Source organism: Brachycentrus maculatus, unplaced genomic scaffold (assembly GCF_059751285.1).
Source record: "Brachycentrus maculatus isolate JH-2025_06_01 unplaced genomic scaffold, ASM5975128v1 h1tg000375l, whole genome shotgun sequence".
NCBI lineage: Eukaryota > Metazoa > Arthropoda > Insecta > Trichoptera > Brachycentridae > Brachycentrus > Brachycentrus maculatus.
This window is the reverse complement of record NW_028281124.1, coordinates 138,709-282,887: the sequence shown is the minus strand read 5'-3', so window position 1 is coordinate 282,887 and position 144,179 is coordinate 138,709. Positions and strand designations below refer to the sequence as shown.

Below are 144,179 nucleotides of genomic sequence, written 5' to 3'. Positions count from 1 at the left end.
AGCCGCTCGATTTTTTTTTTGGAAATTTTTTTTTAATTTTTTTTGTTTTTTGGAATAAACATACATAGATTTTTTTTAACTCTTTCCCTTTCAATAACTCTTTTCTTTTCAAAATCACATATTTATTTAGAAGAAAACTTATTTTTTCAATACGAAAACGATGTATTAACCGTTTTACTGCGGACCGTCGATATATCGAAGCTCTATTACTGCGCGAAAACAGTGTACCGTCGAAATATCGACTGTTGCTTAGTTTGATTTTAAATATCGACATGTTAAGTCCTGTCACGGTGCGCAAGCATATCATTTTTAATTCGTCGATGATAATCATAAATAAACTTTTAAAAAGTAAATCGTGGTGAAAATAAGATTGATTTTTGTATTTTTTTTTAATCAGTAAAAAATATTTTTCATACGATGTCGAATTCATCAAGTAGCGATGATAAAAACACTTGCGTAACTTGTTCTGCTGTGGAACTTCTTTCAGTGACAGTGAGGATGAAACAGACTGATTACAAATCGAAGAATGCGTATTTGTAGTGAAGCTTCCGAAGATGATTCTATTTCTTTGGACGCTCTTAATACCGGTACCGATAAAAATTTAATATTTTATTTATTGTTTCGGCATTAACTTTGTGGTAAGACATGTTACAATGATTAAAGAAAACACTTGTTTTATACCACTTGAGTTTTATTAAAGACTGCATGTTTCGGAAGTTAAACTTCCATCATTCAGGTCTGTATAATAACTTAAATATAAAATATAAAATTATATTGTCTACCCACACACAGTCCATGCATTTGTGGGATCTTTTTCTGTATTAATTTTTATATTTTATTAATTATTTTAATTTTTTGTATTTGAATTTATGCTATGTAACGCAAAAGAATTTAAAATAAAAAAAAATACTTGAGTCAGAAGTCAAATACAGGAGTCGAAATAATCGGCAGGTGCGTATCAGGATAAATAAGCACGAACGTGAAAAAGGCGAGGATTGTTTAGAGAGACAGAGCGGTGTGGCGTCCTTTTGATGGTTAGTGAGTTATTCAAGTTCCTGAATCCCATCCTGCGTAGGTACCACCCAGCCCCCAGACTCTCGGGGGGCTCGCTATCTCCGCTCCCAGCCTAGCGCCCCGCAGGGTAGGTGCTGCGTCTTCCACCCAATGCAGGCAACTTTCACTTTACGGCCGTACCTACATACTATCGGATGGGTTCTCGGGATTTTCCGGAACTGCTCCCGCCTAGGTAAATTCCCCGAATCGAGAACTGATAAATTTATGCTAAATAATAACACCTCAGTTCATTGTACCTACTAAGCTTTGTCTGGAGTTCAACTTTGCGCTTGATACCTATCATACATATTAACACATACACACATACATATATATATATATATATATATATATATATATATATATATATATATATATATATATATATATATATATATATATATATATATATATATATATATATATTATATATATATATATATATATATATATATATATATATATATATACATATATATATATATATAGATATATGTATATATATATATATATATATATATATATATATATATATATATATATATATATATATATATATATATATATATATATCTTGTCCGCCTCCGTAGTGTAATGGTCAGCACGCTCTGCTACCGTTTTGTAGGTCCCGGGTTTGATTCCCACGGGGGGAAAATAAATATAAGTGATTTTTTCACAGCTATATTTATTCAATATTACCCTGGACTGGTACCTGAAGCGGAGGGCTGATCACCTTTCCTTCATGCGTAAACGATCGCTTCGAAAACTTACAAATGTTTTCATGTTCTGGTACAAATTAAAACTTAATAGAATGTTAAATATCAAAATTTAATAATGTTTTAATTTGTTTGTAATTGTTTTTAATGTTTTGGAAACTAGTCGTATATATAAATAAAACTCATTAAAGTGGTATATTCAAGTGATTAATTTTAATGAAATAATCATGTCATTCCACAAAGTTAATGCCGAATCAATTAATAAAATATATTCCTGTTGCTAACCCAAATAAAAAAATCATTTTTGAGATGTCACAAAATAAAAGTAATACTAATTGTATGGGCAAGGTCAACTCTGAGGCATGGGTATACAAAATACGCAGGTGTTCATTTACATGTATGTTAAAAATCAGAGCGGTGTGATTCAATTAACGTATCAAATATCATTACGACACAAAGGAATCGTAATGTTGGGGTGCCTAACACAATTTTCCACAGTAAATACCACTTGAGCACTCCCCCACGGTCCTGCAAGCCTGTTACTCCGGGGTATTTTTAACTGGCAAACAATGTAACGAGATCGTTTTAATCCATTTTATATGGTCTTTATAGCATCGGCATGAAAGGGAGAGTTACATAAAGATTTCAACTGTCAGAAAAACACACAGCACACATTTTTTGCGTTAGTTAGCTGGCAATTTAGTCTGTCGTAGGGTGCCACAAATTAAAATGTGCGAATACTATATTTTAACCCACTTATTTTAAAAGAAGGTTTGTATGAGACATAATTTATTATAAGTTATTATAAGTATTTTTTACAAATCGCTCCTAACTATGTAACAGCATTTTATATATTAAAAGCGTTGTTAACTTAGTGGTATAGTAATAACAATCTCATTATCTTTATTCATTTGTTAAATGTTAAAATCAAGCACTAGTTTTTATGTATGGAAGTGAAACATGGAGTTGGTAAAAGAAGGATGAAAGTAGAATGAATGCAGTCGAAATGCGATCTCTCAGAAGAATGTGCGTCAAAACGATGTATGATAGATGTTCGAATAGTGAAATAAGGAAGGAATGCAAAGCTGAGATAAGCATTATCGATAAAATTAAGAAAGGTTTGTTGAGATGGTTTGGACATGTAGAACAAATGGGTGAGGGAAGAACGGTAAAACAAATTTGTGAGGCGAATGTAATTGGAAAAAGGAGCAGAGAAAGACCGAGAAAAACTTGGCACGATAAGGTATACCAAATACTTGAAAGCGGTCAGGTTAGGAGTCGAAACAATCTATATAGGTATGTATGAGGAGATGCATGAGCGTGGAAGAGGCGAAGAATGTTTGCAAAGACAGAATGGTGTGGCGTTCTATCCCCTCTACCTACCCCTGCGACTATAAATTCTGTAAATGCCCAGATATCCATATTCTTCTACATCTTTCAAACTTTCTTTAAAAATAACTCCTAAGTGGATAAACCTAGATTTCACTACAGACATCACTACAGATCTATTGGTGAGATGAAAATAATGATATAATTGTAGATAATCCAGATTTGTGAACAATTGGTGCTGTGGTTAGTGTCGCGGACTCTTAAATCAGAGTTTCTCGGTTCGAACGCACTCTACCACAATTTGATACCTATTTCTATTTATGAGGCGCTTAGGCTCACAGAAATAGTATGAAATTGAAATATTTGTGTAAATAATAAAAACACAAATATTTCTCTTTAAAAAAAAATAATAAAAGTATCAGGACACACGCAAAATGTTGTTATTTTTTCAAACCATAACTGATAAATAATTATATTTTTCTAATTCCCTTGGAGTGAAAATTTCGTGTGATAATTTAGAATTTCGAGTGTCAATTTATTGCACGTATAATGTCCGCAGATGTGAGTAGAGTAGGGTAAACTGGGACTCATTGTGTCGCGAGGTATTTTGTACGGAAACATGGGGTAAGTTGTGCCGTATTAGGGGTGGGGTCGTATCCCACATACGAGATAACATGGGGATGGATTGCACAGCACTAATGTCTTCCCACCCTTGCGTTTATTGACTTTGCAACGCCAATAAATATAACATGATTGATTCAGATTTTTATGGCGATAATTTAGGGATCGGAAAATAATGGAAATATACTTTGCGTTATGAGTGCTGATTTGAGTACAGTATATACCTACTGAAATCATACTAACAGATACTTTAATGACATGATGTTATATTTTTTTTATTTTAAGTATGTGTGTCTCAATTTCAGATAAAACATCTATCGTTTTTTTAGAAGAATCGTATCTATATATGTGTCGCCCGCCTACTTTCAAAATCCGCCAGATCCAATTTATAAAATTTTGAAATAAATACCCTATCAGAATGCCAACTGTGGGTTTTATTGTTTAAAATATTTATATACCTGAAAACCCTGAAAAATACTTAAAAATAGTTTGTATTTGAAATTCCGTTATATTCATGAAAATCCTGACACATATCGGCCAATCAGAGAGCGGGGATACGTCAAAATTTAAGATGACGTCATTATCAGTTTGAGTCTCGTGTTTTTTTTTTTAAAACTGAAAAAAATCCAAAAATGGGAAAATTCTCTGTTTCATAATATTTTTCTAAAGATAGACAAATTTTTGGAACATAAATGTTACCCGGAGAATTGAGCATTTTTTGTAAAATCGACTAACATGGATCTGGCGCATTTTGAAAGCAGGCGACATATCGTTCACTCCTTTCAAGAACGTCATAAATCAAAATACTTGATTTTTCAGGAGAACGTTTTTAAAGTTAAAAAATATAATACAATGTATTAAAAATAAATATCAAGCCAGTTATTGAACTTTTTACTTTGTATATTGATTTTTTAGGTATAACCTGAAGGTTTTTTCTCCATTTGAAAAATATTTGGGATATTTAAAAAAATAATTAAACAATACCTTTTCTTCAAAATGCAAAACAACACTTTCTGCTCTGTAGCGGGTAAATATTAAGTTTAAAATATGCCGCTTTTGCTGGGATATAGTACATTTTCAGGGCATTCCGAAAACATGCACAACTGAAAATTGACGATTTTTGATTTATGACGTTCTTGAAAGGAGTGAGCGACATATCTAAAATTTGAAACGTTATTTCAGGCTCTCTTTCCTAAACATATGTGTGGACTGATTTGTAATGAATCTTATCTATGTTCAATTAGAGTAAGCTATATATACTTCACAAATCAGCCATATTTCCAAATCCATTGAAATGCTAACCACTTTGAAAGGGATCAAAGACCATTGCATATATAAATGTTCCAAAAATTGATAAAAAGTGTACAAAATAATCACTAAGACTATTTTATTTATTGTTTCAGCATTTAAATTGTGATAAAATGTGATTTAATAGTAAATGAAAACACTTGTTTTTACACTTGAGTAAAGTATTTATTTTTAACGACTAGTTTCGAAAGCTACAGTTGCTTTCATTGACTATCAGTAATACTTTTGATCTGTCGATATTACTGTCCCAGAGAGTAAGTTTCATTTATCTATTTTACATTTACCGCATCACAATGGTGCATAGGGTACTGCATAATATAAACGCAGTGTTATCTTGATCGTTAACACGTGAAGGAAAGGTGATCAGCACTCCGTTTCCAGTGTCCAGGGTAATATTGAATAAATATTTGAGTGAGGAAATCACTTATATTTATTTTACCCCCCCCCCTGGGAATCGAACCCGGGACCACCAGAACGGCAGCCGAGCATGCTGACCATTACACTATGGAGGCGAACAAGTATTTTAAGTAAAATTACGTAACTAAAATTGACCATTTTCCAACAAATCTTTCATTTATTTAAATAATACAAAATGTCCACCGTCAATTTGTACACTTACTCGTTACTGTATGCAGATTAAAATATATAAAAACGGTGTTTATCAGGACAAAGGTATTACAACGATAGTCAATATTGAAACTGAGAGGTGTGCTACAGTAAGTCACCCTGCTTAGCGTCAAACATAAACAGCCCCAACTACTTCATCCCCCCGTTTCAGGCTGTTAATCATTCTAACCGGGGGAGGAAACTGCTATTAAAACAGCGTTGATAGCCGTATATTGTGGTTACACTTACAAAAAATGCATTGTGTACATGTTATATTGAATTAAGTCCTTGCAACTGCATACTGAATTTACAACATTTTGAGTGTGTCCACAAAATCTGGATTATCTCCAATTACGGGAGTTATTTTCATATTATTTTTTGACATCTCATCAAAGTAAATAAATAAATTATCTGGTCAAATTATAAGCTTAAATAATAAAAATGAAAATGGTATTTTCTTGCGTTTCTCATGTGTATGATTTTAATCCAGGATTCGGTCCACAAATGATAATAAAAGAGTTTCTGCCATATATAAATCTTCTTTTCATCTCACCAATAGTGAAGTTCTAGTGATTCAAGAACAATGTTTCAAAATTGGTTCATATACTTATATAGAACTTCCGAGAATTTGAGTATTGTGGTTGTCAATAATGGGTAGAATCGGTGATTGTTACACGTGTGTAAAGTGATCACTAAAACCAGCCTATGACGGTCGTCCCGTAAATGCCCGGACTTCCACATTCTTCTTCATCTTTGATGAGATGTCAAAAAACAATATGAAGCATACTGAATATTCGTAGCTCTGTTTTAAGGTTATGATCCACGTGTTTACTATAGAAAGTGTATAATATATGGTATTTTTTTTACATCTCAACATAGATGAAGAAGAATATGAATGTCTTCTTACAACCGTAAAATGATCACCTTACACACGTATAACATTAATCAATTCTACCCATGATTAACAACCACAATTTATAATTTCCAAGAATTTGAGTAGAATGTGTTTCTACTCGATAAAAAGCTTTGCCTCATCCCACCATAGATGTCTCCCGTGAAGTGTATTGAATTCAAGAACTGTGTTTCGAGTTTAATCAATATATCTAGAAGTTCTAAGAATTTTAATAGTCAGAGCGAGTGATTTTGCCTGGAATTTTCACTCATGAATTACATGAAATCGAGTAGGCATAGGTTATAAAACTTGAAATGTTGAAGCTTAACTAGGGTCATAATTAGAGGTGTTGCATAAGCCGTAGCTTTTTTCAGAGTCATTTGGACGTTAATTTATTTTTATGTTTAATAGTGTGGTTATCAGTCTTGGGTAGAATTGGTGAATGTTACTATTACCAATGTTTCCTTTTACAAAAAATCTTGTTACTTAACCCCCCCCCCTTCCCTATATTTATTAACCTATACATACTCCTTAATATTTTTTTTTGTTCGTTATTTTTAATTTTTACCAGAAGATGAAAACATCTGTAAGTTTGAAACTAGTCGTATATACAACAAATAAAACTCATTAAAGTGGTATGTATATTCAAGTGTTTAATTTGAAAAAAATAATCAACATGTCATTCCACAAAGTTAATGCCGAATTAATAAATAATATAATGTTACACGTATGTAAAGTGATCACTTATTGGTCTAGGCTGGTGCCTGTGACGGTCGTAAGCCCTGTAAATGCCCAGAATTCCATATTCTTCTTTACCTATGTTGAGATGTAAATAAATAATGTACCAATTTAAAATATTCCTGCCATAGAATTGAATTTTAGAATAGTTTCAAGTACTAGGAGCGCATAATTTCAGTTCACAGTTTCAACAGGTGTACTAGAGATATATATAATAATAATTTCGAAGTAGGTACATAGCACCGTATATCATCCCCTTAGCGTGCAATTTCATCCCCTTTGATGGATTTAATAAGATTATGATAATCCTGTGAGAGACCCTTAAGAGCGTATGTGTTGCCAGTTCACTGGCTTCCTATCTCACTAATATTACCACCTGAGTGATTGAGTTTTTTGGTAATTAGTAATTGAGCGAGTTTAGAACATTCACATCGCTCACTCCTTTCAACAACGTCATATTTCAAAAAACTAGATTTTTTATGAGATTGTTTTAAAAGTTTTATTGGTTTTATACATATCTAATGTTTTAATATGTTTTTCTATTAAAATCTTCACGAATCGATGAATTAATATCCAATTACATGTTTAATTCAATTTTTCATTTTTATTATTTTGGAACTGTAAAAAAACATTTTTAAATGTATTGCTATAAAATTATACAGAATTATAATAAATTTTGGTAATTTTTCTTTCTTTACTAACTAACTAACCATCACGCCGCTTCCCCGCAGGGGTAGGCAGAGAGAATCGAACGCCACACCACTCTGTCTTTGCAAACATTCTTCGCCTCTTCTACATTCATGCATCTCCTCATACACACCCGACGATTATTACGACTAATAATTGTTCTTCTTTATTTGTTTATATGAATTATCTTACTGAACGAAGAAGAGATTTCTATTTTTTTACATGCTATAGACAAATTGATTATTTAACATATTTATTTTATTATAATTTTTTTTTCAGTTTTAACAATACTTTTCTTCACAAATAAAAGCAGCTAAACAAAAAAATATTCACAACATTTTGAGTGTGTCCAAATACTTGTTCACAAAATCTGGATTATCTCCAATTACAGGAGTTATTTTCATATTATTATTTTTTTTTGACATCTCATCAAAGATGAAGAAGAATATGGATGTCTGGGCATTTACGGGGCTTACGACCGTCATAGGCTGGTTTAAGTGATCACTTTACACACGTGTAACATTCACCAATTCTACCCATTATTGACAACCACACTACTCAAATTCTAGGAAGTTCTATATATATGAACCAATTTAGAAACCTTGTTCATGAATCTTCATGAATCTTCATGAATCTTCATGAACAAGGTTTCTAAATTGGTTCATATATATAGAACTTCCAAGAATTTGAGTAGTGTGGTTGTCAATAATGGGTAGAATTGGTGAATGTTACACGTGTGTAAAGTGATCACTTAAACCAGCCCATGACGGTCGTAAGCCCCGTAAATGCCCAGACATCCATATTCTTCTTCATCTTTGATGAGATGTCAAAAAAAAAAAATAATATAAAAAAATATTCAACTAATTTTAAAATATGAATATATTTTTCCTTTGTGTAAAAATATGCTATATTTAATAAATAAAAAGCTAATTCTGTCTTTCAATTTGAGTCTGATATGTTTTACCTGAGTTGTATTCCGCAATGCATAATTGTCCGTAATCAAACTATCAATAAGTTATCATATCTCTCACTCCTTTCAACAACGTCATTTATCAAAAAACTTGATTTTTCAGGAAATCGTTTTTAAAGTTTAAAAAAAAATTTTTTTTTAAATAAATATTAAGCCGCTTATTGAACTTTTTACTGTGCAACGGATCTTTTAGGTAAAACCTGAATGTTTTTTCTCGCTTTTCTTATTGTTTCTACTATTTTTTCTTCACTCATTCGATTCACGTGCCCAACCAATCTCAACATACCTTTCTTAATTTTATCGATAGTGCTTATCTCAGTCTTTCATTTTTATCTTATAGCACTATTTGAACAGCTATCATACAACGTTTTGCCGCACATTCGTCTGAGAGAACGCATTTCGACTGCATTAAGTCTACTTTCATCCTTCTTTTGCCGACTCCATACTTCACTACCAAACATTCAATATAAACTTATAATGGGAATGTGGTTGGTAATAGAAGCAGAGGTAGACCCCTCGGTCTTTCCTCAAAACTTGGCTTGATCAAGTACCTATTTGAAATACCTGAAAGTGGTTAGTCAGGAGTCGGAATAATCGGCGGGTATATATGCGACTGCGGAAAGAGCTAAGATTGTTTTCAAAGACAGATTGGTGTGACATTCTATCCCCTCTGCCTACCCCTGCGACTATAAATTCTGTAAATGCCCAGATATCCATATTCTTCTACATCTTTGTTGACGTGTCAAAAATTTCGAAATAACACCCAAGTGGATAAACCTAGATTTGTGAACAAGTATTTGGACACACTCAAAATGTTGTGAAAAAAAATATATCTCCACGGCGGGGAATCGAACCCCGGTCTCCCGCGTGACAGGCGGGGATACTTACCACTATACTACCGAGGATTGTAATGCGACCGCCAAAACCAACAAACTCAAATGCTATCCGCTGAAAATAGATTCGTCCGTTCTATTTGCGACTTTCAGGAAATTTCAGCTCACTGTTTTCTGAGAGACTAATTTTTAGAAGTACCTACCCAGTAAAAATTCTGCACACTTTACTATAGATAACTTGATTTTTAATGTGGTATTTTCTATGTAAATTAAGCTTTTGCTGTTTTAGTGAAAATAAAATTGGGTTTCGTAGTATTAAAGAAAAAAACCTAAAAATAAATGAAGGTATTGTGGCATAAATGAAAAAATGCTGTTTTAATATTAGATTCTTCTGTAATAAAAAAAAATTCAATATTAATGGAAACCATACAAAAAAAAAGAATTAATATATTAGAATAATTGGAAATATCCTAAAATATATATATATATAAAGATTTTGTAACCTTTTTTCTAAAGATTGTAGTATTAATGACAAAAAAGTGGTATTTTGCTGTTAATAAAATAACCTCAAAATATTTTTAAAAAGCTTTTGTAGCATAAATGGAATTGATAAAGGAAAAAATATGGTATAGTAGTACTAATAAAAAAGTGTATGTTTATGTTATATTTATGAAGAAAATTTAAAAATAAATATACGTAGGTATTGTAATAACGAAATGATTTATTATTTCTTTATTTTAAATTCATTTGCATTTCGAAATATAAGTGTAAAAAATATATAAATATAATATCACTGCAAAAAAAAGATCCCACAAAGGCATGACCTGTGTGTGGGTATACATTTTATTTTAGGTTATAATAAAAGGGCACTGGCAAGAATACAATAGACATCAGAAATAAAATTAGACAAAAATGGCTAATATAAACCAAAAATATTTGATTTTAACAGAAAACAAAAAATCAAAAAGATGAAAATGAAAAAAGTTAACAAATTTGTACTGTATGAGTTATTCGTTTAAAGAAGAACGTACTTAAATCTATTCTTTTAATAAATAATTTAAGCTACATTTAAATTGAAACAAACTAGGGTAATTAATGTCTGACATTTAGTATTTGTGGAATGAATTACACTTTTGGAGCTACAAAAACTGTGTTTATCGCTCACTCCTTTCAAGAACGTCATAAATAAAAAATCATCAATTTTCAGTTGTGCATGTTTTCGGAGTGCCCAGAAAATGTACTATATCCCACCAAAAGAGGCATATTTTTTACTTAATATTTACCCGCTACAGGGCAAAAATGTTGTTTTTGCAATTTGAATAAAAAGGTTTTGTTTAATTATTTTTTTAACTAAACTAAATATTTTTCAAATGGAGAAAAAACCTTCAGGTTTTACCTAAAAAGATGTGTTGCACAGTAAAAAGTTCAATTAGGTCTTGATATTTATTTTTAATACATTGTGTTATATTTTAAATCTTTAAAAACGTTATCCTGAAAAATCAAGTTTTTTTATTTATGATGTTTTTGAAAGAAGTGAGCGATATGTCCGAGTCTAGATTTGCAAAAAGGGATTTTTAGCAAATTATTCATTCTTTGGCTTGATCTATTAATATTTTAAATAAATAAATGTTGGCCCACGAAAACATATTTTGAGCAATGTAGCCAACAGATTAAAAAAAACTTATCGTGAAACAAGATTTAAAAAAAATGGACTTTTGGATAATACAAAAATCCTACTTTCTTTACTGGTTTAAACAAACCTTGTACCTACTTAATAAAACGTGTAACATTCTTGCAAGTGGTAATAATTGTCATACAACCATAAATCATGTTCTAAGAATTTTTTTTTTAATGATTTATTTAAGGGGACGGCTTGAGGTCACTCACGACCTACGAACTAGATGTTACATTCTACAGACTCTAAGAGTTACAAAGCCTGTTACATCGCCGACTCTAGAACTATGTAGTTCTACAGTCTGTGATGTAACAGGGTTTGTAGGTCTGTTTGCGTACAGTTGCAGAACTACGAGCAACCCTCTAACTACCGTTATGGGAGAGGGTATCTTGTGTTCCACATGACTTGACACTAAATTTAACGTGGCACACGACCCCTGTATTCTGTATTTCACATACATACCTACATACGTATTGTGCTGAGAGGAGATTAATATTTTACATGGACCAATTTCATTTCCAAATTAAACTTAAGAATATAATTATAAATAAAAAACAACCAAAAAAATTGTCACGTTTTTTTAAATTTTAAAAATTTATGTCAATTTATGATACCGTTTATGTCAGTCTATTCTACAGTATGGGATTATTGGTTGGGGTGTTACGAGTAAAACATTATTATATAGTGTCATTGTTTACAACATTTTGAGTGTGCCCAAATACAATACTTGTCCACAAATCTGGATTATCTCCAATTAGGAGTTATTTTAAATTTTCCTAAAAATGCCTAGACTTCCATATTCTCCTTCATCTATGTTGAGATGTCAAAAAATAGTGTTATTGTTGCCTAAAAATTAATAATGAAAACAATTTTCATTACTGATTTTTAGGCGATGCGGTTATGCGATTTACCATTTAGATAACTCTGTATCGATAAGGATTAGAATAACGATTCTTCAAACGACAGGCGCCGTGGCGCAGTTGGGTATACGCTCGATTGCGAAACTGACGTTGCGGGCTCGATTTCGGCCAATTGCAAAATTAATTCAAGATATGGGTATTTCATTTCAAGGTCTGGGTGTTTGTGATGTATTTTATATTTACTTTCCCTATCCGTATTCACCTACCTGCAGACAAGCCACTAAAATAGAGGCTTTGCGGGTTATTCATTTTGTAATAATACCTTTAGCTCAGAGATGAATTATAACTTATGACAGTCAAACAATTATATGCTAAACAATCCTTACATATCGTTCACTCCTTTCAACTACGTCATATATATCAAAAATCGTCATATATCAAAAATCGTCAATTTTCAGTTATGCGTGTTTTCAGAATGCCCAGTAAATGTACTACATCCCAGCAAAAGCGGCATATCTTAAACTTAATATTTACCGCTACAGGGCAGAAAGTGTTGTGTTTTGCATTTTGAAGAAAAGGTATTGTTTAATTATTTTTTGAAATATACTAAATAATTTTCAAATGAAGAAAAAACCTTCAGGTTTTGCCTAAAAAGATCTGTTGCACAGTAAAAAGTTCAAACGTGGCTTGATATTTATTTTTAATACATGGCGTTGTATTTTAAACTTTAAAAACGTTCTCCTGAAAATCAAGTTTTTTTGATTTATGACGTTCTTGAAAGGAGTGAGCGGTGTGTTAAAAAAACACTCCGAAATAATACAAGAAAGTACTTCCTAGAAAAGCACACAAATCACAGCTAAATGCCAGGTCGTAAGTCATGGAATGCTCAGACTTCATTCTTCCTTCGTATAAAAACGATAGATACTTTATCTCAGTGGAGATATTTATAATATATGGTACATCAAGAAAAATATATTTATTTTATTTTTTTAAATTTTATTTTATTGGAAGGAAGAACAACAGTTACAATATATGATACATACAGAATACAAAAAATAAAATCATAAGTACCAATTATAGTTCTTCACAACTATACAAAAGAGAGGTCTATATAAAGGAAGAGACATGAGACAAGGATGGGATAAAGAGAAAAAGAGATGGCAGTGATAGGAAAAGAAGAAAAGGAAAGGACAGGGAATAAAATTAATTTTTTAGGTTTATAAGATTTCGAACAATTTAGCTTTAAATTTTGAAAGATTGGAGTAGAACATATCAAGGTGGGTACAACATTCATTAAATTTCCCACAACTTCGATAAATAAAGGAATTTTTTGAATAGTTCTTTGTTGGTGCTGGATTATAAAAGGTATGACTATGTCCATTGATTCTAATTGGACAGTGAAAAGGTATCTGCTCAAGAAGATAGGGGCTCTCAGTCATACTATTTATAACTTTATACAAAAAACATAAATATGATATATTCCTACGTTTACTAAGTGAAGATAATTTATGGAAGGCTAAAGATTCTTCGTAAGAGTTGAAACTTAAATGAAGCTTACCATCCAACATTTTTAGAAATTTATTTTGAATACGATTTAGTTTGATATATTCAAAATATATAAGTACCTACTGAAATAGTTATTGAAAAAATATGAGTTATATTTTTAAACCCTCTCTTAAAATTTAATATGATGAGATATTTGATATCAACGTGCGGTTTAACCCTTTGTCAGCCAGACAACTTGTTATCTCGCAGTGAAATCTGAGACATAAGAGCTAAGATAAGCGAGTCTGTGATTCCGTATGAATCCTGTCACTCATGTTATCCGCATTCATACGTCTATAAACTAGACCATAATTATTAACATCTGATTAATCATAATAACAACATTTTGAGTGTGTCCAAATACTTGTTTTCTAATCTGGAATATCTCCAATTATATGAGTTATTTTTCATATTATTTATTGACATCTCAACATAGATGAAAAAGAATGCGGAAGGCTGGGCAGTAAGTGATCACTCAAACTAGCCTATGACGGTCGTAAGCCCCGTAAATGTCCCGACATCCATATTCTTCTTCATCTATGTTGAGAAGTCAAAAAATAACATGAAATGTGTTTTTTTTTACTTGTATAGGCTGGTTTAAGTGATCACTTAACACACGTGTAAAATTCAGCAATTCTACCCATGGTAGACAATCACACTACTCAAATTCTTGGAACCTATATATATATATATATATATATATATATATATTTATATATATATATATATATATATCTATATATATATATATATATATATATATATTATATATATATATATATATATATATATATATATATATATATATATATATATATATATATATATATATATATATATATGTATATATATATGTATATACATATATATATATATATATATATATATATATATATATATATATATACATATATATATATATATATATATATATATATATATATATATATATATATATATATATATATATATATATATATATATATATTTATATATATATATATAAATATAAATATATATATATATATTTATAATATATATATATATATACATATATATATATATATATATATATATATATATATATATATATATATATATATATATATATATATATATATAGATATATATATATATATATATATATATATATATATATATATATATATATATATATATATATATATATTTCAAAATCGAAACAAATAATTTCACTAGACATCTATGGTGAGATCTATATACTTCCATATTCTGTCAAAAAATTATTTATAATACCAGTTTTCGTTTTATTACTTAAAATACTTTCCTTGAAAATTCCAAGAAATGTCACAAATTAAAATTTAAGAAATACGTATGAAAATTCTCTCTTCCAATGTCCCTTCAAACAATCCTTAGATCACATTAGTCGAGTAATCCACAAGCAAAACAAATCACGTTTCAGTTAACCACAGCATTAGGTAGATTAATACATAAACATATTAAATTAATTCGCCACCCCAATTGAAATAGTTGTACATCCTCAAAGGTAATATAATCTGATACATTTTATGGCCTTTTCATCCCCGAGTAGCCGAGGGCGGTCCCGGCTCCCGACTAGGGGTGGATAGGCACTACACAGGGTGTATCACTTTGATCACACGCTCGCCCGAGGCACGATGTCCGGACCATCTACCCTAACAACAACCCCTAAATCAGCCCGAAGAAACCAAAACACACATTGGTGGATACCGACAATATTTACATTTCATATTATTTTTTGACATCTCATCAAAGATGAAGAAGAATATGGAAGTCTGGGCATTTACGGGGCTTACGACCGTCATAGGCTGGTTTAAGTGATCACTTTACACACGTGTAACATTCACCAATTCTACCCATTATTGACAACCACACTACTCAAATTCTTGGAAGTTCTATATATACATTTACATTTCAATTTGAAGTTGTACGTATGATTAGTAATTTGTACATACTTGTTATCTACATTAGTAAAATAACAACTATGTATTTATTTTTTTCTACATATCGATGAAACCAAAATACACATTGGTGAATACCGACAATATTTACATTTCATAATTAAAATGTATCTTTGTTTTTAAATCACTATAAATATTTTATTATAATTTAATTATAATGTCTACCGGTTTCAAAGCTAACCGCTTCTTTATCAAGACTGATTAATACGATACCGGTAGATATTATAATTGAGTTGTAATAAAATATTTATAGTGATTAAATTTAAAGTTACATTTTAATAAAAAAATGGAAAATCACAAAGTTAGTGCTTTAAATATAAATTATATTTACATTTCAATTTGAAGTTGTACGTATGATTAGAAATATGTACACACTTGTAATTTGTATTAATAAAATAACAACTATGTATTTAGTTTTTTCCACGTTAATTTTATTTGACCAGCGACCAGATTTCTTCTTAAGCGACATCATCAGACTAGTGATGTCAGTTGCTGGTCTAATAACATTTGTGTGGAAAAACTATACAGGTAGTTGAATTAAAAAAAAATACTTAAAAGTTAACTAACTGTCGATTCAACAAATATGTAAAAAATAATTTTAAGTCTGTGTTTAGGATGTTACTCGCAAACACAGAATTTAATCAAAGGCTGACCGCCAGGAGGTTACACGTCTCTTCTCGCCCGATTTTTTAAAGAATTTTTGTTTTTTAGAATATACAAAAAAAAAATATATATTTTTTTTAAACTCCTTACCTATCAATAACTCTTTTTTTTCAAAACCATATAATTATTTAAAGAAAAACTTATTTTTCCAATACAAAAACGGTATTTTAAGAAGAAAAAAAATCAATTGCTTAAAATGTTACCTGGACTTGGAGAAAATTATGTTAGTTATTTGTTATTGGTAAGTATTAATTGATTGCTTTATTCATTTCTAACTTTTCTGGATTATCTAAACAAAGACCAGTTTTATTTACACCTAAAATTTCTATAGGTGCCCGTTATTTTTTTTAATGATTGTCTTCAGATATAAGGTGATTAGCAAAGTCATAAAATGATTATTAAGGCACCTTAGGTGTTCTTTAATTCTGATATTTAATTTACGCGATTGTTTTTCCGATGCAAAGGGCAGGACAATTGGAACAATTTAATTTGTTTAATGTGTCGGGTTGTGGCTTGTGGTTAGTGTCGCGGACTCTTGAGTCAGAGTTTCTCGGTTCGAATCCACAAACACCACAATTTGATGCCTATTTCTAATAATGAGCCGCTTAGGCTCACAGAAATAGTATGAAATTGAAGTATTTTTGTTAATAATAAAACACCTCTGTTCCTTCCAAATTTGTGTATTTTTTATAAGAATTTGTGTATTAAAATTGTATTCATAAATAAACAAAGAGACGCAGTTCATCGACTTTATTTGTTTATAATATTGTCCCCACCACATGTAACTCCTTTAAAATCGTATGTAAAGGGTAGAGGGCAAATATTTGTGTGCTCAGATTAGATTAAAATTCAAACGTATATACGTCGCGCTCGCTCTTTGTCTATTGGCGTCGCTTTGTTCTTTTCGCCCTGATAATTTTGTTAAAATCGGAAAATAAATAATTGACTTTCATTTGGGCGTTTCCGTCTTTCTCATAATAAGTGTTCCAGTACCGTTAATCGTAACAACCTCTTTTATTAAAAAAAAATTAAACACCAGAATGATTCAATATATTTTCTTTATCTTACAATAATTTACCTTTATCGTTGTTTCTTTAAAGCTTTATTTTATGATGTATATTAGGTGGTACACTGTTCAAATGAAATGATTAAAACCTGCCGTTGTGATAATGAAATAACAAGAATCTCACATCTGACAGCTCCTAAATGGAAAATTATAGGTATAACAGCCAACAGGCGCTGGTTCAACCCCCGGTGAGTGTGTCGATAAGTGTAGGTAGGAGAGGGTGGTAGGTAATAGCGGCGCAAACCGCAGGCCGATACCGCAGTGATACATTACAAACCGAGGACGATTAGCGACGTCACAAAGGGTAATTGTTGAAAATAGCTAATGTGATATTTCTTTAAAGTTTTCAACTAATATCTAAGTAAAAAAATATTTTATTGTACACATAATTACAGATTACAATAATGTAAGAACACCGAGTTTTCCCGTGCCGAAGCCACACGTTTACAATGTTTATTTCAAAAAAATTATGAAGGAAAATTAACCAACATTTTTAGTGTTTCCAAATACTTAAATAGTTTGATAATGTCTTAATAAGACGAAACGCGTCACGTTTTAACATATACATAAATAAATGTAGAATTCAATCCAATAAACCTTGTTCAATTTTAAATATATTACCGAACAATTCAATATGGAATTCTACCAGCTGTCTGCAGATACAATAAATACATAAATAGTGTTTACAAATCTGGGTTTCTCCACTGAGTAGTCATTTTTAAAATTTTACATCTCAACAAAGATGAATAAGAATATTGATTCTGGGCATTTACAGGGCTTAATACCTGTCAAAGGCTGGTCAAGTGATCACTTTACACACAATCAAGTATTCAGGCGTCTCCCAGTATGTAAAATAATACATATTTTTTGATTTGATTAATTCTTTAATATTTTTTGACATCCCAGCATTGATGAATAAGAATATGGAATCTGTCATAGGCTATATTTTGTATGTATAATAACATTGATATCATTGTGGTATGGTAAGATAACACTCTCCTTATCATTCATCCCTCAGATTATTTAATACCACTAAAAAATATCACCTTTATGTAAAATACCGCTATTGTGTAATATCTCTGTGTGTTACGTAAAGTGAGCGATGAATGGTAAGAAGAGAATCATAGGTAGTTTAAGTGATTATTATATATATATATATATATATATATATATATATATATATATATATATATATATATATATATATATATATATATATATATATATATATATATATCTCGGTAGTGTGAAGGCAAAGGGTTATATCTGTCTCAGACCAAATTTTACACGAGAACAAAAACAAACTTGTGAAATTAAATAACTCATTTGTTTTATGTATTTTATACGTACCATACATATCTTAATCAAACTAACCAAGTATTGCAACTACAGCTATATCCTTTTGCCAGATGGAATACACTATTTTAGACATATTTTAGAAAAATTTGACAGTTATATGCGTGATGGTTAGTTAGTAAGTTTATTGTAATATCGTTTATTCTTTTGTCATGCCTTTATCGCTAGATTCTTTTTGTAACATTTCAGGCAGCTTGTAACAATTATCTCGTTATTTTTTATTTCGAAATATATTTTTATGCTGAGGGATATTTTTCGGTTCCATTTATTAAGTCCTCTCCTCTTGGTGGAAGGCTTAAAAGTGGAATGCTCCAACAAAAAAATAAACGTATAATGAAATAAAACAATAATTTGGAATGCTTTATGTTTTTCGAAGCAAGTGTAGCGTGAAAATCCTTTGGTTTCCATTATCTCTGCGGCTCTTTGTGTTCGAATTAATTTTTCGAAACCCATTTCACTTTTTGGCAATCCATTTTGATACAGGTGGCAACCTTTTATGTATAATTTCAACGTATTGTTCATGACAAAACTCCCAGCCTGCTTATTGACTAGGCACATCTGAGATGTTACCAATCACACTTTCGTATTTTTGTGTGATTGATTCGAAATATTATCGTATTCAAATAAAAGCCGGGTACAATATAATTGTGGGGCATTGTATTTTTGTACAATTCGGTGAACAACATTAAAATTATGACAATGTCTTATGAGTGACAATGAGGTAGTTTTTTCCATTTTGAAGAGTTTATCTGAGAAAGAAACTATTACCAAAAAACTTATATAAATATATATATATATATATATATATATATATATATATATATATATATATATATATATATATATATATATATATATACATATATATATATATATATATATATATATATATATATATATATATATATATATATATATGTATATATATATATATATATATATATATATATATATAAAAATATATATATATATATATAAATATATATATATATATATATATATATATATATATATATATATATATATATATATATATATATATATATATATATATATATATATATATATATATATATATTTATATATATATATATATATATATATGTATTTGACACACGTATGTAAAGTGATCACTTTACCAAACCTATGACGCTCGTCAGCCCCATAAATGTCCAGACTTGGAATATGAATATAGATATTCTTCTTCATCTATGTTAAGACACCATTTTTTATATATATATTTTTTTCTATGCTTATTGTTACTTCTTGTGTTTGTACTTACATTATATAAACACTGTCTTAAAATGAGTATTTTTTTTTGTATAAATCATTTGGTTTTCAATTTAATAAAAAATTACACGTATACTGATAACAAACGAATATTTTGGTTAAAAATTTCATAAATGTATTTTTCGAATATAAGAAAATGCTTTTAATTAAAGTAATTTAATAAAAATTAAACCGTTTTAAGAGAAACCGAATGGTTCTCAAACTTTTACATTGTTTCCTTAAAGGTGGAAGTCAATGGTAATATTAAATAAAAATTAACGTAAAAAAACTAATATAATAGAAATTATTTAAAAAATACCTCATCGTCACTCATAAGTCGTTCAACGAGTTATTAAAAAAAAATATTTCGCAATTATTTATGTACTCGAGTAAAAAATGACATATTAAATTTATGGGAATTAAACAAAATACGAGTATATACTATACAGTAAACCACCCTATAAGGTTGAAATATGTATTACGTCATAGGAGGCAACGTTAAAGGGTGATATTTAAAAATATATTGAATCCATACATTTTAATCAGTGGATTGAAATGAATTATTTAAAATAAAACAAAAGAATTGATATCTAAACATTAACCCTCTGTCAATGCGGTTTCTTTCTCAACGTTAAAGGGTGGTTTACTCGAAAACACTAAGAAATTCGGAAAATGATGCGGAATGCATCGAACCCGTGTCACAATAGATTTAAAGAAACAGTTGTATTTACCATGTAAAACTTAAATTTAAATTAGTAATCATTTGTCCGCCTCCGTGGTGTAATGGTCAGCGTGTTTAGCTACCGTGCTGAAGGTCCCGGGTTCGATTCCCAGGGGGGGGGGTGAAAATAAATATTAATGATTTAACACTGTTATATTTATTTAATATTACCCTGGACTGGTTTCTGAAGCGCAATAGTGATCACCTTGCCTTCATGTAAGTAACGATCAAGATAATACTGCGTCAATTTGATGCAGTGCCCTATGCACCATTAGGTGCGGATAAGGGTTATAATAAGTCATTTGATTACTTTAATACTCTTTCACCTTTAAGTGTATTTTTTACTACATCATGAGCGTTTGTGCACTACACTGAATTTTACCGTCCGGTACATCAGTTATGATTGGCTCGGATTGGCTTGTGGTTTTGTCCATCTTTCTTCGGATCGGTGCTCTTGATCGGTACGTGAACACGTTGCGCGTAAATTCGATCTCGCTAAACTGTCATCGCTTTTATTTTTCAAAACCGGAAAACCGGATAGTGAAATTCCGGGTAGTGCAGACTACTATTGCGTTATGTTATTCATGAACCAAATGTTATGCATTGAAAAGTTTGTGCATCATTATCAAACATCAATAATCAATTAAAAGTTTGATAATGATGAAATTCATTTCTGAATGCATTGAAATTCATTTCACAATGAATTTAAAGAAACAGTATTGATGAAATAAAAATATGGATATATAGTCGTATCACCTCAAAGTGTCGAATACATTGATGAAAAGATATTCACAATTTAAAAAATATTTTATAATTAAAATCCAACTTTGTTTTAAAATCACTATAAATATTTTATTTATTGTTTCGGCATTAACTTTGTGGTAAGACATGTTACAATGATTAAAGAAAACACTTCGTTTTTTACCACTTGAGTTTTATTATAGACTACATGTTTCAGAAGTTAAACTTCCATCATTCAGGTCTGTATAGTAACTAAAATATAAAATATAAAATTGTTTTATAAATAAGGAGAGGGGAAAGTAAGGGGAAGGGGTTAGTCAAGGGACGGAGTTTGAAAACAAAGGAAAAATGGAAAGCTAAGGTGAAGAATTTTGAAACAATGTATTATTTATATTCTGAAACATGTAGTCTATAATAAAACTCAAGTGGTAAAAAACAAGTGTTTGCTTTAATCATTGTCACTATAAATATTTTATTATAACTAAATTTGAATGTCTACCGGTTTCGAAGCTAACCGCTTCTTTATCAAGACTGATTAACACTAAAACACTATCCATCATGATAGTGTTTTAGTATTAATCAGCCTTGATAAAGAAGCGGTTAGCTTCGAAACCGGTAGACATTATAATTAAGTTATAATGAAATATTTACAGTGATTTTAAAACAAAGTTACATTTGAATTATTAAATGAAAAATAACAAGTTAGCGCTCCAAATAAAAATTAAAAAAAAAAATTAATTAATCATGTTTTTTTTAAAAATATGTTTAGTTTAATGACTTTTTTCGCTAGATTTTTTTTACGAGTGGATTTTTTACGAGATTAATTTTGAAAAACTCTGGTTTAAAGTAAAACGATGCCGCGTAGCTGGGGGGGTGGTTGCGAGGGTGGGGGGAGGAGGGAGGGGGAGTTCCGCCATCAAAGAATGTTTCAAAGAATAAAAATGAAAATTAAATCTTCCGCCTGAGTTGACCCGTTGCTAGCTGCGGCTGTACATAATGCCTAATACGGAGATCCTCTCAAACTTTTTTATTGCATTTTTCGAGGCATTTAATAAATATGGACCTGCCTTTCATATCTTCGGTATGCTGTTATTTTTATTATTTATTTTTAATAATATTTTGCTGACCGGCGAGTGTTTTGAATAAGGCATAAAATTCAGTCTTAAGGAAGGCAGTGCATATATCGCTCACTCCTTTCAAGAACGTCATTTTTTTTCTTTTTCTTTTTCTTTTTAATGGCTTTTCACCCATTTTGGGTGTTATAGTCAGTGTCGAGTTATATATCATATATATCATATTATTTATCATATATTTGGGTGTTATCGTCAGTATCGAGTCATAAATCATAATCTTGATTTTTCAGGAGAACGTTTTTAAAGTTTAAAAATATACTACAATGTTTTAAAATAAATATCACGTCACTTATTGAACTTTTTTACAGTGCAACAGATCTTTTTAGGTAAAACCTGAAAGTTTTTTCTCCATTTAAAAAATATTTAGTATATTTAAAAAAATAATTAAACAATACCTTTTATTCAAAATGCAAAAACAACACTTTCTGCCCTGCAGCGGATAAATATTAAGTTAAAAATATGCCTCTTTTTCTAGGATATAGTACATTTTCTAAGCATTCTGAAGACATGCACAAGTGGAAATTGACGATTTTTGATTTATGAAGTTCTTGAAAGGAGTGAGCGATATTGTACTTGTACTTTTTATGTTTTCACCGCGAGTTTACACTAGAATTTTAGATAAATTACAAATAAATGGTTATATATTGTATTAATCAATACTATTTAAAGGCACAGAGTGAGGTTATCCCTTATGTTTTAAAAATACAGGAATTTAGGTAAAATTTTTACATTAATTACGAAAAGAATTGTTAAAAATTATAACAATCAAAATCGCTAAAAGAGACTAAAGGTTATGTTAGGTTATACCTATGTTTTAAACTGGAATTTAGATAAGAATTTTAGGTTTGCTTATAATTTATGGTAATGACGGTCGCCAGCCCCGTAAATGTCCAGACTTCCATATTCTTCTTCATCTTTGATGAGACGTCAAAAATAATATTGTTAACTATTATTCTGTTATTCAAAATGTTATGTTATACTTCTATGTTTAAATGGGAATTTATAATAAAATTTAGGTAAATTCCAAAAGAAGAAGTTGGATATTCTATTTATCAAAATGACTTAAGGAGCCTGGGGTAATGTTAGATTATACCTTTTATGATTTAATGGAAATTTGGATTAGAATTTCAAATAAACTACAAAATAAATGGTTGAATATTCTAATAATTAAAATGAATTAAAGAGACTGAGATTATGTTAGGTAAACCTCTTAAGTTTTAAACGGGAATAAAGATGAGAATTCCAGGTGAATTACAAAAGTAATGCTTTATTACCATATTATTTAAAATGATTTAAAGAACAATTGCTAGTTTAGGTTAGGCTAGGTTTAGTTAATTATTAGTTTTGTTTATTTTTATGATTCGTGTAATTTGATTAATAATAATAAAACCCTTTTCTGCACCCCAATGGTGCATAGGGCACTGCGTCATATAAACGCAGTGTTATCTTGGTCGTTTACACACGAAGGAAAGGTAATCAGCCCTCCGCTTCAGGTACCAGTCCAGGGTAATATTGAATAAATATGATAGTGAATTTTTATTTTTTTTTTAAATATAATTTGATTAACGTTAAATAAATAAATTTTGTAATTTAAAGTATTGTATTTTTTAAATTTTGATTTATTATTTTTTGGGCAATATTTCGTGATAATACGTACTGTAAACTGTGACTAAGTCAGTCATGATTTAAAAAAAATAAACACTTGTAATAAACCACTTAATGAGTTATTTATTTATTTATTTATTCAATTTATTCAATTTATTCAACAAAAAAATAATATATACATAACCAACAATATTCAAGGCGTATATATTAAAAGTAAGCAAGAAGACTTAAAGGTGTAGAAGAATCCCGCTTCGGAAAACTCCTTCGGACGCATGGAACAGTTTTACTTTTATACACGACTAGTTTTGAAAACTTGCTGATGTTTTCATCTACGGGTAAAAAATTATGTTTTAATTTTCACCTGTAGATGAAAACATCTGGAAGTTTTCGAAACTAGTCGTGTATAAAAATAAAACTCACTAAGTGGTTTATTAAAAGTGTTTCATTTTTAAACAATAATCAACATGTCATTCAAGAAAGTTAATGCCGAATCAATCAATAATATTATGTCAGTCCATACAGTTTACTTATTTAAATGGTTAAAAATTGTAGTATTGTGAATTCGTATTTCAAAGTCAATTATAATTATTTGGATTAAATATTCAATAAAGTAAAATCGTTTCGAAATTTTTTAATCTCATAATAATTTCTTGCAGTGTATATATATTATCTCAAAAGTTTATACAATTTGTTTATTTATAGTTTGTTTTATATTTCAACACACTTTAAACTTTCCGGGGACTGTTTGAGAAACTGTGGAATTCTGTTTTTAATTTTTCCGCCATTTTCATGGCAGTGTTTCACGCGCTTTAGAATAAAAAGAAAGCAGCGTTTCTCAACTTTGCTACTTAACGACTGACGTATCCCTGTATATACTGCCAACGTTTCTGTTTTTTTAGTTTTAATGATAATTCGAAAACACATGTTATTTAACCGTTTTGTTGCTGAGATTTTTCTTATTTGTATGTTAAATTTAAAATTGCTGAATGGTCCAAACATGGTGCTGAATGGTTTCAAATTTAGTGAACATTTTAAGGGTGAAAACAAAAGGTATTTTTTCCAAAAAAGTTTTTGTATTTTTTCTTAAAATTAGTTAAATTTGTATATTTGCGAATGTTATTGACAAATCAGAACTTAAAAAATGGTCACGCTGCGAACAAAATTTCCCACTTCAAGCGACAAAACACACTGTTTCTATCGTCGGTATACCGACGGCCGCGTTTTGCAAAGCATACCAGAGTCGATAAATCGATTTTCATCACTCTTAATAATATTTGAATATGTTTTTTTTTTGTGTTAATTGTATGCACATATATTTTATATTGTTCAGACTTCCATCTTCGTTCATACAAAAATAAAACGATTGATGTTCTCTCATAATATTGATATGTCTCTCATCTCATAGTGATATGTCATCCGTAAGATACCTAAATTATACATAAAATTATTAATAATGATTGAATTATCGACTTACTTTTTTTCGTAGGCAGGTCAGACACTAGGTGAGCTGGCGGTCCAGGACTCAGGGCGGGGAGGAAAGGGGAGCGGGCGGCGGGGTACCAAGGAGCTCGAGGCCAACCAGCACTCTGGAAAAAAATTAACAATAAACCTTATTTTTTTAGTTTTTTTAATTTTTAATTTTTTATATTTTTTCGACGTCTCATCAAAGATGAAGAAGAATATGGAATCTGGGCATTTATGGGGCTGACGACCGTCATAGGCTGGTTTAAGTGATCACTTTACACACGTGTAACATTCACCAATTCTACCCATTATTGACAACCACACTACTCAACTTTTTGGAAGTTCTATTATATATTAACCAATTTAGAAACCTTGCTCTTGAATCACTAGAACATCACTAGAGACATCTATTGGTGAGATGTAAAGAAGCTTTTTATTAAGCAGAAACTCTTATATTAGTATGTGTGAAGAAGAATATGGGAGTACCTAATTTTTTTCCACCATAGATGGCTATTGCGAATTCGCGCGTACTGTGTTACGAGTTTGATCAATATGTTTATCTAGAAATTTCAAGAATTAGAGTAGTGTTGTCATGGGGAGAATTGGTGAATGTTACACGTGTGCAAAGTGATCTTACAAGAGCCTTAGCTTTGAGAATAGCTGTCTGCGAAGAATTTTAGGTGTGCGGGTGGTTTGACTTTGTAAGGAATGAAGAGATAAGGCGTAGGACGCATCAAATTTTGGTCACAATTGTCAAGAAAAGGCGATTCAGCTGCCTAGGCCATGTACTCCGCATGCCTCCTGAGAGCCGCTATCAAGCTTGCCTCTTTTACAAGGTATCAATCAGGTTCGCGCCATCCACGACGACCACTGCTGACAATTCGTCGGCAGTTCTCGTCTGATGCGGACTTCGGGATGCGGACCTGACTTGGGAGGATGTAAGGGAGCTGGCAGCCGACAGGAAACCCTGGAGACATAGGGAGCTGATATGGTTTAAGTAAGTTAAGTATAAGAGAATATGTATTATCAACCTGTCCGTTAAGTAGCCTTAGTTTGTCGTACACGACTCCTCCCGGTGATCCCGAAGGAGGAGACTGGGACTGCTTCTCTTTCTGCGCAGCCAGGTTGCGCAGGACACGGTTTATCGAGGATACCTGCAAAAATGACGTCATTTAAAAGGGATCAAAACAGACGATACTCAGAGGAAACCCCATTTACCTACTTAAACAATGTGTTTCACAATCCTGGAATTATGAGCAATTGATTAATATTTTTTCAACTATACGAGTAAATATACTTGGATCTCAAATTAGCAATGAAGGAGAAATCAGACGTTGTATCACTATTGCCAAAAGTGCCATGTCTAAGCTAGTAAAGTCTGAAAAGACAGGGGTGTGAGTAACAGCACCAAGATAAAGCTTGTCAGGAGTTTGGTCCACTCCATTTTTCTCCATGCTGCTAAAATATGGACCATAAAAGCAGCAGAAGGGAGGAAAATTGACGATTTTGAAATGTGGTGTTGGAGGCGCATGCTCCGAATTCCATGGACAGCTAAACGCACCAACGAGTCCATTCGTCAGGAGTTGCACTTGGATGGCTTGACTCCGGCCAGTTCTTTGGACAAGTTCACATAGCAATAAGGATAGTCTGGAACGGATGTTTATGATTTGTAACCTGGAAGAGAAGGGAGACAGAGGAAAATCCCCACACGATGAACCGATCAAGTTAAGACAGCAGCAGGCGCCTCGATGGTTGGAGCGCTACGTGCAGCGCAGTCAAGGGATAACTGGAGAAGAGTCATTGTTTCGACAAGGGTCATAGCCCTCAGTAGTGCGGAGAAATAAAAAATATGGCTAATTTTAAAAGCGCCATTTTTGTAAAAAAAAAAATACATCAAGGGCGCATAATAATTTCCAATTTACGTATTTTACGTTTATGGTGTTTTCATTCTTCTAATTAGATTCTACATATAGATAACTTAAGTCAGCCAAATGCCAGGTCGCAAGCCATGGGATACTCAGATATCCATTTTCTTTTTCTTATAAAAACGATAGATGCTCAATCTCTGTTGCGACACCTATAATGTACATCAAGAAAAATAAAGTTTGTTTTCTATTAAAATAATGTGTGCCCTAAAAATACTAGTTACGTCCACAATATTTTAGCTGTGTAAATCCTTGTTCACAAATATAGGTTTCTCTTACTAAGAGTTATTTTATATTTGACATCTCAACAAAGATAGTGAAGAATATGGATGTCTGGGTATTTATTTACAGGGTTTACGACCCATCATTGTCAGCGTTAAGTATAGGTTTCCAGTTGTAGTAGAGCGGGTTTGAATCCAGAAACTCTGACTTATGAGTTTGCGACACCAACCACGAGACCACAACCCGACTTAAAGAAAACCTATGATTAAAACAACATATTAAATGCTTTAGTTAAAAGAAAAAAAGCTTTAATTTATTAATTAAACGCTTTTTCTTTGACGCAGATCTTTATCAAAGAATCTAAAAATACTTATACAACTCTAACTATTTAAAACTGACAAAAGCAATGGAGAAGATCGTTTGATTTTAAATTAAGCCAAAGACTGTTTCATCCCTTTGAGCTGGGGTAGGAACTACCTTTCATTTTATTTTGCATGTCTTGTTTTTTGCCCCCAGTTAGGTGCAATTAATTGGAAAATTTTAATAAACAACAATAATTGCTGTTTAATCGACCGAAAGAGCACTGGATTTGTAAAAAAATAATAATTGGAAGCTACGTACAAAAATATGGAATTGGAAATGATATTCGATCTCTCTGAGAGATGCATTTCAAACAAAGAGAGAATTGATTAAAACCAGGAAATTTGGATGCTTTTAATTGGATTTTGTTTTTCGACAAAGATATAAATTGGTTCTCGTATTTTTAATTCTGGTTTTTATCAGTTAAATATTTATTAAATTCAATATAATTCTATTTTTCAATTTAATTCACTGGAAAACCAAAAAAGTATTCTCATTATGATAATTCATAATTTTTAATTCAAGTTTTACTTGGCAAATTCTGATTATTCTTAAAATCTATTGTGACACGTGTTTCGATGCATTCCGAATATTTTTTGCATCAAAAAAGTGTCACAATAGATTTTAAGAAGTATAGCTATTTGCCAATTAAAACTTAAATTTAAAATGGATTATTTAGTGCGAAGCAGTGTCCGCCTCCGTAGTGTAAAGGTCAGCACGCTCGGCTACCGTTTTGGAGGTCCCGGGTTCGATTCCCAGGGGGGGTCAAATAAATATAAGTGATTTTTTCACTTCAATATTTATTTAATAATACCCTGGACTGGTACCTGAAGCGGAGGGCTGATCACCTTTCCTTCATATGTAAACGATCAAGATAACACTGCGTTTATATGAAGCAGTGCCCTATGCACCATTGGGGTGCAGATAAGGGTTTTATTTTTTTTATATTTATTATTTAGCGAGTACAGAATCAATTAATAACACAATTCATCATCAAAAGACACACGGCAGTTTTTTTTTAAAATTGTTGGTGGATATTTTAAAAACATATAAGTACTTTGTTTTTAACCACTTTTACAAGAATTTAGTTCTATTTTCACCAACTTTTGAAAATACACAAAAAGTTTTCGTTTTCACTTTTTGATGAGACCATCTGTAGGTAGATCTTGAAACTAGTCGTGTTTACATTAATAACATCAAAAGTGGTCTTATGCAATTTTTTTTTTAAATTTAAGCTTCATTGCTTTTTCTAAATAAATTTTATTTTGGCTGAAATTGTTATCAATAAAAAAGCAAACAAATCAATGATAAATGATCTCAGTCTACTGTGGATCCACCAGGCTATCAAGAAATTGATCAAAACCGAGAAAATTAATATAGTTTATCGTTTTAACACTTTTCATTTATTGGATAAATTGTATATTTGTGTAATTTAAATATTAAATATTTTGATAATATATGTAGACAGGCGCCGTGGCGTACTTGCGTGGATGCTAGACTGCGAAACTGGCGTTGCTAGGTCGATTCCCTCCAATTTCAAAATGAATTTAAAAAATATGTATTTTTAATTGTTCAGGGTGTTCATGATGAATTTTTCACATTTACCTTCTCATCCGTACTATCATACCTGCAGACAAGCCTTTTAAAGATGGACGCTTTACGGTTTTTTTTTATAAACTCATATTATGAAGGGGATTATAGCTAAAATTATCGGTAAAAAGCATTATTGATAAAATTAAGTAACGTGTATTGAAATGGTTTGGGCACGTGGAACGTATGAGTGAGGATAGAACGGTTAAAAAAATATGAGGCGAATGTAGTTGAAAAAAGAAGCAGAAGAAGACCGAGGAAAACTTGGCACAATCAGGTATGTTAAATACTTGAAAGCGGCCAGGTCAGGAGTCGTAATAATCGTCGGGTATGTATGGGGAGATGCATGAATGTGGAAGAGGCTAAGAATGTTTGCAAAGACAGAGTGGTGTGGCGTTTGATTGTCTCTACCTACCTCTGCCAAGAAGCGGCGTGATGGTAAGTTTTTTTTAGTTATTTTTTCTATTTTAATAGTATTTTTTATCATATTATATGAATTTCGCACATACAAAAAAACAGCATACGATTAAGTACATATATGTAAGCAAATAGTTTTCAAAGAGAAAAGATGTGTGAAGCGTATATAGATGGAACAATGTAAAATATTCTCTAAATCTCTAAATATTTCCATACCGTTCCCTTTTCACAGACTTGACACAATGGGAGCATTACTAAAATCAACATTTTACGAAGATGGTGAGGGGTAAACAACAATATCATTAAATTTATTAAAAAATATATTTATATAGATTTACACACACAATATTTTGAACTAGCACAATTTTTTATTCGCAAATCTCACATGTGAAAGAAGGTCAATCAATGGATAAATACAACATCCGAAACATGAGTTTTATGATTGTCAATCATGGGTAGAATAATTAATGATTAAAGAAAACACTTGTTTTTTACCACTTGAGTTTTATTATAGACTACATGTTTCAGAAGTTAAACTTCCATCATTCAGGTCTGTATAATAACTTAAATATAAAATTGTTCTATAAATAAATAAATAAATAATAAATTGTTTCAAAATTCTTCACCTTTGCTTTCCATTTTTCCTTTGTTTTCAAACTCCGCCCCTTGACTAACCCCTTACCCTTACTTTCCCCTCTGCTTATTTATAGAACAATTTTATATTTTATATTTTAGTTATTATACAGACCTGAATGATGGAAGTTTAACTTCTGAAACATGTAGTCTTTAATAAAACTCAAGTGGTAAAAAACAAGTGTTTTCTTTAATCATTGTAACATGTCTTACCACAAAGTTAATGCCGAAACAATAAATAAAATAGAATAATGAAAGTCATAATTTTTTTAAATCAACCCATAAAAGGTCGTAAGTCTTAAGTATACCCAAACATCCATATTCTTCTTCATAGTTGTTGAGATATCTTTATAAATAACTCTTCAGTGGACAAGCCCAGATTTGTGAACAAGGATTTGGACTCACTCAAAATATTGCGAATAATATGCCTTGTCAAATTACAAATTAAAAAATGAAAACCATTGAAACTCTTATTTTTAAAGCGTCTCTTGGTTTGTCAAATATTTCAGGAAGATTTTTATATTCTTTTCATGAAATCGCATAGATGGTGACATGTCGCTCACTCCTTTCAACAACGTCTTACATCAAAAAACTTGATTTTTCAGGAGATCGTTTTTAGAGTTTAAGAATAAAATAAAATGCATTAAAAATAAATATGAAGCCACATATTGAACTTTTTATTGTACAACAGATCTTTTTAGGTGAAACCTGAAGGTTTTTTCTCCATTTGAAAAATATTTAGTTTATTTAAAAAATAAATAAACAATACCTTTTCTTCAAAATGCAAATACCAACACTTTCTGCCCTGTAGCGGGTAGATTTTAAGTTAAAAATATGCCGCTTTTGCTGGAATATAGTACATTTTCTGGGCATTCCGAAAACATGGACAACTGAAAATTTTCGATATTTGATTTATGACGTTGTTTAAAAGAGTGAGCGATGTGAAAGATGGTGTCAATTAAAAGATAAATATCACTTCCGAAATTTGAGTGGCGTGGTTTTCAATCATGGGTAGAATGGTGAATATTACACGTGTATAAAGTGATAAATTAACCAGTCTATGATAGGTCATAAGCCCTGTAAATACCCAGACTTTTATAACCTTATAATAAAGAAGCGGTTAGCTTCGAAACCGGTAGACATTATAATTAAGTTATAATATTATATTTATAGTGATTTTAAAATAAAGTTGCATTTTAATTATGAAATGGAAAAGCACAAAGTTAGTGCTTCAAATATAAATTATATTGTATAAGCTTCTTCATTTGTGATGAAATATCATGATTTACTGAGTAAAGTATAATAAAAATACAAAGCATTTTTACAGTTGGAATTTTTTTTTGAATTTGTAAAGAATTTTTGTGTAGAAAATTGCAAATGTCTGGTGACGTTAGCTTAGGATTTAAGCTGTAAAATCAGATATTTTTTCCTTGCCACATTTTATGCAACAAAATATATATATTTATATTTTATTTTATTGTAATCAAAATTCTTATCTCGTGTGGTAAAAAATATCATTGAAAAATCCGATTTATAGAAGCATTCATATTTTTTTTCAAATATAAGGCTATTGTCAAATATTTACGAAATATTCGAAAAGCGATAATTCCCTGAGATCTCTCTGAAATTACATAAGTACTTATATGAAAATTTTACTGACAATTTACGAGTATAATATTAAAATGCGTCGAATGCATGATTTTAAATTTTCAGATACTCAATTGAGATGATATTTTCATAAAAGTATATTTCTTTCCATCTTATGATTTTGATAAAATATGTCTGGCTAGAAATACGACTGTAAAGAAGCAAATCGGTGCATGCACTGATTGGCGTGATAAGCTTTAAATTATCGACAACATTTCGAATGTGTCCAAATACTTGTTCACAAATCTGGATTATCTCCAATTATAGGAGTTATTTTTATATTATTTTTTGACATCTCATCAAAGATGAAGACGAATATGGAAGTATAGGCATTTACGGGGCTGAAGACACTTTCTTTTCATCTCACCAATAGATGTCTCTAGTGAAGTTCTAGTGATTCAAGAACAATGTTTCAAAATTAGTTCATATATAGAACATCCAAGAATTTGAGTAGTGTGGTTGTCAATAATGGGTAGAATTGGTGAACGTTACACGTGTGTACAGTGATCACTTAAATATGTACAATTACAGAGTGGAATTGCGTTCTATTCTCTGCCTACCCCTGTGAAGAAGCGGCGCGATGGTTAATTAGTAAGACTCTTTTACCTATTAAGTATTTTTTTATGTTATTCGGAAACGTACGTTATGTTATTCAGGAACGTTCGTTATGTTATTCATGAACGTACGTTATGTTATTCATGAACGTAAGTTATGTTATTCACGAACGTACGTTATGTTATTCATGAACGTGCGTTATGTTATGCGTGAACCAAAAGTTGTCGATCCCCGAGTATCGACACGGCGTTATTTAAGAATTTCGGTGACAGGAAAAAATATGGGACGTAAACGGGGTCACGAATAAAAAGGGGGCTCCGCGGGGATCTCCGCGGGACAATGACTGACCCCCCGCGTCGGCCCTTTCACCCGCAGCCCTTTTAGGGGCCATTTCAATGGGAACATTTCACGGATGAAAGCGAAATTACTCCATTTCAACAGTCCTAGAGTATTAGCCGGGATTAGATAAGTCTTTTTATTCATCATTTAGAGAACAGATTTTTTGAAAGTGAATTCATCCTGGCATAAGTGAAAGAATCCATTAATTTATACCATATTTTCAAGTGAAAATTTCTAATTTTACCTGAAAATTGATAGTTTATTTTGCATGTGCGAAATTCATGTAATATATTTATAATAAAACATATGAAAATGAATATGAACGATTGAATGACTGAATGCAGTCAAAATGCGATCCCTCAGACGAATGTGTGGCACAACGATGTTTGACGATGAAATAATGAAAGAATGGAAGGCTGAGATAAGCATTATCGATAAAATTAAGAAAGGTGTGTTGAGATGGTTTAGACATGTAGAACGTATGAGTGAGGAAAGAACGGTTAAAAAAATTTATGAGGCGAATGTAGTTGGAAAAGGAAGCAGAGGAAGACCGAGGAAAACTTGGAACAATCAGGTATGTCAGATACTTGAAAGCGGCCGGGTCAGGAGTCGTAATAATTGTCGGGTATGTATGAGGAGATGCATGAATGTGGATGAGGCAAAGAATGTTTGCAAAGACAGAGTGGTGTGGCGTTCGATTCTCTCTGCCTACTCCTGCGGGGAAGCGGCGAGATGGTTAGTTAGTTAGTACATTATATTTTCTTTAATATTTTTGGTAGATTCTTTGTGGCACATTTCCTAAAGTTTAAACATTAACTTTGTGGATCACAGTGATATTTTATTTTGAGAAATAAAAAGACTTTGTTTTGTTGATCCACTGATATTTTTATTAAAAACCAACTAGTTTCGGCAACAGCCTGTTGCCGCCTTCTTCGGGGTTTATTTTGTGACTAAACATACATACATGGTATATAAAAAAAACCGTGTCATGTATGTATGTTTAGTCATAAAATAAACCATTTCAAATTAATGTTTTACATAGTGAATACCACCATTTCCTAAAATCTACTCAATTCAATTTTTTCAATTCAATTTATTCAATAATTAATATATACATTACAAACAAACATTTAAGGCGTATATATTAAAAAAACAAATTAAAAATTACACAAGAAGACTCTTGTTAAATGTGTAGAAGAATCTCGCTTCGGAAAACTCCTTCGGACACATGGAACAGATCAATATCCAATGTGATATTGTTCAACATAGCGGTAGCTCTTCCTACAGGCATAACCATCGGCAGGTTGGTCCTGTGTATAGGAATCTGAAACAATCTATGCCGACGCTGTCTTAGGTAACTATCGGGAACATACAGACCAATGCTCTGGATAATTTCAGGATTATCGATCATACCGCGCAACAATCGATAAAAATGCGTAATCAAATACGCATTCCTTCTAGTCTCTAAACTATTGTAGCCAAGCATACCCTGGAGAAACTGGGTCGGGTAGAGCCAAGGATAATAGCCGTACTCTCTCATGTAGAGATACCTCAAAAACTTCTTTTGGACTTTCTCTACCATAAGAGAGTACTTAAGCTCGTGTGGCCCCCAGATCATCGAGCCACTCTCGAGTCTACTTCGCACCAAGGAGTTATAAAGAGTTCTCAGCACGCGGGTATTTTGGAAAACCCTGGCAGTACGCAGAACAAATCCTAGCATTTTCAATGCATTACTACTGACTGCCTCTATATGATCGTGAAATGTCAGGGTGCTCACAAATATAACGCCCAGATCCCTAACATTCGATGCTCGCATCAGATTTTGGTCGTTCATTTTGTAGCGATAAAATAATGTTTTTTGGGCCCTAGTGAAAGACGTGATCGAACACTTGGAAACATTAAACATTAATTTGTTTCGTCTTCCCCATTCACATATATTTGATATATCTGCTTGGAGAAGACGAAAATCGTCAAAAGTTGTCACCTTTAAGAAAAGCTTTAGGTCATCCGCAAATAACAAAAACCGTGAGTTTAAAATTATATTCTTGATATTATTAATGAAAATAGAAAACAATAATGGACCCAGGTTAGAACCTTGCGGGACACCCGAGAAAGTATTGAAGGACTCTGACGCAAATAGACCGTAGGAGACGTATTGGTTTCTGTTTTGAAGGTAGCTCGCCATTAATTTTAGCATACCATCCGAGAAACCGATCTCATACAGCCTCTTCAATAAGACATCATGGTTGACTGTATCAAAGGCCTTGGCGAAGTCATTATATGAACAGTCGACCTGATGTCCCGCGTCTAGAGCTTCTGTGACGTAATTCGTAAAAACCATCAGATTTGTTTCAACCGATCGGCCTTTCCTGAATCCATGTTGTTCATCAATTATAAACGGCTCTACTCGGGAAGCGACGATTTTACTTATTATGATTTCAAATACCTTAGCTGGTGCAGAAAGAACAGCTACAGGTCTATAATTTTCTACGGATGACTTAGAGCCACTCTTATGTATAGGAGTAACCTTTGACATCTTCCATGTTTCCGGGAAGACCCCTGTATTCACTGAAAGATTATACAAAAAACAAAGTGGTCTTTTAATCAAATCCACGCAGCCTTTTAGGAAGAAAGTTGGAATGAAATCTGGACCAAGAGAATTAGTGTTACTTAATTTTTTTATAGTGTCGGCCACATCTTTCTCATTGATATTACAAACATCAATAAACTGCGCACCGGTCGGCGAACATTTCTTGGCAATGCTAATATCAAGAAGCGGAGGTTCATTACTATATACAGTCTTAAAATGACCTGCAAACGCCTCGGCAATGTCTGCACCCCGTACTATTTTTTCACCCCACGTCATGGAGTTAATATTCCCACCATCCGCCTTTTGAGACTTTATGTAGTCCCAAAAAGTATTTGGATCCTGAAGAATACCATTTTCCATGCTGGTAATGAACTCCCGGTATGCTAATCGAATGCTACGTCTCACGACAGATCTGTAACGTCCAAACATCTCATAATCACTGTGGCAGCCAGAAGCTTTCCATTTCTTATGATAGAAATGCTTAGTCTGTATGTCTCTAATAATATCCCTAGAAAACCACTTCGGATATCGCCTTCCACCAGCAGCCTGAGATCTTCTAGGGAAGCAGGAATCAAATACACATTCAACAGTATAATAAAAATATTGTACCGCCTCGTTTACATCCGATTTGTTATACAGATCTCCCCAATCGATACCGTCCATGAGGTAATATAGCTGGCCGAAGTCGCCTTTGTGGAAGTTCCAGCCCCTCCGACGAACCGTACCCTCCCCGGGAACTCTGGATCGATTGGGGCGATCTGCAATCGGATTGTAACAAAATTCAAGTGCGGGGTGGTAATTATCTTCTCTCGTAAGAGGTGATAGTGATCGAAGTACATCAATCGCCCTTCTACTAAACACTAAATCCAAAGTTCTACTTTTAAAGTTCAAAATATTATTATACTGTGTGAGACCCAACATCGAGCACAGAAAAGTGAGGTCATCTTCTACACTTGTAATATTTCTTGCCGACTGTAGGTTAAAATCACCCAATATAATAATATTTCTACCTTGAAGTAGCTCTAAACTGGACAGTACCTTGTCGAAGAACAATCGATATACTTCAGTCTCACTCGCCGGAGGAAAATATAATACGCAGATGAACGTAATATCGAGATCGCATGTAAGTTTTACCCAAAGATCTTCATTGGACGTTTCCAAAATAGAAAAACGCTCGACTTGCAAGTTTTCTCTATTTCTCACAGCCAATAAACACCCTCCACCCTGCCTGTGGCCACCGCGGTCTCGTCTTACTATTGTAAAGTTACTATCAAAAAGTTCGGAATCAAAAACGCCAGCGTTTAACCAGGTCTCGGTTAGTGCTATGACATCAAGGTCACTGGCCGAAACACTGTTATAGAATTCTACGCATTTTGTCTTCAATCCTCGAACATTCATATAGTAAAAATTCAATTTAACATCTTTCGCATTATCGCGAACTAGTCACTTTACTGAGGGAAGGCGCGGCGCATCTCGCGGTTTTGTCTCCCACTCTTTAATAAAAGATTTACGCGGCCAATTGTCGCTATGCAAAATTTTTGAAATATTTTTTTTATCTAACCCGACTTTAAATGACGAGTAGTCACCCCGCGATTTAATTTTGGTTACATTAAATGAGGCGGTACTCACCAGTGACGTTAAATAAGCAGACATGTCGTCGGCCGTCGTGTCCTTGTGAAACGGATAGAAGTGATAAAATTTCATTTTTTCATCTTCTCTCCGCTTCCCCAAGGTACCTCGAACGACGACACGCCTCTTATTTTCCACTATCTTCCATGTTTCATCAGGAGGAAGGACTTGAGTTGCTGGAAGGATCGCCTCCGACGTCAGGGTATCTTCGGCGCTGTCCGACTGTTGGACGCTGACATCTGGCATCGTGACTTTCTTAGCATTCGCCGCCTTTGACATGCCGCGAGTTGTCATTTTGGTATTTGTTGACATCGCGGGCATAGCGTCCCCAGCGCGCATGCGCGGAGCCGCACGTGGCTGCCGAACCTTAGCGGAGATTTCCGAGCGGCTCGGCTCGGACGCCACTGGGCCGCCAACGACGGCTGGGCAGGGCGGAGAGGGGCTTGCGGGGAGCTTAGGTACGAGCGTACGAGCCGAACTGGCGGAGATATCCGAGTAGGTCCGTACCCGTACGGACGTAGACGGCACTGGTTCGACGGCGGAGGGGCAGGGCGGAGAAGGGCTCGCGGGGAGCCGACCTACCGAACTACCGAACTCAGTAGCGGCCGGATTTTGAACCGATTTTACTGTGTTTGAATCAATCCATTTCAGAATTTTATCCAGTTTTGTCGTCACTAATTTCTCCAATTCGTTAATTCTCTCTGTGAGAGAACTGATGATTAGGTCCGACTGAGACATTTTGCGATTTAAGGTGCAAAAATAACAAAAGACGTGCACTTCGTGTGACAACTAGACACTCCTACTGTGACACTTGATCCGCACCATTTTCAAACACCGTGTATGTAAAAATGATGCGGAATGCATCATTTTTAGCACTGGATATTAAGAAATAGTGTTACACGTGTGTAAAGTGATCACTTAAACCAGCCTATGACGGTTGTCAGCCCCGTAAATGCCCAGGCTTCCATATTCTTATTCATCTTTGATGAGATGTCAAAAATAATATGAAGAAATAGTGTTATTTACTAAGTAAAATATTAATTAAAAATGTATGGATTTTACCACAAAATGACTGCCGAATCAAAATGAAAATAAAATAAACCTTTAAAAGGGCAACTTCAGGGTTTATAAATCAAAGACATAAATTAAACCCTGAAGAGGGCAACAGGTTGCCGAAACTAGTTGGTTTTGTAATAAAAATGTGAGTGGATCAAAAAACAAAGTCTTTTTATTTCTCATTCTATATTGTAATGTATTTCTGAAATACCTTTTTATGTTTTTTATTCATTGCAACATATGTATGTATACCCACTTCAGGGATCAATTGAGAACGAAAGTCGAAGGCTTCCTGTATTTATAAAACTATTATCAGTTGTTATGCAGAATATTAAAGACTTCAGACGAGTTCCAGACCCCCTCGAGACTCGAGGGAGAATTTCTTCAAAACCTTTTAAAACATTTCACCGTCTCCCATAGGTACAGGAGAGCGCGCCCCTGTTTAGGCACTCAGTCTTTGTTCCATACAATAAATAGTAAATAAAAGGGATGATACTGAACCGTAAGCAATTCCTATTTTATCGACGTTTCGACATTGTTTGCTGACAAAAAGCTGCACAAATTAAGAAAGTGCATTCACAATCATATATTCAAATGCATTTTGTACTGCTGGAAGCCGTTATCCATTGTCTCGATCGAAAATGTTATAGAAATAATACATATTTTACCATACACCTTATAATTTTGATTGAGGAGCTTTTGACACCAGCTCCTGCAAATGGCGGAAATATATCGCTCACTCCTTTCAACAACGTCATATTTAAAAAAAATCGTCAATTTTCAGTTGTGTATGTTTTCGGAATGCCTAGAAAATGTACTATAACCCAGCAAAAGCGGTATATTTTTAACTTAATATTTACCCGCTACAGGGCAGAAAGTGTTGTTTTTGCATTTTGAAAAAAAGGTATTGTTTTATTACTTTTTTAAATATACTTAACATTTTTCGAATGGAGAAAAAACCTTCAGGTTTTACCTAAAAAGATCTGTTGTACAGTAAAAAGTTTAATAAGTGGCTTGATGTTTATTTTAAATACATTTTACTATATTTTTAAAAATTAAAAACGATCTCCTGAAAAATCAAGTTTTTTGAAATATGACGTTGTTGAAAGGAGTGAGCGATATGAGGAAATGAGCGAATGTGGAAGGAGCGAAATTTGTTTGCAAAGAGAGATTATTGTGGCGTTCTATTCTTTCTGCCTACCCCTGTGGGGAGACTGCGTGATGGTAAGACGGTTAGTTACCTCGTTAATTAGTTTTCATACTCTTATTTTTCTAACACTCCTATTCATTCATCGTTCACTTTGTGTAATGCCACTAAAAACACTACTTCATGACTACTGGTTTTGGAACAATCATTTCATCATTGAGTCAAATGTAGACCAATGAATTTTGGTTCACCTGTTGTTTGACCTGATGATGGAATGATTATTCCGAAACCGGTAGTCATGAGGATGCCGGTAGTATTTAGATTTATATCTTCACAAAAAAATATGAAAAAAAAATACTTGAACGTGGTCAGGTTAGCAGTCCAAACAATCGGCGGGTATGTATGAGGAGATGCATGAACGTGGAAAAGGCGAAGAATGTTTGCAAGGACAGAGTGGTGTTGCGTTCTACTCTCTTTGCCTACTCCTGCGGGGAAGCGGCGTGATGATTAGTTCGTTAGTTTTTACAAAAAAAATATAAAACGTATTATAAGGATTTTTTTAAATATTGCAAAAATAATTAAGCATTGTTCAGCTAAAAAAAGTTAAAAGAGTCACTGGACCAAATGAAAGTCACCGCTAGCTTTTGGAATCAAAGAATACAGATATTGAATAATAGTTTTGATATAACGATCCAAATTGACCCATCCGTGAAATTCGCGATATACGACAAAAGATTATTGTGAAATAATTGCTAACGGGTCTTATTATGACAATTTAGCGGACCATAACTTTTATTTACGTCAATAAAAAAATCGAGTGCATTGTTGGTACAACTCGCCAACCGATGTGCTTAGTGACTTAGTTCTTAATCGATTATTTCACATCACTACATTGCACTAACGGCTTCTGAAACTTCAAATTTAGGGGTGATATATATTTGGTGTTACTACATCTAATGAGCGTTTTGAATGATTTTCAATCAAATTAAAATATTTTTTTAAATGTGTCGCCTACTTTCAAACTCCGCCAGATAGATGTAAGTCGATTTTACAAAAAATGCAAAATTCTCCGGGTAACATTTATGTTTCAAAGATTTGTCTGTCTTTAGATAAAATATTACGAAATAGAGAATTTTCCCATTTTTTTAGATTTTTTTTTCAGTATTAAAAAAAAAGAGACACAAACCGATAATGACGTCATCTTAATGTTTGACCCATCCCGCTTTGTGATTGGCCGATATGGGTCCATGAATATTTAGTAGAATTTGAAATACAACGCTGTTTTTAAGTATTTTTTAGCAGGGTTTTCAAGTATATAAATATTTTGAACAATTGGCAAAAACCACAATTGGCATTCCGATAGATTATGTATTTTAAAATCTTATAAAATAAGATCTGGCGGATTTTGAAAATAGGCGACACAAATGTAACATGGAATTGGCAAAAAACAGAAAACAAATTTAATAAATTAATATGAAAATCAAGACCTCAGCCGCCGTGGCGTAGTCGGATAAACGCTTGACTGCGAAACTGGCGTTGCGGGTTCGATTCCCGAAAAGTGCAAAACAATTTTAAGAAAGGTTTATTTTTAATCGTTCTGGGTGTTTGTGATGTATTTTTCACATTTACCTTCCCTATCCTTACTATTCTACCTCCAGAAAAGCCTGTAATTACAGGCTTTGCGGGTTTTTCCTTTAAAAATAATAATACTTAAAATATTTTAAAAAATTAAACATGGAACTGGCGAAAGAATGATGAAAATATAATAAATTAATATTAAAATCAAGAAAACCTGTTTCAAAACATTGAAGTTATACGAAATTAAAATCTTAAAACATAGATGGTTTACGACTGTCATAGGCTGGTTTTACACACGTGCAACGTAACATCATCAATTCTAACCATTATTGACAACCACACTACTCAAAATCTTGTAAGTTATATATATATGATCTAATTTCGGAAATATGAAAAATAACTCCTATAATTTGAGATAATCCTGATTTGTGAAAAAGTATTTAGACTCACTCCAAATGTAGTAAATTAAGTTAGTTGGTTGGTTTTTAATTTCAACAAAACTTGAAATATTTGGGAATTAAATATTTCAATAAACTCCCTAAAGAAATTTTAAAAAATGGAGGATATACAAAATTATTCAGAAAAAATAATGCCCATTACATGTAAATCTTGAAAAATAAATAAAAAAGACTATTATACTATTAATTATATAAAACATTAAACCATGATCGTAAGTCCCTCTCCAAGCACAAGAGCTCAGTCTCTTTTTTGGAGAGGCACAGCGAATCTAAAACTATAAGTTTGCCATATGTATAAAAATTTAGAAAATGTATTATGTTGTCCTTAAAAACGTAACTATATTAAATAAAAAAATAAAAAAAATGTAAATAAATTCTGGTAACTGCTGCCAATATATGTATTACACATTCAGTTGATAAAGCATTGGTGACATACGTACGTATAAATCAGTGGACATCCATTTAAATTTAGTATTGAAGCATTATAATAAATATGCTGAAAATTAAAGTGTTTATGCCACTTCATTCACAAGTCAAGCCTATTCAAATGACCTCATCGTCACCATTGGGGATGATAAATGGAGGGGTGGATTCGTGTAAAGATGCACACCGCATCTGTCAGATGAATAATTATTATTTAAATAACATTCAGATCTGTTCATTTGAATGCAAATCCTTTGTATAATGAAATCTACCCCTAGTAAAAGTTATGAGGGTCAAGATAGTCTCGCAGATGTAATACAATATTACGAGGAAACGATTATTACACACATAAATTTAAATTTATGTTTATTATACAAAACGTTTAAATCTAAAATGCAGCATCAAATTTTAGTATATTCCGTTAAATTATTGTTGTTTAATTTATTTAATTCCACTCCACAAATACTTATTTACATGTACCTACGGTAAAAATTAGGGCAAAGAAATCAGTTCGTTCCGCAAAATTTTTCGTAACTCGAATCAAATTTTACATTTTGACCCAACCTTAGATGAAGAAAAATATGAATTATTTATATGGTTAATGACCTTTCATAGACTGGTTTACTAATCACTTTACACACATGTAACATTTACCATTCTACCCATGATTGACAACCACACTTTTAAAATTTTGGATCTCCTACATATTTCATAAATCTCATGACGCTTTATGTGTCTTCATGTTCTGAAGCCATCTATGGTAGGTATTAGAAAGCTTTTTGTTTTGAATATTGAAAGCATTGACTTTGTGGATCATATTGATATATTATTTCGAGAAATAAAAATACTTTATGTTTTGATCCACTCACATTTTTATTAACCAACTGGTTTCGGCAACAACCTGTTGCCCTCTTCAGAGTTTAATTTTAAAATTAAAAAAAAAATTAACCCTGAAGAGGGCAACGGGCTGTTGCCGAAACTAGTTGGTTAATAAAAATGTGAGTGGATCAAAACACAAAGTATTTTTATTTTTCGAAATAGAAAGCTTTTATTTGGCAGAAACTTTAAAAAAAAGATGTATGCAAGATTTTAATCGGATTGCATTCAGGGAGATGCCTGAAAAAATTAAAATGTTTGTGCAGCTTTTAATTTGACCAGATTATTTTGTTCGTAACATTTTCGGGTGTAGTGGAATCATTGATCAGTGTGATTTATAAATATAAAAATTACCTAAATTATTTTTTTTTTTAAGTTTATTTTTGTAATGTTTGTATTTGTAAATACCAATATTTCTTAAAATCTATTGCGACACGTGTTTCGATGCATTTACATAATTTATTGCCACAAAGTAACTCCCGAATCAATTGATGGTATTTTGAAGAGTAGTATAATAAACCGGCTTATGCGGTGTTGAATAAAGTATTAAATAGATTAAAAATAAAATTTAATTTATCTCCCATGTTATTGTCCTAAATGCGAGTATCACCTTATATTTCGGCATAATGAAATGTATCATTTTTGATCCTAAATATAATAATATAACATTATTCCTATTAATTTATTCATCCCCTAACACGTCTTCTGTTGTAATCGCCGAAAATAAATGCTTGTCTGTTAAATATCCCCATTGACGGAACGAGGGGTGGAAAGTACCCGAGTTGTGTGACAGAATTTGGACTGGCATAAATAATACCACATTAGGGGTGAATTTTACATATAGGGAAAGCAGGGTAGTTTGTCGTTGACATGCATCGATAATTAATTATTGTTATTGACGAGTCTTTATTCCAGATCGAGGTTATAATAATTTCTCTGAAATGTAAAGCAATGAGTAGTCATATTAATATTTTTAATACATGTAAATAGTTTTTTAGACACAATCTGACAATACCCTGGTAAGACGAAATAGTTGTTATAGATAAAGAAATAATTAAATTATGTCAATTTATTTATTGCGAAAGTATGGTTTAAAAAATTGTTAGTATTTTTGAAGGAATCTAAAAATAAATAATAAATACAATTAGCAGCAAAAATACAACAACAGCAGTTTCGTCTCCAGTGTACGCTTTGTAGACGAATTTATTAAAACCTCCTTAATTTTGTTTGTTACACAATGCACAATGCATACAGATATACATATACTTTACAAATTATTTTCCGAAATTCACTTAACATAATGGATGTAGCCTGACTGTCGATGGCGTCTTAGCGGAACAGGTAAAAAAAGTTCAAATATCTGGGTGTGGACTTGTGTGGTCAAATAGATCTGCGATGTGAAGTAATGGAGAAGTAAACAAGGTTGCAGTCATCTCAGGATGACTGAAAAGTTCTAAATGGAAAAACCCTGAAATTAAGATCGGCGGCAAAATCAAAATATATAAAACTTCTGTGCGATCCGTCATGACATATGGGATCAAATCCAGAGCAGACAGAGGAATAAAAAACGCGCTTTGAGTGTCAGAAATGAAAAATGTAATTAGCATATCTGGCAAGAGTCTACGAGATAGTATAAGGAACACCAGGATAAGAGAAATATGCGAGATCGAAGATGTCGTTAGGTAGGGAAGGCAACGAAAAAGACAATGGTATGCGCTTGTGAGGAGAATAGAACCATCCAGACTACCTTACATTGCACTGCACGGCCAACCTAAACGCAGACCACCAAAGCGATGGATTGACAGCTGGGAGTCGACATCGCAGGAGGCCTCTTAAAAACAGGCCACAAGCCATATACCAAGGAGGAGAAGAAGAAAAATAAATTTATGAATTATTTATTAAACAACATTTTGACTAAGTCTAAATACTTGTTGACAAATTTGGGTTTCTCCGCTTAGAGTTTGATTTGATTTGATTGAATAATATAATAATTGATAGATATACTCGTACTTGTACTAGGAATAAACTTCTTCGGAAATCTTCGGTTTCAAATAGTACCTAAAAGAATATTCCTAGAAGATAGATCGGGAAAGGGGGAAATCGGAACTAAATAACACGGTAGAGTGTCGAGTTTACCGACCGCTTCAATAAAGTTACTACGGATAAATTCGATTTCCTAGGTAGTCTCTTCAACAGTAACAGCACGCTTGTTTATCCTACGTATGTCTATAAAATGTCTTTACTATACATAAATATATATATATATATATATATATATATATATATATATATATATATATATATATATATATATATATATATATATATATATATATATATATATATATATATATATATATATATATATATATATATATATATATATCGTAGTCATACAGGAAAAAGTGACCAAGTGCATTTATTACAAAAACGTAATCATTGACATTTTACTAGCTTAATATTGCCCTGAAAAAATTACAAAGGATTTTAAACTTGGACGTATAATATACTGACTTGTTAAAAATGAATAACTGCATTGATGTTTATTTTCTTGCTAAGCAAAAGTGACTTAAATGACCCTCCTATATATACATTAATACATATTCCAAGATTTTAATGATTCGTATCTTAAGGTTATTTTTTTTAAATATTGAAAAAATAATTAAGCATTATTCCTTTTTCGGCTTTCTTAATAATACACTGCATTATTTTCTTATTTTACAATTTGAACAACTATTGTACATAATTTTGTCACACGTTTATATGAGTGACCGCAATTCAACTGAGTAAGTACGGCCAAAAAAAATGTGTACATATTTATATATATATATATATATATATATATATATATATATATATATATATATATATATATATATATATATATATATATATATATATATATATATATATATATATATATATATATATATATATATATATATATATATATATATATATATATATATATATATATGTGTGAGGAGATGCACGAATGTGGAAGAGGCGGAGATTGTTTGCAAAGACGTAGTGGTGTAGCGTTCCCAAGGGATAAGGATCAGTAGTTAGTTAGTACAGTTAGTCAGGACTCGACGTTGGAGTTCTAATCCGGGAGTATGGACGTAAATGAACGTCGTAGACCGTCGGTCAGTTGGTATGATGTAATTTGTATAGCAATGACATCTGTGGATATTTAAATATAATTTTGTCATAAAATGATACCTGGAAATGGACAAAATAATATCTGGAAAGTTTAAAAAAAATACATATTTTCTATCTTCGTAACACATAGATTTCGTGAAAATAAATTATGTAAAAATAACCCACACTTCCCAGAAAAATTCGGACATTAATTATTGTACTCTCAATAATTACTTAGAGAGAGAGAGTTCAATAATTAAGGAAAGTTTGAAACGCATTTTTTTAAATTACCTAACGTCCAAGTGACTCTGAAATCTAGGTACGGCTTATGCAACACCGCTTATCATGACCTACTCAGGCTTCAACTTTTTAAGTTTTATAGCCTTTGCCCACTCGTGAGTAGATTTACTCTTTATGTTTAAAGTTACTATAATTTCATGTAATTCACGAGTGAAATTTCTAGGCTAAAACACTCGCTATCTCGCTAGAGGCATGGTCGAAACGCAAAGATAGTCAAAACATTTTTAAACCGTTGCTCCACCGCGCTGGGAGGAGGAAACCACCTCTGACGTCACAAATCCGCAAGTCCGTCGTGGAGGCGTTTGGTACCGTGTCGCAGTCGCCTTTATTTATTTATTTGGCCACCACACATCCACTCACCGCCGTTAGATCACGCTTAATGTCCCCGGCTTCTGCCCCCGGTGACATTTATATCCGGGGTGGGTGCTTAGGGGTGAATTTAGAACGGAGTTCGGATGCTGTCTGACAAAAGAAATTCCGGGGAGATCGTAAGAAAGCCAGAAGTATAAGAAGGCTAACAAAAGGGTGGATTTTGGTTACTATAAATCCGCAAAGCAGGCAGAAGCATCTCTACTTGAAAAATAAAATACATATCTGCGCAGTATATCAATTTGTTTTTTTTTTTTAAATTAAACACTTGAATATACAACTTAATTAGTTATATTTTTATATGGTACGACTAGTTTTGAAAACTTACCGATGTTTTCAATTTCTGGTAAAAATTAAAACAAATGAACAAAAAATATTTAGGGGAATATATATATATATATATATATATATATATATATATATATATATATATATATATATATATATATATATATATATATATATATATATATATATATATATATATATATATATATATATATATATATATATATATATATATATATATATATATATATATGTATATATATATATATATATATATATATATATATATATATATAAATAAAGGTTAATAAATATATAGATATAGGGGGGGGGGTTAAGGAACAAGATTTTTTGCAAAAGGAAACATAGAGAATAATGGTGAGGTAGTTTGAAACAGTATATTATTATTTAACGTTTTATCTGAATTTATTTTATTTTTAAATTTTCTTCATTATTTATGACTTAATAATTTAATTACATGCATAATGGGAGACGCCTGAAACAGGATTTACTTTTTTTTCATGATTTACGATTTACTGAAACATAAAATATGATTTACAGCTTATAATTTCATCAGGATTTTTTTTACTAACAATATTTTCGGTGTATCTTAATCCAAATGTAGTGTTGTTGTCAATAACGGGTAGAATGGTGAATGTTACACGTGAGTAAAGTTATCATTTAAACCAGCCTTTGATAGGTCGTAAGCCCTGTAAATACCCAGACTTCCATATTCTCCTTCAACTATGATGAGATGTCAAAATGTAAAAATCAAAGTTTTTAAATAAATTTCCAATAACTTTATAAAATAAAACAATAACTTTGATGTGATTTTCACCACTTTATTATTGGTACTTTTTTCCAACCGGTTTCGATAAAAACTTTGTCGTCTTCAGGGATTAACGTGTACATGTTTGTTCCTGAAGATGCAAAGGTTCTTGTTGAAACCGGTTAGAGAAAAATACCAACATAAATTGGTGAAAAACTATGTAGTTTTTTTACTTTATACGGAAATGTATATTTATTTTACATTTGTGTGAATCTAAATTCTTGTTCCAGAAAAGTACCAATAAAAAATGATATGAAAAACATGAAAATGATAAAACAAAAAAAAAAAGTTTTATTTTATAAAATTTATAAAATGTGCCACAAAAACATTCAAGAAAATATTTGTATTAACTACAGAGACCATTAAAGTAGTCAATTATCAACAATCGTCCTTAGAAATCAGTTTTAACGAAGATTGAAAACGAATAAGAAAAAAATCAGGACAAAATGATAATATTTCATTTCTCCTGAAATTCGCGGATATAAAATTAATCTGACGCAAAAAATATCCTAATATCGCTAACGATTCCTACCTATTTTTCACGCCGTCACAAAATTTATTAATGCGAAAAATGAAATATCACGACGGGTGAGAATTCAATTCTGATAATTAAATGCTTACGGCACCAGGACATCCCTCGAGCTCACACCCGCGTCGACCTCCTACCCTTGCGACTTATACTCTACAACCGCGTACTTATCAAACATACAAGGCAAAAGCGCTTCGTATTGGGAGCGAATGGGTCGTCGCACACTGGCCCAATTTGAAAATTTCGGAGGATATTTAAATCAAATTAATTATTTTCCTCTTCTATTCGCACCCAATGGTGCATAGGGCACTGTATCTCACGACGCAGTGCTATTTAGATCTTTTGATTGAAATTTTACTTAGTTAATACCAGTATTTCGTAAAATCTATTGTGACACGTGTTTCGATGCATTCAGCATCATTTTCTAATATCGTATGTGAAGCTGTCCGCCTCCGTAGTGTAATGGTCAGCATGCTCGGTCATCGTAGTGGAGGTCCCGGGTTCGATTCCCAGGGAGAGGGTCGAACAAATTGATTTGTTCACTCTAATATTTATTTAATATTACCCTGGACTGGTACTCGAAGCGGAGGGCTGATCAACATTTCTTGATCAATATTTTAATGATCATTATAACACTGCGTTTATATGATGCAGTGCCTTATGCACCATCGGGTACGGATGAGGGTTTGAACAAGAAGTATTTGAAGCTAAGTCCATTTTTTTAGTAGAGTTGTTTCGTAGAGTAGTAGTAGAGAGTTTAAGAATAGTGGTATTTACTAAGTAAAACTTAAATTAAAAATAGATAGATTTTACCACAAAGTGACTGCCGAATCAATTGATGTTAAATTTAGATCTTTAATTACGTGAAGGCAAGTTGATCGATCCTATGCTTTAGGTAACAGACCAGGGTCATATTAAATGAATATAAGAATGAAAAATCGCCAGAATATAAAATTAGACGTAAAATATTTTATATATGTAAAATTGAAAATAATTATGCAAGAAAAAATTCATTATTATGGATAACTTAGTCTTCGTTTGACCTGATGATAGAATGATTATTCCGTAAACGTGAAAACATTACGTTTTTAAGTTGTATTAATTACATTTATAATATTTGCTGAGTTTACTTGATTTTAACATATTGACTGCCAGTGTCAGCCACTGGTGGGCGACACAAGGCATTTTAATTACGTCTCATTGGCCACCGGAGGCTGACACTTTGTATCTTATATTGTCATATGGTCAATACAAGGTACAAAGTGTCAGCCTCCGGTGGTCGACGCGACGCAATATAAATGCCATGTGTCGCCGGAGGCTGACACTTTGTATCTTATATTGTCATATGGTCAATACAAGGTACATATGTCAGCCTCCGGTGGTCGACGAGACGCAATATAAATGCCATGTGTCGCCGGAGGCTGACACTTTGTATCTTATATTGTCATATGGTCAATACAAGGTACATATGTCAGCCTCCGGTGGTCGACGAGACGCAATATAAATGCCATGTGTCGCCGGAGGCTGACACTTTGTATCTTATATTGTCATATGGTCAATACAAGGTACATATGTCAGCCTCCGGTGGTCGACGAGACGCAATATAAATGCCATGTGTCGCCGGAGGCTGACACTTTGTATCTTATATTGTCATATGGTCAATACAAGGTACAAAGTGTCAGCCTCCAGTGGTCAATGAGACGTAATTGAAATGCCTCGTGTTGAACACCGGTGGCTGACACTGGCAGTTAATGTGTTTATGTAGGTATATGCGATCTGAAAGTATCGCTGCGTCGCGAGGCTGTATTTTGGAAATACGCCACCCAGACTTTTCCCATCGGGACGAAATATATGGTATGACACCTCTCCTCATGTATAAATGCATGTTGACGACGCGTTTATACAAGTATTCCCGTGTTATGGGGTGACGGGTGACGGGTGAAGGGTGAGGGTAGCGCGGGTGGAAGGGCGGTGATAGAATGTTGTGATTTAAGGGCTGTAATTATGTGGAGAAACAGTACATACTTACTCGTACACACAAGTTAATTTCATGAAATATCAAACATACTCATAAATATTTTTTTAATCAATTATTATGACATATCAACATTTTATTTTATCTATTTTATTTTTTCGGGAATTGTACAGTTTACATATAAAAAAATGTAATAAACAATAGTTACATTAACAATAATAAACATTACATTACATTAACAAAAATAGTTACGTTAAAAAAGCCAATAAAACAATTCCACATTTACTCGTATGTTATAAAACTATTAAAAAACATTCAGAGATTTAAAAAAAAGGTATGATATAAAATAATACAATAGATTTAGCAGGAAGGAGAAGAGAACATAGATGAAGAAGTACGTCTTTATATTATTTGTTGATATCTCATCAAAGATGAAGAAGAATACTGAAGTCTGGGCATTTACGGGGCTGACGACCGTCAAATAACAAACAAAAAAAACTTATTTTCATCTCACTAATAGATGTCTCTAGTAAAGTTCTAGTGATTCAAGAACAATGTGTCAAAATTGGATCATATTTATTTAGAACTTTCAAGAATTTGAGTAGTGTGGTTGTCAATAATGGGTAGAATTAGTAAATGTCACGAGTGTGCAAAGTGATCACTTAAACCAGCCTATGACGGTCGTCAGCCCCGTAAATGCCCAGACTTCCATATTCTTCTTCATATTTGATGAGATGTCAAAAAATAATCTGAAAAATACTCAAATACTAATTAGAGATAATCCAAATTTGTGAACAAGTATTTGGACACACTCAAAATGTTGTGAAGAAGTATGTAATTGTGGAGGTCCTCACCATAAAGTTACATTTCCAATATTGCCCAAAAAAATCCTTTATATTCATATATGTTCTGTTAACTGTATTCTTTCAAAATCTTAATTAAAGTTGCGATAAAACGTTATCAATCGTGTGTTAAACAGATATGAAATCATTAAATCGCACCAAAACGTTACAACTTTACAAGCTAGAATTCTTGATTACTTAAAATCATTTGTAATGGAAATGTAACGTTTTGGTGAGGACCTCCACAAATATCTTCCTAACTGTAAGGAACACATATCGCTCACTCCTTTCAAGAACGTCATAAATCAAAATACTTGATTTTTCAGTAGAACGTTTTTAAAGTTTAAACATATAACACAATGTATTAAAAATAAATATCATGCCACTTATTGAACTTTTTACTGTGTAACAGATCTTTTTAGTTAAAACCTGGGTTTTTTCTCCGTTTGAAAAATATTTAGTATATTTAAAAAAATAATTAAATAACACCTTTTCTTCAAAATGCAAAAACAACACTTTCTGCCCTGTAGCGGGTAAATGTTGAGTTAAAAATATGCCTCTTTTGCTGGGATAAAGTACATTTTCTGGGCATTCTGAAAACATGCACAACTGAAAATTGTCGATTTTTGATTTATGACGTTCTTGAAAGGAGTGAGCGATATTTTAATCGAAGGAGAAGTAAATTAAAAAAAGCAATATACAATCATCCACTCCGCAGGGGTAGGCAGATTTAATAGAATCTGTCTTTGCAAAGAATCTTTGCTTCTTCTACATTCATGCATTACCTCATATATACCCGCTGATTATATTAAATACTGTAATAAATTGTTTTATTAAATATCAAGTATGCCAAATACTTGAAAATGGTCAGGTTAGGAGTCGAAACAATCGGCGGGTATGTATGAGGAGATGCATGAACGTGGAAGAGGCGAAGAATGTTTGCAAGGACAGAGTGGTGTGGCGTTCTATTCTCTCTGCCTACCCCTGCGGGGAAGCGGCATGATCGTTAGTTAGCTAATAAAATTCTTTTAAAAAAAAATATTAATCTATTTTTCTTCATTCCAAATTATGTTTGAAATAAAATTTGGTAAAAAACTAACTTCAGCATAATTGAATATTCAGTAGGTAACCCTGTAACTTCATTACGTCACCAAATAAACTGACCAATGGACAAGCCGCATTCTTGTCGCGTGGTTGTACATGGACCCCTTCGCCACAAGGGTTGACACATACCTACACCCACGTCAGGGGTTTTTAACCATTAGGGTGGTATTTTTTTTTGGGTTTATTGGGTTTTTGGTCAAATTATCAAAGCGCACGTAAAAATACCAGAGTTTGATCGCCTACAGATATACACATATCGCTCACTCCTTCCAACAACGTCATATATCAAAAATCGTAAATTATCAGCTGTGCATGTTTGGAATGCCAAGAAAATGTACTATATCCCAGCAAAAGCGGCATATTTTTAACTTAATATTTACCCGCTACAGGGCAGAAAGTGAGGATTTTGCATTTTGGAGAAAAGGTATTGTTTAATTTTTTTTCTATACTAAATATTTTCTATTCTCTATGCCTACATTTTCGGAGAAGCGCCGTGATGGTTATTTTTTAGGTTTGAAAATATCACGAAAAATTCTCATTGATTACAAACCAAGATTTAATAAAAATATCGTGACTCTTATACTCGTAGGATTAGATTTTTATTATTTTTCAATATGGCAGAATATTTCACTACCCCACGAGGAATGATTAAGGGTTGAGAATAGCAAACCGGACACTCCCGCCGCGACTGACAAACTGTGCATCCGGGGCGCAGGAAAACCCCTTCCGGTTCCTGCTTCCACACCTACCTCTACGTAAAATATTTGGTTGGAGGCTTTGCTGAGGCGTGGCCATCCCTAATTTGTGTGTTTGTAGACTGTACCTACCGCCCCACGTTTTCGAGTTACATTATTCATTAAAAGTTTAAAGTAAATTTAGATGTAATGTCATTATAAACTATAAATGTGACGTATTTGTTCGGTTAAGGGGGATGAAATATATTTTTTGGAAACTTTTGATGGTGTTTTATTTAGATAATACGTCTTTTAAGTTGGTTAATTTTCATTTTTAGTTTTACATAGAAAATACCACTATTTCATAAATTCTATTGTGACACGTGTTTCGATGCATTCCACGTCATTTTCAAACACCATAATATTCGTAAATGATACTGAATGCATCAAAACATGTGTCACAATAGATTTTGAAAAAAATAATGGTATTTACTAAGTGAAACTTAAATTAGAAATGGATAGTTTTTACCACAGAGTGACAAAATACCAGCAGAATAAATCATTAAGGGATGAAAACATTTAATGGCATTTTATCGAGAATATTCGTCTTTTAAGTATATTTCCTAAATGTATAAAAGTCATTCTGATTTATTTTATTTGTCAACATTGACAGAATTCTAGTAAAATAATACATACGTTAAGGGATGATAAACTTTTGGTTGCATTTTATCGAGATAATTCTTCTTTTAAGATAACAAGCAAAAAAATACATATTACCTACTTTCTATTATCCGTTTGGGGTGATGTTCTTTTAACTGTACTACTTATAATACAATTTACTTTTTTCTCAATTCATATTTCTATGCACCTTAAAGGTACAGTTAATAGGCATATAAAAAAAACATTTGCTAAGAAGCATGTTTATAGGAAAAAAAGAGAAAATATAATTTATGATTACCACAAATATCTTTCCATGAAGTATTTTTTCAGTTCATTCATTCTGGATCCCTGACTGGGTTCTATTTTATATACATACTTGTATGTCAGTCAGATAGTCAGTTTTGGTATAGGCAATATATTGATAATGATTTTCGAATGTGGAGAAAATCGTTGTATGACAGAATCAACAAGATATTAGAAAGAAATTTAGGGCTGATCTATGGATAATTGAAAAAATTATAAAGTTTACTACACGACATTTTAAGTTTGTTTAAATACTTGTTCATAAATCTGAGTTTTCTGCACTTTAGAGTTATTTTCAGAAGGAGAATCATAATTTTTCAATGCGTGGAAAATCTTTGCTTCACATAGTTAAAAATTTAGATAAAGAGAAAAAGAGAGAATTTAACTATTTACACTAACACACATATCATTCCATAAACTATTTTTTCATATCATTAATTAAAAACAAATATGAATGTTGAATATTTAAAACCTTATTTTTTGACATCTCATAAAAAAAAGAAGAATATGGAAGTCTGGGAATTTACGGGGCTGACGACCGTCATCGGCTGGTTCAAGTCATCACTTAACACACGTTTAACATTAACCAATTCTACTCATGATTGACAACCACACTACTCAAATTCTTGGAAGTTCTTTATATGATCCAATTTCGTAACACTGTTCTTGAATCACTACAAGATCACTATAGACATCTATTGGTGAGATGAAAAGAATAACTCCTATAATTGGAGATAATCTAGATATGTGAACAAGTATTTGGACATACTCAAAATGTTGTATTTAAAACCCATACAATGGATGAAAAGTACTGATATCGCTCCAAAACTGGCACACAATAAAACCCATCCACTATTACGCAAATTCATCCCTATGTAAGGTAGTACAGTATTTTGGAAACACAATAAGCCATTCTTCAGGCCCATTATCGCGCGCGCTTCGGAGCCAAATCTCCCCTTTAATATTAAATATATTGCATTTTTTGTACCTCCTGCTCCACCCCTGGCCGGAGCGTGGCGGACGGACCGAGGATTGTGAGTGCCCACTGTACCAGAAATGGAGATTACAATTAAATTCTTCGTGCAAAACGTCGTAATAAGGGACGTATGGCTCGCTAACGGGTGTTTACTAAGTACCTGATTGAAGAGAAAGGGTACGTCTGTTTTTTACGACATTCACTTGTGAGGCGGGTCTTCCACGCTAGTCAAAACAAAATATGTTTGACTTACCGAGCAATATTCTGAAATGAATTGTGCTCGTTATGAGAGGTTCCACTGTACATGGACATTTTATTGACATATTCTCAATATCATTAATATTTAAAGCATTTACTTTGTGGTTAGTCATTTTTACTAATTATTTTTTTTACAAAAATGTTAATAATATTAGTATATAACGACTCACAGTCCATTATTTGATTCAACATCGGTTAAGCAAGATTCGTCAATATCCAATTCAAACCCCGCCCGCTCCTTTCATCCTACGAGCATATAATCTGTTTTTATTAATACGTTTAACCCTAGTGCATGGTTAACCTCGGCTCGTAACGCATGTCTGTGCTGAAAACTTTAGTGCATGTTGGTCTTCGGGTCGACCAAAAATCGCATGTGTTAAACATTTTGTGTAGTTTAAAGTGTGTAAATGGTGCTATGGTGGTGAAGGGTGGTATTGTTTCCATGCTGTAGAAGTAATTGTCCTGACGAAGAGACGGGTACGTCTCGAAACCGGTAGACATAAAAATCTCGGTGAGTGGTTATATACTAATATTATTAACATTTAAAAAAGTATTTTATTGACACCTTATTTCACATACGAGCTCTTGGTACCATTGACAGGCGCCGTGGCATCGGAGGTTCGATTCCCGCTAATTGCAAAATAAATTCATGAAATACTTTTTTCAATTAATCTGGGTGTTTGTGATGTAATTTTAACACATACCTTGCCTGACCTTACTCTTCTACTTCCAGAAAAGACTATAATAGAGGCTATGCAGGCTATTCCTTAAAAAAATTATAAGTGGTCAAATCATAAGGAATTGTGTTATAGTATAGATCGAAAACTGAGTTATCTTCAAAAGACTTCAATATTGGATCGACACTTCAAAGTCACCCTGTGATTCGGAGCCCGTCATAATCGCAACAAACGAGTATGATCCTTCACGCACCAACGGACCGCGATGTAAAATTTCAGTTACACTTACAGCCACCCTTTAGGGCGAGGTAGGGGGAGGGGGTAGTGAGAGCCGACATGACCCCTTTATTAACAAATCCCAATATGAGTTTGTAACCGATGTATGTAGAATGTACGGAAAAATATTATAGATAAATAGGTATTCTCACAAAGTGATAATAACTCCTAAATATAAAAAAAAAAACAGTGATAGCTAGGCTGGCAGTACGCAACGGAGTCCTAGTTTCAACTCTTGTGTATGGAATTAAAGCATGGAATAAATGTAATCTATGTAACTAAAGCTAACTCGACAATATGACAAGACGAATGAGGAAATCTAACTAAAGCCAACTCGATATATGACAAGACAAATAAATAAGGAAATCTAATTAAAGCTAACTCGATTTATGACAAGACAAATAAATAAGGAAATCTAATTAAAGCTAACTCGATTAGACAATTACAAGACAAATAAATAAAGAAATCTAACTAAAGCTAACTCGATATATGACAAGACGAATAAGGAAATGTAACTAAAGTTAATTCGATATATGACAAGACAAATAAATAAGGAAATCTAACTAAAGCCAACACGATATATGACAAGACAAATAAATAAGGAAATCTAACTAAAGCAAACTCGATATATGACAAGACAAATAAATAAAGAAATCTAAATAAAGCTTACTCGATATATGACAAGACGAATAAGTAAATAAAAAAAAACACAAATGTCTCTAATTTAAAAAAAAAAGATTGCATTAAGTAAAAATGTATAGACATTGTATTGAAAAAATGTAGCTTCATTAAATTTAAAAAAAGTATTTGTACAAATTCAAAATATTGTGAATGATCAGTACCTATTTTTTTTTAATACGAACTCACTGAAGCTATGTGCGAGTAGGTTCCGGCTAGGTACCGATAGATATCTACCATTTTTGAAGTACTCGCATCAAAGGAAACATTTGTATTGAAGTTGTCGTTAGCACGCGTCGATTTTTTATTTTATTTCATAAAACATTTTCATAGTTTGCACTTGTCAGCTGCGCGCGCAATATCCGACCACGTGGCGGGCACGCGATGCGCACGTGCGAGGGGACCTAATCTTCTTATCTCGCCCATCAGGATATAATCCACAATTGTCTGGATGCTGCGATTCGGGGAAATGTTTAAATACCTAATAAATGCGTAATCACCCTTATTTAAAATCCATTTTTCTTTGATTTATTTCCGATGTTAAAAGTAAAAAAAAATCTCGTGGTTAATTGTTTATTTACTTATTTACTAAAAGTATCTCATCTTGATTCAGAGGCGTGCATTCTATGTAGGCAGAAAAGCAATGCCTACCCTGGATTACTCGCGTTCCGTATAGAAACACGACTAGCGCCTCCTGTGTTCATGTGAACCAGATGAATGGTCATTATGCAACTTGGCTCTTTTTAAAATTATTTTTAACTCACCATATAAGTACTACAGATCACAATTTTCATTCAAGTTATATTTTTTTAAATTTATTGAATGTTATTACTTATTTGTTATTAAATTAACAAATAACATCCCAAAATTGAACAAAACAAAAATAAAAAATCCTCATTTGTTTGAAAATAAAAATAATTACATTTTGGTTAAAAATTTAAGAGTTTTTTTGGTTAAAGGTCTAGAACCGACCAAAATTAGGGTCACTGGTGTCAACCCTACTGCCTTCACTGTTTAAAAACTCTGTGCACGCCACTGGAAGCATTTATTTAATAAAGTATTTATGTATTTTCGAAAAATATTAAGTATGTCACACATATAATATTACACATATAATACCTATCACTCAATTTGAGACACAAGATTAAGGCTAATAAGACTGAAACACAAAAAAGATAGTTAAAAAAAGTAAAGAATTAAATGAAACTAATTTTCAAGTTTAAAAAAAAAATCATCATGCCAAGTTTTACTCGAATGTTGTCTGCATCTATTTCCAACTACATTCGCCTCGTTGAATTTGCTTTGCTTTACTCATACGTTCCACATGCTCAAACCATTTCAACACACCTTTTTAATATTGTTGATAATGCTTATCTCAGCCTTCCATTTTTTCTTACATCACCATTCGAATATCTATCACACATCATTTTGCCGCACTTCAAACTTCAACGAATTTCAAACGGATTTAGTCGACTTTCATTCTTCTTATTTAAAAATAATAAATCTATCGAAAATATCGAATTTTAGTATGTATAAGTAGAGTCCATATTTTTTTAACTTTAGGAATGGGTCTTAAACCCCCTAACTATGAATGTTTCAGTGTTTTAGAATTAGTTCATTTTTAACCCTGATTATGACAAGGTTCTTGTCGAAACCGGTTGGAGAAAAGTACCAATAAAAACTGATTAAAAACAAAGAAGTTTTATTTTACAAATTTTATAAAATATTCCACAAAGTATTTGCGAAAAACATTCAAGAAATCCTATTTTTTTCATTGTTATTCGCGAATATCACGTCGAAAGGAGGTACCTACTTATATGTAGCTTTAAGAGGTGAGTTCGCGACATAAGGGTGCTTCAATAAGTGATGTAACAAGATACGGTAACATATTGCATTGCGGTGATGACACTCGATGACATATGCCGCAATGGGGGGTCGAGTCCCATTCATCCAGCCCCAACCGATTTAATCACGATAAGATAACTGCAATACGAAGAGACTGGATACATTATTTGATTAGGATCAAGTATTAGTCCTCCCAGTAAAAATACAGGGATTACTAAATAAGGACTCTTAATACACAATACAAATAAATATTTGAATCTGAAAATATTTTCTGATACATCTGAGCGACTACTAGTGTTTGAATTTGAAGCCCAATTTCAAACTTAAGCCGCTCAGTCTGAGCGACTTGAGATTTAATTTGAAGTCCATTTTCAAACATAAGCCGCTCAGTCTGAGCGACTTGAGTTTGAATTTGAAGTCCATTTTAAACATAAACTACTCAGTCTGAGAGACTTGAGTTGGAATTTGAAGCCCATTTTCAAACATAAGCCGCTCAATCTGGGTGACTTGAGTTTGAATTTGAAGTCCATTTTTAAACTAAAGCCGCTCAGTCTGAACGACTTGTATGTATTTGAATTTAATGTCATGGAATGATATTTGTGATTAGTTATATTTTCTCATTAGTTTCCTTGAAACATGCTTCTTACCTTATGTTTTTTTTTAAATATGCTTATTATTTACTACACCCGTTTCTTGTTATTTATTTACATTTTTCCCTGTCATTTGTTACATATGTAGATATCTTATCAACGCTGTCCTAAAATGGGTAGTAAAATATAATAATTGGGCAAATAACTAACTAACCATCACGCCGCTTCCCCGAATCGAACGCCACATCACTCTGTACTCGCAAACATTATACCCGACAATTTTTACGACTCCTGACCCGGCCGCTTTCAAGTATTTGACATACCTGATTGTGCCAAGTTTTCCTCGGAATTCCTCTGCTTCTTTTTCCAACTACATTCGTCCCATAAATTTGTTTAACCGTTCTTTCCTCACTCATACGTTCCACATGTCCAAACTATGTCAACACACCTTTCTTAATTTTATCGATAATGCTTATCTATTACATATTAGTTATGTAATATGTTTCATAAAAAAATGTAATACCTTAATTGGATGACAAAAGTAATTTTTTTTCATCATTTTACGAGTTATATATTAGCTTAACGGGAATCACCGGAAACTCGGTTCGCTTTAGCGCCGCTAGCCGTTAAATAACCTTAAATAATTTCACGGGCTATATTGGCACGTGACCGAGATTCAACCCTCGAGAGTCGTTTGTCGGGTCCTACCCACCCCGCGATAACGATCGGGGGGAAGTATTAAAATGATAGAGTCATCACACAAACAAATGACGTTTTTAATATGATCTACGCGCCGAGATACGGAAATGGGGAGTGTATGAATAAGCCGTGACGGTCTTGATTCCGCTGATGAGAGTGTCGTTTTAGTGGGGTGCTCTGGGACCCCTTAGACGCGTTGTCGCCTCTCTAGAGAACATGTTTGTCACATTCTTGTCACGTTGTTACATATTCATGATGCATCGCGTTTATCATAGCTATCGATAATCTCGCATATGTGATTTAACATATATTTTTTTTTATATCTAATGAAGAAGAATATGGAAGTCTGGGCATTTACGTAAGCCCGTTAATGCCCAGACTTCCATATTCTTCTTCATCTTTGATGAGATTTCAAAAAATAATAAGAATTTATGAATGTTACATGTGTGTAAAGTGGTCATTTAAACCAGCCTATGACGGTCGTAAGAAGACTTTCATATTCTTCTTCTTCATCTATGTTGAGATGTCAAAAAAAGACCATATATTATACACTTTCTGTAGTAAAAGTGTGGATCATAACCTTAAAATAGTGCCACGAGTATTCAGTATGCAGTTGCAAGGACTTAATTCAGATGAGATGTCGAAACTAGTCGTTATTATAAAATACAATATAACTCAAGTGGTAAAAAATTAGTATTTTCCTTTTCCAATTTGAAACAAAAAATAGTGGTATTTTTGAAGAAAAACATAAAGATTTATATTATCCACTGACACTTCGTGATGGAATTGCATTTTTAATTTATTATTAGATTAAAACCAATATTTTTAGCTTTTCCACTTTTTTATTTGACCAGCGACCGGGTTTCGTCGTTACCGACATCATCAGACTGGTGATGTCGGTAACGACGAAACCCGGTCGCTGGTCAAATAAAAAAGTGGAAAAGCTAAAAATATTGGTTTTAATCTAATAATAAATTAAAAACATATAATAAATAAATCGAGATTTATTAGTATGCGTAACATAATGACGTACTTTCTAACTAACTAACTAACCATCACGCCGCTTCACCGCAGGGGTAGGCAGAGAGAATAGATCGCCACACCACTCTGTCCTTGCAAACATTCTTCGCCTCTTCCACTTTCATGCATCTCCTCATACATACCCGCCGATTGTTACGACTCCTAACCTGACCACTTTCAAGTATTTGGCATACCTGATCGTGCCATGTTTTTCTCGGTCTTCCTCTGCTTCTTTTCCCACTAACATTCGCTTCATAAATTTGTTTTACCGTTCTTTCCTCACTCATTCGTTCTACATGTCCAAACCATCTCAACACACCTTTCTTAATTTTATCGATAATGCTTTGCATTCCTTCCTTATTCACTATTCGCACATCTATCATAAATCGTTTTGTCGCACATTCTTCTGAGAGATCGCAATTCGTCTGAATTCAGTCTACTTTCATCCTCCTTTTGCCAACTCCATGTTTCACTTCCATACATTAGAGTTGGAACCAGGACTTCGTTGTGCACTACCAGTTTAGCTTCGATGTACTTTCAACAGTTTAAAATGACGTACTTTCAACAGTTCAAAATGATTTTGCATGTTTTTTCGTCTAATGTTTCTTAAAAATTCTCTTGTAAATATTCAACAATAAGGCTTTACGTACGAAGATAATAGGGGTTGTGACTTAGTCTTTCAGGGTGTATTGTCGCTGATACGTTTCTATTATATCTGCAGAAAACACTCGCGCGGAGGGAACAAAGGCATACAGCTTAAATATGAACCTTTATAAAAAATAATAAATAAGAACCTGAGCATGCCATCAAGAAAATCTCTAGAATTTAAAAATCACGCTACAAGCAATTGGATTACGAGATGATTATTTTTTGATAAATTCTCTCATTTTTTTAAATAAGTGTCTTGTAACTAACAGAGGTATCGGTAAATAGTTTTTCTAGGAATTTCATGTAAAAGATAAACGGTAAACACAATACCAAGCTTATTCGTATTAAATATTTCATTTTGTTAAATAAAGGCATATATAGAAATGAAATAAAAAGTGTAAAAATTCGTCGATTCTTTAAAATTAATTAAATGAAATTTATGAGAACAGCGGATAAAACAACAATAATTATAATAAACAAAAACACTTCACGTTTACCTTTAGATATATATATATATATATATATATATATATATATATATATATATATATATATATATATATATATATATATATATATATAAATATATATATATATATATATATATATATATATATATATATATATATATATATATATATATATATATATATATATATATATATATATATATATATATATATATATATATATATATATATATATATATATATATATATATATATATATATCGAAGTCGTACAGGAGAAAGTGACCAACTAACAAAAATGAAATGTTCAGGAGGGCCATTTAAGTCGCTTTTGCTTGGCAAGAAAATAAACATCAATGCAATTAGTCATTTTTAACAAGTCAATATATTATACTTCCAAGTTTAAAATCGCTTTGGGATTTGTTCCAGGTCAACATTAAGCTAGGAAGATATCAAATGATCAAAAATCACGTTTTTGTAAAAAAATGCACTTGGTCATTTTCTCCTGTATGAGGATATATATATATATATATATATATATATATATATATATATATATATATATATATATATATATATATATATATATATATATATATATATATATATATATATATATATATATATATATATATATATATATATATATATATATATATATATATATATATATATATATATATATATATATATATATATATATATATATATATATAGGTATATACCTACGCGGAATCTCTTTTTCCTCATAAAAAAGTAAAAACTTTCAATCATTTTGACTTGTAAGAACTCTCCTTATCATCATCGTTCACTTTGTGTAAAACCACTTTAAATGAACGATAAATAATAAGGAAAGTGTAATATTACCATACCACAAAGCTATCAATGCTTTTAATATACAAAATACTGACTTATCGCTTTTTGCTACTAACAGGGAGATGCGTCGCAGTCAAGGGATGACATCTTGTCACTTAATCAAAAAAAAGCCCAATGTTTACCGGGAGCTTTTTTTTACTTTTAAACTATTTACAATTTAAACGTAAAGCTGATAACCTGATCATCCCCTCTTGCCAAAAAAATAAGCGTGAATTTAAAATTCTCATCCCCTGTTCGTAGGCACGTCGTTACGAATTACAGTATACACCCCTCTAGGGAGGGGGTTTAAGGCGAAAATCTATCGGAAAAGATTTAAGGGATGATAAAAGGGTGTTTAATACGAGTGGAGGTAAATTTGCTTCGAGAAATTATTAAATTCGCACAGCGCAATGAAATGGGATTCTTTAATATCAGTGCAAATATTTTTTGCATTATATTTTACTTAAACCATAATATTTTATTATATTTTATATATTTTTTAATAATATGATGGTTTCTTCTATATATTTTTAAAACGAAAAAGAAGAGGAAAAAATTACCCAGAATTTATATATTTATCCTTAATTTACGATTAACCAAAGTTAATATAATTCACAAATAATCGGCAGGTATGTATGACAAGATACATGAACGTGAAAAAGGAGAAGAATGTTTGCAAATACAGAGTGATGTGGCATTATATTCTCGCTGCATACCCCTGCAGGAGGCGGAGTGATGGTTTGTTAGTTAGTTAGTTAATTACGACAAATAAGTTTACTTTTTCTATGTAACATATGATGCTTTGATAATAAGATGTCTTTAAAAATTAAAAAGTCTTTATTTCTTTTTCTTTAATCTTTTCTTCATACATTGGTGCATAGGGGCACTGCATCGTATTGACGCATTTTTATCTCAATCGGTTCTTACGTTTAGTTTTATCCTTTATTTACTTCTAATATTTAAATATTTATAATTTATTACAGGGGAAAATCACTAATATTTATTTATTACACACCCCTTGGCATCGAACCTGGGCCCTCTTGTACGGAGATGGATATAAGGCATTCCTACAAAATTCATTCATATTATTGCCTAATAGATCATTTAATAAGAGATTAAGAGATTTTTGTAATATTTTATTCCGTCTTAACTTTGGGACGCAGGACTGACGAACAGAAGACCCATGCTCCACATAAGGAACGGATATAGTTAATTGAATATATCTTTGTCAGAGGGGAGGAATATCTAATTTAACATACTCAACCTATTTAAAGCAGCCGATATAAATAATATTTTCATTCCTAATTTTATTTTGGAAAATTTGCCTTCGAAAAACCGTTATTTTCGTAAGTTGGTAATGAATGATATCACAGAAACGACGGAATTATTTTAATGTTGGTGTCGTTGCTAAATTATTGGTGGCTCTATTTGTTGCTGTCTATGGTCCACCCTCTCACTCCCCCCTCCCCTCTTATTTGTATAACACAAATGGTAGTGTAATGGTAAACAAACAATCCACACTATATGACGTCATAAAACGTTCGATGACGGAAATTTGATGACGTATGCGAATGCACGTTTTTCGTTTTATTAAAATATCTAAAGTTTAAACCTTCATATCTCCCTTAGTTCTCTTCAGATTTCAATAAGAATGTCACCGATAGTCTTGTGATTTTCCATATTTATTTGTGATATTAATCCATTGATAAATTATTTATTAAAATTATACGAAAAATTTCATGATTTTATTTTAAATATAAAAATGCAGTAAATATGTTTCCCGAGATAGTGTTTACTAAAGAAATGGCAGTTGTTTCAGGCAGAATCCTAAATATAATTTAATTCCTTGAAGCATTTGGTATTAAATATCTGAAATACGTTGGAATTCGATATTAGGTTACGTTGGTAACTGCCGTAATCTTTCTCGAGAGCTACAATGCCGCTCTACGCGTTCTGACCATTCAAAAGTGCGTTGAATTAAAATAAAATAAATAAAATAAACTTATAATAGTAATAAAACCGAATAAGCATATTTATACACTTTTTATTTTTTTTTAAACTATAAATTACCAAAATATTTTTAGGATAAAACAGTTTTTAAACAAAAATTGTCATGAATATATTACTAGAAATAAGGTTATTTTATAGTCTTATTTTATCCTTATTTCTAGTAATATGTTTATGTAAATTTTTGTTTTAAACTATTTCATCCTTAAAATATTTGGGTAATTTATCGTTTAAAAAAATATTTATAAAGATAGGCATATTAAATATTAGTCTCTTTTTTAAAGGTAACCAATTGAGTTGATCTCTCATTTTTTCTGTATTTTTATGTATATTTTTTCTTAAGCACTATTCTTATAGCTTTATTTTGTCCACCTCCGTAGGTCAGCACGCTCGGCTACCGTTCTGGAGGTCCCGGGTTCGATTCCCAGGGGGGGTCAAATAAATATAGGTTATTTTTTCTCTCTAATATTTATTCAATATTACCCAGGACTGGTACGTGAAGTGGAGGGCTGATCACCTTTCCCTCGTGTGTTAATGATCAAGATAACACTGTGTTAGTATAATGCAGTGCCCTATGCACCATTGGGGTGCGGATAAGGGTTTGAATGAATTATTTTGTATAATAGAATTGTCATGTCGGAACTCCGCTTTATTCCACAAATCTGTGAGCGCGTAGCGGTCTGTACGCTTTGCGTAGACCCCTCGACTCGTAGAACCACCCACCTCCAGTAACCATGGAAATTTGCATGACTTTCAACAAACCACCCTCGTACCTCAGCCCTCCTCGTATTTGTATTAAACCTTCGCGCACCGCGTACAACCGTTATCCATAGAATTATCACAATAAACGGTTGAAAGAATATATACACTTCTGTGATATAACATTGATTTTTTTAAAATTAACTGTTGATAGGTGCGTGAAGAATTTTTTAGTGTTTTAAAGGTATTATAATAGGTATTATAGGTGTCTTAACTTGAGATGAAACATCTATCGTTTTATCCGAAAGAAGATGGATGTCTGAGCTTTCTAAGTCGTAAGCTTTAGGATGCATTGACCTCCATCTTTTTTCATATAATCTATAGTACTATTAACTCAAGTTCACACACCTATAATATTGATATGCATATTATCAGTAGGGTGAATTATCTGCCTCGTGTATGTATGTAATGGTCGGCACACTCGGCTACCACGCCGGAGGTCCCTGGTTCGATTTCCAGGGAGGGGTGAAAATAAATATGACTGATTTTACACTCAGGAGTGATCACCTTGCCGTCATGCATGTAACGATCAAGATAACACTGCGTCAATATGATGCAGTTCCCTATGCACCATTAGGTGCGGATAAGGGTAGAAAGAAGAATTTTCTAGTGTCTGATGAATGATAAATAAAAAAATATTTATAATAAACCAGTTAAATAAAAGTTACTTATAAAAATTCAAGAAATTTCAGATATGTTTATATTGTAGTAACAACGAAACCCGGTCACTGGTCACATAAAATATATGTGGAAAAAACTATATAGTTGTTATTTAATTATATAATATATTATATTCTTCCTTATTTATCTATGTTGATATAGTAATAAATATAATATAAATAACTAAGTAGACAAACTCAGATATATGAAGGACAAACTCAAAAATATTGTGTTAATTTTATTATTTTAAAGTACGACTTACGCTCGGGATGTTGTCGTTGGTACACACGGCTTCTTGCAGCAGACGATCTCTGATCTCCCACGCGAAGATGCTGGGACACTCTCTCTTGTACTGGCTGATCTTCGACACGACTTCTGCAGTGGCCACCCTGGGCTTGGAGCCTCCTATAGCTCGAGGCCTGATGGATCCAGTCTCATAGTATCTGAGGAAAAAAAAAACAATATTATGTACTCAGAGGTGGCCTTTGATAGAAATTTCGGCAAGACTAAATATATAAACGGCTGTGAAACATGGCACCTTACAAGGGCCCAGAGCAGCTTTGAGAATAGGTGTCTGCGGAGAATTTTAGGCGTGCGGTGGTTTGACTTTGTGAGGAATGAAGAGATAAGGCGTAGGACGCAGCAAATCTTGGTCACAACTGTCGTCAAGAAAAGGCGATTCAATTGGCTTGGCCATGTATGTAGTCCGCATGCCTCCTGAGAGCCTTAATCAAGCTTGCCCTTTTTACAAGGCATCAAGTTCGCGCCGCCCAGGACGACCACTGCTGACAATTCGTCGGCAGTTCTCGTCAGAGCTTCGGAACGCGGATCTGACTTGGGAGGATGCAAGGGAGCTGGCAGCTGACAGAAAAGGCTGGAGACAGTTTGTGGACTCCACATGCTCTACCTAGGGAGCGGATATGGTTTAATAATAATAAATTTTTATAAAATAGGTCTACCTAATATGAGGATATTGGCTGTTCAGCGTATGAGAAGCTGAAGATGATTTTGCATAAAAGACCGGGATGGCGAAGGAGGTCTGCCTCAAATTATAATTTTTTTGAAATTCAATTATTGATAATTGTCAGACCTACACTACTCCTTGTCCAGCATTTGAAGCTATGGCTCCAAATGCTGGACAACGTATGACGCATACTCTAGGCAATTTGAAACTGCTGAAATGCATTGCTTTGATTATCAGCTGGAGTGTCTTTTAGACAGAAGATGAAGAGTTGACGTATTCGTGGAAGCCTGGGTGTAACAGGCATCAAACGTAAGGTAGAGAAAATGCAGTTTAGATGCTGTAGGCACATAGGACGCAGAGAACTTGATCAAATTGTGAACCAGGCAATCGCCGTGGATCTTTCTCGAATAATATCTAGAGGATGACCAAAGAATTCATGGATGCTGCGGAGAGAAAATATGATTCGAATGTATGGCTTAGGTGACATTGTCAATGATAAAAGGACCTACAACCTGAGGATGAGGAGAGCTGACCTCAATAGTCTACAAAGATGATAAGTTGGGATCGAAGAATTATATAAAGATTCATAATTACTAACTTACCTGAACGCTTGATCACTTCGAACTTTGGCACTTTAAAATTTGCCTTACACTTCGATGCTGAAATGTTAAAACGTTGTTGCACAATGAACAGTAATATCAATATAGGCTAAATTACCAGATTATCCTTGTTCTAAGCCACTGTTCGTTATTATAAATCGAATGAATAAATTAGGAAGAGATTGAAGAACACATAATAAATAAATATTTAGAAAAAAAATTGATTGCGTTGCACTTTATCCGTTTTTGTATTATCACGTGTCAACCAATGCAAGGAATGAGGAAGGAAGAAGAACGAGGAAGGGGGGGGGGGTAGAGAGAAATTTAGACAACAATAAAATATCTTGGGAATTCATCTTTATATGGTAGGTAGGTATATAATTATTACATACGCATTTCCACTGCTTTCGGTCTACTTTTCCAAAATCCGTTATAGTTTGAAACTGGGACTCTATTATCGACGTGCCATACGTAAAGTGCTCTAACTACATTTTTGACAATTTTTAGATATTTGGTATATATTATCAACTGACCATTATCTACATATATAAACAAACAAAAATATTTATAAATTGAATTACGCCTAGTTTTCAGGCGTATAAGACGCTATCTACATCGAATTTTATTTACATTAATATTTATTACACTAATATTTATTTTAAGCCCCCCCCCCGTGGGAATCGAACCCAGGACTTCCAGAGCTAACTATTACACCTCAGAGGCGATACATTAAATGTGGAGGTCCTAACCAAAAAGTTATATTTCCAATATTGCACAAAAAATCCTTTAAATGCAAATCTGTTCTGTTTACTGTATTCTATAGAAATCTTAATTAAAGTTGCGACAAATTGTGACCAATCCTGTGTTAAACCAATATGAAATCATTTAATCGTACCAAAACGTAACAATTTCACAAGCTAAAATTCCTGATTACTTAAAATCATTTATAATGGAAATGTAACGTTTTGGTGAGGACCTCCACATATGTTTACTGGGTTTAAAGAAAATTACGTTGCGATTTTTACAATTTAAATACTAACAAATCCAATATTTTAACAAGTGCGATTACCACTTACTTATGCTGGGAACAATGAGAATGGTGCACTAAAATCAGTTATAGCAAATAAAAACCTATCAGCGGAAACTAAACTGGCAGTGCACAACGGAGTCCTGGTTCCAACTCTAATGTATGGAAGTGAAACATGGAGTTGGCAAAAGAAGGATGAAAGTAGACTGAATGCAGTTGAAATGCGATCTCTCAGAAGAATGTGACAAAACGATGTATGATAGATGTGCGAATAGTGAAATAAGGAAGGAATGCAAAGCTGAGATAAGCATTATCGATAAAATTAAGCAAGGTGTGTTGAGATGGTTTGGACATGTGGAACGAATGAGTGAGGAAAGAACGGTAAAACGGATTTATGGGGCGAATGTTAGTGGGAAAAGAAGCAGAGGAAGACCGAGAAAAACATGGCACGATCAGGTATGCCAAATACTTGAAAGTGGTCAGGTTAGGAGTCGTAACAATCGGCGGGTATGTATGAGGAGATGCATGAACGTGGAAGAGGCGAAGAATGTTTGCAAGGACAGAGTGGTGTGGCGCTCTATTCTCTCTGCCTACCCCTGCGGGGAAGCGGCGTAATGGTTAGTTAGTTAGTTAGATTACCACTTAGAAATGTGGCCATATAGCATGATATGGCATATCCCTACAAAGGCAGTAAATGGTCTCTCGGGAAACTTGATACGGGTGTTATTTAGATCGCATGCCTGCGGTCTGCGCCGGGATTCGAACCAAGACAGTCTAGGATGCCGAGCAAGGTCCGTGGATTGAGTTTCACAAATGTCTTCATGCGATATTGTCCTTATGCATTTACGTTCAAACTGTCAGATACGAATATCTACCATCTTAATCTAAGTTTATATTTAACCATTTTTACTTGGTAAATACCACTTTTTCTTAAAATCTATTGTGACACGAGTTTCGATGAATGGTATTTCGAATAATTTTCAAACAACGGTGATAATAGATTTTAAGAAATAGTGGTATTAAGTGTTTTTTCACTAAAATATAAAATACATGCACTTTAAAACGATGAAAGGCCTCTGTAAAGGTTTTCGAAGCCTAATTTAGCGAATTTTATTAGGTACAAAATGCTTAAATCCATTATGAAATTGGAATGAATACATACATCCAATGGTCAAATTAAAAGCTAAAATAATAAAAAATAAAAAGGAATTTTTCTGGTGTTTCTCATGTATGTGATTATAATCCAGGATTCGGACTTCACAAATAATTGAAAGAGTCTCAGCTCATTAAACAATATCTTCTTCATCTCACCGATTGATCTCCTTTTTGATTTATGTATTAAATATTAAATCAACCACTGATTTTTTGAGTCTACTATGTTACTTTTTGAGTCTACTTAGTAGACAAAATTAGTGTTTGATTTAACAACTAACATAAAAAATAGAGTATTTTTGGGTTGAAACATAAGAGTAAGGTTGGAACATATTGCTCACTCCTTTCAAGAACGTCATAAATCAAAAATCGTCAATTTTCAGTTGTGTTTTCGGAATGCCTAGAAAATGTAATATATCCCAGCAAAAGAAGCATATTTTTAACTTAATATTTACCCGCTACATGGCAGAAAGTGTTATTTTTACATTTTGAAGAAAATGTATGGTTTAATTATTTTTTTAAATATACTAAATATTTTTTAAATGGAGAAATAACCTTCAGGTTTTACTAACAAAGATCTGTTGCACAGTAAAAAGTTCAATAAGTGGCTTGATATTTATTTTTAATACATTGTATTATATTTTTAAACTTTAAAACGTTCTCCTGAAAAATATATAATTTTTTATTTATGACGTTCTTGAAAGGAGTGAGCGATAGGTATGAGTATTTTTAGCTATATTTAATAAGAAAATTGATGATATATTATCAGCTAGATCTGATTACTAGGGTGACTTTTGTAAAAAGTGCTTCTATCCACGATCTAGGAATGTACAGATCTCCCATATAGTGTAGCTACAATATCTAGTCAGGCAAGACAAGACCAGCTTGATATCCGATACTGTTAGAGGTGCGTTTCGGAACAAGAGACCCGTTTTCACGGACCTATTGGCTGGAGAAAAAAATATGATTGACTCGCTGCCCACCCAGTAATGTGTCGAGGTGAAAATTATCAAAGCTTCTCAAAGTTTCACAGAAAATAATAACGTATTTAAAAAATGAACTTAATTTCACAAAACTGGATTTACGCGTGACATTCACCAATTCTACCCATGATTGACAACCACACTACTCAAATTCTTAGAAGTTCTTTATATATCATCTAATTTGAAAACATTGTACTTGAATCACTATAATTCTCGCTAGAGAAATCTATTGGTGAAATGACGAAGCTTTTTATTGAGCAAAAACTCTTTCATTTGGATTATAATGGAATCCTGGATTAAAATCACTGTTTTTTTGGACCTCATACATCTTTCATATTATTTTTTTTGCAGCAGTATCTACGGTTGATTTGGGAATGTATTTATTTAGCAGAAACAATAGTCAACATACTGAGAGAATTATAATTTTTATGCAGCTTATAATTTGGTTGGTTATTTTATTTACAACATTTTAGGTGCGTCCAAATCCTTGTTCACCAATCTAAGAGTTAGGAGTTATTATTTTAACATCTCAACATAGATGAAGACAAATATGGAAGGCTGGATATTTACTGGATGTTTTTTCAACGTTTCAGAGCATTGCAAAGGGTAGGTGCATATAATATGTCAAAGAATTTAAAGATTCAATAAATGTCATATTTCGCAATTCGAAATCTTTTAAAAAATCAAGAATGTTAAAAAAGATTTCTTTCATTTAATAATTGACGAGTTAAAAATATTTATTATTTTTATTAATTTTTTAAAGCTTAACAACAACAAATTTTTAGAACCATTGATATGTTTATTACGCTATTTATCTATGTCATCTAATAGGGTAAAGACACTTTTGTTGGCCAGTTCACAATTTTTTCAAAATTATTCTTGTGTTCATATTTTAAATTTATTAATTCAATCCCAGTTCCTTGGGTCTCAAATTAGCAATGAAGAAACTTGCGAAAGAGAGATCAGACGTAGTGTCACCATTGCCAAAAGTGCTATGTCTAAGCTAGACAAAATCTGGAAATATTATTTTTTTGACATCTCATCAAAGATGAGGAAAAATATGGAAGTCTGGGCATACACGGGGCTGATGAGCGTCATAGGATGGTTAAGTGATCACTTTACACACGTGTAACATTCACAAATTCTACCCATTATTGACAACCACACTACTCAAGTTCTTGGAAGTCCTTCATTTTTGATAAGATGTCAAAAAAATAATTGGAGATAATCCAGATTTGTGAACAAGTATTTGGACACACTCAAAATGTTGTAAAATCTGGAAAGACTGAGTTGTGAGTAACAGCACCAAGATGAAGCTTGTCAGGAGTTTGGTCCACTCCATTTTCTTCAATACTGCTGAAACATGGGCCATAAAAACAGCAGAGAGTAGAAAAATTGACGCATTTGAAATTTTGTGTTGGAGGCACATGCTCCAAATCCCATAGACAGCTAGACGCACTAACGAGTCCATTTGTCAGGATTTGCACTTGGTGACTTGACTAAAATTAACCGTAAAACTGACATACCGTTCTTTTTCAAATGGTGTTTTACAAAGAATTAAAAAATGGTTTTTGGTTGTATTCATAAGATGAGTTCAGAAATACGACGCAATGCCCAATGTACCATTGGATGCGGATAAGGGTTGGAAAAAGAAAAAAAAAATGAGTATATAATAAAAAACAAACATGAATCTTGTACTCAAACATGAAACGATATGAGATTTACGATATATGTGTGAGTAACAATTTTTTAAGTAGAGTGGTTGTATCACAGGTACTTTATTTGATGTGACACGTGTATAAAGTGATCACTACCTGTAACAGGCTATATTCTTTTTCATGATTAAAAAATATTATAATAAGTATATATTTTCTGAATTATCTAACGTCCAAGTGACTCTAAAATCTAGCTACGGCTTATAATGACCCTACTCAGGCTTCAACTTTTTAAGTTTCATAGCCTATGCCTACTCGTGAGTGGATTAACTCTTTATGTTTAAAGTTAGTATAATTTCATGTAATTTATGAGTGATAATTCTAGGCAAAAACACTCGCAACGATATATTTATGACACAGTGGTACCTATTCATACAAAAACAGCTCCACTTTCGAGTTTCTCAAGTAGCCATATTGTTTTTGCATGTTTACAACTAGTTCCATGTCCAAAACTGCTTCGTCTACCCTACTTATTTTATCGCATGGGTATGTAACATAAGTACCACACGCGTATTGAAATATCTAATATTTTATTAGTGTAATGGCAATACCATATTACTCGTGCGGTACACGCTTTGGCGTGTGGCTGGCGTTTTGCGTATTTCCGTTTGCGTGTTCAGCTCGCTTCAACCAGCACGGATTTGTATACAACTTATAAAACCACGTTAAATTCACTGAACTTAGCTCGAATAGCGCGCGGGGTTGTAATGACGTATATCCGTATTGATTTAGGGATTCACAAAACCTTGTTTATTTTATGGCATTTATTTTACTGAGACTATAAATAAAATATATTTTATTTAAATAATATATTTTAATGAATAAAAATTATTTTATATAATTATAAAAGTAAAATAGTATTTTTTTTTATAAAAATCAAAAGAATAGGACTGTCAAAAGTTGTGAGTATTGTTGTTCGCATTTCCATTCCCTTTTTTGTGCAGGTATAACGGACTCCAAGATATATCCAACATTATCGATTCTATTAGTGACCCTTAATTTCACCTAATAGTGCAAAGGGCACCGCATCAAATCAGTTCAATGTTAATTTAATCGTTTAGTATATAAAGCAAATGTGATAAGTTCTGCGCTTTAGGTACTAGTCCAGGGTAACATTAAATAAGTATAAGGGTGAAAAATGAGTTATATTTTTATTGCTCCTCTGGGAATCGAACCCGGGACGTTCAGCAAATAGTAGCCAAATGTGCTAACAAATACACTATACAGGTGGATATCCAACATTACATTTTTTAATTCAATACACCCTCAAGAAGAGGACTCGTGACGTAGGTACACATGAAAACTTCATAATATAGTATATTTTGTAAAGTTTACGAACACAGTGTTTATTAAATTAGCCATTTTGTTTTACTATTGAACACGCAAACGGTAATACGCTGGCCAGTGACCACATCACATGAGTTGCCGATGACAGTATGTCATTCTATATTATTATATTACAGCTAATGTTTATACCCGGTTGCGCCCGTGATTGAATATTGAGTTTACAAAAATAAGTTCGCCATTAACTTGTCTTTTTCATATATTTTGGTCATTACAAATATACTTTTTTATTTTCTTTTCTTGTATCACCAGTGGAACATCTATCATACATTTGGCCACACTGAGAGATCGCTTTTCGACTGCATTCAGTCTACTTTCATCCCTCTTTTGCCAACTCCATGCTCCAACTAATAAATAATTAGTCAAGTAAGTTCATGATTTGGTACAATAAAATATTATTATTTTCCTGGATAAATATTTATCCTGATTTTAATACCAAATTATCTTTTCAACTCCCTTTGATAGCCATTAGTTTTTTAAGCAAACAAAGTAATGTCTTGGTGGCCTATTTCAAAAACGACATAAATATTAAATAAAAAAAAACCTTACCTGAATACCAGTGGCGTGCAAGGAGAATTAATTAGGGCAGGCAGTAGAGGTAGGTAGTAAGGTACGCTAGGCACTATTTACTAGGGTAGGCAGTAAAGGTAAGTGTGTAGTTTTTTTTAGATATGTATTGCATTTACTATTTACCTTGCATATTATGTACAAGGTTTATAGATCATTAAGTGGATTTTGGTTTCTTATAACTAAATATAGATACTTATTTTAAACATGCAATAAGGTTTAACTTCGGCTTGCATTTTTAACCTCGGCTCGTAACGCATGTCTGTGGTGAAAACTTTAGTGCATGTTGGTCTTCGGTTCGACCAAAAATTGCATGTGTTAAACATTTTGTATAGTTTTAAGTGTGTAAATGATGCTATGGTGGTGAAGGGTGGTATGGTTTTGTATGCTGTGGTAGTGATTGTCCTGACGAAGAGACGGGTATGTCTCGAAACCGGTAGACATAAAAATCTCGGCGAGTGGTTATATACTAATATTATCAACATTTTTGTAAAAAAATAAATAAGTAAATATGACTAACCACAAAGTAAATGCTTTAAATATTAATAATATTGAGAATAATATAAATAAAGATGTTTTATTGAAATCTGTGTTGGAAACAGGAGGGATAATCTTATGTGGGCCAATCAGGATCTTCTCAACGTGTGTTCATTGCTGGAAGGAAACCATGTAAAACTCCTCAAGAGAAGGCGAATTGTAGACTGTCATCAACAGACCTTCCGTACCACTAGATAAAGGTAGGTAGTAAGGTAAACAAGGTTCTACTTAATAATAATAATAATAATAATCTTGGATGATTTATACAGCGCCATATTCGTAAAAAAAACTACCTCAAGGGCGTTTATACAGGTACGGATTATGATATGAAAATGATAATGAGAGAAAATTAAAAATATCTAAGTATTAGTGAAAAGCGTCGTCAATCGGCTGAGTCTGAAGGCAGAAAAGTGAAGCCGCCGTATTGTTACGCTTTCTTCTCGGTCTTCTTGGGCTGGAGCATGGCCAAGATGTTGGACAGGACGCCTCACTGTGTAATGGTTATGCCGGAGAACAGCTTGTTAAGGTCCCGTCATTGTGGATATTCAACTGCAGATGGCGGAGATAATGCTGGTCTTCTTGTTGTCACTGGAGGCATTGATGGGCATTTCCAACACCTTGGCAGCTAGGTACTCCATGGCGGCGGCAGGGTACGCGGGCGCACAAGCCCCAACTTTCTCAACGTAGTAGATGCGAGCTAGCGTGTTTTGGGGTTTTAAAATTGCCCCTGTACTCCATAAAGTTAAATAATAGTAAGGTAGTTACTGGTTGAGTGAGTTAAGATAGGCACTGTCTTTCTGCCTGTATGGAAAGCACGCCCCTGCTGAATACACAGTTAATTCTCGTATGAGATACCGATTGAATTAAAAATCAACCAACCAGAAAACTGAAATAAGTCAACTTTGAGATGGGTCTCGATATGTCAGCGTGACGTCACTCGGAGGACCCGTATCGCGTTTCTTTCACAAAATGGACATGCACCATTACGGATCTAGTGCGACGTGCATGTAGATATAATTTTTTCTTCTCAATATACATAGGTAGATATATAGAAATGATGGCATTGATAAATAGTAGAGGTCTTTTACCAGATAAGTGAAATCCAATTGAAATAGTGTCTTGAATTTTTTATGTTATGTTTTGGCTTAGTTTAATTTCGCTTTTAATTTTTACTTTTTTTTTCTTTTCTCTTTTTTACGACCGAATTACGTGCAAAATACACATAACGTGGTAGGATTCTTCAAAAAAATATATTAACTATGTATGTGAATGTTTAAATTTACGACTATATATACATATATATATATATATATATATATATATATATATATATATATATATATATATATATATATATATATATATATATATATATATATATATATATATATATATATATATATATATATATATATATATATATATATATATATATATATATATATATATATATAAACATATATATGTATATGTATGTACGTACATATTTAACAAATAATAATAATAATAAAACCCTTATCCGCACCCCAATGGTGCATAGGGCACTGTGTCTTATAAACGCAGTGTTATCATGATCGTTTTACACATGAAGGAAAGGTGATCAGCCCTCCGCTTCAGGTACCAGTCCATGGTACCATGGACCATTTAACAAATAAATGAAGAAAAAAATATGGGATTGACCCAAATAAACGGATGGCCCGATTAACCGATGCGTTAACTCATTAGTCAATAGAGCCAAATATCTAAGGTACAACGTTTGTGGTTTCTTTTGAGGGATAATTTACTTAATCTTTAAACTATGTATATATATAGGGAGGTACACTGTTTATTTACTGGTAATAAACTTCAATCAAAGTTTTATGTCTCAATGAAACCAAAGGTAACTTTGACAAACTTGATATCATACTTAATAAATATGTAGGTAGGTACTTAATTTGAACTATGGCTAAATATCTCCTTGGAAATTTCGGATTATTCTTATTTTAATTTATTTATTGGACAATTAATATAGCGCCATTTTCGTGAAAAATCATCTCAAGGGCGCGTTACAAGGGCGATTTTTTATTATGACGTCATATCTCGTCATGGTGTTGGGTAGATAAAGTGACATCTTATTATGATGTTTGGAAGACATTTCATGCTGTATGGAATATGACGTCACATCTAATTATGATGTTTGGAAGACATTTCATGCTGTTTGAGAGGTGAAGTCATATCTTGTCATGATTAGGGAATGTGACGTCATATTTCATCATGTAGGGGAGAAGACGTCACATCTCGTCATGATGTTGGCCAGATGACGTCATGCTTCAACATGCTATTGGGGTGATGACGTCATATCTCGCCATGCTTTAATAAGATGCTTAATAGAGATGATGTCATACCTCGTCATTATATACGTCATAACTTATCATGCTGAACAGGTGACGTTATACCTCGTTATTATAAAGAAAAGATGAAGTCAAATCTCATTGTGCTTAACAGGAGGTGACGTCATATCTCGTCATGATGTAGGAGAGATGACGAAATATTACGTCAAGTCAGAATATGACGATAAGTGATAAGTGGCGACTCACCTGCCCAGGATCTTGGAGACGCACCCGTTGGAGACTTGCAGGATGCGCGAGATGTCGCAGGGGCGCGCGCCCGAGTGCGCCAGCTCGACGATCTTCTGGCGCGTGGAGTCCGGCAGCGGCCTGCCCCCTACAAACACCCCGCCCAGTTGGTTAACACCGCTGTGACCTGCCAGACACAACACACCCCGGTCACACGACGACACACGAAAAGGGAAAACACACCCCGCATCATCGGTCAATCAAGCTAGCAACTTATTCTATCGGACACTGGATAATTCACCCTACGGATGAGAGATATATCAATAATACAGGTGTCTCAAAATGAGTTGAAACAACCATAATTTTACGATACGAATGAAGTCTGAGCACACCAGGACTTACGATCCGGCATTTGGTTAACTAAATCATTTTATTTTAGTGATCACTTTACACAGTTTTTATAACATTTAACATTCTGCCCATTATTAAACATCAATATATATAAATTCATTTATATTTTTAAATTTCTTGATTGATGGTGACGCCATCTATCAAATTATAACTAGCATGTTTAAGGAATCCACCGACATTGCATATAGACATATTTTTTAACCATGTAGGTAATATCCATATTATTTATCGTTTCGGCATTTACTTTGTGTTAAGAAATGATAAAATTATAAATAAAACAATTTTTTTTAGTGGTAAAAAAACAAGTATTTTACGTATAATATCAAAATTGAAATAAATAAGATGAAAATATGCAATGTTAGCGGATTCCTTTCACATGCTTGTTCTAATTTGGTAGATTTGGAAGTATGTTGATAATTGAGCATCAGTTGAAAAATTTGTGCAGTGGATATATTTAATATATATACATATATATATATATATATATATATATATATATATATATATATATATATATATATATATATGTGTATATATATATATATATATGTATATATATATATATATATATATATATATATATATATATATATATATATATATATATATATATATATATATATATATATATATATATACCTAAATATTTTTTGTTCATTTGTTTTAATTTTTACCAGAAAATGAAAACATCTGTAAGTTTTCGAAACTAGTCGTACCATATAAAAATATAACTAATTAAGTGGTATATTCAAGTGTTTAATTTATAAAAAAAAACATATTGATATACTGCAGATATGTATTTTATTTTTCAAGTAGAGATGCTTCTGTTTTTTTTGCGGATTTATAGTAACCAAAATCCACCCTCTTGTTAGCCTTATGTATATATATATATATATATATATATATATATATATATATATATATATATATATATATATATATATATATATATATATATATATATATATATATATATATATATATATATATATATATATATATATATATATATATATATATAAATATATCTTTGGCTAGAAAGCCTGGGATGTAAGCCCTGGGATGCTCAAACTTCCAAGTTCTTTCGCATAAAAAATTATAGATGTTTCATCTCAACTTGAAACACCTATAACAATCTAATTTCATTTACACCATCTAACTACGTACAACTAAAAAAAACTAAATTACACGCATAGTTTTTACACGAATCAATATCTAGGCGTTGAAAGAAAGGTTGTATTATATTTCAACCCCTTTAAACTGAATTGACACCACTATTCTCGTTTATAAAAGTCTGATTGTTTTAACAGTTTAGTATTTATACGCGTTGGAATTACCGAAAACAATCAAAGGTCTAATAACGAATTCGATAAAATAATAAATAAAATGATGTCGAAAAATAATTAGAAATATTATGTTTCAAAATGTTGAACTTGATTTACATTAATATGAAAGGAGTACGAAATTAAATATGAATCCATACGAAAATTAAATTATTTTTATGGTCGAAAAGGGTATCTTGTTTTCTTTTTTCGTGTCCAATGGAATAATAACACAGTTTCCAAAATTCACTCACATCACACAATCTTACTACAAATGTCTAATTTATCTTATCTTATTATATATATATATATATATATATATATATATATATATATATATATATATATATATATATATATATATATATATACATATTTAGCCAATCATATATTAAAAGCAGTACCTACAAATAATTCTAAACAATATAATTTATATTTGAAACAATTACTTTGTGATTTTCCATTTTATAATAGAAATATAACTTTGTTTTAAATCACTAAATATTTTGTTATAATTAAGTTACAATAATACATTTATATTATTATTTAACAAGTTTATTCATATACATTGTTATTACAGTGTTTCGTTCGGTAGTCATATGTAGAAACAGATTTTTGAAACAGAAATAGATATTGTCAAAAGAATACATCTATTTGCTCCGAAGATGATAAGGTGCTTGTCGAAACCGGTTGGAAAAAAGTACCAAAAATAAATGTGCTCTTTAACCAAGTTTGAATTTTATTTCATAAAGAAATATTTTATTTTTCCAGATTTTGTGAACAAGTATTTGGACACACTCAAAATGTTGTGAACAAATATTTATATAATAGTAATAAACTGTTTATAGCTTTTGACTATTAAGGGTTTGTTTTTTTGCTTATTAATATAAAATAGTGCAAATTTGGTTTCACTTTAAACCCTACAGTTTTTGACCGTTTTGGCGCAGGCCGTTTGGTGCAAGGGCGTTTTGGCGCGAGGGCGTTTTGGCGCGATGACGTTTTGGCGCAAATAATCTGTTATTCTATGTGACTACCGAGCTTGTTTATCATTATTTTACACGTCAAATGAATAAGCTTGTATCTGCGAAAATGCTGCATTAATGAAAGTGATTTCAAATTGACCATACCATTATTAAGACTAAAAAATAACATACATAATTAGCAAATAGTTCACCGTTGGTTATTTGAAACATTACTAGGTAGGTGCTTTTTGATAAATTTTTAAAAACATTTAATTTTTTTAATACATTGACTTAGCAATAAATAAATGAAAATTTGATCCATATTTCACATTCTTATCTGACCATCGCGATTTTACAGATTCATCGTTATTCGTTAGACGTGTTGATTTTTGTAAAATATCTGTTTGTAAGACACTATTTTTCATATTTATGATAACATTTGGAATGATTTTTATATTAATCTAGCAATAATAAAAATAAATAAATAAATAATCATATCTTAAAATATATAAGGCATTAATTTAAAATATGGTTAATTTCAGAATATTTTACATATTATACACCATAAATTTTATATTTCTTTGAAATGGTTTGCTATATCCAGATTTGTGGATACAGGAATAATGTAAGAGATGACGTTCAGGGAGAAAAGCATAACTGATATTTGGGAAAAGAGATGGTTGGGTTTGAATTTTTATCATAGGGTTCATCTTAGATTATAGATATTTAAGAATATTTATAAAATTATTTGCTTTATTTTGCTTGGTATATATAAATAGCACTACTTGAAACCTATTGTGATACGTGTTTCAATGTATTCTGCATCATTTTTAAGCACCATACAACAAACATTCGGTGTTCTTAAACATAATTCATGTTATATTAATATATTTATTGATTGGGCATGAACTTTGTGGAATGACATGTTGATTATTAAGTACAAAAACATTAAACATTTGTATAATACTCATTTGACTCATAAACACTTAAATTATTACACTCAGTTATAAAAAAAAGGTCAAGTCATGAACAATTTAGAAAATTTAGAAATACATACAAGTTTGATTCTGATAAAATGTTAATTAACAATATGCGTTTTCAAAATAAGTTCCCATATTTCCTTTTAGAAAAAATCCTTCCCCCCCTTTTATTTATTACTCTACCAACCTCTATATATACCTACCCCTAAATATTTATGATCGATAGTTTTTCTTTTCACCTGTAGATGAAAATATCTTTTAGTCTTCGAAACTAGTAGTGTGTAATAAAATAAAACTCATTAAGTGGTATTATACGAGAATTTAATTTAAAAAATAGTATTAATTCACGTTCCCTGATTCTTGTTTTGAATTTTCTGGAAGTCATACTTCTTCTTCTTCTTCTTTTTATAGATCCTAGGGATCTGTTTATGCCTCCGCATGTCGCTCTTGGGATGATGACTCCCAGCTGTCTTTCCATCTTTTCGGAGGTCTGCCTGGGAGTCTGCGTCCTTGAAGGGCGATACGTGGAAGTCTGTCTTCTGACATTCTGTTTATATGTTCATTCCAGTGTCGCCTTCGTTTTTGTCCCCACCTCACGATATCCTCCGTCTTACACATGCTCCGGATGTCGGTATTTCTTACTCGGTCTCGCAATGTGTTTCCGGTTATGGATCGGAGAGTCTTCCTCTCGGAGGTTCGAATTTGAGATTTTGTACTGGAAGTATCTGCTCTTGCCTCAATCCCATAAGTGGCTATTGGTCGAACACATGAAGGAAGTCATACCTATGTATGAATTTATACAGTCGAATTAAAATGTATATGTACCTACATCAATGTTGTCTAGTATAGTGAATAAATAAAAATTAAGAAACAGCTCTTACTCCCTCTTTACCATTTAACGTTCTAACGACACAACTCTAAAATTTGACTTTGAGTGAAAACGGTGCGAAATGCATCAAAACACGTGTCACGCTAGATTACAAGAAATGTGGTATTTATCAGGTAAAATTTAAATTAAAAATAGATAGATATTACCACAAAGTAATAACCGAATCAGATTAATGAAAATATTTGCTTTTGCAGGTTTTTTTGTTAACAGGATGTAGAAAATTCGTAAATCATTTATATGCACAATTACAAACGTAATTAATTATCTAAAAGTAGAATCTACTACCCTTAGAAAATGATAAACCTTCTCAGTTGGGGTTTTTCAATATAAAGCAGTAAAAAGCACAATTTATACAACTTTTCTTATAATGATTTAAAATGAGGGTAGCTGAAAAGCTCCAGTAATATAAATTTTCCCCTCTGAGCGTATTATTAGGACTTTTTATACAGTAAATGAACATCAAACACTTATTGTTTAAGAATTTTGATAATTAATTATACTTGAAATTTCTTCTGAATTAATGACGCGCTTGTTAACCGTCTTAATGGGTAATTTCTTTTTTGGTCTTCTTTATTAGTTCATAACGCAAATCAAGTTAAAAATATGAATTTATAAAATACTATCAGATTTTTTTGTTTTTATAATAATTTAATTTTACTTGATAAAATACCAGTATCTAGAATCTTTTTATACTGATATTTTTAAACATTTCAATCACTTATCCGCATCCGATAGTGCATAGGGCACTGCATCATATAAACGCAGTGTTATCTTGATCGGTTAATACACGAAGGAAAGGTAATCAGACCTTTTCTCCGAGTACCAGTCCAGGGTAATATTGAATAAATATTAGAGTGAAAAACCACTTATATTTATTTGACCCCTCCTGGGAATCAAACCCGGGACCTCCAGTTCAGTAGCCTACACTACACTAGGGAGGCGAACAAAACATTTAAACATAGATGAAGAATAATATAGACGCCTGGGTATTTACAGGGCTAACGGCTTGTCATAGGCTGGTTTCAGTGAACACTTTATACGCGCGTAACATTCACCATTTTGCCCATGATTGACAACCACGCTACTCAAGTTTCAGAAGTTAAATTAGTTCATCAATTGAAAAGATCCCGTTGTCTAAATTTTTGTTCAAAAATCCAGTAGACTCAAAAAATCAGTGTTTGATATAACATTTAATACACAAATCAACATTATTCATTTTATTATTATTTATTATGAACTATACGTACATATTCAATGTAATTTTTAAGACATATGAATTAAATATGCTATGAATCCTAGTACAAAATAGGCAAAGATAATTTTTCTAAGGAAACCAATAAATTTATTATTAGATTAAAATCAATATTTTTAGCTTTTCCACTTTTTTATTTGACCAGCGACCGGGTTTCGTCGTTACCGACATCATCAGACTGGTCGGACTATGATGTCAGACTGATGATGTCGGTAACGACGAAACCCGGTCGCTGGTCAAATAAAAAAGTGGAAAAGCTAAAAATATTGGTTTTAATCTAATAATAAATTAAAAATGCAATTCCATCACGAAGTGTCAGTGGATAATATAAATCTATTAAAAAAACCAATAAATATTTGAAAAAGTGTAGGTGGAATCGCCCCAACCCCCTCGCTAGGTGGCTGATATAACGTGGCCTCAAACATTTCATGTTTCAGCTTCCTTTTCATATCGCGTTCTCTAGCATTAAACGTAAACTTTTTAATTTTACACGTGAAAGGAAAGTTCTCAAGGCCTTTATCTCGAAGGCACTTTGAAATTATTCTTTCCCCAAAGTTGCAGACCGCCTTCGCGCGCCTTTTATCTGTAGCCAGATCAGATGTTATTATACGAACGATATTTCTCATTTTCACTAGCACTTTTATCTGCCCTAAAGAGTTTATTGAGCGTAAAACAGGGAACGTTTTAACTTTGTTACGCTAAGGAGGATTCTCATTCCAATCGTAGTTTTACTTTAAATTTATTACAAATTTGATATCTTTTACAGATCAATGTTTAAGGTTTAAATCACTAACTAACTATCTCACAAATTTCACATATTAAATATCCACAGATCAACGTTTAATTTTAAGTAACTAACTAACTATCTCACATTTATCACAAATTAAATATCCACAGATCAATGTTTAAGTTTAAGTAATTAATTATCTCACATTTATCACATATTAAATATCCACAGATCAACGTTTAAGGTTTAAGTAACTAACAAACTTTCTACATTTATCACAAATTAGAAATCTTTCACAGATCAATGTTTAAGTTTAAGTAATTAACTATCTCACATTTATCACATATTAAATATCCACAGATCAACGTTTAAGGTTTAAGTAACTAACTAACTATCTACATTTATCACAAATTAGAAATCTTTCACAGATCAATGTTAAGGTTTAAGTAACTAACTAACTATCTACATTTATCACAAATTAGAAATCTTTCAAAGATCAATGTTTAAGATTTAACTAACCCTAAGTGATCAAAAATTACTTATCTTTTACGAATCAATTTTTCAGGTTTAACTAACTAACTAACTATCTCACATTTCTCACAAATGAAATATCCACAGATCAACGTTTAAGGTTTAAGTAACTAACTAACTATCTACATTTATCAGAAATTAGATATCTTTCACATATCAATGTTAAAGGTTTAACTAACTAACTAACATTAATAACAAATTAGATATCTTGCACACATCAATGTTTAAGGTTTAACTAAATAACTTACGAACTCAAATATATCACAAATTAGATATCTTCCACATATCAATGTTAAGAGTTTAACTCACTAACTCGCATTGATCACATATTAGATATTTGCACAGATCAATGTTTAAAGTTTAACTAACTAACTTACTAACTCAAATAAATCACAGATTAGATATCTTTCACATATCAATGTTAAAGGTTTAACTCACTAACTCACATTGATCACAAATTATATATTTTGCACAGATCAATGTTTAAGGTTTAACTAACTAACTTACTAACTCAAATATATCACAAATTAGATATCTTTCACATATCAATGTTAAGAGTTCAACTCACTAACTCACTTTGATCACAAATTATATATTTTGCACAGATCAATGTTTAAGGTTTAACTAACTAACTTACTAACTCAAATATATCACAAATTAGATATCTTTCACATATCAATGTTAAGAGTTCAACTCACTAACTCACATTAATTACAAATTAGATATTTTGCACAAATCAATGTTTAAGGTTTAACTAACTAACACACGAACTCAAATATATAACAAATTAGATATCTTTCACATATCAATGTTAAGAGTTTAACTCACTAACTCACATTGATCACAAATTAGATATTTTGCACAGATCAATGTTTAAGGTTTAACTAACTAATATTATTGACAAAGTTCTTAAAAAATAATATGATTACATAAAAGTGTTTTGATAATGCCTTTTTTCTAGCCTAGTCTGAGATTCCATTCAAATATTAATAATATCTTATACGGTGTTTAAAAATGATGCAGAATGATGCTGAAAACACGTGTCAGAATAAATTTTAAGAAGTAGTGATATTTATAAAGAGAAATTCAAATTTAAAATTATAGATATAATTTACCACAATGCGTCTGCCGAATCAATTAATGGTGTACAAGATCAACTCTCCGTAGTTATCGCGTTATCATATATACAGCCTTGGCCATATCGCTCACTCCTTTCAAGAACGTCATAAATCAAGAATCGTCAATTTTTAGTTGTGCACGTTTTTGGAATGCCCAGATAATGTACTATATCCCAGCAAAAGCGGCATTTTTTTAAAATTAATATTTACCCGCTGCAGGGCAGAAAGTGTTGTTTTTGCATTTTGAAGAAAAGGTATTGTTTAATATTTTTTTAAATTTACTAAATATTTTTCAAACGGAGAAAGAACCTCCATATTTTACCTAAAAAGATCTGTTGCACAATAAAAAGTTCAATAAGTGGCTTGATATTTATTTTTAATACATTGTATTATATTTTTAAACTTTATAACATTCTCCTGAAAAATAAAGTTTTTTGATTTATGACGTCTTGAAAGGAGTGAGCAATATTAGCAACATTTTGAGTGTGTCCACATACTGGCATTTCTCATGTATGTGATTGTTATCCAGGATTCGGATCCCACATACAAATAAAATAGTTTCTGATTAATAAAAAGCTTCTTTTCATCTCACCAGTAGATGTCTCTAGTGAAATTCTAGTGATTCAGGAAAAATGTTTAGAAATTGGATCATATATATAGAGCTTCCAAGAATTTGAGTAGTGTGGTTGTCAATAATGGGTAGAATTGGTGAATGTTATCTGGTTATCTGAATTATCTCCAATTACAGGAGTTATTTTCATATTATTTTTTGACATCACATCAAAGAAAAATAAAATGCCCAGACTTCCATATTCTTCTTCATCTTTGATAAGATGTAAAAAAATTATATTCTACAAATTAAACTCGAATTCTATAAATACTATGGAACTGACCCTTGAAATGAGTAAGACAAGGGTTTTTAAATAAACCATCTCCCAAATGTCTGGATAGCTGGTAGTAGGTAAAATCCATCAAAATACAAATCAATCCGAAAGGATTTCAAGACTCCCAAGAATCGCAGTTTTTAAAGACATAAACCCATTCTGTAGGGGTTTATGTGTAACACATATGGTGCCTAACACATATGGCCAGGGCTGTATATATGCCTATCAGGTGATGCAATGAGCTGATGATGAGATTGAAGACATCCCTAAGTAGCGGAGGGCGGAGGGCTCACCGCAGTAAGGGTGCGACAAGGAGTCCAGGCAGTGTATCCCGGAGAGTGACGGCCGCCTACCTTTGTGCGCGAGGTCATCCATGCGGTCCATGAGGCTCGCGTCGGGCGGCCAAGGGCTGAGTCCGCCCAGCTGTTGGGCGGGCAGCATCGGGGTGCACAGCTTTACTGAAGAAACAATAAAAAACGACAGAAATTAAGTTAATTAATATTATAAATAATCAATTAAATTTATATAACAATCCTAGTTATTTTTTTTGTGTGTTCTCCACTTAACGAATTCGTGCGCGGCTTCATACTGTTTTTTAGGTGATTCCATTAGTTGATATTTGGAGTTTAATTAGGAATGTAATTAATTATGAGTATTTTAATGTTTTAGGATTTAATAAACCCTGAAGATTGCTAGGTAATGTTGAAACTGGTAGGTTAAAGTGTACTAATAATAAAAAAGTGGTTAAAACAAAGTTGTTTGATTTTGTAAAGTCCATAAAATGTGCCACAAAGTATCTAAAACATTCAAGGAATTAAGTTAATCTCTTTGTATTTCTACCGGTTGATGGGAACATCTGTAGTTCCCGAAACTAATCGTGTTTACAACATTATGAGTGTGTCCTAATACTTGTTCACAAACTTGATTATCTCGTTTCTTAAATGTTTTTCGCAGATACTTTGTGGCACATTTTATAAACTTTATAAAATTAAACGACTTTGTTTTAACCACTTTTTTTATTATAAGTACACTTTAACCTACCGGTTTCTTCAAGAACCTTGTCATCATCAGGGTTTATTAAATTCTTAAACATTAAAAACATTTAAATATCTACTCATAATTCATTACATTCGAATGTAATTAATTATTAGTATTTTAATGTTTTAGAATTGAATAAACCCTGACGATGACAAGGTTCTTGTCGAAACCGGTAGGTTAAAGTGTACTAATAATAAAAAAGGTGTTAAAACAAAGTTGTTTAATTTTATAAAAATGTATGCTCAAATAATTATTTAAATAAACAAATGTGGTTGGTAATGGAAGCAGATGAAGACAGATGAAAACTTGGCATGATCAAGTGTTTCCAACATTTTGAGTGTGTCCAAATACCTATTTGTTCACTAATCTGGATTATTTCCAATTAAAGGAGTTATTTTCATATTATTTTTTGACTTCTCATCAAAGATGAAGAAGAATATGGAAGTGTGGGCATTTACGGGGCTGACGATCGTCATAGGCTGGTTTAAGTGATCAATTTACACACGTGTAACATTCACCAATTCTATCCATTATTGACAACCACACTACTCAAATTCTTGGAAGTTCTATATATTTATATATAACATAGGAGTTTCTGCTCAACAAAAAGCTTCTTTTCCTCTCACCAATAGATGTGTCTAGTGAAGTTCTAGTGATTCAAGAACAAAGTTTCTAAATTGGTTTATATATATAGAACTTCGAAGAATTTGAGTCAATTATGGGTGGAAATCGAGAATGTATTAAAAATAAATATCAAGCCACTTATTGAACTTTTTACCGTGCAACCTGCAGGTTTTTTCTCCATTTGAAAAATATTTAGTATATTTAAAAAAATGATGAACAATACCTTTTCTTCAAAATGCAAAAAAAAACACTTCTGCCCTGTAGCGAGTAAATTTAAGTTATTATACTATGCCACTTTTGCTGGGATATAGTACATTTTATGGGTATTATTAAAACACGCACAACTGAAAATTGACGATTTTTTTTTATATATGACGTTGTTGAAAGGAGTGAGCGAATTCTTCTGCGCACATTTTCTGTTAGAGTAAAAAATATAATTTAAAATTCCGGAAACACGAGGGTCAAGGCTCTATCGGTCCAGATTGATGGCGGTACTGTCTGAGGGCTGCTGATAAGGCAGAGACTAAGGGTTGTATCATCCCCTACCCACCACTCCCCACCCCTCACCCCCAGACGGCTTCCCCACGGGTTATTTAACACGCTTCATGGATAACTCGAGCATTGGATTCATTGCATTGCGAAGGCCTTTCGCTTAACGCGTTACCCCGGATCGATCTATTGATTTCACCATGGATGGTCGAGTGGGGTAAACTTTGTTTTCGATACTAATCAATTGAGGAAATCTATCGAATAACAATCAGCATATGAAAGGGATCCAACAACTATATCAATATCAATAATGGTCAAAATGGCGAACGTTACAAAAAAACGTTTAATTGATTACTTAACTCATTACATTTTTTGGTGTGTCTAAATCTTTTTCCACAAATCTGAGTTTATATTTAGCATTTTGATATTTTAACACAGATAAAAAAGAATATGAAAGTCTGTGTATTAATTAATTATTACTGGGCTTTAATTGTTTTGAAACTCAGTTTTGCAAGTAACGTGTATATATCCACAAGTACCTACCTAAAGAATAAGTAAGAAAAGAAAAAACATCTTAACATACATGAAGAAGAATTAGTCAAGGTATTTACAGGGTTTATGACCTGTCATAAGCTAGATTAATCAGCTTTAATTTTTTGAATAATATATGATATATTAAATCCCTTACCGCATCCCAATGGTGCATAGGGCACTGCTTCATATAAACGCAGTATTTTCTTGATCGTTTACACACGAAGGAAAGGTGATCTGCCCTCCACTTCAGGTACCAGTCCAGTGTAATATTGAATAAATATTAGAGTAAAAAAATCACTTATATTTATTAAACCCCCCTGGGAATCGAACCCGGGACCTCCAGAACGGTAGGCGAGCATGCTAACCATTACACTACGGAGGCGGACATATAATATATGATAATAATAATAATAATAAAAGAGACTTTTTTGCTTAAAATTTTTACTAATTATTGTAAAATATTCACACATTATACTAAAATATTAATAGTAAACCCACTCACAAGTAGGAATAGGTAGGCTTAAAAACATTGAAAAAGTTGGACCCTAAGTGTGGCCGTGATAAGCGGTGTTGTATAAGCCGTAGCAAGATTTCAAAGTCACTTGGACGATAAGTAATTGTTGTGAAAAAAAACGGATAATTTATACATCAATATAACTTAAGAATAAAATTGAGTAGTGTGGTTGTCAATCATGGGTAGAATGGTAAATGTTACACGCGTATCAAACGATCACTTAAACCAGCCTATGATAATGCCCAAATATCGTATTCTTCTTCATCTATGTTAAGATTTGGGATATCAATAAAAATCACCGTAAACGGTGCTTGAAAATGATGCGGAATACATCAAAATACGTGTCACAATATACTTTGTGGCACAAAATGCGATAAATCGCCACGCAATTTTCTTAGAACACCGTTTTTGTATTGGAAAAAATGTTTTTCTTCCAAATAAATATATGGGTTTAAAACTAAAAGAGTTATCGGATGGTAATGAGTTTATTTTTTTGTCAATATAAACATATTCTATTGTTTATGTTTATTTCAAGTAAAGAGAAATATTTGCGTATTTATTATTTACACAAATATTTCCATTTCATTCTATTTCTGTGAGCCTAAGCATTATTAGAAATATGTATCAAATTGTGGTAGAGTGGGTTCGAACCGAGAAACTCTGACATAAGAGTCCGCGACACTAACCATGGGAACGCAACCCGACACAATTCACCGACACATTCTAGAAAACAGAAACAAAATATAGGATGTATTAAAAAAAATCGGGTTTGAAGTGACGTCCGTCTGCCAGCTCAGTTGGACGCTTAACAAATTCTATTATTGCTAGAAATAGTAGTATTTACCAAGTGAAATTTAAATTAAAAATTGAGTCCTCATTAAGCTGTATTCAAGTGGTGTGTAATCCTCGATAATCCTTAGCACACTTGTGTCATTAATACTTCAAAAAGCTGCGTTTTAAAAGCTTTCGTATTATGAAATCTTTGAGCGCTTTTGTGTTTCAATAACACAAGTATTTTTCAAAAGAAATATTAACAGCTACAGTTCGCAACACCTAAATTTACTAATTGGCACGCGTTTTCTTTTCGCATTTATAACAACCCCCAGACCTAAATATTATACATATATAGTCAGTAATTATAGAATATTACGGTTATACTTAAAATAGGAAAGGCTAATAAGGGCACAAAATTGAATATAGATAAAACTGTGTGTCCTGTTGTGATCCCGTGGTTAGTGTCGCGGATTCTTGAGTCAAATTTTCTCTGTTCGAACCCACTCTACCACAATTTGATACCGATTTCTAATAATGAGCTGCTTAGGCTCTCAAAATAGTATGAAATTTAAGTATTTTTGTAAATAATAAAAACACAAATACTTCTCTTAAAAACAAAAAAATAAATGAAAAAAATAGCACATGTTTCATATCAAACTGTGAAACCTTTAAAATTGACATCTCATCTCTACGGTTGATAATCCAGCATCCGAAAAAATAAATAATATTGTTGATTAAACAAGATACTTTAAGGATAAAAGTCGACGAAATGCAGTCGAAATTTAATATGTCAGACGAATTTGTGGCAAAACGACGTATGATAGATGTTCGAATGGTGAAAAAATAAAATAATACAAAGCTGAGATAAGCATTACAAGATCTATTAATCCTAAAATTATTAGAAATAGGTAACAAATTGTGGTAGAATGGGTTCGAACCGAGAAACTCTGAGTCCGCGACACTAACCACAGGACCACAATCCGAAACAAATGTAATGTAGGTACATATGTAAAGATTGTTTCAGCATATAGTTGTTGTACTGAGAGCTGTAATTTATGCTTAAAATGTAATTCTGAGCATATTCAAATCATTTTCCTTGTTTTGATTGGCGCCACGACGCAGTTGGGTAGACTCTCGGCGCCATGGGTTCGATTCCAGCCGATTGCTAAATTAATTCAAGGATGATTCATTTTTAATTGGTCTGGAGTTTTACAATTAGATTCTAACAACATGCCAAAGGTCGGAAGATATATTCTTCTGCTTTATGACGCATATGTTTTTTTACATTCTATATTGATTTACCTTTTCGAATTATTACATGAAAATATTTTGTTTCATTAATCGTTCTGCAGTCACTTTGCGGTTGTTTAATTCCATTTCAAAATCTATTTTAAAATTACTTTTCAATCAGTTACTAACACTATTTCTTATCATTCATTGTGTTGCGTGTTTCGATGCATTCCGCATCATTCACAGTGTTTGAAAATAATAGTGAATTTTTAGATATTATAAAATAATAAAGAAATAGTGGTAGGTATTTACTACGTGAAGTATATATATTTTTTAAATACATTTCGCTCACTCCTTCAGAACGTCATATATCAAAAATTGTCAATTTTCAGTTGTGCATGTTTTCGGAATGCTCAGAAAATGTACTATATCCCAGCAAAAGCGGCATATTTTTAACTTAATATTTACCTGCTACAGGGTAGAAAGTTTTGTTTTTGCATGTTGAAGAAAAGGTATTGTTTAATATTTTTTTAAATATACTAAATATTTTTCAAATGGAGAAAAAACCTTCTGGGTTTACCTAAAAAGATCTACATATTGCAAAGTAAAAAGTTCAATAAGTGGCTTGATATTTATTTTCAATACATTTTATTATATTTTTAAGCATTAAAAACGATCTTCTGAAAAATCAAGTTTTTTGATATTTGACGTTCTTGAAAGGAGTGAGCGATATGTACGTATGTATATTTCGTGTTCTTGTATTTTACACTAAATAAACTACCATTAAAAAATATTGATAAAACTATTTATTTAATGAACGTGACCAAACTCACAAATAATAAACTCGTATATTACAGATAGGCCTTATCTATAAAAATGCCAAGCGGGTTTTAGGCTCCGTTTACATTGATTTTCAGTCCATGAAATAGAGAGCGACGGTAATTTAGTAGAAAAAAGAACGTAAGTTGGATGGGGGTGGAATTGCCTAATTTTTTTTTGTTGTTGGAAGACCAAATTTTAACCGGATTTGTAAATACGAATCCAATTTTCACCTATCAAATTTAACCCAAACTCTGGTGCCTATTTATTTTCTTTTCTTTTGACTCTCTAACATATAATATAGGCATTGCAAGTCTCATTTTTAGACTCTACTTCTCCCCATTTTAAGATCTAAACTCTTTCTTAATTTTAGGTATTTTTAAAAGTAAATTTTTAATATGTTTATTTATTTATTTATTTGATAGTTTTTGTCCGCCTCCGTAGTGTAATGGTCAGCACGCTCGGCTACCGTTCTGGAGGTCCCGGGTTCGATTCCCAGGGGGGGGTCACATAAATATAAGTGATTTTTTCACTGTAATATTTATTCAATATTACCCTGGACTGGTACCTGAAACGGAGGGCTGATCACCTTTCCTTCGTGTGTAAACGATCGAGATAACGCTGCGTTTATATGAAGCAGTGCCCTATGCACCATTGGGGTGAGGATAAGGGTTTTATTTTTATTTTATTTTATTTGATAGTTTACATAGCGCCGTTTTCGTGGAAAATTACCTAATGGACGCTTTTGAATTTATATCAGCCCCGTAAATGCCCAGACTTTCATATTCTTCTTCATCTTCGATGAGATGTCAAAAACAATATGACTATCTAAATATTCTCATTTACGCATATAACAGATTTTTTAATAATTTAATTTTACATTGTATCCCAATTTTAATTTTTTAAACCCTTATCCGCACCCAAATGGTGCATAGGGCACTGTCATATAAACGCAGTGTTATCTTGATCGTTTATACATGAAGGAAAGGTGATCAGCCCTCCGCTTCAGGTACCAGTCCATGGTAATTTTGAATAAATATTACAGTGAAAAAATCACTAATATTTATTTTACCCCCCTTGGGAATCGAACCCGGAACCTCCAGAACGGTAGCCGAGCGTGCTGACCATTACACTACGTAGGCGGACAGACACTGTATACCAATATTTCTTCAAATCTATGCGTGTTTCGATACATTCCGAAATATTATCAACACCATATGATGATGTTTAAACTCGTGCCTTCAAACGAGGTAGTGTTTATGCCTAGAATTTCCACTCACGAATTACATACATGAAATTATAGTAACTTTAAAAATAAAGAGTAAGCCCTTTAACAAGTGGTAATAGGTTTTAAAACTTATAAAGTAGGGCCATGATAAGCGGTGTTGCACAAGCCGTAGCTAGATTTCAGAATCACTTGGAGGATAGGTAATTGAAGCATGCATCGAAATACGTAATATTTTTTTTTACAGATTTTAAAACATACCTATTGATATTTACCAAGTAAAATTTAATTTAAAAATATATAAATATTAAGTAGGTACTATAAAAAGACTGCCGAATCACTGAATGAAATTATATTAATATCATTTTGGGTTTATTAAAAAAATTAGATATTTAAGAAACGAATATTGTTTTATAAATTTTTCATATAGGTAGGTATCTACATTTCATATAATAATTTTTTTCTTCAAAAATTTTATGGACAGTTCAATTATCAGTGGGTTTCTTTACATATTCACTGTGCATATTCAATGGTGCATGGGGCACTGCACCATATAAACGCAGTGTTATCTTGATCATTAACATGAAGAAGGTGATCAGACCTCCGCTTCAGATACCAGTCCAGGGTTATATTGAATAAATATTAGAGTGAAAAAATCACTTATATTTATTTGACCCTCCCTGGGAATCGAACCCGGGACCTCCAGTACGGTAGCCGAGCGTGCTGACCATTACACTACGGAGGCGGACATTATCTTTACATATTACATTGATATATGTATTTAAATATTTATTTTGACTACCACTACTATCTTACATCTTTGAGGACTTTTTACATGAAGGTATATTTTACATGATTTTTTTGACAATCTTCTGTTTTGATATAATATTAAATGAAGAAATAATATCAAAACAGGAGATAGTCACTTAAAAATTCATGTAAAATATACCTATATATAAAAAGTCCTCAAAAATGTGAGATGTTAGTCATAGTTAAAATAAATATTCAAATAAGTATATTAATGTAATATGTAAAGAAACCCGCTGATAATTGAACTGTCCACAAAATCTTCAAAGAAAAAATTATGATTTGAAATGTAGGTACCTACCTATATGAAAAATGTATAAAAAAATATTTATTGTAACTGCAGACAGTTGGTAGAATTCCAAATTGAATTGTTGGGTAATATATCAAAAATTAAAAAGTTTATTGGATTGGATTCTACATTTATTTATATATATTTTAAAACGTGACGCGTTTCGTCTTATTAAGACATTATCAAACACTGAGTTTTGTGTGTTTTTTGAGTGTTTGATAATGTCTTAATAAGACGAAACGCGTCACGTATTAACATATACATAAATAAATGTAGAATTCAATCCAATAAACCTTGTTTAAACCTTGTTCAATTTTGGACCCAAGAAAAATAGTCGGAAAATGTATAAAAATATTAATTTTATTTCGTATTTATTACATTGGCTACGCTTTCTCAAAATAGTATAATGTTTTCTACCTGCTTATGTATAAATCGATGCATTATACAACTATAGAGTACCTACTTATATAAAAAAAAAACTTGCATTCCAGGCGAATTAGATGATCTCATGTCTCACGGTTCAATCAGCTAGATAACATTAACTGCCATGGGTTAAGCCATCTCTTTAGATAACACTGAATATGGCGAGTGTGCCTTTGCTGTTGCGGGAACGACGGCACTAAATGATATTACACCACCAAATAGAAAATGCAAATGCATTTGTTTTAAAGTCATCAGACTGATTTTATTTTCGACTTTATTTTAACACATATTTTTATTGTATTTTACAGGATGATTGAAGAGCTTCACCTAGGAATTTCACAAAAATAGTGCTACAAAAATGATCATAAATTATTATAATTTTTTATTTTTCAATGCGTAGCCACTAACCAAAGTAGTATATTGTTTTACTTAAAAATACGTAACGTAAAACGCGTTACCACATTCATGGTTCGATTCCCAACTATGATAATTAAAAAAAAAAACTTATTTAAAAGACGTTATGAAGGTCGGTACCTACCTGTTTCATTGATAGTCGGGAAATTGTGTACTTATAAATTAAATAAGTAGGTATACAAACGAAAATAAAAAATTACGAAAAATTAAGATTTTCATAGAAAAAAAAATCTCACCTTTTTTTGGAACACCCTTATTAAATCCGAAATTCACAATTTTTTAAACACCATAAAGTAATCAATCACAATTCCTACATAACACAAATTTTATGCAATTACTTCAGATTTTTTTTTATTGATTCACAAATCATTCAAACTATATATTTAATCTTTTTATTATTTTGTATTTAATAAATATTTTATTTATAAATTGTATTTACATGTCTTTCGAGTAAAAATAGAACGGTCTAAATATTTCGAAAACGCAACTGTCAAAATTATTCAAAATTCGAAAATGAAAACGTAGCGCGTTTTTCAAAACAACGTTCTAGATCGTTCCCGAACGACCTTTATCCTGGGCCAAAACTTTACAACTGAACCTTACCATGAACAGTTTACATTTTCTGATAACGGTTTCAAACATCAGCAAACTTACTCAAACAACTTATTAAAAAGATACAAAAATATCTTTTAAATATTGTGTAAATAAAGCTCAAATTTGCCTGCAGTTTGGATGCAATTTCCGTCCGTTTTCGCGGGAAAGCGACGCACGACAATCTATCCCGCTTAAGCGCCAAAACAAAATACAACATCTATACCTGCATTACACTATTTCTATCTCTTTCGCACTAATGAGTTCTAATGACATTTTCATATCCCCCTCTCTTTCGTCGAAGTTTGAACATAAATTCAAAGTTAAAGGTTTGCGTTATCTCCGACCAATGGGAGTCGAGCACGGGGGCTGTCGGCCAATCAGCGCGCGGGCTTTGTGGCGGTGGGTTGATACAATTGATTTTTTTTTCTGTTTTGTGTGAAATCTTGTGAAGTTCTGCCGTGTTTTGTTTAATGTTTATTTATTTTGGTTATGATTTAGTGTCGTCTGTGAGGTATAAGCTGGCGGACGCGCTCTTGTACTCCACAAAGGCTTTTGATGGCGGGTTTTGAAAGTTTTTTTTCAATATAGAAAAGAACACCGTCTTTGAAAGCCCTTTTGGATATTTTTCATACGAAATAACGATGAATCAAAGAGTTTTTAAATAAAGTAACAAGGAATAAAAAAAAATGTATTTATATATGTTTATTAAATTAAAGGTGATAAAATAAATGGATTCTACTGTAACTTATATATCTCCCATCTAAAATTTGACAATCACTTTACTTAAAAAGAAACCTAACTAACTAACTAACTAACCATCACGCCGCTTCCCCGCAGGGGTAGGCAGAGAGAATAGAGCGCCACACCACTCTGTCCTTGCAAACATTCTTCGCCTCTTCCACGTTCATGCATCTCCTCATACATACCCGCCGATTGTTACGACTCCTAACCTGACCACTTTCAAGTATATGGCATACCTGATCGTGCCATGTTTTTCTCGGTCTTCCTCTGTTTCTTTTCCCACTAACATTCGCCTCATAAATTTGTTTTACCGTTCTTTCGTCACTCATTCGTTCCACATGTCCAAACCATCTCAACACACCTTTCTTAATTTTATCGATATCTAATGCTTATCTCAGCTTTGCATTCCTTCCTTATTTCACTATTCGCACATCTATCATACATCGTTTTGTCGCACATTCTTCTGAGAGATCGTATTTCGACTGCATTCAGTCTACTTTCATCCTTCTTTTGCCAACTCCATGTTTCACTTCCATACATTAGAGTTGGAACCAGGACTCCGTTGTGCACTGCAAGAAGAAACCAATTGATTTAAATTATAAATAAAACACTAGTTTTGTACCACTTAGGTATAGTATTGTTATCTACAATTAGTTATTATATTATACTTATTTTATTAAAATTAAACACTTGAATATACCACTACATATATCGAGTTTTATTTTTATTTACGACTAGTTTCGAAAACGACAGTTGTTTTCATCTTCTGGTACAAATTAAGTTTTAATTTGTACCATAAGATGAAAACAACTGTCGTTTTCGAAACTAGTCGTAAATAAAAATGAAACTCGATATAGTGGTATATTCAAGTGTTGAATTTTAATAAAATAATCATGTCATTCCACAAAGTTAATGCCGAATCAATAAATAATATTATCCTTAATTATCAAATATAAACTTAATTTAAATTATACTTAGTAATCAAATATATGTAAACTAAATAACTAACTAACCAACACGCCACTTCACGTAGGGGTAGGCAGTGAGAATAGAAAGCCACACCACTCTATCTTTGAAAAATTTCTTCGCCTTTTCCACATTCATTCGTTTGCTCATAGGTAGGTACATACCCGAAGATTATTTCGACTCCTAACCTGACTGCTTTCAAGTATTTGACACACCTGATCGTGTCAAGTTTTTCTCGGTCTTCCTCTGCTCCCTTTTCCAACTAAGTAGGTAGGTACATTTACTTGATAAATTTGTTTTACCGTTCTTTCCTCGCTCATTCGTTCCACATGTCCAAACCATCTCAACACACCTCTCTTAATTTTATCGATAACGCTTATCTCAGCTTTGTGTTCCTTCCTTATTTCACCATTCGAACATCTATCATACCTACTTACATTGTTTTGCCGCTCATTTGTCTGAGAGATCGCATTTCGACTGCATTCAGTCAACTTTTATCCTTCTTTTGCTAACTCCATGCTTCACTTCCATACATTAGGGTTGGGACCAGGACTCCGTTGTGTACTGCCAGTTTAGTTTTCGGGATCCTACTGTAACTTGTTTCTTTGATCCAAATTTGAATAATCAATTGGATTTTAATGATACAAATTTAGTATAATTAAAAATAAAACAGATAAAGATGAGTTTTTGAAAGTGGTGTGGACATGTGGAACGAATGGATAACGAGAGAATGACTAAAATAGTATATTTGGTAAATGGGAGAACAGAACGAGGACGGACCAAAAAGACTTGGCACGATCAGATCAATCAGAATCTAAAATCTGGCGGTGTCTAAAGTCTGCGTAATCGGAGGGCATGTATGCTTTAGATAAATGTATGTGAAGTAAGCAAGGAGTTTATTTCAGGACAAAAGAGTGTGGCGTTCCATCCTATCTGCCTACCCTTGCGAAGAAACGCGTGATGGTAGTAGTAGATAGGTAAATATCTAAAACACTTGAGTATTATTTTGATACGACTAGTTTCGGAAGCTAAAGATGTTATCATCTACGGGTTAGAATAAAAACGTAAGTAGATGGAAACATCTGTAGCTTCCAAAACTAATCGTAACAATATAATACTCAAACGGTAAAAAAAACTAGTGATTTATTTAAAATTTAATTACGTCTTATCACAGTGTATGCTGGAACAATAATGAACATATATTAAGTTTTTTTTCTTGGAGTGAAGCATAGGGCTGGCAAAAGAAGGATGAAAATAGACAGAACGCAGTCAAAATGCGATTCCACAGACGAATTTGCGGCAAAACGATGTATGATAGATGTTCGAGTAGTGCGATAAGGAAAGAATGCAATTTGAGATAGGTAGGTAGGTACCTAAGAATTTTAGATAAAATTAAGAAAGGTGTGTTGAGATGGTTTGGACATGTGGAACGAAGAAAATAGAACTAAAATAGAACAGGGAAGAAGTTAGAAAAGAAGCAAATTTATGAGACCAATGTAGTTACAAAAAGGAGCAGAGAGAGACCGAAAAAAAATAGCAGAATGAAGTACTTATTTCAAATGTTTGGACGTAGTCAAGAGTCGGAATAATCGAGGTGTATGTATGAGGAGATGCGAGAATGTGGTAGAGGCGAATTATGTTTTTAAAGACAGATTGGTGTGGTGTTTTTATCTCACTGCCTACCCCCGCAGTGCAGCTGCGTGATGGTTAAGATATTATTTTTTAAAAAATAATTTTTTTCTCTTTTTCATTTCGTCATTCGAACCCTTATCCGCATCCCAATAGTGCATAGGGCACTGCATCGTATAAACGCAGAGTCATCTAGATCGCTTACACACGAAGGAAAGGTGATCAGCCCTCCGCTTCAGGTACCAGTCCAGGGTAGTATAGTTTTTCTCTTTTGTTTACGTATATTCGCTAGTACATATTACTAGTAAACATTTTGATGTGCGGGAAGCAAATAACAAAGTGACGTCACGCAAGATGGCCGCCGAGGGTGGAGGGGGGGTGGTGGGGAAGGATGGTAAAGTTCGTACTCTCCGCATAGATGTCACTTCGCGTTAAGGCATTTGTCCGCTGCGGTGACATCGCCCCGTAGCACTGTTGTCGGAGGTAAAACATCAAATAATTTACAATAAATAAATATAAATGAAATATATCCTGTATTTTTATTTCTTTAAACATATTACACACACTCACACACACACACAGACACACACACACACACACACAGGAAGATAGAGGAAAGGTCATTGAGATGGTATGGGCATATATGTAGGACGCAGTGAACCCGAGCAATGAAAATGGATCTTCCTCGAAAGATATCTAGAGGAAGACCAAAAAATTAGTGGGTGTTGCAAAGAGAGAACATGATTCGAAGACACGGCCTAGGTGACGTTGTCCATGACAGAAGGACCTAAGTACAATCTGAAGACGAGGAGAGCTGACCCCAGCTGTCATATCATATCAACAGCCATCATATATAACGTCATCTAGGCCATGCATTTGAATCATGTTATTTATTATTATTATTATTTTTAAATATTTTTATTTTATTTATTTTATAAATTTACATTTTAAGTATAACATAATACATTTTAAACATTTATACATATGGAAAACTTTTATATTTAGATTCGCTGTGCCTCTCCAAAAAAGAGACTGAGCTCTTGTGCTTGGAGAGGGACTTACACTTACGGTTTAATGTTTTATAATAAATGGTACAATAGTCTTTTTTTGTATATTTTTCAAGGTTTATATGTAATGGGCTTTAATTTTTTTCTTAAGAATTTTTATTAATTTAATTATCTTTCGGTATCATCCATGAATTCTTTAGTTTTCCTCTAGTGTCTTCCGTCTTCTTCGTCTATGTCTTTCGAGAAAGATCCATGGCGATTGCCTGGTTCACAATATGTTCAAATTCTCTGCGTCCTATGTGCCCATACCATCTCAATTGCCTTTCCTCTACCTGACTATTGATATCAGTTACAGCCAGGCATCCACGAATGCGTGATCTGTCTATTTAGTCTCTAAGGGACACTCCAGCTGACTATTTAAGTACCTATACGCATTTCAGCAGTTTCTAATTACCTAGAGTAAGTTTTATACATCGTCCAGAATTCGGAGCCATAGAGGATACATTTTTTAAATTTACAACATTTTGAGTGTGCCCAAATACTCACAAATTGGATTGTCTCCACTTATTTGAGTTTTTTTACATGTCGACATCTCAACATAGATTTAGAATATTATTTACAGGGCTTATGAGCTTACATAGGCTGGTTAAGTGATCACTTTACACACGAGCAACATGCACTATTCTACCCTTGATTGACAACCGCACTACTTTTTTAAATATTAATATATCGAGGAGTGTTTGATGATACTCCTAGATATATTGATCAATCTCATAACACAGTACATATTTGTTCACAACTGCCATCTTTATAGGATTTAGAAAGCTTTTATATTCATAGCAGAGACGCTTTTATTTGGATGTACCTATGCAAGATCTGAGGATAATTTTGACATTCTGGGAAACGCCTAAATTTTTATTTTATTTTTATGCAGGTTATAATTTAAAAAGTTATTTTCATTTACAACATGAGTGTGCCCAAATTTGGTGGCTAACGAGATTCCACCGGGTCCACAGTCTTCCTGGAAGACCACAAAGAGATGAAAAGATAGCTGAGCGTCAACATCACAGGACTAGTCGCTTTCTTGAATAAAAAAACAGATCTTCAGATCAAATACATAAAAGACAAAGAAGAAGTCACTGATAAAATAATCGAAGAAATAAATCACCCACTCGCGAATATCTTGAAGAGACGTGCCAAATGGATCGGTCACGTATTGAGACAGGAGGGTTTCCAGCACCTGATATAGAGGGAACGATCGAAGGAACAAAGGCCAGAGTATGCAGAAAATATGATTACGAGGGTATGGGCTATTCAACGTATGAGGAGCTGGAGAGGGTGGCGCATAATAGACAGGAATGGCGAAGAAGATGTTATTTGTTGCCACAAAACAACCCACAAGATTGAGACCACAGACGACGATTAAAAAAACAAAAGAATAGAGCTGAGATGGATATTTTGGAGCTAAAGTAGTGTCTGGATCCATCCCCTTTTTTCAAACGTACCACAAGATAATTATGCAACCACCTACACAAATACATTTTTAATTTTTAGCCCAAATGTTCATCAGGACCCTAAAACACACCCTCTGTATCCCCGCCCCTAGGGTGACAGTTCCTCTCCTTCTATCCCTAAATGTGATCCTTATCTCGGTTTTCTTAATTTTACACAAAAACGATTAGAGCTAGGAGATAACTGTTGATGTTGAAAAATAATTTGCATAAAATTATCTATAAATTGATCAGCAATTCGTTACTGGTGCCTTGTAATTCGCTACGACATGGTGGGTATTGCAATTAACAAAAAAAAACAAATCTCCTCACGAAAGAAACATATAGTATTTTTGACAAAACAGAATGCATACTTCAATTCAATTCAATTCACTTTATTCAATACTTTACTTGTATGTATGTATATATTATATTTTGTAATACTGCAAGCTTTGGGTCGTAAAATCAGGAACCAATGGTTCTACGCCAATGAATTAAGGCCCAGTATTCCATAAGTCGAAAAACATTTTCTTCTAAATCCAGGTGAGATTTTCAGGCAAGAAGTTTTTCTTAAAACGCTGTTTATGTATTAAAAAAATAGCTTTTCTTGGAAGTAATTATACGGTTTTGAAAAGAAAAGAGTAATTGAAGGGTAAGGACTTTGAAAAATACTTATATAAAAGTAAATTTGTGACCTATCCCACCCACGCCCAGTAAATCTCTTTAAAACAGCTTAGCTTGCAAGTCCCCAAGTTGCTTTACTCAGGCGCTGTTTTTTTTAAAATTACCTAACTTCCAAGTGACTCTGAAATCTAGCTACGGCTTATGCACCACCGCTTATCATGACCCTACTCAGGCTTTAACTTTTTAAGTTTCATAGCCTATGCCTACTCGAGAGTGGATTTACTCTTTATGTTTAAAGTTACTATAATTTCATATAATTTATGAGTGAAAATTCTAGGCAAAAACACTCGCTCTCAGGCGTTATTATTGTGTTAATGATATATGTAGCAGTTCCAAAAATTTGAGTAGTGTGGTTGACAATCATGGGTAGAATAATGAATGTTACACGTGTGCAAAGTGATCACTTAACCAGCCTATGACGGGTTGCAAGCCCTATCCCAACCAGACTTCTATATTCTTCACCATATATGTTGGGACGTCAATATAAAATAAGGCTTAAGACCTAAATCGCAAGCGTTCAAATCACAACGCGCCCAGCGTCGCACAGGGCTGGACGTCTGTGCGCACTCAATTTTCTCTTTTAAATTATACCTTCGAAAAATATTTTTTATTTATTATTTTATTTTACAACTCTTTTCTTTTCAAAACCATGTAATTATTTCGTAGAAAAACTTATTTTGTTAAATACTAAAACGGTGTTTTAAGAATAAAAATCATTGCGTAAAATGTTCCCTGGATTTAGAAAATTAAAGTTATTATGTTTATGGTGAAATAATAATAAAAAAGTACATAGGCCTGTATAGTACGGGATGCGTTCGAATGGATATAGTACCGTATGCACCACTGGGTGACGATAAAAAAATTGAAGTATTAAGACTAAAAATATTTTTTAAATGTTTTTTATAACTGACATTTTAATGCTTTTACTGCCATCTAGTGTTGAAAAATTACATTACGTTTGGTGTGTTTCTCGGCTAAGAATGTTAAAACAGGAATCGTATTACCCTCAACAGTATTTTACCTTCACGAGATTTAAATATAATATTATGAATTTACACCAATAGATATCAGTATAATATTTTCCCGAAGATTGCGGTTTGTTATTTTATTATTGTTGTTAATATTTTGATATTATCAAAATAATGATAGTCAACAAAGAGTTTATAAAATGAAACACAAAGAAATTTTAAATAATACTTTATTGAGTGATTATGTGCTATGAACAATAATTTATATCAAAGTGCAAGCAAAAAACTCGAAATGAAGAAAAAAAATTGAGTTTTAATTTAATTATTGTGTCAAGCTATAACTCACATTAATATCAATCGTTTAAAAGAACCTTTAAAATAAACGAATCTACAACTAAAATACGTAAGCTTTAAAGATAGTTAGTTAGTTAAGTTAAAACCCTTATCCGCACCCCAATGGTGCATAGGGCACTGCGTCATATAAACGCAGAGTTCGCTTGATTGTTTACACATGAATGAAAGGTGATCAGCCACCCGCTTCAGGTACCAGTCCAGGGTAATATTGAATAAATATTACAGTGAAAAAAACACTTATATTTATTTGACACCCCCTGGGAATCGAACCCGGGACCTCTAGAGCGGTAGCCGAGCGTGCTGACCATTACACTGCGGAAGCGGACTAAAGATAAGGTGAGGCTTTTCTCTCCACCTTTAAAAAAAATGGAAAAATAATTAAGAACTAATTCAAGTGGAAAATTTCGTGAATTTTTTACAAATTATAAAAAAAAAATTAAAAATGCATTTTTAACTAACCCTTGGGAATTTTTAGTTTAACTTTCACTCACATAAAACTACTATTTTAATTTAATTTAATTGTAACCAAATGTCTTATGACTCGTGTTTCGATACTTTCAACATAATTATCAAACGGTGATTGAATTATGTCGCATAAGTTCGCAAGACTACAAAAATATCCAAACCCTTATACATACATATTGTATACATATTTTGTGTAAAAGAGAGCATTATTCTATATATTCGGATATAATGATTATTTTATTTTCATCCTTATATGTTGTTTCCTTCTTGAGTTTTGCGATTATTACGGTAATTGCAGGTTTAATGAAAATGTAGTAAACAAGCTCGAAGATGCTGATGGTGGAAAACCCTAGGAAAAGCCCCATCACACCGCCACAGGATGCTGAAATTAAAACACAATTAGGTTTATTAAAAATTACAGTAATTGACATAGTTCTTGCTACTACCTTAAATATACCAACTAACTATTTATTTATTGATTTGGCGTTTAATTTGTATAACTCCATTTTAATTTATGTATTAATTTTAAATCAAACACAGATTTGTTGAGTCTACTAAGTTGTATTTTATTAACAAAAACACATGAAAAATTTATATTGTGACAATTGTTTCGCCTTGTTAGGGCATTGTCAAACGAATGTCATTCGTTTGCCGTAACAAAAAATGCCATAACTAGGCGAAACAATTGTCACAATGTGATTTTTTATGTGTTTTTGTTATTAAAATACAACTTAGTAGACTCAAAAAATCTGTATTTGATTTAAAGTTAACACATAAATACCAACTAACCATCACGTCGCATCACCAGTCTGTCTTCGCAAACATTCTTCGCCTCTTCGACACTCATCTGCATCATCATGCATCTCGTCAGTAATTCAGAATCCTGACGTGTCTAGTCTAACCTTTAGGGTTATCCTTGGGATGTAGAAGGATGGAAAGAGGGTAGGAAACTAGGGGGAAAAACTTAATCATGCTGTTATATATATGTACATTAAGCTTCAGATACGGTGTTTGAAAATATTGTGGAATGCATAGAAACATGTATCACAATAGATTTTATGAAATAGTGATATTAAACAAGTAAAACTGAAATTAAAAATATTTTCATCAATGATAAATTATTTTGACATGTTTTCTAGTTACTGGTAATGTACGTATAAACTTAATTCCCTTCCTTCGCCATAACGATTCACCCCCATTTTTCATCGTTAAGGGTAGCTTTCAGAGATACGTACTATAATCTCATTCCATTTGTAAATATCACGTATACTAGTGTGGTCACGACTCGGCACGTGACGCTCTACGTCACTAGGGTACGCGTCGCTGCACAAAAATCCTGACGATTCCTGGCTCCTTTATACCATCGGATTTTATTGTTCACCATGCTAGGACTGATCCTGCGCCAAGAATTGAGTAAACTGAGTGTTATGAAAAAGTCAACTGTTTACATATCCCTCACTCCTTTCAACAACGTCATGTATCAAAATTCGTCAATTTTCAGTTGTGCATGTTATCGGAATGCCCAGAAAATGTACTATATCCCAGCAAAAGTGGCATATTTTTATCTTAATATTTACCCGCTACAGGGCAGAAAGTGTTGTTTTTACATTTTGAAGAAAAGGTATTGTTTAATTATTTTTTTAAATATACTAAATATTTTTCAAATGGAGAAAAAAAACAGGTTTTACCTTAAAAGATCTGCTGAACAGTAAAAAGTACAATAAGTGGCTTGATATTGATTTTTAATACATATTATTATATTTTTAAACTTTAAAAACGATCTCCTGAAAAATTTATATATTTTTTAATTTATGACGTTGTTGAAAGGAGTGAGTGATAGGTATGTTCGAATGCTTAAATAAGGAAAAAATGTAAAGAAGGGAAAAGCATTTTCCATTAAATAAAGTTTTTTTAAAAATATTTAACGTTGTTGAAAGGAGTGAGCGATAGACAAGTTTGGATGTCCTCCCCAAAAAAGTTACATTTCCAATATTGCACAAAAAATCCTTTGAATGCAAACCTGTTCTGTTTATTGTATTCTATCGAAATCTTAATTAAAGTTGCGACAAAACGTGACCAATCCTGTGTTAAACCAATATTAAATAATTGAATCGCACCAAAACGTAACATTTTACAAGCTAGAATTGCTGATTTCTTAAAATCATTTATAATGGAAAATGGATAATTTCACTTTGTAAAATTTCAATTCAAATTAAAGTAAAATCAATATTCTTTCATTGTACGTAATAGAGCGGTTATAACATGTGATTTGCGTAAACTGTACTTCAGTTTATTATGTTTTATGATCATGTTTTATTATATGTATCACTTCACAAAAAAATGGAAACTAATAAATAAATCATTTACAACATTTTGGGAGTGTCCAAATACTTGTTAACAAAATTTGGATTATATCCAATTACAGGAGTTTTCAACTCACCAATAAATGTCTTTAGTGAAGTTCTAGTGATTCAAGAATAATGTTTCAAAATTGATTCATATATATAGAACTAAAAAGTTGAGTAGTGTGGTTGTCAATAATGGGTAGAATTGGTGAATGTTACACGTGTGTAGTGTTAACTTAAACTAGCCTATGACGTTCGTCAGCCCTGTTAATGCCCAGACTTCCATATTCTTCTTCATCTTCGATGAGATGTCAAAAATAATATGGAATTAAATCATAATAAATATTTACCAAGGAAATCCATGTCATTGTAGCGCATTTGCCTATGGTATCCGAAGAAAAGTGAATCCTTGAAACTGACCAAAAGTTTGGTGACCTCCTGCCTGGATGAAAAAAATACAAAAATGGGAGATTAGATGAGATATCTTGATAGATATCCTGACAGAATTCCTGGCTCCGGAACGTATGAGATTGGACTGGATCAGGACCGTCGAGGCGCTGTTTAGAGCTGCCCATAACAACGACGATTTCTCTCAAGTAATAGTCGACGTCAGGGGGACCTCACATAACACACAAAGGAGAAGTAATATTTTAATTTTTTTCGCAAAAATATTTATCTAACGTCACTTTTTTCCTATATTAAAGTCTGTAGCCAATTTGTATATAATATGTTACATGTTGTATAAAATAATATATTTTGTCTTTTTAAGTTTATTATTGGTTCGAAAAATATTTATCTTAACAAGGATGAACATATAATACAAGGAATTATGTAGTTGCCTGAAATGAGTTGTCCACTTACAAACCACGTTATGTTTTCAAAAAAATAGTTTTTTTAGCCAATGGTGGCAGCCAGTAGAATATTAAATCTTCTACCAATTTAAGCTTTTTCGAGAGATTTTAGAAAGTTAACTGTCGAACGGTATAGCGAGTTCTGCAAGAGTATTGATATTTATATTCCGTTTTATTCCTTACTTAACGAGTTTTGACAGATTATGTTAGATACACCTAAATATCTGGCTGAAAATTGTATATACCTCTCAGATCATGGACTATCACTTCGTTCTTCCCAAGAAAGAACACTTTCCATTCCTCGCCATAACACATCATTCTTCAGTAATTCCTTCTCTGTCCAAGCGGCCAGACTATGGAATGAATTACCTCTCCTTGTAAAAAATGCACCTTCTCAGACATTACTATTTATCATTAGAATCCTAGCTGTCCATCAATCCTCCTTTCTTAGTTTTTCCCTCTACCTCCTTCCTTAAACTCCCTTTTTCCCAAAAGGCAAACCCTCCCTATTATCATCTTTTGTAATTTTATGTTTTTTTTTAATGTTCAAGTACTATCTACCCTCTGATTGCAAACGGCTATATATGGTATCAAACGTTTTGATCAATATCATTTGTCTGTTTTTAGTTGCTTGGAACATATTGTTTGCAAGTGGACTACTCAAATATTGTAATTATGATTGCTTTATAGTTAGGAAGTGACATATTCCAGGTATCAAAGGTCCGTAAAATCATTACCGAGGTTTTGCATTCTATGTATAGGAGTCAATACTTCATTACACCGAATGCTGGATTCAATATCCAGACACTGTCCGGCTGTTATTTCGATAAAATATATGGCAGTTCTTGATTATGAATGGTTTCTTTGTAGTACTGTTATTAGATAATTTTTACTTACTTTTTCGTCTTTGTTTTAGCCCATGGGGGTGTTCTTGAATTATTAGACCATACCAAATCCGAATAAAATACTTCGATATTATAGGAAAGGTCATCACAGTTTGGCCAACAGTTACATCCATCTATTAGTACATTTTTCTTAATCTTTTGTTTTAAATCGTTTCCGTCAATATCATCAAGGAAATCATTTTCTTTGTAATGGAAGTAACGATGCATTTCTTTTAATGTGACCTCACCTAGTAAAAAATACAATTTTCAATCAAAAATACCATTTTAATGTTTTACTTTGTAAATACTACTGTGTCTTAAAATATATCGTACAAATGCTTCGAAACACATGTCACAATAGATTTTAAGAAATACTGGTATTTACTTAGTACAAATTAAATTAAAAATGAATTGATATAAAACCTCTTATTTTATCCAAGCAATTAAAATGTTGAATTGTTGTACATATTGTTATATTAGGCATTTGCACTGAAACAAGAAAAAATATTAAAATCATAATTATATAATTTCAAGTACAAAAAAATGATGTCATAACAACTTAATAATAACAATTATAAAAAATGGTGTCTAATTTATAAGACGTCAAGGGCGCTTTTCAGTGTATTGTAATTTCAATATTTTTAATGTTTTTGTTTTAAAGGAATAACCCGCTAAGCCTTTTTTGGAGACTTGTCTGCAGGGAATATAGTAAGGATGGGGAAGGTAAATGTGAAAATTACATCATGAACTCCCGGACCAATTGGCGGGAATCGAACCCACAACGCTAGTTTAGCTGTCGAGTGTCTACCCGACAACACAACGGCCACATATACATATTATACATATTTGTGAAGAAATAAAATTTTATACGTAATAATAAACATCCAGTTTTACGGTTATCATAAATTTTTTTACACACAATAACTTTCGTGTATCAAAATAATTATTCACAAATAGTGGATTTTGTTTCACTTAGGAATTATTCACATCAAGATTTTTTTTTATTGATATTTCGACATGAATGAAGAAAAATGTCTGTCCATACCAAAAGGGTTGAAACCAGTACTTCATTATGTACTACCTACCAGTTTAGATTTCGATCGTAGGGATTTATTTGCTATGACTGAATTCAGTATACCATTCACTCTGTTTTCAGCATTCAATCTCCTTTCCAGGTAAGCTAGGTACTATTTACTAGGGTAGGCAGTAGAGGTAGGTAGTAAGGTAAGCTAGGTACGACTTACTAGGGTACGCAGTAGAGGTAGGTAGTAAGGTAAGGTAGGTACTACTTAGTAAGGTAAGGTAGGTACTGATTGCGTTTTTATATATCACGCGGGTAAGTTAGGATAGGCACTCTTTTCTGCCCATATGGAATGCACGCACCTGCTCCTTTCTACATATCGTAGTCATACAGGAGAAAGTGACCAAATGCATTTTTTACAAAAATGTGATGATTGACTATTTGATATCTTACTAGCTTAATATTGCCCTGAAAAAAATCCCAAAGGATTTTAAACTTGGCAGTATAATATATTGACTTGTTAAAAATGACTTACTGCATTGATGTTTATTTTCCTGCCAAGCAAAGGTGACTTAAATGGCCCTCCTGAACATTTTACGTTTTGTTAGTTGGTCACTTTCTCCTGTACGACTACGATATATCATTGACAATATTTTTATCCATAGAAAACATACAACTATAATAGTTCGAAGAACTTACTTGTGAAGTAGAAAGGGGTACAGCCGCAGTGGACCATGACGTGATTCATCTCGCAGTCCAGCAAGCAGTTGCTCATAGTATAGTAAGGGAATAGTTTCAGTTTGACCTCATCAGAAAAGTAGCATTTCCTTCTGTCTGGCCTAAGATACTTCATGTTTAAGTCCGTTTTTATCTGGTTCGGCTTCATGGCAAAACTTGTCTCCCGGTCCATGGGGATTCTGGCGAAGGTGTTTTCTATCACGCTCTCAATCGGAGAGTCGACAATGATCTGAGGATGAAACATTAAAATTTTAATTCAATTTTTACATTCACTTTTAGCATCACGCCGTTTCTCCCAGGGATAGGCAGAGAGGATGGACTCCACGCTCTTCTGTCCTGACATACGTTTCTAGCTTCCTTCACATCCATACATCTAGTCATACATGCCATCCGATTACGCACACATTTGACACCACCAGATTTTAGGTTCTGGTTGATCTGATCGTGCCAAGCTCACCACATTTGCCAAACAAACTTTCTTAGTCAAATGACTAACTAAACGAATGGATTACGAGAAAATTCTCGTAATCCATTCGCTCCACATGTCCATGCAACCTTAAGGAGCTCTTCTTAGTCTATGTTCTATTTATAATTTGACTTAATTTTAAAATTTCGGATAAGAGAAAAAGTTGCAGTAGAATCCTTTGTTTTTAGTTAGGTACAAACTTTTTGTCAATACCTTTTTAATTAATATTCTTATACTTCTTGTTTATGTGGAACAACTGCGTGAGGAAAGAACGGTAATTTATGAAACGAATGTAGGTAGGTACTTAGTTGGAAAAAGGAGCAGAGGAATATATATATATATATATATATATATATATATATATATATATATATACAATATATCGCTTACTCCTTTCAACAACGTCATATATCAAAAAACTTGATTTTTTCAGGAGATCGTTTTTAAAGTTTAAGAATATAATAAAATGTGTTAAAAATAAATATCAAGTCACTTATTAAACTTTTTACTGTGCAACTGATCTTTTTAGGTTTTGAAGGTTTTTTCTCCATTTGAAAAATATTTATTATATAAAAAAATTATTCAACAATACATTTTCTTCAAAATGCAAAAACAATATTTTCTGCCCTGTAGCGGGTAAATATTAAGTTTAAAATGTGCCACTTTTGCTTGGATGTACCGAATTTTCTGGGCATTTCGAAAACATGCGCGACTGAAATTTGACGATTTTTGATATATGACGTTCTTGAGAGGAGTGAGCGATATATAACAATTACGTCAAATGTTACCTGGGTTCAAAGATAATTAAGTTGATATTTAACGGATTTTTGGGTTTAATGGTGATTGTTGAAGCAATGCTTTGAAAATCCGATAAGGTGAAAAAAGTTTTGCATTACCAGTTCAAAAGTTAAAATTATATCCAGCTACCAACTTTACATCTTTAAATTTCACATCAGCCTACCTTGAATCCAAACTCAGAACCATCACAGAGTTCCTGGGACTCGCTGGAATTGAGGAACAGCTCCACGTGTAAACCAAAGGATTCCCCATTGCTGAAGACCCGTTCCGGGTATGATGGTTTCAGATCGGTGTCCATAAGATCAGATGGGTAGCCTGAATGGGCGTCCCAAGTCAACAGGCTGTCTTTCTTCAATTCTCGCAGGGTTTTTGGAAAAAGACTTGTCCTGTTTAAAAGAAATAGTTTACTAATTGCAAGGAATGCGGGCATGTTGGTTACACAGTGGTGACAACAACAATGCTGCAATCTTGGAGATACCCATATAGTCTGGCAAGGGTATTCAAGATTTGTGTTTGTTAGAAACTAGTCATTTAGAGCTACTTAGTAACTTATATTTAGAATAAACCGAAGTCAAAAAACTAGTAACAAGATACTAGACGAAAGCCAAAATTTATATGGTCGTACTTAAAAATTGATATTATATGTTAGCAGATTCGATATTGTGAAGAATCAAGGCTGACATATCAAACGTTCAAATTCAGAACGCGAACGTCTGCGCCAGGGGCCGGACATGTTTCCGCGCGCATTTTTTTAGAACGCATAATAAAATTAAGAATTTTTTCAGAAAACATACTGTTTTTTTTAAAACTAATTATTTGTCAATAACTCTTTTCATATATTTATTTCGAAGAAAAACTTTTTTAAAAATGCAAAACGGTGTTTCAAGTAAAACTTCAATAACGTCAAATGTTACCTGGGAAAAATAAAATTGAAAGTTTAAAGAAAATAAAATTGCCATTTATTGTATATTGGCCCTTAAACAAATATTGTGCCCTCGGTACGGGAAAACTAGTGAGAACACAATTTTTTCAAAGGAGTAATCCGCAAAGTCTCTACTTTTAAAGGCTTGTTTGCCGGCAGGATAGTAAGGATAGGGAAAGTAAATATGAAAAATACATTACAAATACCCAGACCAATTGAACATAAACCTTTAAAAAAATGTTAATAATATTAGTATATAGCCACTCATCGAGATTTTTATGTCTACCGGTTTCAAGACGTTCCCATCTCTTCGTCAGGACAATCACTACCACAGCATGCAAACAATTGTTTAAACAATTAAATATGACTAACCACGAAGTAAATGCTTTAAATATTAATAATATTGAGAATATAAACCTTTAAAATATACGAAATGACTTACAACATGTTAAATCCAAAGCAAATTCCGAAATGAGTTAAAACTGGCTGAAACATTTTCTTGCAGCAATCAAAGGTTATTTCTTCGATACCTCTTTGGGGCCTCCATTTACAGATCTTCAAAACGTCTGAACAAGATGGAGTACTCTGGTGATGAAAAAAAAATCATCAATACAATATTAGCTTATTAATTGATTCAGCAGTCTCATTGTGGTATTATCAATATATTTTTAATTAAATTTTTAATAAATAAATATAACTATTTCATAAAATCATGATTCGATGCATTCCGTATCATATTTTGGAATATCACGGTATTTTAATAATGATGCAGCTTCTATCATAACGCCTGTCTCAATAGATTTTGAGAACTAGTGGTATTTACAAAGTAAAAATGAAATGAAATACTACATTGATCAAAAAGTTCCCGGAATCGCCACCCACGGTATTTTAATAATGATGCAGCTTCTATCATAACGCCTGTCTCAATAGATTTTGAGAACTAGTGGTATTTACAAAGTAAAAATAAAATGAAATACTACATTGATCATAAAGTTCCCGGAATCGCCATGGGTGGCGTTCTCAGTCACCCGATTTGAGTTTTCTTTTTTTTTCTTAGTTTACTACATCTGTCATTGGTATTCTATGTAATTTACAGTTTGATAACTTGACATTCGTAACAGTGACGCCGTATTGAGTACTTTTGCGATTGGGCGTGTTTTCGATTTTTTACAATTTTGTTTGGAAAAATGTAATGTAATGAAATTTGCTATAACGAATTTTTATCAAATGTTGCATCTTTAGTGGTGCGATGATATTGAAAATGCTAGAAAAGTGTTTCGGCATCGATATTCCTATTCGTTCGACTCAAGAAACCGCTCCCGGAACACGTTACAGCATCCGAGATGAGGTCATGGGAAAATGGCTCTGATGACCATACCGAAAACCGATTGTAAAAACTGTTTCGAGAATTGATGAAGCGCTGGCATTAGTTCGTTGAAGTCGACAGTGAGTACTTTGACCCTCCCCTGACAATAGCGATTTTGATGAACAATCTTTTTTTTAATTTTCAGAACACATTCCGGGAACTTTTTGATCAAGGTAGTATACAATATTAGTTGTAAGTGCTTCAGAAACGCAGATAATGATGTAAAAAACAGTACCTGTTTATGAAAACCTCTACAGCTCTCAAAACTAGTTGTGTTTACATTATTAATAAACTCAAAAAGTGGTCTTATACATGATTACATTAAGTCAATGCCAAATCAAAAAATTAATATATATTTTTGTTATAAAATACAACTATAGTTTTATTTTTAAGAACATTTATTTTTGGTTCTTTTTTCCAACCGGTTTCGACAAACACTTTATCATCTTCAATGATGAATATGTACATATCCTTGTCGTTTTGCCTTTCGAAATGGGTTAAAGAAAAATACCAAAAATAAAAGTGGTTAAAAATAAAGTTTTTATTTTTATTTTATAGTTTTATAAACGTGCCTTAAAGTAACTGCAAAAAACATAACGAAAAATATTATAATTATTATATATTATCACTTACATTTTGTATGAACTTGATTAGGTTTTTTTCAAATTGTGGTGTCATTTTTTTTTCCAAGGAATAATTTTTAGTTTCCATGTCATTGCACACAAGAGATGCTGCAAAAAGTATTTCCCTATTTGGAAAAAAAAATTATTACAATTTTTAGTAGGAACTACAATGAAACCCGCTTAATACGATTTTCTACATTTTACACCTATCCTTGATAACTTGAGGGATGTTTTGACACATTTTGTCACTTTTAATACGCTATCTCGCGTAATAAGCTTTTTTGAGGGTTGCTTCAGAATCGTCTTAAGCGGGTTAAGCTCCATCAAGCTCCAAATATAAGTTTTTCAAATCAAATTGGACGTTTTACAAAATTGTATGTTGTATTTAACTAAGAATTATAAAAAAAAAACATTACTAAAAAGACTACATATACCGTCAGTGTTACTACTTGCCCACATCTTTTATTCTTAAGACTAGCAAGTGCGTTAGTCGTTAAACTGGCAAGCCTGCACGGCGCGCTGTCAGTTTTTAGACAAGATTTTCAATACTAAGTACTTTGAATCATGATTACTATTTTGAAAACATTTTTCAAAATTCTATTTTTTTTTTAAATTTCTCATTACTGAGGGTTGTGATCCTTTGACTGCACTGCACGTAGCGCTCCAACCACCGAGGTGCCTGCTGCTGCCTAAACTTGATCGGTACATCGTGTGGGGATCTTCCCCACCAAGCTACCTATCACAACCAGTCGTTCCAGGTTATTATCCTCATTGCCACACGCAACGCGTCCTAAGAACTGAAAAATCCGTGAAGATTTTGTTTATAAAAACCAATAAAACGTCCGATTTGGCATGTAAAACGTTTAATTTGAAGTGAAATACCTGTGTACTAAAATAACACCTTCAATCAATGAATACTCACTTGTCGGTAGTTTGAGATAAGTCCACTGATGACAGCTTTATCGTGCTTTTAGGGCATATCGCTACAGACGGGAAGGGAACGTCGTAAATAGGGGTGTATCTGTCGTTAAGCACAATGCTAAAAGGCGCCAAGTGCCAGTTACTCCACCACAGGGAGTATATGTTGTACGAACACAGAGAGAAGCTGACAAGACATATCAACCCCCAGAGAATCCTCTCCCCGATTGATTTTGAAGAGTCCGCTATGTACCTTAATTGGTTAAACATCACAAATTGTAAGGGTAGGAATTTAATTTCGTTAATTGGTTCGGGAGCTGCTTTGTGGTAAGAGATATCTATTATTTAAATTTTTCTTTTTTGAAAATACTCGTATTATTGAAACACAAAAGCGCGTCAGTCCTGAAAGATTTCAGATTATGAATCTTCGAGATTCTCAAACGATTTTTCTACTCCAAGATGCAACACTAAGCGATTTCAGCATATCTTCAAATATTTGGCAATTAAACATTTCAATAAACTCCCTAAAGAAATTTAAAAAAATAGATGATATAAAAATACTTAAAAATAAAATTAAAGCTCAATATACATAAATCATGAAAAAATATACAAAACAAAGACTATTATACCATTTATTTTAAAACATTAAACCACGTGTGTAAGTCCCTCTCCAAGCACAAGAGCTCAGTCTCTTTTTTGGAGAGGCACAGCGAATCGAAATATAAAAGTTTTCCATATGTATACATGTTTCAAATGTATTATGTTATAAATAAAAATGTAAATACTCATGTTAAATAAAAAAAAAATAAAGTTCATAAAACGCAGCATTTTGAAGTGTTTATGACTCGAGTGTGCAAAGGGTTATTGAAGATTACACGCCACTAGCTGTATAGCTTAACAAAGACTCATTTTTAATTTAAATTTCACTTGGTGAAACCAATATTTATTAAAATCTATTTTGACACGTGTTTCGATGCATTCCGTATAATTTTCAAACATCGTATGTGACATTTTTGCTATCTCAACATAAACGATGAAGAATATGGAAGTCTAAGTATTTATTTACACGACTTACGACCTGTCATTGGCTGGTTAATATTTCTTATTAATTTTAACATCTCAATATAGATGAAGAAGAATATGGCCTGAAATAGACTGGGTAAGTGATCACGTTGTACACGTCTGCAAGGGTCTCTGCTAAACCCATGCTTTCTCGATCCAACATAATAATAATAATAATAATAAAACCCTTATCCGCGCCCCAATGATGCATAGGGCACTGTGTCTTATAAACGCAGTGTTATCATGATCGTTTTACACATAAAGGAAAGGTGATCAGCCCTCCGCTTCAGGTACCAGTCCATGGTAATATTGAATAAATATTACAGTGAAAAAATCACTTATATTTATTTTTACCCCCCTTGGGAATCGAACCCGGGACGAGGCGATCCAACATAGGTGGCTGTTTTGTAATATGTACTGTGTCATGAGATTGATCATTTATCAAGGAGTTCCAAAAGTTTAAGTAGTGTGGTTGTCAATCATGGGTAGAACGGTGAATGTTGCACGTGTGTAAAGTGATCACGTAACAAACCAATGACAGGCCATATGTCCTGCAAATACTCAGACTTTATATTCTTCTTCGTCTATGTTGAGATGTCAAAATACTTTATTATAAATATATATAAAAGAAAGATGCAATGTCCTTTATTTATAAAAAAAAAACTAAACACTTGTATAATGCCACATGATTAGTTTTATTTAATTTATCATTAGCACTCAAATAACACTTGAATTATATCACTTAATGAGTTTTATTTCATTACACTTAATGAAAAAAAAAAAATATTATTATTTCATTTCACACACAGATACTCCCACTCTTTTTTATTTTATTTTATTTTATTTATTTATTTATTTTTTAAATTTTAATTTTATTTATAATTTTTTTTTTATAGTGATGTTTTTGATCATTGTTATTTTAACATAAATGTGGAATTGTGTAATTGGCTTTCTTTTTTCTATGAATGTAACTTTTTTTATTATATACTTTTAATAATGTAATAATAAAACCCCTATCCGCACCCCAATGGTGCATAGGGCACTGCGTCATATAAACGCAGTGTTATCTTGATCGTTTACACATGAAGGAAAGGTGATCAGCCCTCCGCTTCAGGTACCAGTCCAGGGTAATATTGAATAAATATGACAGTGAAAAAATTACTTATATTTATTTTACCCCCCTTGGGAATCGAACCCGGGACCTCCAGAACGGTAGCCGAGCGAGCTGACCATTACACTACGGAGGCGGACTTTTACTAAATGTAAAGCTGTACAATTCCCAAATAAATAAATAAATAAAACTCATTAAATGGTATTATTCAAGTGTTATTTTTTAAGTTATCAACATGTCATTCAAAAAAGTTAATGCCGAATCAAGAAATAGTATAACAGTATCCCCTGTATGATTTTCAGTCCTAAACAAAAATTAACGCAAGGACTAATATGAACAAACCGATCTGTCAAAAGTACTATCATCATTATCCTGGCGACATACTGCGCAGTTAGTTAAACTCAATTTGTCCTAATGCTCGGGCTCAAAGGACTAAATAATAATAATTATTAATGCCTTTCAATTACAGAACCTCCCTTCCGACGGCATGCTGATTGTATCGTTGATTATCCTAAATTTGAAATTAATACATATTTATTTATATTTTATTCACGTGGGGTAAAATCAGGTACATTTCGACAACTCAACATATCGTAGTCTTACAGGAGAAAGTGACCAACTAACAAAACGTAAAATGTTCAGGAGGACTATTTAAGTCACTTTGGCTTGGCATAAAAATAAACATCAATGCAGTTGGCCATTCATAACAGGTCAATATATTTTATGTATTAATTTTAAATCAAACACAGATTTTTTGTGTTTGATTTAAAATTAATACATAAATTAAAATGGAGTTCTACAAATTAAACGCCAAATCAATAAATAAGTCAATATTTTATAATTCCACGTTTAAAATCGCTTTGGGATTTTTTCAGGGCAATATTAAGCTAGTAAGTTATCAAATAGTCAATAATCACGATTTTGTAAAAAATTCACTTGGTCACTTTCTCCTGTATGACTACGATATATGAATAAGACTATGTAAGTAAGTCTAAGAATTTACAGGTCATATGACCTGTCATAGGTTAGTTAAGTGAGCACTATACTCACGTGTAATATTTACCATTACCATTATTTAATATTACCATGATTGAAAACCGCATTACTCAAATTTTTGGAATTCATATATTTATCATAAATCTCACACACTTTACGTTTGAGTTCACAGTATCCGTCTATTGGTGTGTTAAGAAACATTAACTAAGCTGAGACCCTTTTATTTAGATGCATGCAAGATCCTAGCTGGATTATTTTATATACTGGGAAACGCTTGAAAACATGATTCTCAATTTTTATGCTGACCAGTTATTTTACTGACAATATTTTGGGTTTTCTAGATCCTTGTTCACAAGTCTGGGTTTCTTTCACATCACAACATTTTATATTTATAATTTACTATTTATGTTTTAATAGATGAAGAAGAATATGGATGTCTGGGTAATTCAGGTACTTACTTACCTGTAAATATCCAGACTTACGTATTCTTCTTCATCTATGTCGAGATAGCAAAATATAAACTCTTTTGTTAGATTAGAAGTCGGATGATGTCAAGCAAACATGAAGACATGTAAAAAATGTGGCAGAGGCGAAACAAGTATACGCAGATAGAGGGGTTTGTCGATTTACACTCTCTGCCTATCCCTACGGAGGAACAGCATGATGGTTTTGGTTATATTTAAAATATTTAAGAAAATATAAAAAGATTTTTTGTGTGTATATTATGTTCAAATAGATTTCAAATATATATTAAAAAAAAAACCTACGTAAAAATGACTTCAACGACATACACATAAGGTGGCTTGGTGGGTCGATTAAATGTAAAAATATAAAAATTTAATCTTAATTATGTTATTAGATAAAAACCAATATTTTTAGCTTTTCCATTTTATTTTTATTTGACCAGCGACCGGGTTTCGTCGTTACCGACATCATCAGACTGGTGGGAGGCTATACAAACTGTCATGTTATATATAAAACAAGGCAGGAGTTGATAACCATGATTTGATATAATTTTATTGAGAAATAAATTTAATTTGAGTGAATTTATGTATTGTATGATATTAAAAATATTTTTTATAATATAATTTTTATATCATACAATACTTAAATTCCCTCAAATTAAATTAATTTCTCAATAAAATTATATCAAATCATGGTTATCAACTCCTGCGTTGTTTTATGTATAACATAACAATTTGTATAGCCTCCCACCAGTCTGATGATGTCGGTAACGACAAAACCCGGTGGCTGATCAAATAAAAATAAAGTGGAAAAGCTAAAAATATTGGTTTTAATCTAATAATATATTAAAAATGCAACTCCATCACGAAGTGTCAGTGAAAAATATAAATCTATTAAAAAATTCATTATGTTACGTATTTATATTTTCTTCTTCTTGGCTACATCCCAACTTATCGTCTTTGTAGACTGCTGGGGTCAGCTCTCCTCGTTCTCAGGTTGTAGGTCCTTCTGTCATGGACAACGTCACCTAGGCCATGTCTTCGAACCATGTTCTCTCTTTACAGCATCCATGAATTTTTCGGTCTTCCTCTAGATATCTTTCGAGGAAGATCTCGGGTTCTCTGCCTCCAATATGCCCATACCATCTGAATCATCTTTCCTCTACCTTCCTATTTACGTCTGTATGTATTTATATGTATATATTTAGCTAATAAATATATTTTCATAAAAGACAAACAAAAAAGCAGAAAAAACCCAGCAAATAAACATGGGATATCAATAATTTAAAAATGGTTTATATAATACATACTTCAATCCATGCAAGCTACCCCCGAAGAAAGACATCACGCCCTCCCTTAACTTCCTTACGTAGCTGCTACTTCCTGTTTTACCATTGTCACTTCCCGAGTCATCTTTCATCTTCCCGTTTCTCCCCGGATTCACGTAATTCTTCATTTCAAATTTACCGTCAAAACCAAACGTATTGTCAGTTTTAAAAATGTTTAATTCATTATTTTGTGCTTTGAATAGCAAATGCGCCGGCAACAAAGATACTCGTGAGTTTTTATTATATGGTTGCAAATTTGATGCATTTCTAACTAAATGGATTTTGTTTTTTCGTATCGGCATTATGTCCTGAAAAAAATATAAATTACATCATAAACACTATGTATATATATATATATATATATATATATATATATATATATATATATATATATATATATATATATATATATATATATATATAATATATATATTTCACATAATTCACACATCCTTAGTGTGAGTTCTCGGTAGCATTTGTAGTTGATTTAAGCTTTTTATTTTAGAAAATAATGTTCCTTCCCGAACTATTTCACAAACTGTGACACGACGCCTTGAAATGTGATTTTTTTATGTTTATAATATACTTACATATTATACACACATCTACCCAAACACATAACTAACTAACTAACTAACCGTCACGCCACTTTCCCGCAGTGGTAGGCAAAGAGAATAGAACGCCATACCACCCTGTCTTTGCAAACATTCTTCGCCTCTTCCACATACTACATTCGCCTTATATAATTGTTTTATTAGTCTTCCTTCACTCATTCGATTCACATGCCTAAACCATCTCAACACACCTTTCTTCCTTTTATCGATAATGTTTATCTCAACCTTGCATACTTTATTTTAATCACCATTTCAACATCTAACATATCGCTCACTTCTTTGAACAACGTCATATTTCAAAAATCGTAAATTTTCAGCTTTGCGTGTTCTCGGAATGTCCAGAATATGTACTAACAATTGCCCAGCAAAAGCGGCATATTTTTAACTTAATATTTACCCGCTACAGTGCAGAAAGTGTTGTTTTTGCATTTTGAAGAAAATGGATTGTTTAATTTTTTATTTTTAAATCTACTAAATATTTTTCAAATGGAGAAAATACATTCAGGTTTTACCTAAAAAGATCTGTTGTACAATAAAAAGTTCAATAAGTGGCTTAGTATTTATTTTTAATACATTTCATAATATTCTTAAACTTTAAAAACGATCTCCTGAAAAATCAAGTTTTTTTTTTTATATATGACGTTGTTGAAAGGAGTGAGTGATATGTAGGTACATCGTTTTACCGCACATTCGTCTAAGAACTACGTACAGCACTATTAGCAGTACTTTACGTAATTCAGTATTGAAAACATTAGTTTACAGGCAACTAAAAAAATCATTAAAAGAATAAATAAAAAGTTATATCATTCCTAAAATATCATAAATATATTTTACCTTTGTTTTGTAATATTGGAATGTTAAGTTTGCGTGGGGTGGGTTTTAAGGGTTGATAGATGAGTGGTGTTATAACTGTGATACGATCCAACACAATGTACTCGGTAAAACAAGGCAGTAGATAATAAAGCCTGGCTAATTGATTGGATGAGGGATGATTACAGTGTTTTACAGGGGTGAGATTTAATCTAGGTGTTTATATATTTATCGTATTATTTATTTGATTGTTAGGGCTTTTTCTTGTGATTGGAAATTCGTATTTAGGGGTGGGAAATTTTTCATTAATATAGCTTTTATCGATTGCTAAGCAAATATTGACTACTGATAAAAACGAATTGTGCGAACTGCTTAAGTATTTCGAAAAAAAATATAGTTTGTATTTTTTGGTGTAAATATAGTTTGTATGTAAGGCGATTTTTTTCCGGAATACCATTCTACAACATTTTGAGTATGTCCAAATACTTGTTCACAAATCTGGATTATCTCCAACTATAAGTTATTTAATACATTATTTTTTGATGTCTTAACAAAGATGAAGAAGAATATAGTAGTTTTGGCATTTACATGGCATACGATCGTCATAGGCTATTTTAAGTGATCACTTTACACACGTGTAACATTCACCAATTCCATCCATGATTAACAACCACACAACTCAAATTCTTAAAAATTCATGATCAAACTCGAAGCACAGTGTGCGAGACTTTACTAAAGACATCTATAGAGTTTGATAGGTCGTAAGCTCTGTAAATGCCTAGACTTTATATTCTTCTTCATCTTTGTTGAGAATTAAAAAAAATGTAAAAATTACCATGCTATCTGATAGTCGTGTTTACATTAATAAACTCAAAAAGTGGTCTTATACAAGTGTTTTACATTAAAATTAAATTAACATGTTATTCTACAATGCCAATGTCAAATCAATAAATAATTAAAAAACGTAATTTTATTCATAATATTTTATTCATTCAATATTCAATAAATAGTATATGGTTAATTTACATATTATTATGATAGTAAAAATTTATACGAAAATCTAGAATTCTATTTGCGAAATTTATACAATATATATAAAAATCGCAAAGGTTATTTACCCAGCCAAAGAAAACTAGAATTTTGAATAAATAGTAACTATATTTTTTTGGTGATATTTACATTTTTTATTAATAAAAACAATAATACTTACATTATATATAATTTTTAAAGGTATGTATAATATTTCAAGCAAATCATGATTATTTATTGTTTTTTCCATTAAAGAGAGGTTTAAATAATGTTCTTATATTTTTCCTTAATATATTTTTGATGTACAGTGAAACTTCGAAATAACGAATTCCTAGATTTTTTTTCATCTTGAACTAGCCCATGAAATATACCTCTATATAACGAATAGCGCATATAAACGTAGAAAGTACGTTAGCTTAACTAATTTCAGTATGTTATACTATGAGTACATACAAAGTTATATTTCTTATACCGTATGTATTGCGAATATTTGAATTAGACAGAATTCGTTGTATAGAGGTCAACAAACAAGAGAATAAACCTTAATATATCGATTTTCTGACAACTTTTTTATATACGTTATACCGAGGATCCACTGCATTCATTAAAAAATAATAAATAACAATAAATATAAATGTTAGTATTATTTTATAAGCAAATATATCTTTATGCAGTTATCGATTTATTTCAAGATTATACATGTTAAAAATGTAGTACAATTAATTTAAAAAGTATATGTAAATATATTTCCTTAAGTAGTTGTAAAATTGACATATTAAGCAGTATATTTTGTTAATAAAACCCAACTTTTTAACAAATTTACCTTGGGGGAATTTAACAAAAGCTTTAAAAATCAGATTATACTATATACTCGTATAATTAAGATTGAAAATTCGAAACTATTTTACATAAAATCATCAAGTTTCATGGATGGTCGATATGTTGTGTTAGATTTGCTACCTTTTCTTGGTGGATCTGCATTTAATATAATAAAACAACAAATATATAGTCTAATTTGTATATTAAAGCATTGTTAACTTTGTAATGTGGTAATATAACACTCTCCTTATCATTCATCGTTCATTTCGTGTAATACCACTTTGAAATCACACAAAGTGAACGATGAATGATTAGTAGAATGTTTTAACTGTACGGTTTTTTCACATTTATTTTATCTGACCAGATGTCTGTGTCCAGACAATCCGGTCGCTATTTAAATAAAATGAAAGTAGAAAAAACTATAACTTATATAGTTGTTGTTTATTATATATATGATGTAATATATTCTTCTAACCCTTATCCGCACCAAACGGTGCATAGGGCACTGCAACATATAAACGCAGAGTTATCTTGATCGTTAACACATGAAGGAAAGTTGATCAGCCCTCGCTTCAGGTACCAGTTCAGGGCAGTAGTGATAAAATCACTTATATTTATTTGAAAAAAAAAGATGTAATGTTGGACTACTAACCATCACGCCACTTCCCCGCAGGGGTAGGCAGAGAGAATAGAACGCCACACAACTCTGTCTTTGCAAACATTCTTCGCTTCTTCCACGTTCATGCATCTCCTCATATATACCCGTCGATTGTTGTTGTCCAAAACATTAATATCATCTAACAAGAACAGTTATTTGTAATGAAATAAAGAACTTGTTAAATTCCCAAGAGAGTGTTAAATAATTGGGTTTTAAGCAAATGTTAAATTATGGGTTGTTAAGCGTCGGTTAAATTAAGTTCTTAAACTAATGTTAAATGAATTGAGATATATTTGTTGTTCCTTAGCAAATAAATAAGCGTAGATAAGTCCAGAGTCCAGATCAGGTCAGTTTGTTTTAATTAAATTTATATATTTCTCGGAGGATCTTGTCCTGTGATTTCCTGGTCCATTTCTTCATCATCAGCCTGGTTTTCTTCGGATTCTCTGCCAAGACGGGGCGTGAAGTCGCGTTGTGAAGTCATTTCTAAAAACAATACAATTTTCTGATATAAACTCCTTTATTATTGAGTTGAAAAATATTCACTCTAAAATCTCCTAAAGCAGGGATGGTGAACTTATGGCACGAGGAGCGAATTGAGAAAAAAAATGTTTAAGTGATTTTACAAAAAATTCACTTTTTTTAACAAGACTTAAGAAGTACATAGACTTACAGACGAACGTACTACTGCTTGTATTTAATTAAAAGCTACCAGCTATGAACCCGGTATAAAAATGGTATCTAGCATCCAACAACCAAAATCTCACTAATAATGTTTTAAGGGTTCTACATTTTTAATAAAGTTTTTTTTATTATTTTTATTTTATTTTTATTTTATTTTGCCATTGATAAGTACCTACGTTATTATTTTTTCGATGTATTGATGCTTTGTCGTATTAATGCTTTGTTTTATCTACAACATTTTAAGTGTGTCCAAATACTTGTTCACCAAATCTGGATTATCTCCAATTACAGGAGTTATTTTCATGTTATTTTTTGACATCTCATCAAAGATGAAGAAGAATATGGAAGTCTGGGCATTTACGTGGCTGACGGCCTTCATAGGCTGGTTTAAGTGATCACTTTACACACGAGTAACATTCACTAATTCTACCCATTATTGACAGCCACACTATCCAAATTCTTGGTAGTTCTACATATTTATATTTATATATATATATATATATATATATATATATATATATATATATATATATATATATATATATATATATATTTTTTTTTTTTAATTATTTTTATTTATTTATTTTTATTTTATTTATTTTTTTAAAAAGTTTTTTTTAATATATGAACCAATTTTTGAAACATTATTCTTGAATCACTAGAACTTCACTAGAGACATCTATTGGTGAAACGATTTTTCATCTTTGATGAGATGTTAAAAATAATATGACTTTATTTTATCTGCTGTAGGGGATAAAAATTGCAACCGACTGAAAGAAATGGAAGGATATGGAAAAGACTATATCCAGCAGTGGAGGACAGAAGGCTGAAGAAAACCAGAGAGTCCAGCGGATATTTTTTTCTTACCTCTCAAAGCAATCATGGTCCAGGGAACGTAATCGTTGATCCCGTTCCTTTTGGACAGCCTGCCGAGACGGGGTCCGAACCACATGCCGTTGCTCATGTCGCCGTTGGCTCCCCACTGAGCGCCCAAATCCTGACCCATGGAGCGCCCAACGCGGGGGAACGGTATGAGCCCTTGGCGCTTCGAGTCGCTGTGAAGTTCTATGGAGAGAAAAATCAATTTGTTATATTTATTTTCTTTATTTATTTATTTTTTGTTTAATACAGTTTTTTACAATTTCAATACAATTTCTAAACATTTTTACATATGGCAAATTTATAGTTTTAGATTCGCTGTGCCTCTCCAAAAAAGAGACTGAGATCTTGTGCTTGGAGTGGGACTTACACTCAAGGTTTGATGTTTTATATAATTAATGGTATATTAGTATTTTTTTTCAAGATTTATATGTAATGGGCATTAATTTTTTTCGTAAGAATTTTTATTTCTTGTATTTTAAAAATTTATTTAGGTAAATTTTAAATTAGATGTTACTCGATAAATACTACTGTTTGTTAAAATATGTTTTGACACGTGTTTTGATGCATTTCGCATCATTACCAAGTATCTCAAGTTTATTAAAAAAAATGAAAAATACGTTTGTAAATAAATAAATATTTTTTATGTAAATTAAATTGATGCATAGGGAACTGCAATGCATCATTGGGTGCAGATAAGGGTAAGAAGAAGAATAAATATTAAAATCATTTAATTTCACTATCGTATGTGTCGTTGTGGTCCCGAGTCAGAGTTTCTCGGTTCGAACCCACTCTACCACAATTTGATACATATTTCTAATAATGAATCGTTTAGGCTCACAGAAATTGTGTGTAATTGAAATATTTGTATAAATAATAAAAACACAAATATTTCTCTTTTTTCAAAAAAAAATATAATTAACACTCGCTTCATTTATCACTCATCATTCGATTTGTGTAATACTACCTAAAAACACTACTTCACGACTACCGGTTTTGGAATAACCATTCCATCATCATGTCAAGGCCAAATCTACATTTGGCCCGACGATGGAATGGTTATTCTGAAACCAGTCGTGATAAAGTAGTATTTTTAAGTGATATTACACAACGTGAACGATGGAGGATAAGGAGAGTGTTATATTACCATACCACAAAGTTAACAATGCATTTAATATACCAAAAAGATATCACAATCCCGGGTAATAATATTAAAATGAATATGATAATTAATGAAAACACAAGTGAAACAACCTGTATTACAACATTTTGAGTGTGTCCAAATACTTCTTCACAAATCTGGATTATCTTCAATTATAGGAGTTATTTTTCATATTATTTTTTGACATCTCATAAAAGATGTTTCAAAATTGGTTCATTTATATAAAACTTCCAAGAATTTGAGTAGTGTAGTTATCAATAAAGGGTAGAATTGGTGAATGTTAAATGTGTATAAAGTGATCACTTAAACCAGCCTATGACCTGCCCTCAAATGCCCAGATTTCCATATTTTTCTTCATCTTTGATGATATGTCAAAAAAATTGTTTTAAAATATAGTTGTAATAAGATTTAAAAAAATAATACCCGGTATTACCATCATGTTACACAAAAAGTATTAAAATACTAGAAATAAAAAAATTAAGAAAATTGAATACTTAAAAAAATCATTGTCTTAAACAGTACTTGTAAAATGATACAAAAACAAAGATAGATGAGCCAAGATATTGCGAGGTACGTCTTATTTCAGGGGTGAGCGAATTTCAACCCCTACGGACTGATGCTGACACATTCAGATGGAATCAAGTAAGGGTGAAACCCTCAACAGCCTGGACCCGTCATTAATCATTATTATTCGGCACATTTCTCTTTATTTGATTTAATAAACGAACCAACTATAATGTAAGGTGAAATAAATGCCGCACACAGAAAATTTGTGAAACACATACAAGATATGTTCTATGAAATAAGCACCTAATTTGATTTTAATTGTTCTTTTTTATGCAGTTTATAATTTAACTAGTAATTTATTCACAATATTACACAAGTTCCATATCCCTGATAATATGAGAAATTCGACAATGCTTTAAGTGTGTCCAATTTTTCGTTTACAGCGCTGGGTTTGGTCACATCGAACACACATATCAATATATTGAAACTACGTATCAATATATGAATAGCTACGTATCTCGGCTGTCCAAACTTAAAACACAGTAAAGGACATTTTTTGTAGTACATTTTTTTGCATTTTTGGACTAAGTAGAATCTACTAGAATCCAAAAATGTGAAAAAAACGTACTACAAAAAAAATGTTCCTTACTGTGTTTTGAGTTTGGACAGCCGATCTGTTGCGTTTGTTTTCTGTTTTATGTGTTTACTGGTTTTTTATGCTGTTGCCTAATAGCACTTATTTTTACTTTTTTGCTCTTCTCTTCTTGTACATCTTAAAACTGTTTATTTTATTTATTTATTTTTTGTTATTATTTTTACTTGAACAGGGATTTGTGAACAAAAATGTTGTGATGTGAAATGTAGTAAAATTAAAAAAAAATCTGGGTCAAACATGTAAGCTTTCACCCTTGTACTATAAACAGAATAATTTACAAATCAATTTTGTTATCATTGTAGCTTGGTGATTAGAGCAACGACATTACCCGTCGTGATAGCGATCTTTCAATTCCGCTAATTTTACATTTAATAGTGTACACTGACAATAACATAATATCATGACACGAAACTATCGAAAACCCCAGATCTAATTATTGTTTTAATTGAATACGTTTAAACCAGAATATGACATCCGCATATCTGAGATGTGTTCTGCATCTGATCAGTATTGATAAAATTAGATTAGATTGGTAAAGGCATGTATGCTTAGTATATCTTACTATCATATTAACCCTCTGGCTAACAGTTTCATTTCAAAGATGTATTTAGATAAAAAAATTAAATATTTCTACAAATATAGGAAAGGAACAAATGATAATTTAAGCCAGTGGTGGCCAAATTTAAGCATTATATGTGCCAAAATTTTCCACAGAAGGGTTAATGTTCCCTATACAACTCAAATGCGATTTGTAACTTTCTTGCCTGTGATTGTAAAAGTGTCAGACGTCCAGAAGATGAAAATTTCGAAGGCTGTACTAAAGTGAGAACACATCGGTGTTAAAAGATTTAGTTCGGGGTTCAGTAATGAACATTTTGAGCACTCTCAACACAGGTGATGAAGAACATGGAGAAAAAAAAACACTCTCCGTATTGTTTATTGTTTACTTTGTGTAATAACACGTTTATAATTTATAAAAGTGGTATTACACAAAGTAAACATAACAACAAAACCATACCACAAAGTAATCAATGCTTTTAATATAAAAATACAAGAATATGGAAGTTTGGGTATTTTTAGGAACTGGTTAATTGATCACCTTACACACTTGTATCTTTCACCTTTTTACCCACGATGATTGAGACCAGTCCAGGGTAATATTAAATAAATATAGAAGTGTAAAACCACTAATAGTTATTTTCACCTACCCCCCCCCCTGTGAATTGAACCCAGGACCTCCAGAAAGGTAGATAAACACGCTAACCATTACACCACGAAAGCAGATAATTTTTTGGGCAGTTTATCATTTAATCAGATTAATAATATACGAGTTTCTGCTTAATAAAAAGCTTCTTTACATCTCACCAATAGATGTCTCTAGTGAAGTTCTATTGATTCAAGAACAAGGTTTCTAAATTGGTTCATATATATAGAACTTCCAAGAATTTGAGTAGTGTGGTTGTCAATAATGGGTAGAATTGGTGAATGTTACACGTGTGTAAAGTGATCACTTAAACCAGCCTATGACGGTCGTCAGCCCCGTTAATGCCCAGACTTCCATATTCTTCTTCATCTCTGATGAGATGTTAAAAAATAATATTAATCAGATTAATTTATTCATATCATTTTTGGGGGTACACAAATCCTGTAAATACTCCATTTTCTTCTTCATCTATTTTTAGATGTCGAAACGTAAAATTATTTTTAATATTATATAATTTATATATTATTTTAGGGTTATCACTTAAGTGGAAAAACCCAGATTTGTGATCAAGCATTTGGACACATCCAAAAATGTTGTAAATAGCTTGTAAAAGAGAGAAAATAATATGTAGATTCAGAATGCTCTCTTGATTGTACTAAGATCACATTCATGTTGAAAATCTTACTTCAGGTTTCAATAATGAAGCCTATTAAAAAATAAGCGGGTACAAGGATGCAATATGCCACGTTGGTGCAAACCTTGATTTAAATGCGGAGTATTTGCAAGCGAAATGCGATCCCTCAAACGAATGTGCGGAAAAAATTATGTTTGATATATGTTCGAATGGTGAAACAAGGAAATAATGCAAGGCTGAGATAAGCATTATCGATCAAATTAAGAAAGGTGTGTTGAGATGGTTTAGACATATGGAACGTATGAGCGAGGAAAGAACAGTTAAACAAAATTATGGGGTGAATGTAGTTGGAAAAAGAAGCAGAGGAAGACCGAGGAAAACTTGGCACAATCAGGATGTTAGTCAGTGATGGTTAGTTAGTTAGTTAGTGATTTAAATGATGTTTTTTTTTTTTAACTTACCTTCAAATTCTTCCGGCGAAATTTGCCAGGACTTGCCCAGCTGTGATCTTCCTACCCTCGGAAATGGGAATAAACCCACTGTCCCACCGCGCCGGGCTTTATAACTTGATTGAATTCCTAAAATTTCATAAAATTATAGCATTTCATACGTAAGAACATAATTTAACATTCTGAATTCTTTCGACTTTAGCATCAGCCCTACCCACTTCCTTTATCCAGTTATAACTACCTCTGTTTATACTTCCTTTTTTTTAAAATGATTTTTAAAAAAATGGAACCGGGTAGTACAACAACATATATTGCACTTTTAACCAAAAGACGTATTTGATTGTGTCCGCAAAAGTCGAAATGTAGTTTATGAATTGATTTTTTATTTATGATAAATAATATATATGTATATATATTTATATATATGTAAATATATATATATATACATATATATATATATATATATATATATATATATATATATATATATATATATATATATATATATATATATATATATATATATATTTATATATATATATATATATATATATATATATATATTTATATATTTGTAAATATATATATATATATATATATATATATATATATATATATATATATATATATATATATATATATATTTATTGTTTATTTTATTATTATTAAATACTGGGAGACGCCTGAAAACTTGAATTAAAATTTTTATGAAGTTTTTAACTTGACCAGATAATTTATTCACAAATTTAGATATATTTGTGTTATTTTAGCATTTTTTTCATATTTTTTACATTGTTATGGAATCGTATTACGGATTTTCAGAGTAATATTTGGGCATGTGAAATATTTGTTTTTTCTTGGCTTAGGAAGGATTGAATAGTCCATGATGCCAATATACCAAACAAGATCATCTTTTTACGTTTTATATAAGAAAATGTGTTTATGCAAAAGGCTCCAACACCCATTACTGAATATAACACGAGAAATATAATATCCTTTTTTCCGCGACCGAACGTAAATTTACAACTTAGATTTTTTCCTTGAATTATTTTTTTATCCATGTAGAAAATTTCCATTCGTAAAATTATGAGGTTCTTTTTTAAGGTATTACTTATTAAAAAATACCTGTAGATGAGAATTAGGGTATGATTCAATAAAAATGGTGAGAAAAAAAACTATTACTTAATTTAATGGAAGCAAAGGAAGATTGAGGAAAACTTGGCATTATTAAGTATTTCAAATGCTTGAAAGTGGTCAGGTAAGGAGTTGGAATAATCGGCTGGTATATGTGAAGAGATGTATAAATATGGCATTCTATTCTCTATGCCTGCTGCTAAGAAGCGTCGCGATAGTTGAAGATAAATTAAAGGAGTTAAAAATAAAATTGTAAGTCTTATTTTTATTTTTTAAATTAAGTCGGTAACGCAACCAATGCCTTTCTTAGTAGAACCAGCTTATCTTACTACCTACCTCTACTGCCTACCCTAGTAAGGAGTATCTAGCTTACCTTACTATCTACCCATAATTAATTCTCTGTGCACGACACTGATTACCACTATATCATAAAATGTATCATACAATATTCTTTATATCATTTTTTAACATCTCAACATGGATGAAAAAGAATATGAAAGTCTGGGCATTTACGGGGCCTACGACCTTCATAGGCTGGTTTAAGTTATAAGTTTACTAACGTGTAAGATTCACCAATTCTACCCATGATACCTTACTTATACTTAAAACCTTTATCCGCACCCAATGGTGCATAGGGCACTGCATCGAATTGATCTGTGTTATCAGAGTGTTATCTTTATCATTACTTACATGAAGGCAAGGTGATCACTCTTGCGCTTCAGGAACCAGTCCAGGGTAATATTAAATAAATATTACACTGTAAAAGTGATTGAAAACCACACTATTCAAATTCTTGGATCTTCTTTATATATATTGCTCAAATTTGAAACATAGTGATTGAATCAATAGAATTTCACTAGAGACACCGATGGTAAGAAATATTGAAAAAAAGAAATAAATTTATAAATATGGAGTCGTAGCCTTCAAAACCATATGAAATTGAAAGATTTGTGATTATCACAAGAACACAAATGTTTTCTTTGAATTAAGACGAATTCGGTTTTATATTTTCCATAGACAAAAACAATATTGTCTTACAATTTCAAACCTTGCATCTTTTGCGGGGAGGATAGTTCTCGCGAAAATATATTTGAATTGAATTGTATATTCACTTGTAAACATAACTCCCCTGTGAATTGGAAAACTTAAAACACCTATTTGCAAGAAAAAGTTTAGATATTCTTATGGGGATGATAAAAACATCCCCGACTATAATGGATCCAAGTTTTTCAATCCACCACTTAAAAGTTGTTTTGTAAAAATCTGAATATGATGCCCTCAATATGGAGAATATTTTTTTTATATTTTCGACAATGGAGGGAATGGAAAAAGGACATGTTTGGAATTATTTGTGTATGAAAGAGTTTTAAATTTCATATCGACTCGAGTGCTTTCTGAATATATTTACGTGAAAATATTATATTTACGAGTAGTAAATACGTAAAAGGTAAAAAAAGTTAAAATATAAATTTTTAGATTTTTTACTTCAAATTTAATGTTTTACACACCAAATTTGACGCCTAAATAATTAAACGTTTAACAAATCAAATTTGACGTTTTACAAAAAAATTGGACGTTGTATTGTGTATTATAAAAAAAATTAAAACCTTTAAATATAAGAAGTGAAAAACATGTATATGTACTCACTTATTATGTCGATGGTTGCTTCTCGTTGGAAGGGACAAGGTAGAAAGTGAATTAATTAAAGTCCAGGTGTAACTATTTGATTGTAAAACGTTTTAAATGTAAATTTTTATTGTATCTATTGTATGTAATGTATATAATCTAATGATAAAAAAAACTAATAATAAAATAAAATAAAAATAGTATTTATATGTAAGTATTTAGGACAGGCCATGCCTAAAGAGCCGTAATACGTAAAGTAAGAAAATGTATGTATCTATGAAATAAATAAATGAATAAAAAAATATACTGAAATTAAATTGTTCAACTAACTTTTGTATTCAGTTATGTAAATAATAATACATGAAAAAAAACAGTCTAACTAACCATCACTACACTTTCTACATGGGTAGGCAGAGAAAAAAGAACCCCACACCAATTTGTCTTTGTGATTTGATCTGTGATTTGATTGATTGAATTCAGCATCATCAACACCGGTGTTTGACAATGATGCTGAATGCATCGAAACATGGGTCATAACATATTTTAAGAAAAAGTGGTATTTCTCAAGTAAAATTTAAATTAAAAACGATTAGACTACCACACAGTGACTGCTTAAGCAATTAATGAAAATCTATCATTGTTTTGTACATTTTTAAATACGTTTAACTTGGGTACCTCGAAATCAGAGTACCTACATATTTTATTATTTTTCAATCTTGTTATACGCCCTACTTTTGAGAGATACAGCTTATACTGTTGACTCTGAATGACAAGTTAATTTTCTTTGTCAAAATACTGTCAGTGGGAATATTCCCGGTATATTATTATAGCAGTGGTTCTGAACCTTTTTGAAGTTAGGGAGCACTTTTGATCATAAGGAAAAACGCCGTACACCAAAACTAATGATCCAAGAAACATACAAAGAAAACGTTGATTGAAAATATAACTGATTTATTATAACAGCAAGTTAAAAATTACATTAATTAAAAAAAAAACACATATAACATAAATACTCGAATGAATTTTATGCGGCGAAATTTAATGTAAATTATTTAATGTAACACCTGAGCTTGTCGGCTTTTACAAATTTCAGCGATACTAGGTTTAATATTTTGTGGGTATACTAGCAAAAAACGTTAACTCGAAAGTATGCAATTTTGACTGAATGATGCAAATTGTAAAGTTTTTAACATTCTATAAACTGGAAAAATAAATAAAGTAGTTTGAAATATCACATTTATTTGATTTTAAAAGTAAATTCAACATTAAGTTTGATTGCGGGTATTTTATTCATGCCAAAAGCTTTACAAAACAGGGATTTTAATGTTAACATTTTTTGCCAGTATACCCACGATTTGATAAAGCTTCTTTCATTTCTTTATCTAAATTGGTAAGCCAAGCTTCACAAATCAAGGGTCACAATTTTTTTCCATGAACCTACCATCGATGGAGCACGGTCTGTACAAATTGCTACACATAGCTCCCATGACATTTTTAATTGTTCTAAGAATAACAAATTTTGGTTTTCATAATTTCGCGAAGACTCGCAATAAGCTCATGGATCACCAGTTGAGAACGACTGTATTATAGGTATATATAATTTTTATTAAAAGAAATAATATTTCATTTCGCGACATAATCCCAGGATTTAAGGATTGAAAGATCCACCCTCTTCTGATGATAAACGAGAACTTTTACCATCATAAAATTACATCTTTTTCTTTGTTTTGTCACTCACCCTCGCTTCTTTGTTTTTGAAACAATGTTGATTTTGTATCTTATCAACAGTTTAGAGAAAAATAAGACTTAATTTTAAAACACAACAGATGTCACTTTTGATGAAAAAGTAAAGGGTTATTTATGAAATACGAATGGAAATACACTAAGTATTCTCCAGCACGGTAGATGAACATGCTAACCATTACACCACGGAGGCGGAAAAAATATTGTGAAAAAAAAAACTTTTAAACTAATAAAATAATGAAAAGTCCCCCCTTTTCAGTTAAACTGGAGATTAAGAGATTAAAAGGTAAAGTGTAATAATTGTTTTTATTGCACCGTAAAAAATAAGCCGTTGAAAATAAATTTTTCATTTGTCATTAATTTAGAACAGGTGTCGGAAATTTAACCTTTAACGATTTCTTATATCAAAAAAAGCCCTTCTTTTAGGATATGCAATAAAATATATTGAGGACAAAAGAATGTAAGTCAAAAAAGTCATTTAAAAATATTTGATTGAATGAATTAGCAAAGTTAATAGCAATGTACTCTTAAGCTGCTGTGGCTCAGTCTGGTTATATGGGAATAAAAGAAAGTGGAAACTTCTTATATGTTAAAATTTATAATGTTTGCGGGTATATAACATTTAAGCAGCTGTTAAGAATCATACGTTTTATGTAATTTACTATCAATACGACTGCTGTAATTAATGCTCTATGCACCGTGAAGGGCAGTTAAGGATATTTTAATAATTAACTATACCCTGAAACGTAAAAACAAATATTAGAGAAAATCGTAAATACCAAATTAATACAAGATTTTTTGAAGCAGTATTTTTTTAGAGGTTATAAATGCTTAAGATAAAAAAATATTCATTTTAATTGTTACTATAATCGTTTGATAAACTGAACTTAAAGAATGGATAACTTCTTCAAAATAATTCGATTTTTTAATTCGATCATTTAAAGCTAATCTATGCAAAAATTGGTAACGTATTGCGTATGTCTAGCTTCTAATATATATGAAATTTTCATATTAAAAATAATAAACTGGAAAGACATATAAACCGAGAATCAGTAACGTATACGAGTATCACCATTAACATCGTTAAAGTAGCAGTAACTCATTAGTCACAACTCTATCTATACTCGTTACATTGATTATCAGTTTGTACCGATAGTTCATATATCGCTCACTCCTTTCAAGAACGTCATAAATAAAAAATCGTCAATTTTCAGCTGTGCATGTTTTCGGAGTGCCCAAAAAATGTACTATATCCCAGCAAAAGAGGCATATTTTTAACTCAATATTTACCCGCTACAGGGCAGAAAGTGTTGTTATTGCATTTTGAAGAAAACGTACTGTTTAATTATTATTTAAATATACTAAATATTTTTCAAATGGAGAAAAATACTTCAGGTTTTACCTTAAAAGATCTGTTGCACAGTACAAAGTTCAAAAAGTGGATTGATGTTTAAATATAAAACATTGTATTATATTTTTAAACTTAGAAAACGTTCTCCTGAAAAATTTAGTTTTTCGATTTATGACGTTCTTGAAAGAAGTGAGCGATATTTACTTTGTATCACCGTACGTCAGTCAATTCACAACATTGTAAAAAGAGTTTTTCGATTCCCCATAAACTATTTTCTCTACACCGCGTTGATGAAAAGACCCATTATTCAAATTGAAAAACTCTCTGTAAATTTCCTAGGAGACATGGGTTCCTGTTGCATCTGAAGTGCCGATTGAATTGATAAAAAGTATTGAACAGACAAACCTAGCTGGCATAAACTGACATTCTCTGCAGTGCATTTTATTCTGACAATGGAAGTTTGTAAAATAGGTGTGTTTCAGATTTGCTTTAAAATTCTATCTTGTTAGATTAAATAATTATCTAACCATCACGTCACTTTCCCTCAGGGGTAGATAGAGAGAATAGGACGCCACACTACTCTGTCCTCGCAAACATTCTTCGCCTCTCCCACATTCATGCATGTCCCCCAGTTGCAGCCCCAGAAACCCCTTAAAATATTTGGTTTTTAAAGATGTTTTTTAATGCGCGAATCAATTTCAGCAAAAACATTAATCAAACACAATCAATCTTCAGCTTAGTAAGTAAAATTTTGGTTAAAAATGGATAGATGTTGCCAAAAAAATTAAGAAATGAAAAACATGTATCGACTATTGTATAATAGGATCAAAAATTTTATCTTTTAGTTTATAGATTTGGCGTTTAATTTGTAGAACTCCATTTTAATTTATATATTAAATGTTAAAATCAGATTATTTTTTGATATAATTTTTTTTTTATTTTTTTTTTGACATCTCATCAAAGATGAAGAAGAATATAGAAGTCTGGGCATTTACAGGGCTGACGACCGTCATAGGCTGGATTGAGTGATCACTTTACACACGTGTAACATTCACCAATTCTACCCATTATTGACAACCACACTACTCAAATTCTTGGAAGTTCTACATATATATTTGAACCAATTTAGAAACCTTGTTCTTGAATCACTAGAACTTCACTAGAGACATCTATTGGTGAGATGTAAAGACACTTGTTAAAATCAGACACTTGTTTTTTGAGGCTACAAGTATTTTATTGTTAAAAAAACATTTTTTGGGGACAATTTTTTCGCCTAGTTATGGCATTTTCAAACGAATGTATCTTTTAGAATTATTTAATTTTTACGTGATTTCGTTTTAGTGGGTACCTATACATCAGTATGTCAAAAACTTTAAGTTGAACTGACAAATAACAAAAGAAAAACCAAGGCAGCTTTCCTATTGATCTAAAGCTCACTGCTCTTTCCAGATCTAAAGCATCCTCATTAGTACCGGGAGTAAAAGCACTTATTTGTCAAATAGGTACCCTACCAAATGTAACATATTCGTCTTAGTTTTTACACACAGGAAAGTGCCAGTTAACATAATATATATCCCTAATTAAGGAAGTCAGCCCATTTAAAATCGGCAGCCATTGCTTAATCCAGCGGTCTTCAAACTTTTTGGCGACGGATCCCTTTAAAAACTAACTGACCCCCTTACTATCACGCCGCTTCTCCGCACGGGGAAGCTGAGAGAATAAAACGCGACATCAGTCCGTCTTTGCAAACAATATAAGCTTCTTCCACATACATGCTTCTCCTCATACATACCCGCTGATTACTCCGAGTTTTGTCTCGACCACGCCTAAGTATTTGAAATACTTGATTTTGCCAAGCTTTCTTCGATCTTTCTCTGTTTCTATTACTAACTGCATTCACCCCATAAATTTATTTTAGTATTATTTCTTTAATCGTTCAATTCAAGTGCCCAAACCATTTCAACGCATCTTTCTTAACTGTATCGATAATATAAGTTATATTTGAAGCACTAACTTTGTAATTTTCCATTTTATAACTAACGAACTAACTAACCATCACGGAAGAGTCGAAGAACGTTTGGCGTGGTTTGGGTGTGGCGTTCTATTCTCTCTGCCTACCCCTGCGGGGAAGCGGCGTGACGGCTAGTTAGTTGAGTTAGTTTTATGTCACGTGCATGTCATGTATATTATTTCAAATATAAACACAACTATAAAGAACAATTTTCAAGATTTTTTTTTATATGTTTCAGCGACTATAATGATTTTTTCTATATCTCCATATTGATGAAGAAAATAAACCAAAGAAAACCATTGTAAAAACCAGGACTTCCATATTCTTCTTCATCTATGTTGATATATCATTATGAATAACTCCTAAGATGACAAAACCCAGATTTGTGAACAATTATTTGGAGACCCTCAGAATATTGTCAATTAAAACAGTTGTTTAAATAAAGTACTGAAATAACTCGACAATGCCATTATATTTATCTGGATAAACATGATATTATTTATTTAATTATTAAAATGGCGTGCTTTTGAAAAGAATTAATAATTCAATTTTATATTAAGAAATAATATTTTACTGAAAACTACATTTGATTCACAAAAATATAAGAGGAAAAAAAACATAAATAATTTTTTTTGATCAAAGGCCCAAAAACAAAAAAGGCTGCATTTACTTCCATCACTTGTGGCTAATCTTATTAAAGGTATTGTGCGAATTGGTTACATATTGCGTAAGTATCTCTATTTACTAAAATTATTATTAATTTGACATTTAAAACATACATGTATGAAAGAAATATAAACCGAGAAAAAGTAATTAACAAAACATGTTTTATCATATATCACATTTGATTCACAGTTTCATCAACACATAAAAAAAATAATGGCAAAAAATTTTTAAAGGGAAATAAAATACAAGAATAAACTTTTTTTGTGTTTTTGTATTTTATTTTTACTTTTTCTTATAAAACTTTGGTTTTCACATAAAATAAGATATGACCATAATTTATTTTACAAATTTATAAAGTAAAATATTTTTTAAACGTATACTCAAATGAGTCGTTGAAAAAAATACAATATATTGAAAACGTGACTTCATTTTAAAAAATTTTTTTAGAAGTAAATTTTGAAAGGGAAGAAAATATTCCAAATGAACTTACCGGAGCTTTGCCCCGACGCACTCGCCATCCCGAAGAAAAGCACAATATATACAAACAACATTTTCATGTTTCAGGTAATCTAGTTGCAAATAATTAATAAAAGAAAAGGAGCTAAGAATTTCAGCTTTGAGGTAGCGATTTCAGGATTCAGGAGATCTCGCCCTTGTTCCTTGCCCTGAAAGCGCAGGTGAACTGTAAAGGCTGTGCCGGAGGCTCCCCTTTTATACTCGCGGCCCGCCACAGCCTCCTAAAGGTACATAGGGGGTGTATAGACGGCTGCGTTTATATGGGACAACAGGTAGTTTCAGCGAATTTATAACACAGTTGATGCCGAAATGTCGATTTTATATTAATTGCCCCTTGAACTGAAAAATTATGAATTTATATTTTATGTATTGTATGTCTGCCTCAGTAGTGTGGTGGTTAGCGCATCTGTCTATCGTGCTGAAGGTCCCGGGTTCGATTTTTAAGAGGATCAAAATAAATAAGGGTGGTTTCCACTTTCATTATTTAATATCACGCTGGACTGGTACCTGACGCGCAGGGCTGATCACCTTGCATTCTTTCAATAAACGGTCAAAATAACACTGCGTCAATATGATGTAGTGCCCTATACACCATTGGGTGCGTATAAGGGTAAGAAGAAGAATTATATCGTATAAACATTGTTAGCCTTGTGGTAAGGTAATATAATACTCTCCTTATTATTATTTATCGTTGACTTTGTGTAAAACCTCTCCAAAACGCCACTTTATGACTACTTTAAATTCAATTGCGGTTAATTCAATATCAGAATTAAAGAATATTGAAGGTGTCTTAATAATAATTTTTTTCTAATTACATACCTGACTTTGATTTTTTTGTCGTCATTTCAAATACCAAATTTTGAAACACCCTGTTTCATGCCTGGGTTCGAAACACTATGGTATTTATTTTTACCACAATTTTGTAACGGCTCTCAGATTGATGAAAATATTGCACTTTGTATTACTTTGTTAAAATTTTACAAATTCCCCATGAAACGAATAATGTGAGTTTATGTTCACATATTTCAAGAATTGTTTCAAATATATTTAAATTTTCGTTTTACTTGGTAAATATCACTATTTCTTAAAATCTTTTATGACACATGTTTTAATGCATTACTGATTATTATCGGTAATGCATTACCGATTAGTATATTTACTGAAAAAAATATCTTTAGATTTTTAAGATATTTAATCGATATTTTCACTAGATATTCTCTGTGAAATACATAATGTGAGTTTAAGGTTATATGTATGAAAATTTATCAAAAATTCTTATAATTCATTTCAATTTAATAGAGAAAAATTACATATTATTTTTGACATCTCATCAAAGATGAAGAAGAATATGGAAGTCTGGGCATTTACGGGGCTGACGACCGTCATAGGCTGGTTTAAGTGATCACTTTACACACGTGTAACATTCACCAATTCTACCCATTATTGACAACCACACTACTCAAATTCTTGGAAGTTCTATATATATGAACCAATTTAGAAACCTTGTTCTTGAATCACTAGAACTTCACTAGAGACATCTATTGGTGAGATGTAAAGAAGCTTTTCATTAAGCAGAAACTCTTATATTAGTATGTGAAGTCCGAATCCTGGATTATAATCACACACATGAGAAACGCCAGAAAATACCATTTTCATTTTTATTATTTAAGCTTATAATTTAACCAGACAATTTATTTTCAACATTTTGAGTGTGTCCAAATACTTGTTCACAAAATCTGGATTACCTCCAATTACAGGAGTTATTTTCATATTATTTTTGACATCTCATCAAAGATGAAGTAAATGCCCGACTTCCATATTCTTCTTCATCTTTGATGAGATGTCAAAAATAATATGAAAATAACTCCTGTAATTGGAGATAATCCAGATTTTGTGAACAAGTATTTGGACACACTCAAAATGTTGAGAAAAATTACAGTATGATTTTTAAGATATTTAGTAAACATTTTCACTTATTTTATTAATTAAATACTCTAATACACCACTTTAATGAGTTTTATTTTTATTTACTAGTTTCGAAAAGGACAGATGTTTTCAAAACAACTCGTAAATAAAAATAAAACTCATTAAAGTGGTATATTCAAGTGTTTAATTAATAAAATAATCATGTCATTCCACAAAGTTAATGCCAAATCTATAAATAATATAATATATTCACTAGCTACAGAAACACATACTTATTGTGAATTTAAGCTTACATATTTTTTAAATTTATCAAAAATTGTTTTGAATAAATTTTAATTTAACACACAGAGAAAAATTACCTTGTAATTTAAAAAATACTTTATTATAAGAAGATATTTTTACTATTATTATATTATATTTTCAGCTACAGAAACACATAATGTGAATTTAAGCTTACATATTTTTCAAATTCATCATAAATTGTTTTAAATCAGCTTTTATTTAATAAACAGAGAAAAATTACCTCACGATTTTCAAGATATTTAATAAAAATAATAATAAAACCCTTACCGCACCCCAATGGTGCAAAGGGCACTGCTTCATATAAACGCAGTGTTATCTCGATCGATTACACATGAAGGAAAGGTGATCAGCCCTCCACTGCAGGTACCAGTCCAGTGTAATATTGAATAAATATTAGAGTGAAAAAATCACTTATATTTATTAAACCCCCCTGGGAATCGAACCCGGGACCTCCAGAACGGTAGGCGAGCATGCTGACCATTACACTACGGAGGCGGACAAGATATACAAGATATTTACTTGATATTTTCACTAGCTATTATCTGTGAAACACATCATGTGAATTTAAGCTTATATATGTTGAAATTTATCAAAATTTGTTTAAAATAAGTTTCAATTTAGTAGGTATACAGAGAAAAATTACCTTGTGATTTTTAATACGTTTTACAATGAAGACAGGTAAATGTACCTGTATGTCTTTATAGGCACTCCATAGGCGTGCGGTCTTTTAACGCGATAAATTGGAGCATTTTCGGCTTCTCAACATAGATGAAAAAGAATATGGAAGTCTGGGTATTTACAGGGGTTATGACCTGTCACGAGCTGGTTAAGTTATTACTTTACAACATTCACCAATTCTACCCATGATAAACAACCACACTTCTCAATTTTTTTGGAACTACTTGATTTATTTATCGAACTCGTAGCACAGTATGCGCGAGTTCAAAATAGCAACATGTGGTGGGATAAAGAAAGCTGTTATTAAGCAGAGACTTTTTCCATTTATATGTGAGGTCCGAATTAGTGAATTATATTCTGATACTTCAGAAACGCCGGGAAATGTGATTTTTAATTTATTTTAGCTTTATTATTTTATTCATAATATTTTGAGTTTGTCTAAATACTTGTTCGAAAATCTGGATTATCTCCACTTAGGAGTTATTTTTTAACGTTTTTTTTAAATATCTTAACACATATGACGAAGAAAATTGAAGTCGTAAAGGAAGTGGAAGCCCACTTCGAAGCCCCGTGATTGCCCAGACTTCTTCTTTATCTATGTTGAGATGTCAAAAATATTAAAAAATCTTAATTGGTGATAATTTAGAATAATGAACAAGTATTAAGATACTCTCAAAATGTCGTTACTGTAATCATTATGATATAATTAGTAGTTATTCGTACTGATAATCCAAACCCCATTTAAAATCCATTTTTGCGTTATTCATTCGTTATACTTTTTTTCATACACATTTAAAAAAAAGCTTCCCTTCCACAAAAGCTACACCACGTCACTGGTGAGTGTGCCCGCTTAATAATTACGTGGTAATACAGCAAATGTTATAAAGGAGTTTCGAACTTTTCTTTTAAGCAAGCAAATTTCTTT

At 32.1% G+C, this 144,179-nt stretch overlaps 3 protein-coding genes and 1 non-coding gene across 4 annotated transcripts; all 4 read right to left on the bottom strand.

The window, feature by feature from the left end:
* Nucleotides 1–9,753: 9,753 nt before the first annotated feature.
* TRNAD-GUC (transfer RNA aspartic acid (anticodon GUC)) lies at nucleotides 9,754–9,825 on the bottom strand. Its single transcript has one exon. It is a non-coding gene; the product is annotated as a tRNA-Asp (tRNA).
* A 16,015-nt stretch (nucleotides 9,826–25,840) lies between these two features.
* LOC148303268 (paired box protein Pax-6-like) lies at nucleotides 25,841–87,666 on the bottom strand (the record flags this gene model as incomplete). The annotated part of the gene is made up of 5 exons (XM_088270239.1): nucleotides 87,579–87,666; nucleotides 78,171–78,336; nucleotides 66,969–67,149; nucleotides 26,862–26,984; nucleotides 25,841–25,952 (listed from the first exon to the last, which is right to left on the bottom strand). Coding segments are annotated over exons 1-5 (670 nt in total), but the record flags the coding sequence as incomplete, so codon positions are not given.
* A 14,666-nt stretch (nucleotides 87,667–102,332) lies between these two features.
* On the bottom strand, nucleotides 102,333–121,324 carry LOC148303267 (pickpocket protein 28-like). Its single transcript, XM_088270245.1, has 9 exons — nucleotides 121,238–121,324; nucleotides 113,771–113,913; nucleotides 112,570–112,792; nucleotides 111,104–111,371; nucleotides 109,450–109,631; nucleotides 106,093–106,150; nucleotides 105,591–105,685; nucleotides 102,511–102,582; nucleotides 102,333–102,425 (listed from the first exon to the last, which is right to left on the bottom strand). The coding sequence occupies exons 1-9, from the start codon at nucleotides 121,322–121,324 to the stop codon at nucleotides 102,333–102,335; spliced, it is 1,221 nt and encodes a 406-aa protein (XP_088126371.1).
* Nucleotides 121,325–124,314: 2,990 nt separating this feature from the next.
* Capa (cardio acceleratory peptide capability) lies at nucleotides 124,315–140,517 on the bottom strand. Its single transcript, XM_088270240.1, has 4 exons — nucleotides 140,322–140,517; nucleotides 131,313–131,429; nucleotides 126,678–126,875; nucleotides 124,315–125,612 (listed from the first exon to the last, which is right to left on the bottom strand). Exons 1-4 carry the CDS (start codon nucleotides 140,386–140,388, stop codon nucleotides 125,494–125,496), a joined length of 501 nt encoding a protein of 166 aa, XP_088126366.1. The 5' UTR covers nucleotides 140,389–140,517; the 3' UTR covers nucleotides 124,315–125,493.
* Nucleotides 140,518–144,179: the final 3,662 nt, after the last annotated feature.

Excerpts from the sequence above, each read along its gene's own strand:
- LOC148303267 (XM_088270245.1), bottom strand. The coding sequence starts at position 121,324 with ATGAAGAATTACGTGAATCCGGGGAGAAACGGGAAGATGAAAGATGAC. Across the intron at positions 112,793-113,770 it reads TGCTTTGGATTTAACATGTT|GACAAGTCTTTTTCCAAAAA; the intron begins GTAAGTCATTTC and ends TCTTTTAAACAG. Across the intron at positions 111,372-112,569 it reads GTTCTGAGTTTGGATTCAAG|ATCATTGTCGACTCTCCGAT; the intron begins GTAGGCTGATGT and ends TTTCATCCTCAG.
- Capa (XM_088270240.1), bottom strand. The coding sequence starts at position 140,388 with ATGAAAATGTTGTTTGTATATATTGTGCTTTTCTTCGGGATGGCGAGT. Across the intron at positions 131,430-140,321 it reads TGCGTCGGGGCAAAGCTCCG|GAATTCAATCAAGTTATAAA; the intron begins GTAAGTTCATTT and ends ATGAAATTTTAG. Across the intron at positions 126,876-131,312 it reads TTCGCCGGAAGAATTTGAAG|AACTTCACAGCGACTCGAAG; the intron begins GTAAGTTAAAAA and ends TTCTCTCCATAG.